The sequence below is a fragment of the Schistocerca serialis genome, chromosome 6, assembly GCF_023864345.2.
Source record: "Schistocerca serialis cubense isolate TAMUIC-IGC-003099 chromosome 6, iqSchSeri2.2, whole genome shotgun sequence".
NCBI lineage: Eukaryota > Metazoa > Arthropoda > Insecta > Orthoptera > Acrididae > Schistocerca > Schistocerca serialis.
Genome location: NC_064643.1, coordinates 683,298,856 through 683,439,966, shown reverse-complemented (window position 1 = coordinate 683,439,966; position 141,111 = coordinate 683,298,856). Strand labels below are relative to the sequence as shown.

The 141,111-nt window shown below is 40.6% G+C and overlaps 1 protein-coding gene and 1 non-coding gene across 2 annotated transcripts; both read left to right on the top strand.

The window, feature by feature from the left end:
- The first annotated feature begins 18,928 nt into the window (after positions 1 to 18,928).
- On the top strand, positions 18,929 to 19,002 carry Trnas-cga (transfer RNA serine (anticodon CGA)). Its single transcript has one exon. It is a non-coding gene; the product is annotated as a tRNA-Ser (tRNA).
- Positions 19,003 to 47,902: 28,900 nt separating this feature from the next.
- On the top strand, positions 47,903 to 132,129 carry LOC126484363 (adenosine deaminase-like protein). The gene is made up of 7 exons (XM_050107832.1): positions 47,903 to 48,057; positions 48,137 to 48,282; positions 89,949 to 90,140; positions 105,187 to 105,427; positions 124,286 to 124,421; positions 128,547 to 128,647; positions 131,657 to 132,129. The coding sequence occupies exons 1-7, from the start codon at positions 48,019 to 48,021 to the stop codon at positions 131,849 to 131,851; spliced, it is 1,050 nt and encodes a 349-aa protein (XP_049963789.1). The 5' UTR covers positions 47,903 to 48,018; the 3' UTR covers positions 131,852 to 132,129.
- Positions 132,130 to 141,111: the final 8,982 nt, after the last annotated feature.

Here is a 141,111-nt window from a genome sequence, read left to right as displayed (position 1 = left end):
TTGTTCACTGTGCGCAACACCTCTTCGTCATCCTCAGAATGTCTTACACGAATGACATACTTTAAGGCCAGGTTCTAATTCAAGTGACCAAAAAATAGGCAAAGGTTGCAATTTCTTTTTGAGAGAATGAAAAGATATACAAAGGATCTGTTTGGGACTTACGATTGATCATACTTTGAACTTTATTTTAGATTTTCAATTAAAAAACAAAATGTCGCTCATAATTACGGTTTGATCGAGGGCCTGAGAGTTTGAAGGACGCAGACTGTGTGCAGTGTAGCCGTCAGGAGTTATCTGAAATCAAAATGGATAACATAAGTCAATACTACATTAAATGTATGGGAGATTATACCTAACCATAATGAAATAAACTAAAATTTAACGATATGGTGCTAACTCCAACTTTGATTCGATTTTTTTCACTCTTTATGGCTTTACAAAGAATAGTTAATATTAAAAAATTTCATGCATTATAAGCTCCAAGAAAGTATGTACTTCTCGGTGGTCGAAGGTAGAAGTTAATAGACTGAACCGTTTTTACTTTATGCTGTACGGAGTTTCGAACAATCGTTTCTCGAGAAAAACCTGTTTAAAGTTTAGGAAAAACTTTTATATGTATTATTCGTTGAATTTGCATAAAAACTACATATTATTACATATTTTTGATGTCGCTGAACACAAATCTGACGTTACATTTTTAAAATTCGGAATAGCTAATCCAATGTGGTGGACCAGAAATTATGTTTTTACCATTTGTGACGAAAATATGACCAAAAAAAGTGTTTTCATTACTTACGTTTTGCCTGCCGTATATCAACCTTTCCTCTAACTCGAATTGTTTCTGGAGAGCAATTCCCTCGTTCTTCTTGGAGAGAAAAGCCGATGGGGTTGAGCTGGATATACTGCGTTCGGCAGCCTGCGCACGTTGTTCGTCAGCCTTTTCGGCGAACATGTCTGCACGCATTACTTTGTGGACGCGCGTCATGGGCTGAGAGTATCCCACGGCGGCCGCGAGAATTCTTCGAACAATGGGCTGTAGAGACTTTTGTAACGCACAGATTTAAAAAAACCTTATCCTCCCAACATGCTAGATACATATACCTTTCAAAAAATGCAACGAAAAATCGTATTTTCAACTATTTTGAATGGGAACCTCGCCATAATGGCCCAAAACAGTGGAAGTGTGATGGAACTAGATCAGGGCTGTAGGTGGATAGGATAACACTGTCCAACCCTGTTTAGTGAGGCTGAGTGTTATCGTGTTGAATCAATCACCCGGGTTGTCGCTGGAAGTGCTTCTTGAGTTCGGTTAATGTGTTCACATATGCTTCAGAATTAATGGTGCTGCCTCGCTGCATCACATCAATGACACAGTGTGACACCCTCACAGCCCCTAAACACAGTGGCTGAGATCTTACCAGCAGAAGCAGTTGCTTAGAATTTTTTTCTGTGGAGAGTGATGATGATATCACTGCGTCAATTCTCATTTTGTTTCGGGTTCAAAATAGTGAACCAACGTTTCATCACCCATCACATTCCGGAATAGAAGGCTTTCCCCTCAGCTTCAAAACGTAGCAGCAACTCGGAAGAAATGTTTTTTCTGAAAGTTTTGTGTTTCATTGAAGGCAGGGCAGAACCATAGTGCACATCTTGATTTAGGTTTTCCGTGATTCAAAATAGTGAAGCAACGTTTCATCACCCATCACATTCCGGAATAGAAGGCTTTCCCCTCAGCTTCAAAACGTAGCAGCAACTCGGAAGAAATGTTTTTTCTGAAAGTTTTGTGTTTCATTGAAGGCAGGGCAGAACCATAGTGCACATCCTGATTTAGGTTTTCCGTGATTCAAAATAGTGAACCAACGTTTCATCACCCATCACATTCCGGAATAGAAGGCTTTCCCCTCAGCTTCAAAACGTAGCAGCAACTCGGAAGAAATGTTTTTTCTGAAAGTTTTGTGTTTCATTGAAGGCAGGGCAGAACCATAGTGCACATCCTGATTTAGGTTTTCCGTGATTTCCCTAAATCACTCCAGGCAAATGCCGGGATGGTTCCTCTGAAAGGGCACGACCGACTTCTTTCCCCATCCTTCCCTAATCCGATGAGACCGATGGCCTCGCTGTCTGGTCTCCTTCCCCAAACAACCCAACCCAACCCATAGTGCACACACTTTTGACTGATCGAGAGCACGGATGATCGCATCCACATTTCCTTTGCCGATTTACAGCTTCAGCGCCAACTGCCAGATCGTTATGCGCCGACCACCCGAATGAGCACATCAGCCTGCAGGGAGCTCCGCAGAACCGTCTGCTGATGGCCCCCACCGTCTATGCTACGCTTCAACCAATATTTCTGCCAACTGCAGATTCTTCATAAACTGCACACAAACGTTTGTGACTGTTTCCAACAGTTACTTTCTCCCCAGTCAAAAAGTCAATGACCCATGCTGCTTGCAACGTACATCGCTTACTGGTGCCATTTTGAAACACTGTTGCAGCTGCGCTATCTGTTGGAGGAAACGGAAAATTGGCGTGCCCTCTCCGGAAACTTCAGATAATGATTACCTATCATTTTGCATTCGTATAGTTGTTGTTGACTGAGAAAAAAAATGTGGTGCATTATTTTCTGAATGACCCTTCCAATTACACAGATAGATTACAATAAGCACTTGAAACAGAAATAACATAGTTACACAACCTGGCGTTTATCGATATATAATAACTTCTGGTGTTTATTTATTGCTTATTCTCATAACTAATGTAGGTCATTTGTTACACGCTCAAGTAACTCCTGAGCAGAGTAAAATCTTATATATTTCATCCGTAATATACAATTAGTTTCAAATTTATTCATTGGTACTGTATAGGCGTTTTCAGGTAATTTGTTAAAGTGGACAAGACCAAGATATTTGTAGCTATTATAGGTCTTCGCCAGTCTTGCATATGGCACATTAATTGTATTCCACTTTTTGTTGTACGGTCGTGAATTGTCGTCCTTAAGTAAAACAAACATAGGTTTTCTGTAACAAAAATACCGTAGTTTTAGATATAAAGGCTAGATACTGTAAAAAAAGTTAATTGTTTCCAATAGTCTCTATATTATTCACGTGGTCAAATTTCCAAAATGCACCTCATAGCTTTCTTTCGCCATTTAAACACTAATTTAGAGCATAGAGAATTGCCCCATAATGGAAACCCAAACTTAGGTGGTTGCGGAAGAATGAAAAATATGGGTATAATAGAAGTTCTACACTAACACTGCTCCTCAGCTTGAACAGCAGGCAGATGACACATGTTAGTCTGCTATATAATTTTCTTGTGTTGATATTCCAGCTGAGCTTTAGGTCTGTATGCAGTGCTAGCAGTCTGGCTACATACAACGACCTCAGTTTTACTATCATTTCTGCAGTACATTTGTCTCGAACCAAGCGGTACATCTCTCCATCGCTACTGCTATGCTGTGTTGCACATTTTCAAGGTTGGTATCACATATGATAGGTTTTGTGTCATCTGGATATGGTCCAACTATGGTTAAACAGTATAAAGAATGAAAAGGGAAGGTCTAAGAAAAATGCCTGATATCCATCTTTTACAACTGGACTTTTCATTATTTATCTTAACTAACTGATTTCTACTGTTTCTCTCTCACTCTGCAGTGGCAGAGGTTTTTACGAGAGTATTGCTTTCCTGGGATCCAGCAGAGTTGTACAGATAATCTCTCTATTTTCAAAACAACTGCATATTTTTTCCAACCATACTTTGATCTGCTTTGGCTGTAGAAAGGCTGCACCTTTAACAACCCGTGAGGAGTTAAACATTATCATTAGATTAAAAATATTGACTCATCAGTTTATGCATGCCGTGGTCTACTATTTTTTATATTATAGGTACAAGTGACATAGGTCAACAGTTATCTGAATTTGCTTTATCTCTTTTCTTATGAACTGGTTAGACTACCAGTAATTTCAAACATTCTGGGTTATTACCTGTTTTTAACATTTTATTGGTTATTCTAGTCTATGACATTGAAACTCGATTTCTGATATGTTTATAAATGTAATTTGAGAGCCCATAGTAATCCTCTGCTCTAGAATTACCAACCTTAGCTACTGATCTGTTGACCACCTTCTCTGTTACATGATCCAGCAAAAGCTGTTACTCAGTTTACTGCTTATTTCTGGCAGTAGTGCCTGTGACTCACTCACATCCTCACATCTGAGTTAGGACTGACAAAAATGTGAAATTAGATTGTTAGGTGAAATCACTGTCTGCTGTACTTTATCTTCAAAATCTATTTCTGTTCTAATAATTTCCAATGCAGCTTTGCATTTATTCATTGAGTTTGGTATATATGTATTATTTCTTTTGCACTGTGCTACCATGATTTCAGATATGTAAAGCTTTTTCACTTTCATATACTTTTCCAAGTCCGCATTATTATGCTTCGACCTATCATGATATGGCAACATCATGATTCTTATTCTACTAATATTTGGGATGTGTCAATTTTATAGATTTTTTGGTTTAGTGCAGCGACTCTACCTAGATGTTTTCATGTAGGCTTCAGAACAAAACGTTCAGTTAATAGGTCTAAAAATTTATTAGTCAGTTCATCAACATTGGTTATTATTTTATCCCACTTCACTGAATTCAGTTTACTTATTAAATTGTTCGGCTTTGAGTCATTAATTAGTATTATAAATCTTTTATGTGCAGTGCAAGTTTCAGTTATTTTACTGTGAAGACCTTGTCTGAGCCATAGTCCCTCATGCTCAGAAATGCACAGCCTGACCATTTCAAATTCTCTTTAGTTTAGATGAATTATTATTAATTGTATGGCAATTTACACAGCACTTTAGAAATACAAATAAAATATTACACAAGTCACAAATTTACAAACATATTATTTACATAATTTTTAATCGAATCTACTGAAGTCCGAGAATTTCCAGGACACGAATTTCAAGAGCACTCTTTAACAATATGCCTGACAGTCTGTCTTGGAAAGCCACAGGTGCACTCCAAAGTGGTTATCTTCCCCTCTCTGTGTAATAAGTCAGAGTACCTTCCGTAGTTAGTCCATATTCTGTTAAGTGAGCTCCATGTTCTACAGGGCAGGCGAAGGTCTAATGGTCTATTCTTGGCTCACAGAAAGCTGTGAAGTTGTGGTGGAGTGTTATTCTATCATTCTTGCTTCCAAACTTTGTGGAGATGGAAGTTATGGTCACTACGTCGCTAGTTGTTCTGAGTAGGGAATGTCTGGTATGGAGTCTGTTGATTCAGATAGCAATTATGTCCTCATGAACTGGCAGCTATTGACTGTTGCAGATTTTATTATATTCCTTCAAAAGGATATCTTTCTTGTTAGGTTAGATTGTGAATCACAACTCAGAGCAGGTACCCAGAATGGATTGATTTAGTTGTGCATTTACTAGCTGCTGGTTATCCAGACAGAGTTGCAATATTTTCCACTGACCAGATAAGGTCAAGGGCAAAACATTATAAGCTCGAAGTTGCAGAACCCCATGTTGTACGACAGTCTTTACAATGTACCGCCTACCCATCATCAGTTCGGCTTCTTTAGTGTACCCTCTCGTAAATACACACTTCTATCACTGAATAACGAAACAAAAAGAGCCCAGAGAGGAAATTAATTTTGACCATGCCGGCTGAGTTTATGGACCGTGAGTCCGTGGAATTAGTACTGCCTGACAATAAGCAAAACTTGCTAAAAACGTGTTGCAGTACGTTAAATTTAGCATAAAATAAATAAATGTGACTGGTAGCAGAAAAAATAAATAACTAGCCCAGAGACTGATATTGCTTTTGTGTCGCTTTTGTGTGCTGTTCAATTACACAAATGTATTTTTATAATGGCCCTCAGTGTTTCCATTGAAATATCTTCGTATTGAATGTTAAGACTGACAACAGGCTATATCCAGGAAAAGAAATTCAAACGCAATCCACTGATTCACCTGAAGATCAGGGTGTGAGCCTTCAAAACGCACCACTGAAGAAAATAAAAGTGCCTGGCACAGATAGTTTGAATTTTTCCTTTATGCCATAAACACAATTTCTAAGTCATAGTCCAACGTCGACGACATAATTTCACTGCAGTTGCCATATCTTCATGAGAAAGACAAGGAAGAAGATTTATCAACTGTGCCATCACAATTAACACGAATTGATCCTTATCTGATGTACTTGACGATAATCTTATAGGATTTCAATACATTCTTATAGAGAGATGTCTTCGGATGGGTGGTTCAGTGTTTAGAAAATTTGGAAAAGTCTTCCTCTGTTTTTCAGCTATAAAGGTTTTCGTTTCTCTATGATCTTACTTGCTTTTGTAGGTGAAGTCTGAGATCTGTAGTGCATAATGTAATAAAAAATGAGAGTGACGTCATTCAGTAATTTAATTGGGGAAAGCTGGTTAAATATAAGCTGTTTTACACCGTCCCAAGACATGTGGTGACAATGTTTAGTTACAGTAAGTACTTGCAAGGAAATGAAGCATTCAGGCTGTCGACGGACATGATGAAACCTTCCTCAAGAGATAACATTTATGTGATCAACAAAATCCTATTTTAAATTGTAGACACTCACGAGGCAGAAGAATAACACGTATGCTCCTGAATCACGTTTTCTAACATTCGTTACACGAAAAGCCGTTAATCCAGAAGTTGCAACTTATTAGTAATAAGCTGGTCTTGCCTTCAAATATGCACCAAGATGCCTTCCTCGAAAGATAAAATGCGTTTTATGTTGTTTCAAACTCAGGAAAACTGTTAATATAAACTTTAATACAAGAGTGGCTAGGAGTTGCTTTCGAAACATTAGAGGATTTACTGTAAGAGAAGGTTTCACTGATTATTTTAGTGGAAGCACTGTCTTGGTATTGTGGCAAATGAAACAGGCAACCACACCAGTCCAACAGCACTGAAAACAAATTGTGTGTTTTTCGAGAATTTCAGTGATTACGTCCATTAAAAAAATATAGAATACTCTAACGGGGTCTTTTGGACAGCCGAGTAAAATGTTATTGCATCCATTTGCTGTTAGGATGGGATGCGTGGGCGGTAGTTCCAGGTAGTGCAGAATGTGGAACACAGAAAACTTAGTTTTAGCATTTATTAATAAAGACGGTGCGACAATGCATTCGCTCTTCTGGTAACCCGTCATCACTGTGTCAATGTAAGTAATTTTAGTTGCTACTTCTAAGAAATTTAACTCATTATTAGTATTTATTACACTTTCATGGATATCCGCAATTAAATTGTCATTCTCAAGTAAGCTGGACAGAGAATGATTTGCACAAATGGTTCAAATGGCTCTGAGCACTATGGGACTTATCTTCTGTGGTCGTCAGTCTTCTAGACTTAGAACTACTTAAACCTAATTAAACTAAGGACATCACACACACCCATGCCCGAGGCAGGATTCGAACCTGCGACCGTTGCGGTCGCGCGGTTCCAGACTGTAGCGCCTAGAACCGCTCTTCCACTGCGGCCGGCTGATTTTCATTGGTCAGTAAGTATGATTCATTGTAATAAACAGGTAACATCCTTTTTAAAGGGAATTTTGCATCTGCATGAAAGGTGGTTGGTAATACAGAAGGAATTTCAAACAAATCACATGATAAATCACAGTGCGTAACATTCACAATTAATCCACCGCCAGTTAATTTGAATGTGAACGGTAGTTCAGGTGTGTCAAACGTTTTACAGGTAAATCTGATTTCGAGAGTTGAGTTAAACGAATATATTATACCTTCAGAATATCTTTTAAGGAATGGTTGATAAAGATGCATTAAAATCCTAGGGCAATCACCGCAAGGCGGATTGTTTAAAAACAAATCTTTCTCACAACTGTACACTCTAGCATTTAAGAATACTGCCGTCTCTGGGCAAATTTGCTTATGATTACGTTTACACTTACGAACATCATGTTCATTCAGGGATACAAAATATCTTCTATCTTTACTGATTAATAAATAATCCTTTAGCTGATAGATTGCGTGATTACCTACTTGATTCCATTTCACAGGGTAAGTATGAATTTTATATATTCAAAATGATGCTTGGATCTGGCAATCGGTATAGAAACAATTACAGTTAACTGATCTTCAATCATTAAAGAATACGTGATAATTAATCTGTAATAAGCATATAAATTGTAGGAATTGACAGGGTAAATCGTGGTAGATGATGCATCTAGCTTATGTTCAATCAACAGCAACAGTTGTAAAAACTGGTCTGGATGCAATAAAACACTATTCAAGCAATCATTTGAACTACTTTCTAAGGCTATTCTTAAATTGAGAGCATCAAATTTAGCGTTTGATAAACTGTCAGTAATTCTTAACAGTAGGGTGTTTAAATCTAAATGTGCACTCACAGCTTGAAGAACTGCATATACTTCAAGGATGGTTGCATTCATTTCACCACGAATTGTGTTAAAATGTGTAATGAACTCTTTCACAACTTGTTCAATAAACAATGTGTGGTTAGTAACGGTCTTTTGCATCTTTCTTAACACAATTATTTCATTAGGAATGTTAATTGAATTTGTGTTAGACTGCTGCTATAGAGCTAGTATTTTATCCTTTATGTCTAATAGATCTTGGCTAGTTAAGGTACCGAATACAGTACGAAAAACTTTACCTCCAAAATCAAACCAGGCACGTTTGAGCCTAATCTAGCTTTTACGTGGCAAGAGTTTTAAGAAACAGTTAATCTCTTGCTCATAGCTAGCGAAAGTGGATTCTACTTGCATTTTTGCAGTAATCCAGTTGTTATACCAAGAGGTTCCAGTTTCCAAGACTGTATCATTATTCTTAACTGAACGGATCAAATCAATTTGTTTTTTAACAGAATCAAATTGTTGGTGAATCTCAGACAAATTATATTTAAGCACAATTGTAGCACTGTGCGTTGAGACTGCCATGTCTGAATGTGGTTCAAACAACACACCTGCATTCTGTGATACTACGTTTACAGCATTAATGGAACACACTAACATAACAAAGAATGGAATTACAGTAAACATGGTTAATAAGTTCTACACACGAGAATTAAACAATGAATATGAAGAAACATGCGTCTTCGGTGACCTGTGGAACAGATATTATTTACACTCGAGTACCTTGCGCAATAGCTGCGATTTTATGTTGTACAGCACATTCACATATGCACTCGGCTAAACGCAACACACCTTGCATTCACTCACACTACACACGCTGACGGAGGTTGTAAGTGTGCCTCGGGCTGGATCGCTGGGTTGGCGGCGGCGACGCCTCGGGCTCGAAATCTGGACTGTGAACTCACGGTGCTCGGCTCCTGGATTTTGGAGCAGCTGGTCTGCCCCTCGGTCAGTCCTCGTCGTCGTCCTGCGTTGCTACAGGGAATCTACCCATGTAGGGCTTTACACGGTTGACATGGACGACAACCGAACGAAAAGGCAGTTGGAGCTTTAGGGACACCAACTCCAAAATCGGGTATGATCCCTTCCAAAACTTCTTAAACTTTTTGACCTGCGACTTCTTTAGCACTACGTTGCTCAGGTAGACAGTCTCCCACTCGATACTGCGGTGCGACCGCTTGGCAATCACGTTGCTTGGCTAGCAGAAGAAAGGACTGATGATTCCGCTGTTTCACTCCCCTCCATGCGTCCTTCTGTTTGCGAGCTAACTGCCTTACGTGTTCATTGCTGATTCCAGCTGTCGATCGTGCAAAGTCCAAGGGTGAACGCATCTTCCGTCCATATACAATTTCATAGGGACTGAGGCCCGTTGATGAGTGCATTTTAGTGTTGTAGGCATTTACAACATATGGAAGACGGACGTCCCAATTATCGTGTTTGCTGTTTATATAGTGGCTAAGCATTTTAATGATGGTTCTGTGTACTCTCTCGACACGACCATTGCCCTCAGGGTGTGTTGGTGTCGTTCTCAACTGCGTTATTTGCATCAGCTTACATGTCTGTTTTAAGTAAATCACTCATAGAATTCGTCCCTTGGTCACTGATAATGCTTAATGGAGACCTAAACTTTAGAATCCATTCCTTCACAAAAACTTTAGCTATGGTTTCAGCACTTTGATCAGGTATTGGTACCATCGTAAGATATCTGGAGAAATGATCTAATATCGTCAATATGTACTTGTTTCCCATCCTTAGTCTTCGGCAGGGGACCGACGACATCTAACCCAATTCTTTCAAAAGGTTCACTAGTCTCCGGCAGTTCTTGTAATGGCGCCTTAGTTCTTCCCGAATTATTCCGTCTGTTGCAGGAATCACATTATGAAACAATCTCAAATACGTCAGCCTTATGACTTGGCCACCAATACTTTTCAGCTACTTTGATATTCGTTGCCTTTTTACCGCAGTGTCCTGATAGTAAGGAATCGTGTTGTTCAGTTAGGATTTGCTCTCTCATGCTTCCTGGCATAACTAGGCGATTCCCTTAGTTAGCAACGTCGTACAGCGGTCCATCTGTTTCAACGAACTGTTGACCATTTTTCCATATTTCGCATTGTGACACAAACACGAACATTACGACTCATTGCATCGGCATTCACATGTTGTTTCCCAGGACGATGGATAACTGTGAATTGGTAAGCGTGTAATGTTGTTGCATTAATTTGTTCTGAAAGCGGTGCTGATATTCAGGACCATAAAAGTGGGTTAAAAGCTGTGAGCTATCTGAGGAAGTTAACCTTGCTTTACTGCGCAACTGTTTCACCAGGTAGCCAGTCTAGCTTACCAAATTCCCAACCAGACTAACATTAATTATAATCTTTTAGTACTTATCTTACGATAACCCGTGATATATATATGGAAAGACAATTTAAATAAAAAGAAATAAATCAGTTTGTATTTGGACTTTTATTTTAACATTGATCATTGTTCCGTTAAAATTTCAGCATATCAAACTTGATTCATAACTAAACTGGTGCCTTATTTAGGATTGTGTAAATGTGAGTTTGTAATCTTACGGAACACATCAAATAGGGAGCCAAGATTGGGAGACTACATACAATAACACACGCAGAACCTTGAAACATATGCAAGAGGAAATTAACCACAACCAACCAATTCAATTTTTACCCAAAGAAGTTACGTTCGTAGCGCAATCCTGTCCCTCATGAAATGACCACACACTGGTATACTAAATTCATACTAACTCTCTGTGAAATCTTCCCGAAAAGAATAGCTGAGGGCTACTTTGATGATTACACCACATGCTTCACGTGGTCAACTTGGTTTACACGAAGAGTGCAACTCCACAATAATTTTGATAATTAAAATAAATTACATGGAAATGCAATTTACAAAAGAAAAACCTCGAACTGGTTACTATCGTCTTACTATTAACCTTATGGGTCAAACAATTGTATAAGCACGTGGTACTGGTCTCACAAAGTACACCCCACGTGGGTTGAACATAAAGAAAAGTTGCTATATTGAAAAATATTGTCAAGACGAAACGTTATAATCTCACGCACATTCGCATTTAAGATTGACGATCTTAGTTACAGTTACTGATCAACACGTGGTTCCACTTTACTCACAAAGTAGTGACAAAGCAACTACCGGAAGATATTCTGAACTTCACACTCGAATTACACTGCGTTGCAATTTAAGATAACATTAGATATTTTAGATCTAAACCTGAAATAAAGGTGATTAAATTTTCAGTTAGGCTGAACTTAAGAAATCCATTGTCCTATGGACGTAGCAGACACGCGCTTAGCCGGAGATCTTACCACTTCAGACGCTCGCCACGGACAGACTGACCGTTCTCTAGCAGACAGGCTTGTCTGCTACCATCAAGCATGCAACTAGAAATATATTTGCTCATTCATCCTCTCACACAGAAGGGAAGGGGGATGACAGTATCTTATCATATACAGTATGTAAAAGAAAGCGGATGTAGGTTCCATATGAGACTGTGTGACATGAATTACATATAAACTGTGTTTTAAAGTGTAGTAGTGTGACAGATCGTTCTTGTTTAAGTGTAAAAGTAACACGTTCCACTGCTCAGTCTCCTCCCAGATAGTCAGAAACACCACAGTAAATTTAGAAGAGGAATTTATGCCGTAAATGACAACATATTTAAGAAATTAACATGAAAGGAATCCAACAGAGACCTTTCAAGCGCTCAGTTCTAATGCCCATCTTGTTAGTCTCGAACTGGGATCCTTTAAGCTCAACAGCCATTTAAGTGCGGCATGGTCTGTGATTACAGTGAACTCTCTTCCTGTTAAGAAACATCTGTTTTGTTTGATACCAAAGACCAGAGCACAAAGTTCCTTTTCAGTGGTAGTGTAGTTACATTCTGCCTTACTTAATTGCTGGGAAACAAATGATACTGGACGTTCTTGCCCATCAGATTTTTGGGACAAAATAGCACCAACTGCAAAATTTGAAGCATTTGTGAGGAGGATGAAGGGCTTACTGAAATCCAGATAGGCCAAAACTGGAGCTGTGGTTAGAGCAGTTTTCAGTTTTTCCATTGTATTTTTGCATTCTGTTGACAACGCAAAATCGGAACTGTGGTTCGCTCGAAACAGAGTTCTTCTTTACTAGGACCACTGGTGATGAGCATGGTGGATCAGCCGGATCTCTTGGTTTAATAATTCCGGCTCTAGTTGTTCCCTGATCATATCTTCGACCAATTCTCTTTGACTGAATGGAATTCGGTAATGCTTCTGCGTGATTGGTGCTGCATTTACAACGTGTATGCGATGCTGAACTAAGTGAGTAACAGGTAAATTTGAACGTTCTCTGAAAAGATCTGAATACTCTAACAAAACAGTGAGGCTGTGGTGCATGGCAAATCGCTTGCCTGATGTGTAACCCTCATTGTTAACATTTCTTGTAAACAACTAAGATGTCTTGCAAACATAATCCAAGAACAACGATGAGGAAGATTATGGAAAGTGATGCTGCTCAATGATAATTCCCACCAGTATTCTGCTAGACTGACAATAAACATTATACAGGAGATTCACATGATCTTGGGCCCTCAGATTTTCACAATTTCCGGTCTCTGTCGAACAACCTTCAAGGAACTTCCTTTCCATCTTATAATGCACTCTGAACATGACTCGATGAGTTCCTCGCCTCAAAAACACATGATTTCTACAGTCATGAAATCGAAAAATCAACCCAACGTTGGCAGACTGTTGTAAATAGTCAAGGAGAATATATTACTGATGTCTGCAGTCTCTGTTATGTGTATCAGTTGCGTTTATTAAACTTATAGAAGAACGCTAGGAACTTACACATCAACCTAATACATTGCAATTTAAATTGTGTACACATAACTCAACCTCCATGCACCAATAAATGTGCATCCATACTTCATCCCTAAATTCTATCCTTAATGCACATTTTAACATAAAATAATTTTCAAATTATCCACCAAAATCGTAATACCCAAACACAAAATACACTTACATCTATTTACCATTTCAACACATGACACACTTTACCTGACTTTATACATGTACCCTATATGTTTACATACAGTCCTTACATCCTTTTGCATCAGCGATGCAATTGTCGCTCCTCTTGATGAAGCTGACTGTATAATTAAACTATTGAAGAAATTTCACAAAACAAATACTCGCCTCTGTGGCCAAGATCTCTAATGCACGCTTGTGTGGTGGCACTTGACCTGGGGGTAAGCTGGTTTGAATCCTAGTCGTGGAACAAATTTTCACTTCTAGTATTTGACCTGCAAGAGGAGGAGAGGTGGTGGTTGCTTGGTTGGTTGGTTTAAAGATTAAAGGGACCAAACTGTAAAGGTCATCGGTCCCTTGTTTCATAAACAAACAGAGCATATTGAAACTATCCACCAGTCAGGCTAAGCACTACAATAAAAATTCTGGGGGAAGAAAAGCCCCAAGTCAATGGTAAGGCAACATGAAAAATGTAGCACCGCAACAGAAACAACATATAGAAGAAAGGCAGAAAGAATTAAAACTGTACAGCAGAGGACCGTGGCTGGCTGATTACGAAAATAAAAGGATGAGCCAACCACTCTGCAACACGTTAAAACCTCCAGCCTAAAAGATTAGGGTGGAGTCGAGGTGGTAGTGTAAAGTTCCTAGTCACCAGACTGTGCACCAACGTCCTGCTTTAAATACCAAACCTCTCTGCAGTGTCTAATGAAGTGAGAGCATGTGGTGGTGATCCCTCTGAGGGATGGGGATGTTAAGCTTGGAGGCCCCCTTGGTGCCATTCGTGAGGAGTAGGCTATGTACTGGCTCTGGATATCACCATCTCCCTTCTGTCATCACCATCATCATCACCATCACACAACACAAACATTACACATACACACACACATACACACACACACACACACACACACACACACACTCACACACTCACACACTCATAAGCAGTGTTACAAATAGTGATTAATGGAGCATGTTAGAAATAAACAAATAAAAATCACCAAACACGCCAGTCTCTCGTTTAACAGCCAGCAATCCTGCAGATAGCTCAAAGCCTTATGATCCTCCAGATAAAGGTGAAACTTCTGGAAGCCACACACTATACTCCTTTTCCAAAATATTATAACCTCTCTCATGCTTGTTTGTTATATGACTTGCAGAGCCCATATTTGGATTCTCTAATACGCCATTCTCCATTTTATCCCGGAACACATCACATTCGATTCTATAATCCAAGCTATCCATCGCTAGACAAAACCGTAACGTTATGTTGGTCTAGTACAACCAACTACTGATGTTCAAACTACCTTTATTCTCATAAATTCTCTCTCACACTCCTCATTCCACTTCCACACCGAGTTTCTTTTTTTTTTTCAAAAGCCTACATAGGCTTGATGTATTCATACTTCCCATAGAATCCGCATAGTCCTAGATATCCATTAAGCTGCTTTTTCGAGATTGCACTCAGTGACTGCCTAAGATTCTCGTTACTTGGCAGGATTCCTTCTGGTGCCAATTTGGGCCCCGAGAATTGTGTCTCAGTCCTGAGAAACTCATTTTTCCCTAGTCTTAAAGTCATTCCACCTCGTCTTAAAGCTATCAGTACCCTTTCCATTAGTTCACAGTGCTTGCATCAAGAATTTGTTGCAATCAATGTGTGACCAACACACACTGTCAGTTTGCTCATCAATTCTGCGACCAAAACATGATTTAACTCCCTCACAAATGCTGTCACAGATATTGTCCAAAAGGTACCTATTTAAATGTGTAATTTATCCTTCAAGTAGAAATGCTGTATTTCACGTACTTTCTTCCACCATTGCAACTTGCCAATCCATAGTTTAAGTCTATTCTTGACACCAGCTTAACATTCTCGAAGTTCTGTAGCAATTCAGCCATGTTATACAGCTGACTATGATCTCTATCCATTATTTTGTTTAGTTTATATGTGTCAGCATTATCCTCACCAAACTGTCCTTTTTCTTCTCTATGACTATTGGATTGCATTCGTCACTCCTACATTGTTCTATGACATCCCCTTTCAACATCTGGTTCAGTCTCACCTTATTGCTTCCCTACCTGCAGTTGTGAGACAGTACAGCTTTATACGTATTGGCTTGTTCTGCTTTCCTTTGGTAGTGTATTCAAAATCAGCAACATTTGTTGGAGAAGATATCCTTGAGCTGCCCCTGAAACTTGCAAATCTCGTCTTCCTCCTTATTAGTGATGATTTCTATTAGCTCCACCATATCTCTAATTTGCTTCACTCCAGTCATCCATTCTTTTCTGTATGTGTGACCAGTTGCTCACTAGTGAGCATATCCTTGAACCTTATTCTACACCTTTTATCCTTAAAAAAACTCAAAACACTTTTCCTCTATCAATCCATTTACATTGAAGTATGTCGCATTAAACTTGCCCCCCTTCTAACAGCCGTGTACCACAAGTCTCTAGAGGAACGGAAGGTTCCAAATGATTGGAAAAGAGCACAGATAGTTCCAGTTTTCAAAAAGGGTCGTCGAGCAGATGCGCAAAACTATAGACCTATATCTCTGACATCGATCTGTTGTAGAATTTTAGAACAAAAAATGGCTCTGAGCACTATGGGACTTAACTTCTGCGGTCATCAGTCCCCTAGAACTTAGAACTACTTAAACCTAACTAACCTAAGGACATCACACACATCCATGCCCGAGGCAGGATTCGAACCTGCGACCGTAGAGGTCGTGCGGTTCCAGACTGTGGCGCCTAGAACCGCTCGGCCACCAGGGCTGGCAATTTTAGAACATGTTTTTTTGCTCGCGTATCATGTCACTTCAGGAAACCCAGAATCTACTCTGTAGGAATCAACATGGATTCCGGAAAAAGCAATCGTGTGAGACCCAGAAAATATTAGACACAGGCTCCCAGGTAGATGCCATTTTCCTTGACTTCCGGAAGGCGTTCGATACATTTCCGCAGTGCCGCCTGATAAACAAAGTAAGAGCCTACGGAATATCAGACCAGCTGTGTGGCTGGATTGAAGAGTTTTTAGCAAACAGAACACAGCAAGTTGTTATCAATGGAGAGACGTCTACAGACTTTAAAGTAACCCCTGGCGTGCCACAGGGGAATGTTATAGGACCATTGCTTTTCACAATATATATATATAAATGACCTAGTAGATAGTGTCGGAAGTTCCATGCGGCTTTTCGCGGATGATGCTATAGTATACAGAGCAGTTGCAGCATTAGAAAATTGCAGCGAAATGCAGGAAGATCTGCAGCGGATAGGCACTTGGTGCAGGGAGTGGCAACTGACCCTTAACATAGACAAATGTAATGTATTGCGAATACATTGAAAGAAGGATCCTTTATTGTATGATTATACGATAGCGGAACAAATACTGGTAGCAGTTACTTCTGTAAAATATCTGAGAGTATGCGTACGGAACGATTTGAAGTGGAATGATCATATAAAATTAATTGTTGGTAAGGCGGGTGCCAGGTTGAGATTAATTGGGAGAGTCCTTAGAAAATGTAGTCCACCAACAAAGGAGGTGGCTTACAAGACACTCGTTCGACCTGTACTTGAGCTATTGCTCATCAGTGTGGGATCCGTACCAGGTCGAGTTGACAGAGGAGATAGAGAAGATCCAAAGAAGAGCGGCGCGTTTCGTCACAGGGTTATTTGGTAAGCGTGATGGCGTTACGGAGATGTTTAGCAAACTCAACTGGCAGACTCTGCAAGAGAGGCGCTCTGCATCGCGGTGTAGCTTGCTGTCCTGGTTTCGAGAGGGTGCGTTTCTGCATGAGGTATCGAATATATTGCTTCCCCCTACTTATGCCTTCGAGGAGATCACGACTGTAAAATTAGAGAGATTCGAGCGCGCACTGAGGCATTCCGGCAGTCATTCTTCCCGCGAACCATACGCGACTGGGACAGGAAAAGGAGGTAATGACAGTGGCACGTAAATTGCCCTCCGCCACACAGAGTTGGCGATGTACGAAGCGATATGGTTATTTTAACGATGACATTGAGGACAGGCCTTTCACAGTTTATGTGGCTCATCGCCCCCTAGCCGGTTCTATCCCAAATCCCGCAAAGGACTGTTATCCTCAGCAATCGCAATTTGGGCTTCATTGGACATTTCACAACTGATATTTGACATCTGCATGGTGCAAACAATGTTGTAGCTGATTTCCTCTGTCAATAAATGCTGATTTTGATAAACTTGCCGTGGCGCAAGTAGAAGACCCACAGTTATGGGTACTTCTGCCCAACAACACAATGGGATTGTGCATCAAAATCTGAAGTTAGTGGTACTTCAAAACATGATAAACTGCACCGATTTTCACACCTTAGGATTCGTCCAACAATGAAGTTTGTCACTGACCGCTTTATTTCATCAGATGTCAAGGAAGAATCAAAATCTTGAACACAAGCATGCGCTGCCTGACTCAGTTGTTGCTCCATTCCTAAGGGCTGTTTTCATCATATCCACTTTGATCGAGTTGGGCTCCTTCCTGATCCAAGTGGGTATCAATACATTCTTTCAGCGACTGACAGAGTAACACACTGGGTCAGTGGCTGACATTACTGCTGAAACATCTGCAAAAGCATTTATCAGCCAATAACTTTCTCGAATGAGATTTTCACTCTTCAACGGAGTGTGCGCTGATATGAAACTTCCTGGCAGATTAAAACTGTGTGCCCGACCGAGACTCGAACTCCGTACCTTTGCCTTTCGCGGGCAAGTGCTCTACCATCTGAGCTACCGAAGCACGACTCACGCCCGGTCTCACAGTTTTACTTCTGCCAGTATCTCGTTTCCTACCTTCCAAACTTTACAGAAGCACTCCTGCGAACCTTGCAGAACTAGCACTCCTGAAAGAAAGGATACTACAGAGACATGGCTTAGCCACAGCCTGGGGGATGTTTCCAGAATGATATTTTCACTCTGCAGCGGAGTGTGCGCTGATATGAAACTTCCTGCCAGGTTAAAACTGTGTGCCCGACCGAGACTCGAACTCGGGACCTTTGCCTTTTGCGGGCAAGTGCTCTACCAACTGATCTACCCAAGCACGACTCACGCTCCGTCCTCATAGCTTTACTTCTGCCAGTACCTCGTCTCCTACCATCCAAACGAGGTACTGGCAGAAGTAAAGCTGTGAGGACGGGGCGTGAGTCGTGCTTGGGTAGATCAGTTGGTAGAGCACTTGCCCGCGAAAGGCAAAGGTCCCGAGTTCGAGTCTCGGTCCGGCACACAGTTTTAACCTGGCAGGAAGTTTCATATGAGCACTGCAGAGTGAAAATCTCATTCTGGAAACATCCCCCAGGCTGTGGTTAAGCCATGTCTCCGCAATATCCTTTCTTTCAGGAGCGCTAGTTCTGCAAGGTTCGCAGGAGAGCTTCTGTAATGTTTGGAAAGTACGAGACGAGGTACTGGCAGAAGTAAAGCTGTGAGGACGGGGCGTGAGTCGTGCTTGGTAGCTCAGTTGGTAGAGCACTTGCCCGCGAAAGGCAAAGGTCCCGAGTTCGAGTCTCGGTCGGGCACACAGTTTTAATCTGCCAGCAAGTTTCAATAACTTTCTCATTTCTGTTATCCTGCTACAATAACAGACCAAGGCAGGAAATTTGAGCCAGCACATGTAGTGAACTTTATAACGTACACGGCGTCCAGCACTTTCGAACAACACCTTACCATCCACAAAGTAACTGTGTCATAGAACGTTGGTACCGTGGTGAAGGGGTAGCGTCTTTGATTGGTTATGGAAATGTCCTTGGTTCTGAGTTCGAACCCTGCCATCGCTTAAATTTTGAATAAAAATCATCAGCACTGGCATTCGAAGACTTTCAGCTTAAGGAGTCACCCCTCATTCAGCCAACGACCTTGTCAAAGTGGGCAGAGTAGAGAGCGGAGGTTCAGACCATTTTCTTGTCCTTGTGGAGTGAAACTGCCCTTAAATGCGGAAGAATCAGCAATGATCGCTGGTATGAGAATGCAGAAGGCAATGGAAACCACTGCATTAAAGACACATAACGTGAATCCACGGGACATGTGGCCTGTAATTGAGAAAGTGTCATGATGATCTCTCCATAGTCAAAAAATTCCAGACAAGTCTTTCATTCTGATCTCTGGGAGGGGACTGCCAAGGGGGAGGTGACGATGAGAAAAAGATGGAATAATCAACGAAAGCATAACGTTGTGCGAGTTGGGCATGGAATCTCAGAAGTTCAAACGTAGTAAGAGAGCTAGAAAGGAAATCCTAAGGCTCAGTCTAGAAATAGCGAGGGTCAGTGAAGCGGAATGGAAAGAAGATAAGGCTTTCTTGTCAGATGAGTACAGGGTAATATCAACAACTGTGGAAATTGTATAATGGGAGTAGGATTGGTTATCAATAGGAAGGTAAGTACGAGAATGAGTTACTGTGAACAATTCAGGTGACAGAATCGACAGCAAACCAACACCGACAACCATAGTTCAGGCATACAAGCCGAAGTCGCAAACCGAAGATCAAGAGACAGAGAAAATATATGAAGATACTGAACAGATAATTCAGTTTGTGAAGGAAGATGAAAATCTAATAGTCATGGGGGATTGGAATGCGGTTGTAGGCGAAGAAGTTACGATAGAATAGGGGTTTGTTACTAGGAATGAGAGAGGAGAAAGATTAATTGAGGTGTACAGTAAATATCAGCTATTCAAGAATCACAAGGGGAGGAGGGAGGTATAATTGAAAAAAGCTGAGAGCTATGGGAAACTTCAATTAGATTACATCATGGTCAGACAGAGGTACCAAAATCAGATACTAGATTGTAAGGTGTGCCCAGGGCAAATATAGATTCTGATCAGAATTTAGTAGTGATGAAGAGTAGGTTGAAGGTTAAGAAACTAGGTAGGAAGAAACAATGCACAAAGACGTGGGATACAGAAGTATTAAGAAATGAAAAGGTACGCATGAAGTTATTGAGGCTATAGATACTGTGATAAGAAATAGCTCAGTAGGCAGTTCAGTTGAAGACGAATGGCAATCTCCGAAAAGGGCAATCACAGAAGCTGGAAAGAAAACCATAGGTACAAAGAAGGTAACTGTGAAGAAACCATGGGTAACAGAAGAAGTATTTTAGTTAATCGATGAAAAAAGAAAGTATAAAAATGTTCAGGGAAATAAGATATACAGAAACATAAGTAACTTAGTAATTAAATAAATAGGAATTGCAGCGAAGCTAAGGCTAAATGACTGAATGAAAAATGTGAAGAAATCGAAAAGGAAATGATAGTCAGAAGGACATTCTCAGCACTTAGAAAAGTGAAAACAACTTTCGGTGAAACTAAAAGCAAGAGCGGTAACATCAAGAGCGCAGTTGTAATTCCACTGTTACGAGAATGCAGAGGAGAGAGTGGATAGGTGTAAAGAGTATATTGAGGGCCTCTATGATGGGGAAGACATATCTGATGACATGATAGAAGAAGACACAGGAGTTGATAGGAAATAGATGTAGGATCCAGTATTAGAATCAGAATTTAAAAGAGCTTTGGAAGACTTAAAATCAAATAAGGCACAAGGGATACATAACATTCCATCAGAATTTCTAAAATCAATTGGGGAAGTCGCAACAAAATGACTATTCACGTCGGTGTGTAGAACGTATGAGGCTGGCGATATACCATCTGAGTTTTGGTAAAACATCATCCATACAATTCCAAAGATTGCGAGAGCCGACAAGAGCTCGTACGGAAAGATATAGGTGTTAATTCTTTCCGCGCGCTATACGAGATTAGAGTAATAGAGAATTGTGAAGGTGGTTCGATGAACTCTCTGCCAGGAAATTAAATGTGATTTGCAGAGTATCCATGTAGATGTAGAAGTGCGACAATTATTGTACAATCAGCTTAACAGCTCATGCATCCAAGATGCTGACAATAATAATATATATAAGAATGGGAAAAATTGAGGATGTGTTATATGACCATCAGTTCGGCTTTAGGGAAGGTAAAGGAACCAGAGAGACAGTTCTGATGTTGTGGCGGATAATGGAGGCAAGACTAAAGAGAAATCATAGGATTTGTTGACCTGGAAAAAGGATTCGACAATGTTAAATGGTGTAAGATGTTTGAAATTCTGAGAAAAATGGGGGTAAGCTGCAGGGAAATATGGTTAATATACAATATGTGAAAGAACCGAGAATGAACTATAAGAGTAGAGGACCAAGAACAAAATACTAGGATTAAAAAAACTGTAAGACAGTGATGTAATCTTTCGTCTCCAAATTTCAATCTATACACCGAAGAAGCAATGACGCCAATAAAAGAAATGTTCAAGAGTGGAATTAAAATTCAAGGTGAAAGGATGTCAGAGATAAGATTCGCTGATGACATTGCTATCTTCAGTGAAAGTGAAGAAGAGTTACAGAATCTGCTGAATGGGGTGAACATTCTAATGTGTAAAGAATATGGATTGAGAGTAAATCGATGAAAGACGAAAGTAATGAGAAGTAGGATAATTGGCGATCGTGAAGCAGATGAAGTTAAGGAAATCTGCTTCCTAAACACCAAAACAATCCATGACGGACAGAGCAAGGACGCCGTAAAAAGGAGATAATCCCTGGCAAAAAGGACATTCCTGGCCAAGAGAAGACTACTATTATGTAACGTGGGCCTTAATTTGAGGAAGAAATTTCTGAAAATGTACGTTTGGAGCACAGCATTGTATGGTAGTGAAACATGGGTTGAGCAAAAACCAGAACAGAAGAGAATCAAGGCATTTGAGATGTGATGCTATAGAAGAATGTTGAAAATTAAGTAGCCTAATAAGGCAACGAATGAACAGGTTCTCAGCAGAATCGGCGATGAAAGGAATGTATGCAAAATACAGATAAGAAGAATGGAGAGGATGGTAGGACATCTGTTAAGACATCACAGAATAACTTCCATGGTAGCTGTAGAGAGTAAGACCCGTAGAGTCAGACATAGATTGGAATATATCGAGCAAATAATTGATGACATAGGTTGCAAGTGCTACTATGAGATGAAAAAGTTGGCACAGGAGAGGAATTCATGGCGGGATACATCAAAACAGTCAGAATACTGGTGATTAAAAAAAATGCTGGCACTGTACCCTAGAAACACCTCTCATGTGCCATGGAGGAGAATGGACAAACACCTTTCCATGCTTCTTCTAGGTGTGTGTCTTGTGGTACTCTTTTGTGGAGAACCTTCACCCTTGTGGCGGATTTCGTGGAACTGTTTAAATTACCTACAGACAAAGAACTGCTGCAGTTTCTCTACAGAATCAAGCAGCACATTGCTCAGCTGGACCCCAGAAAATCCTCTTCAATAAAATTCTGGAGGACTGCAACCACATTATGCAGTACGATGATACTGTTCGACTGACATTACAACCACCCTACACTTTGCTGCATGGTAAACTGATCACTCGTAAGGTCAACTGACTTAAACCAACCTGGACTCGGCATGACATACTGACACACCTGACAGTGTTAGCAATCACACAGACGATATTCTGTATGTTAACATAGACGACAACGTAACTATAGCGGGTGGTCGTACACACACCTATGTGAAGCTGAGCAAAGGCATCCTCCACCCTCTCTCTCTGTGTTCTGCAGTCCCAGGGGGGGGGGGGGGGGGGGGATGGCGATCAAGCAGCAATCGAGTGTTACACCTTCAGTGTTGCAATCCCTGACTTAGTCCCCTCTAGACTTGTGCACACAAGTGTTTTGTACGTGTCGCCATCAGTTAACAAAGTGTAGATATTTGGTATTTACAGTCTCCTCCATTCCATCTGAAATATCTCTGCCTGTGTCTACACTACAACTTTATTACAAATGCACTATTATAAGGAATTGCTGAAAGCTAGAATGAGATTCGTAACACAAGGGTTAACAACATTTTTGCCACTTTACAAAGTAGCCTATACATTTACTTAGTTGAAGACAGTGTCTGTTTTCTTGTCATGACGCTAACTATTAAGGTACGGCGAGTGCTGTCGAACGAACGAAAGCAGAGCCACCTGACGGCAGTTGCTGAAGCTCTTCAATGATTGCGAACTATGTAAATTTGAGGCCCTACACACGAGCGATGGATTGCAGCATTCCATCGATAGGTCGCGCACTCTGTCTTCAGATAGCACGTGTATGTGCAGATCACAGCGATTGATCGCTGATCACACCGAATTTCTACACATTCGGATGAATCATATGAGACATTTGATAGTATGTAGTTTTTTACGTTTCTCTATGGCCATATAGAGCAACAGTTCCGTATTAAAATTTAGAGTTACTCAGGAAGCACAAATAAATCTGAAAAGTTGAAGTGATTAGCATTTTGAACCTTGTGCTCTAGAAGAAGGAATTTATGAAGTTCATAATAATAGATGTGATATAGAGGGCTCTTTCTGGTTATTTATGAAATTAGATACATTATTAAAGTTTTAAGTACTAATCAGAATGAGATAATATTAAGAGGTCATTTTAATTTAAATGTTTACGGCATATTTATTCTACTGCTGTATCTAACTCCATGTCGTTTCACATAGTCTAACTTCCTCTCACACGCTCTACAACGGGAGTCATAGAAACAAGCAGTGCTGCATTTGATAACGTTTCTACAGGCATGTCGAGATTTCAGGACCACTGTGTAAATAGTTGAAGTTAAACTCAAAGATTAAAAAATGAAAGAGGAATTGACGACATTAGAAAGCATTTGCAAAATACGGATATAAAAATGTAGACAAGACAAACGAAGGTTAACTGCCACTGCTGCTAAATACAGCTATCCGTCGCTTTTACCTTTTCTGTCAGGCCAGCTAGCTTAACAGCCAGCAAGTAAAGTCCGATTCACACTGGCCGCCACGGCACGGCCCAGCCACCTTCACGTTCACTACGTTTACATGTGACACATCTTGCGAAAGACGAAAAACCGAGTTTCGGAAACCGTGTTTCGCTGTCGTACTTACATGTGCAAGTCTGAAGCGGATTTGCTGGTCCAGTTAAATATGGCGCCTGGAAAACAGCATTTATACTTTATGATTTAGTCAGCACAATCACTGTTTCTCTTTAGTTAGACGAGATGCAATCAGTTTCACTCTAATATTTCTTCTTATCCTTCACTGTACAAACACCTCTCCGACCGTATTAGCCGAAAATTTTTAAGAACAAGACGAAACCTGACACGCTAAGTACGTTCCAAAATCGGCTGCGTTTACATGGGAGTGAAAATCGATTGCATAATTGGAAAACCAGTAACCAGAAGTGGATTTCCAGAATCGATTTTGAAATGTTCACTTGACAGCCCAGGAGCGGTTTTGGGAGACCGGGTTACGAAATCCGTTGTGGGAGCCCCGTGTAAAGGGTCTGAGTGTCTGTCACGTCACAAGTCATGTGATCTTAGTTTGCACGAACGTCCTCAACTATTTTCAATCTGCAGCAAATAACAAAAAATAATAAGAACAAATAACAAAGAACGAATACCAAAGATCAGTAACGTAGCGTGGTTGTAAAGGTTGGGGAGATTCTACATTTATTATAGGTAGACAAAATAGTACAATAAACAATAATTTAAACAAATTAAACAAAATGCATCAAATAAAACAACAACTACTACTACTACTACCACCGCCACTAATAATAATAATAATAATAACTAACTTATTCAAGAAACGATGACAAATTGGTAGAACTCCAGCAGTAAGAGAAGAACAACTTATATTTTCTTGTATACAAGTGCAATGCGCCTGTCTTTTCTTTCCACGAATAAGTGTATAACTCGGTCTACAAAGATCTGATCACTGGATGGCTCTCCAAGTGGTGTCTTTTCTATTGCTAAAGTGCTCAAACACGACAGCTGGGTGTTGGACATTGAATTCTTTAAATAATTCTTCACTCGTTTAAGAGTACTCGTGCTTTGTTCACTGCCTGCTGTAGTTGCAGGTAGGGTCAAAACCAAACGCAGGAACTTCGTTGTTTCTTCACAAACAGAGTCTAAATCATTGTTGACAATTTACTTCAAGAGTATTCTTGGAGATAAGTGTTTTTTCACATCAGCGTATATGTTACACAGTGCATTTTCAAGTTGTTCTTGTTTGAAAAATGGGTACTGTTCTAATAACTGAAGCAGTTTCAACTTTGGAAATTCTTCTTGATAGTTTGGGAAACACTTTTCGTTCAAAAGTTCGCAAACTGAATTTGGGGAAACTCCTGAAATTTTCTTTCCATCTGAACAATTTGCAAATCCAGTATCTCGTATGTTAGTGCCCTGCGAGATGTCTTTTGACTGTCACGGAATGATAAGTTGCCACTCAAACACTAACTGCATTTAATGCGTTCATCAACGAATGTTTCTGTTCTTAATTGCCGTAAGTTTCTGAAAACAGTTCTTATTTCGTCGTGGCAAGCAGTTATACTGACAGATTTTGACTGAAGAACATAAAAGAATTGAACAACATAAACAAAGCAGCCTCGGTAGAAACAAAGCAAGTAGACAAACGTAGGATCATCCATCCGTCGTTTCATTCTCACAGCACAGCTCAAAGATTCTGGGTCCCACTGAGAGTCTGTATCATCAATTGTACAATTAAAAACACTCTATAGCTATGAGAAATGACTGGATATTGTTCAAAATGCCCTGGAATCAAAGTTCCAGTGAGTGTTTCTTGCATGTGGCAGTTTAAATCCTTTCTCTTAGCAATACAGTTCGTTTTGATGATTTGCTGCAAAACGAATGGAATGCAGTAAAATCACTTACAAACATGCGTACTTGTCATATGAGTTTGGAGGCATGTAACAGCACCAAAATCAGTTGGTGTGCGTAACAATGAATAAACAGCGCATAGGGACAGAACTGATTCACCAATTGTTGTAATCTTCTTTTTCTCTGCCCGCCATTACGGAAGCGCCATCGTATGTTTGACTAACCACTTTTCCTTTCACATTCCATTCTTTCATTCTCCAGAAACATCGTAAAATGCAACGAATCTTTCCTCAATTTTGTCTGCAATACAGCATCTGAATATTATACTCATTTGACTCTTGCATGACACGCCTAATATTTCATCAGCTTGAATCGAAATGAAATTGCAGTTCTGAAATTTCAGTTCTTATTTTCTCATTAACTGCCAGAGTTATCATTTCTATTACATCATTCTGTATATCTGGAGAAGTTCCTTTAAAAGTTGAAGATGATAACAGATGGTCTTGGATTAACTGCTCTCCTTGAGCTAGTAAATCCAACAATTCCAGATAGTTATCTTTGTAGCTGGAGGATTCATCCTCTCAATGGCCGCGAAAGGCTAGTTCTTGTTTACAAAGAACTACAATTGCCCGAATAATACAAGCCAATACTCTCCTGTTGTATGCAACTTGTTTGTTGTATTTTATTGCTGTCAGACGAGCGGCTTCAGAAAGGGCGTGCTCAATTCTACTTTTGCCCAATAACTGAAATGATTCTTTGTTCTGCAGGTGACGTTTTGATATCTGATGCTTTGGTGCTTTCCGGTCAAAGTTCTTTATTGTACAAATGCCCTCATTGCACCATTCTTTTTCACCACCAAACAGAAGACATATATAACAATATAATCTGTTATTAACTGCATTCGCAGTCAGCCAAGTATAGTTTTCGTACCAGGCTGTCTGAAAAGTGAGTTTTTGTTTGGCTTCACTTAAAACTACACTGATTATAGGAGTAGGTCGTTTGTCCTTCAATTAGCACTTTTTTTCGTACGGTATGTTAATGCAGAAAAAGGCGTTTTTAAGAAAAATTCTATAAGGTGTTCAGTTGCTCGCTCACTCATGTTGGCGACACAACGAAAATATGCACTAAAATCTCACAAGAATGACTGTGAACCCAAACCGTGCGACTGTTCTCTTCCGTGTTAAAATCCTGCATAGAAGCGGCAGAGACTAGTCTCGATACCTGCTAGCAAGTGCAGCGCACCGGCCTTAGTGGTAGAGGGGAAGTGGAGGGGGCGCAGGCGCACACAGCCAGGTAAGGGAAGGAGGCAGAGACTGAGAGCAGTCGAGTCTCGAGCAGACAAATACACCATTACTCGGGGTGCGGCGCGGGCTACAAGACTGATGTCTTCGCACATTTAGAGCTCTTGGCATAAAGTTATTTATATTTTTGTTATGAATTACTACTGAATCTTTTTTAAGCACGAATACAGGGGAGACTAAGTCTCAAAGTCTCCCCTCACGCTACGCCACTGCCAAAGATGTAGAGTAACAACTGGTATCAACATGGAGGTAAAGAAAGAAGGTAGACGGCACTATAGACTTACACTGCATTTTGTTTTTAAGCCAGAGTGGGCTGGACCTGCCGTCATCTTAAGTAACCCAAAACATTAGCAGACCACTGATTACGATTGCTTCTTGTTCATTATTCCCGCCGCGCACGCAACAAGCGTTTTAAATACTAAAAATTGCAGTTCTTACATGAGTAACGTAGAATCAGGAAGGCAATCTCAACATTTTTCGTATCTTAAATGCATATTTGTTCTAGTAGTACGACACAATTGGCCTCGTTAATGTAACTTGTTTTTGTTGGTGTATTTCGAACAAACAAGGAGAGAATGAAGTGAATGAAAAGCATTCTTTCGTAATCCATTTAATTCCTCTATTACTTTGTTTGTATCGATAGCAAATGAAGCTGGTATGGTTCATGGGTTATGGTAGAAGGACCATGAAAGACAAGAAATGATGTAGTTATACGTTTAATGTACACTCAAAACATTGTAGAGGTGAACAGGATCAGAGGTGATAACAGTTTTTGAATAATAAGAATGTAAACAAGTTCAGAGATATAATTTACAAAGATTAACACCGCTACACTGGAAATTCGAAACCAATGGTTGTTTGCTTAATGGTATCATAGGGAAGATGTAGGGTTTCTATAGTACCTTGTGTATGTCAAGAAAGTGGACGATTATTGAAACGCCAGACAGAACTGCATACCTCCATGCAGAATAGACTTCTTTCTTTATTAGATTGTCAGTGCATTAGTTTTACTGGAGTGTACATTTTTTCTGACTTTGAAATCTTTCCTATGATGCATCATTCAATGTGACCAATAATAGCAATTTACAGGGTATAAAAATGATGTATTTTTCAAACATGTTCTAGCATTCTGCGATACTATAAATATGATTAAGGGAATGGTCTCAAAGGTTTAGACCCAGAAATATGGATATTTAGCTTTAATACATATTAATTCATTGTGTAACATGTAGGTCTATTTTTACAACAGTGGCCTGTTTGCTTCTTCTCCCAGAATATTTGTCTCTTAACTCAGGCGGTTTTTCAGGAATAAGCAAACGTATCACAGCTGGAATTTACTTCAACTTCGATCATCTGCTTCACTTCACATTTGAATTTCATTTCGAAATTTTCAATGTAATGAAGTCTATACCTTACTTTGAGCTATACCAAAAGTTAGTTAGCTTCATGTTCCACATATTATTTGCAAGATAAATCATAAACTGGAACGAGGCATTTTATATTAATATCGTTTTTTTGTAAATATGCCTCCATGTTGATCATTTATTAGATTTTTTTAAAATTAAAGGCAGACAGATGTTAATAATTCCTTATCATCACCATTTTACAACACAATAATAGATAGTCTCCTGCAGAACAGGAGAAACTTTCAAAGATAAATGTTTTCAGTTTAGTTTCTATTTTACTTCGCTATCTGTCAGGCATTTTAAATCACTGCATAAGTGATCAAAACCTTTGGTTGCAGCATCATGAACCCTGTGTTGACACATATCAACACCTTAATGTGGAGTTATGAATGTCATTTCTTTGCTTCTGGTATTGTAATTATGTACATCGTTGTTCCTGTTGAAGTGCAGTGAATTATTTACAAGAGATTTCATGGGCGATACTGTAAAGCAGTTAGATTGTTATTCAAATGCCGAGCAGTAGACAGGCATGACGAAAACAGCATTCATGTAAGTTTTTGGCCAAAGTCTTCTTCAGAAAGGAAGCAAAGAATACACACACACTCACTCACTCTCACACACACACACACACACACACACACACACACACACACACACACACATACATGCGCACAAACATACATACAGTCATACACATAAAACTCAAGTATACACATGGCCATTGTCTCCAGCTGTTCTTCCCAGAATCTTTTTTAAAGAGGGAGGAAAGGTGAACAATTAATAATTATCAGTGGCAGGAATTTAGTGCATGAGATGCTGCACCAACAAGCAGAGAAGTCACATAGCTATGTTGTGCAGGGATGAGGCCATTGATACAGTGTGGCTCAGATATTGGAGCGTTTGCAGTTTGTAAGGCAAAGAAAACACAGGGAACAATAAAAGTAAACAGCTCAACCGTATTTTACCCATACAAAAGAAAATATTGCTTGAACATCTCCACTTGTGAATGAAATGCGACTCTTTTAAGCTTTAGATTAGGATTGGATCGAATAGTATGCTGAGATTTTTGATGCAACAACTACATCTCCACACAAAGCACCAGACGCTATATGGGATACGACCACAAACGAAGACAGATATTCCCAAAGATTGAAAGTGGGCAGGGGCACACCAGAGTAGCATCATGGGCAAGTATCACTGAATCATTAGGGTAGAAAAGTGGTTAACCTAATGTTTTGGTTTATATAAGATGGTGGATGGCAGCTTCAAGTTTGTGATGTAATGATAAGTCCCTTCTTTTTTTTACCTCCGTGGTTGTCAACCATGGAAACAACGACATAACGAAAACATGGCGAAACGAAGCATGGAGGATGACGGCATGGTTTTGTATTGGGAAGAAATGAGTTTGGGGGTCACATGATCAACAACAGACGATGACATCAGCCATCAAAACCATGGAGGTACAATAATGGAAAGTGTTGCTACAGACTCACACTGTATGTTGCTTTGAAGCTGGTACTGTTATGTTAGTAGCCCCAAAATATCAGCAGACTACTTGTTACAGTTGCTTCTTGTTCTTCATTTCTGTCTTGTCCACACAACAGTGTTTTAATTACTAAATATAGCAGTGCTTTTGTGATTAACCTAGTGTCAGGAAGGCATTCTCAGGTATCTTTCTGGTCTTAAAGACATATTTTATCCAGTAATATGACGCATTTAGCCTCAGTAATATAACTTTTTATATTGTATGTTTCGAATAGCCAAGGAGAGAAGTACGTGATGTAAAGAGGCTGCTATTGTAATCCAGTACTTTCTGTGATATGGGCTGACAAAACCGTTACTCAGTTTATGTCTACATCCTGAAAACGCTGGGAATGAATTTTGCTATATCTAGTCGATTATTCGTTCTCACACAGTTCACCAAGAGAGCTTTTTGAGTTGGACTTATTGAAAATCTAAAGTAAAATGATACAAATAAAACCACTACAGTGAAAGTAAACAGCATAATCAAAATTCATTTATACAGAAGAATATATTGCTTGAACAAGTTCACTTATGAATGAATTGGCATTCCTTTATAATTTATACTACAATTAGAATGATTATTACACGTGTAAATGAAGCAAGCTGGCATTTTTTATCAAAACACTTCCACCAGGAACAGATGGCTGGTTCCACTAACATGGTTGATAGCGGCTTCAAGTTCGTTATTTCATGACTACTCCCCTTATTATACTTCCACAGTCAAAACTTTGCTCCTGAGAAACCTTGATGATGCTGTGATGTGACATGATGAACAGTGTGAATTCTGCCATTTGAAACGCATTGTGGAATGTTTTGATGTGACGTGAGATAATAGCCACTATTAATTGGCCTTAAGTTGTTTCTATAGAACAGTTGCCAAACTGCTATAGCTAGAAACTATGTACACAGGCTCTCTTAGTGCAGTGGTAGGGGATACATGTGCAAGTTTTAGTTGCCTGTGGAAGTGCAGCATAATGACACTATTCAGATAGGTAACCAGTGTCTCTACAACAACGAGCTTAAATTTCATAGTGGTTAACACACAAGCTACAGCATTCCTTGTAACAACCGAAGTAAACTTGACCACCATAGTGATGGTGGTCAGAACAGTGAGAGAAGCCAGTCTATTGTTTGTCTGTGTGGAAAGTGAACTGCTTTATTCAGTGAATTGTTTAATTTTTCTTTGCAATTTATTTAGCAAAATATGAATTAAACATTCCTAAAGTATGTTAACATTCAATTGCATGAACTGAAGTGACAGGAGCTATGTAGAAATAGGCAGCAAATATGAAATTGGGCAAATTTTTTCGAACTGTAACGAGCTACATCTGCTCAGATCACTTTGAAGAAAAATATACGTATGACACAAACGATCAGAGGTGCCTTTTGTCCAAGAGAATCCCAACTGTCTTTAATTTTCTACAACATTTAGAAAAAAAGATGAAATCACACAACTGGGGCCCAAAAAGCGAACTTTCGACAATTTGGTCAATTATACTCTTAATGAGTCATCAGTAGCAGCGAACTTTCGACAGTGTGATCGGTAACACTCTTAATGAATCATCAGAAGCACATAGTAAGTCAGCATTGGCGGCCGAAGACTTCCGGCATAAGAAGTCAGCCTCATTTCTGCCTTGTCAAAGAGGGCAGAGGAGCGGATAGAGGTTCAGGGCACTCTCTTGTCCTAGGGGTGGGAAATTGCCCCTAAAGGTGGAAGAATCAGCAATGATCAACGACATGAGGATGCAGAAGGCAATGGAAACCACTGCATTAAAGACACGTAACATGTATCCACAGGACATGTGGCCTGTAATTGAAGAAGTGTCATGATGATCTCTCCATTGGCAAAAGATTCCAGAATAGTCCCCCATTCCGATCTCCAGGAGGGGACTGCCAAGGGGGAGGTTACCATGAGAAAAAGATTGAATAATCAACAAAAGGATAACGTTCTACGAGTCGGGGCATGGAATGTCAGAAGCTTGAACGTGGTAGGGAAACTAGAAAATCTGAAAAGGGAAATGCAAAGGCTCAATCTAGATATAGTAGGGGTCAGTGAAGTTAAGTGGAAGGAAGACAAGGATTTCTGGTCAGATGAGTATCAGGTAATATCAACAGCAACAGAAAATGGTATAACAGGTGTAGGATTCGTTATGAATAGGAAGGTGGGGCAGAGGGTGTGTTACTGTGAACAGTTCAGTGACCGTGTTGTTCTAATCAGAATCGACAGCAGACCAACACCGACAAAGATAGTTCAGGTATACATGCCGGCATCGCAAGCTGAAGATGAACAGATAGAGAAAGTGTATGAGGATATTGAAAGGGTAATGCAGTATGTAAAGGGGGACGAAAATCTAATAGTCATGGGTGACTGGAATGCAGTTGTAGGGGAAGGAGTAGAAGAAAAGGTTACAGGAGAATATGGGCTTGGGACAAGGAATGAAAGAGGAGAAAGGCTAATTGAGTTCTGTAACAAGTTTCAGCTAGTAATAGCGAATACCCTGTTCAAGAATCACAAGAGGAGGAGGTATACTTGGAAAAGGCCGGGAGATACAGGAAGATTTCAATTAGATTACATCATGGTCAGACAGAGATTCCGAAATCAGATACTGGATTGTAAGGCATACCCAGGAGCAGATATAGACTCAGATCACAATATAGTAGTGATGAAGAGTAGGCTGAAGTTCAAGACATTAGTCAGGAAGAATCAATATGGAAAGAAGTGGGATACGGAAGTACTAAGGAATGACGAGATACGTTTGAAGTTCTGTAACGCTATAGATTCAGCAATAAGGAATAGCGCAGTAGGCAGTACAGTTGAAGAGGAATGGACATCTCTAAAAAGAGCCATCACAGAAGTTGGGAAGGAAAACATAGGTACAAAGAAGGTAGCTGCGAAGAAACTATGGGTAACAGAAGAAATACTTCAGTTGATTGATGAAAGGAGGAAGTACAAACATGTTCCGGGAAAATCAGGAATACAGAAATACAAGTCACTGAGGAATGAAATAAATAGGAAGGGCAGGGAAGCTAAGACGAAATGGCTGCAGGAAAAATGTGAAGACATCGAAAAAGATATGATCGTCGGAAGGACAGACTCAGCATACAGGAAAGTCAAAACAACCTTTGGTGACATTAAAAGCAACGGTGGTAACATTAAGAGTGCAACGGGAATTCCACTGTTAAATGCAGAGGAGAGAGCAGATAGGTAGAAAGAATACATTGAAAGCCTCTATGAGGGTGAAGATTTGTCTGATGTGATAGAAGAAGAAACAGGAGTCGATTTAGAAGAGATAGGGGATCCAGTATTAGAATCGGAATTTAAAAGAGCTTTGGAGGACTTACGGTCAAATAAGGCAGAAGGGATAGATACCATTCCATCAGAATTTCTAAAATCATTGGGGGAAGTGGCAACAAAACGACTATTCACGTTGGTGTGTAGAATATATGAGTCTGGCGATATACCATCTGACTTTTGGAAAAGCATCATCTACACAATTCCGAAGACGGCAAGAGCTGACAAGTGCGAGAATTATCGCACAATCAGCTTAACAGCTCATGCATCGAAGCTGCTTAGATGCATAATATACAGAAGAATGGAAAAGAAAATTGAGAATTCGCTAGGTGACGATCAGTTTGGCTTTAGGAAAAGTAAAGGGACGAGAAAGGCAATTCTGACGTTACGGCTAATAATGGAAGCAAGGCTAAAGAAAAATCAAGACACTTTCATAGGATTTGTCGACCTGGAAAAAGCGTTCGACAATATAAAATGGTACAAGCTGTTCGAGATTCTGAAAAAAGTAGGGGTAAGCTGTAGGGAGAGACGGGTCATATACAATATGTACAACAACCAAGAGGGAATAATAAGAGTGGACGATCAAGAACGAAGTGCTCATATTAAGAAGGGTGTAAGACAAGGCTGTAGCCTTTCGCCCCTACTCTTCAATCTGTACATCGAGGAAGCAATGATGGAAATAAAAGAAAGGTTCAGGAGTGGAATTAAAATACAAGGTGAAAGGATATCAATGACACGATTCGCTGATGACATTGCTATCCTGAGTGAAAGTGAAGAAGAATTAAATGATCTGCTGAACGGAATGAACAGTCTAATGAGTACATAGTATGGTTTGAGAGTAAATCAGAGAAATACGAAGGTAATGAGAAGTAGTAGAAATGAGAACAGCGAGAAACTTAACCAGGATTGATGGTCACGAAGTCAATGAAGTTAAGGAATTCTGCTACCTAGGCAGTAAAATAACCAATGATGGACGGAGCAAGAAGGACATCAAAAGCAGACTCGCTATGGCAAAAAAGGCATTTCTGGCCAAGAGAAGTCTACTAATATCAAATACCGGCCTTAATTTGAGGAAGAAATTTCTGAGGAAGTACGTCTGGAGTAGTGAAACATGGACCGTGGGAAAACTGGAACAGAAGAGAATCGAAGCATCTGAGATGTGGTGCTATAGACGAATGTTGAAAATTAGGTGGACTGATAAGGTAAGGAATGAGGAGGTTCTACGCAGAATCGGAGCGGAAAGGAATATGTGGAAAACACTGATAAGGAGACAGGACAGGATGATAGGACATCTGCTAAGACATGAAGGAATGATTTTCATGGTACTAGAGGGAGCGGTAGAGGGCAAAAACTGTAGAGGAAGACAGAGATTGGAATTCGTCAAGCAAATAATTGAGGACATAGGTTGCAAGTGCTACTCTGAGATGAAGAGGTTAGCACAGGAAAGGAATTCGTGGCGGACCGCATCAAACCAGTCAGTAGACTGATGACCAAAAAAAAAAATTTAATAAATATATTGCTTTTACATATTTTTACACAAACAAAATTGCCATTTCTTTTAGCTAACCACAGCACATTTCGAAGATGACTGCATAATCTTCAGGTGGTACCTACTCATTTATGTTCAGTTCGCAGACAACAAGAACTTATCATAAGTGGACGAAAATGTTTTGAGTAATGTTGCAGTTTTATCTACATCGAAAAGTTTATTCATATTTCGACTAAAACTTCCCTTGTTGTGAGGGTGATACAGCAGACAATGTCCTTGACTACAGACAAAATGGCGGATGGGCATTCAATTTGATTCAAACATGGCGGATGTATAGCTGCTCTATGAAATTTACACTTATTGCTCCACAAGGTATAGGACACATTGTGTTGATGTCACTTCTGAATACACATTGATGACTGCTAAAACAAGTTTGTATCTCTGGTCCTGAAACTGAATTCCACTGTGTTCAGTATTGCCAACTTGGGGGTTTCCCTCCTACATTTAGGGGAAATTAGTTGTCTTAGGAGGGAGATAAGAGGGATAAGTGTTTCAGAGGGCACATGTAGGAGGAAGAGCACTTTGTGACGAATTTTAGGGGATTCTCAAATTGTGTAATTCAGTTAAAAATCAGTTAAAATTATTTAGGCCCAGCTAATACTCAAATATTTCATTCCTAATTTTTCACTGTGAGTCCTCCTTCATGATCACTTTTGCAACTTAAACTTTTCTTGAAAGGGACTGCTCTGAATATGAGTAGTTGAGGTATCCAGAGGGAGAGAGAGTATAGATCAGATGAGTTTGTAGCAGATGATCAGTAAAACGGAAAAGTACAGTAAAACTTGTGAACTGAAGCTTGATAACTATGCAAGTGTGTGCAGTGAATATGGTACCCATACAAAAAGTAATTTCAGATGTACACAAAGATGTGGGAGTTAGATCACTTGATGAAAGGCTTGATTTTTACATTGCACCCCTTGTTGTTTTTTTAGATTGGTTGGTTCCTGATCCACCTGTGAATGTAAGGCCTTTTGCAAACATTGTTATTCTACTCTTAAAGCTCATAAACTGGAGCTGCTAGATAATGCAAAAAGTTAAAAGCATGAAGGTAAAAGTAAAATGAAAAAAAACAGCACAATCATTCCAAAAAATAAAGCCTCCAGAAATCAACACCCACATTGAAAGGGGAGAATTATAAGTTGTCTTTTACATTGCCCAACATTCCTCCATTAACAGCGTAAATCGTCTATGAGAAGTGTTGCCAATGTTGGGACCTTCAACGTCTTTGCAGGGTTTAAAAACACATTGCACAAAATGTACCATGATCAATAAAAATGTAATCAGTGCTAGTGTGCAAGAGGATTTAATCCTAGAAATATGAAATTGTCTGTATTCTTTAATCACTGTTGAAAGCACAGACATAACAACTCATTTGCTTATGTATCTTTCTGTTTTGAAGAAATGCGTAGTAACTACATTTTATTACATTCTGCAATTAACTGCTCACAGCATTTACACTGTCCTAAATTCCTAATTGGAAAGAGGCGGTTTTAAAGTGGAAAATTTAGTAGGTTTTAGAGTGGATTGTGCAAGTGTAATGGTAGGAGTCCACAGATGTGTAACTGCTCTTCTGACAGAAATAGACCCTGACTTATTTGTTGTTAAGTGTGATTGTCATTTTCTTCATCTTTGTGCAGAAAGAGCTGCAGCAGTCTTTCCACACCAACTGGAATTCCTTATCAGAGAAATACGTAATTGGTTTTATTGCAGTCCTAAGAAGTTGAATCAACACAAACACTATTATAACAAATTCAAGGACTCTCTGGCATATATTGGCTAGCTAGGTATTCTGCTATTAATATAATTTTGAAGCAATGTGAAGAACTGAATTTGTTTTCTATTGTTAAAAGTGACGATCAGTGCTACATGGCTTGACAACTTTAGAACATACTGGATTGACCAGTACACTATGTCCTACAGATGTTTCTCACAATTGAATTAAAATCCATATGTAGAATTCATTTGCTTTTTCAAAGTGAGATAATTAAGATTGAGAAAGTCTTTGACGATGTCTCTCTCTTCTCTAGAACTCTACTCAGAAAGATTGTTGTTCTCACTCACTTAGGAAAACGAAAATATGACTATCTCGCAAATTTTCACTTTTACAGTCACCTAATGCATACTTCAGCCTTGTTCTTAGGATTATGACTTTCAATCTATGGCTCAAGTTCATAAAGAAGAATAACGTTCTGATGTCCAAGATGTTTATAGCAGGACTTTGTAGGAAATTTAAAAGTGATTGCTGGAAAATATAGCAGCTTCACACTGGATGACTATACTTCACCCTTCCACTACAACTTCCCAGCAGAGACCAGATATTCTTCCACTAGTCTCCAGCTTTGGAAGTACAAAGATAACTGGTAAAATAGATAGCATCATCTCAGAATGGAGCACCCTGTCAAATAAACAATGAAAAAACGTTTCAAACACTGTGGGTTCCTGGACAAAGGTTTTGAAGTTACAGATGCAGCTGGTAATGCCTGTATTTGGAACATTGGCAATTTTGCTACTGAATTATAAATGGTGCCGATATAAAATGCTACAGTTGAATGTGCATTTCGACTATTTTCTTGCATAAAAAAATAAACTGAAGAATAGACTCTCTTTAGAGTTACTAAATGCTTTGTTAAGCATCAGATACTATTTAGAAAGTGAAAACACATTATGCACTCGTTTCTAACCATCTTCCAAAATGCTGAAGTAGTTCAACATACTCACACAGACTACAAACAAACAGAATTAAGCAAAGAGGAAGAAGTTCAGGTAAACCTTGGAGACTTCTAGAGACTAGCAACTTCCTTTGTGCCATATGTAATGAGAACATGCTTTGTAAGTAGTTTAAAATATTATTAAAATCGTTGTTACATAACTGGAATTTGATGTGAACACTTGGAATAGTGAGAAACAACTCTCAAAACAACTCAGATTCTCAGAAGGACTGCAACCATATATATCTCTTGAGATGTCCACCACAGTATAATCCATACTACTATATAAAGACTAGACATCGTTTAATGCTGTTTACAAAAATTTCCAAAAGTTATTGGCTGATTTACTTCAAATTTTTAACAATATTCTAATAAACAGTGAAATGGATAAGTAAGTGAAATATTGTTACCAAAAATGTAGAAAGGTTCTTGACTGATTTACTACAGATTTAAACACAGTACTCTAATAAACATTTGAACAGACATAGGCTACATATTTTTAATATTTATGACATATAAATATACTGGTATATGTAACATACTGGTATAAAATAGACATATTGTTTGCAAATATTTCGAAAAGCTCTTCACTGATTTACTTCAAATTTCTACACAAGACATCAATAAACATTCAGATAGACATAGGCAACATATTTTTTAAACAGCAATGTACAGGTATTCTGTTAAAACCAACTTTGACAAAGAGAATGCTTTGTTACGCTGTGAAAATGTGCGATTTAGTGTTCTTTCTCGTATACAGTTTTAATTGTGATAGTATAATATTTAAACCATTACACAAATTTGTCTTCCCATATATATTCTTTATCCTTATAAATTATTTAAAACAAAACTTTCACACAAACCAAGAGTTTGTTTCATTTTCTTTCTCACAGTCTTTGTTAGTATAAAACAGTAAATTATCTTATGGTTTATCAGTTTATGTCCAGAATACCACTACTGAACCTGAATCGTTCAAAACTTTGTAACTCTGCCCATTTGCAAATTAAAACTATGCAAAATACTGTCACTGAAGCTAGAGAGTTCTCTCTCCCTCATACCCAAAATACCAATGACCCCACCAATTTACCCCAGATCCTTTTAAACGACTTCAGTTCCCAATGAAGGTTTTGTTTTCAATAATAATAAACAAGGCTCAAGGTCAGAGACAGGGGGGAGGAAGAGGAGAGAGGGAGCAAGGAATGGACATAGAGAGGGGGAAGGAGGTGATGGACAGAGAGGGGAGAGGGAGAGATAGAGAGTGAGGAGGAGGACATGGACAGAGAGAGGAGGAAGAGGTGATGGACAGAGAGAGGGAGAAGATGGAGATTAGGATGATATAAATTTCTAATACATATTTGCCAATTACAAAGCAATGTCAGTTCCGCTACTATATTTTAATGATTCAAGGAAATTTATGTGTTACTGGAGTCGAAACAAGACCCTGGGAGCAGACAACGTTCCATTAGAACTACTGACAGCCTTGGGAGAGCCAGTCCTGACAAAACTCTACCATCTGGTGAGCAAGATGTATGAGACAGGCGAAATACCCTCAGACTTCAAGAAGAATATAGTAATTCCAATCCCAAAGAAAGCAGGCGTTGACAGATGTGAAAATTACCGAACTATCAGTTTAATAAGTCACAGCTGCAAAATACTAACGCAAATTATTTACAGACGAATGGAAAAACTGGTAGAAGCTGACCTCGGGGAAGATCAGTTTGGATTCCGTAGAAATGTTGGAACACGTGAGGCAATACTGATCTTACGACTTATCTTAGAAGCTAGGTTAAGGAAAGGCAAACCTATGTTTCTAGCATTTGTAGACTTAGAGAAAGCTTTTCACAATGTTGACTGTAATACTCTTTTTCGAATTATAAAGGTGGTAGGGGTAAAATACAGGGAGCGAAAAGCTATTTACAATTTGTACAGAAACCAGATGGCAGTTATGAGTCGAGGGACATCAAAGGGAAGCAGTGGTTGGGAAGGGAGTGAGACAAGGTTGTAGCCTCTCCCTGATGTTATTCATTCTGTATATTGAGCAAGCAGCGAAGGAATCAAAAGAAAAATTCGGAATGGCTATTAAAATCCATGGAGAAGAAATAAAAACTTTGAGGTTCGCCGATGACATTCTAATTCTGTCAGAGACAGCAAAGGACCTGGAAGAGCACTTGAACAGAATGGACAGTGTCTTGAAAGGAGCATATAGGATGAACATCAACAAGAGCAAAACAAGGATAATGGAATGCAGTCGAATTAAGTCGGATGATGCTGAGGGAATTAGATTAGGGAATGAGACACTTAAAGTAGTAAAGCAGTTTTGCTACTTGGGGAGCAAAATAACTGATGATGGTCGAAGTAGAGAGGATATCAAATGTAGACTGGCAATGGCAAGGAAAGCGTTTCTGAAGAAGAGAAATTTGTTAACATCGAGTATAGATTTAAGTGTCAGGAAGTCGTTTCTGAAAGTATTTGTATGGAGTGTAGCCATGTATGGAAGTGAAACATGGACGATAAATAGTTTGGACAAGAAGAGAATAGAAGCTTTTGAAATGTGGTGCTACAGAAGAATGCTGAAGATTAGATGGGTAGATCACATAACTAATGAGGAGGTATTGAACAGAATTGGGGAGAAGAGGAGTTTGTGGCACAACTTGACTAGAAGGAGGGATCGGTTGGTAGGACATGTTCTGAGGCATCAATGGATCACCAATTTAGTATTGGGGGGCAGTGTGGAGGGTAAAAATCGCAGAGGGAGACCAAGAGATGAATACACTAAGCAGATTCAGAAGGATGTAGGTTGCAGTAGGTACTGGGAGATGAAGAAGCTTGGACAGGATAGAGTAGCATGGAGAGCTGCATCAAACCAGTCTTAGGACTGAAGACAACAACAACAACTGGTGTCATAGTTACCATAGTATAGTTTCTTGCTACTCTAACATGATCATACTCTTAGAGAGAGACCAGTGAGTTATAATTTCATACATGGATACCTTGGGTATTATCGCAGGTATTATTCCATCTTATCAGAGCAAGTGTCCATCCTACTCAAAAGTGTTAAATTCCATACCAACCACGGAAAAACCATTTTGATTGAATAGTGAAACTTTAAAATTTGTGAATGCAATCTTACTTTATCGATATGGAGTTTGTGTAAAATGTAAGACAAAACATCATGGCAGATGTTTGTAAACCACACCCCATTTTAATGTTGATCGACATATACACCTAATATTTTTTTGTCAGCTATACACTCTATGACCTCTTTATGTACTTTACGTTTTGCTATATTGTTTTTTTTATTTGTGTAGATTTTCATGTTATTAGTCTTTTTTTCATCAATAGTTGTTGATGTTGCAGTCTTCAGTTCAATGACTGGTTTGATGAAGCTCTCCATGCCATTCTATCCTGTGCAAGCCTCTTCATCTCCAAGTAACTACCGCAACTTACATCCCTCTGATTATGCTTACTGTATTCATCTCTTGGTCTCCATCTACGATTTTTATCCCCCATATTTCCCCCTGGTACTAAATTTCTACCCCCTTGACGTCTCATAATATGTCCTACTAACTGATTCCTTCTTATCGTCAGGTTCTGTCACAAATTTCTTTCCTCTGCAATTCTACTCAGTACCTCCTGATTAGTTACATGATCGACTCCTTTAATCTTCAGCAGTCATCTGTAGCACCACATTTCAAAAGCTTCTGTTCTTTTCTTGTATAAACTGTTTATCAACCATGTTTTTTATTTCCATACATGACTACTCTCCCTACAATTATTTTCAGAAAAGACTTCCTGACACTTTAGTCTGCACTCAATTTTAACAAATTTCACTCCTTCAGAAAAGTGTTCCGTGCCCTTGCCAGCCTACATTTTATATCCCCTCTACTTCGACCATCATCATTTGTTTTGCTTCTCGAATAACAAAACTCATCTACTACTTTTAAAGTCTCATTTCCTAATCTAATTCTCTCAGAATCACGTAATTTAATTCGACTAAATTCCATTATCGTCGTTTTGCTCTTGTTGATGTTCATCTTATATCTTTCATTCAAGACATTGTCCATTCCATTCGACTACTTTTCCAGCCCCTTTTCTGTCTCTGAAAGAATTACAAAGTCATTGGTAAACCTCAAATTTTTTATTTCTCTTCCCTGGACTTTAATTCCTACTCCAAATATTTCTTTTGTTTCCTTCACTGCTTGTGTAATGCACAGATTGAATAATAACATGGATAGACTACAAGCCTGTCCCCCATTTCAACCACTGCTTCCCTTTCATGTCCTTCCACTCTAGTTACCAACACCTGGTTACTGTACAAGTTGTAAATAGCCTTAAGCTCCCTGTATTTTACACCTGCTACACTCAAAATTTTAAAGACAGTATTCCAGTCAACATTCTCAGAAGCTTTCTGTAAGTCTACGAATGCTATAAACATAGTTCTGCCATTCCTTGATCTGTCTTCTATGTGAAGAAATAGTGTCAGTATTGCCTTACTTATGGAAATTATGGAAATGGAAGTGGATGTAGATGAAGATGAAATGGGTGATACGATACTGCATGAAGAGTTTGACAGAGCACTGAAAGACCTGAGTCGATACAAGGCCCCAGGAGTAGACAACATTCCATTAGAACTACTGACGGCCTTGGGAGAGCCAGTCCTGACAAAACTCTACCATCTGGTGAGCAAGATGTATGAGACAGGCGAAATTCCCTCAGACTTCAAGAAGAATATAATAATTCCAAACCCAAAGAAAGCAGGTGCTGGCAGATGTGAAAATTACCGAACTATCAGTTTAATAAGTCACGGCTGCAAAATACTAACGCAAATTATTTACAGACGAATGGAAAATCTGGTAGAAGGTGACCTCGGGGAAGATCAGTTTGGATTCCGTAGAAATGTTGGAACTCATGAGCAATACTGACCTTATGACTTATCTTAGAAAAAAGATTAAGGAAAGCCAAACCTACGTTTCTAGAATTTGTAGACTTAGAGAAAGCTTTTGACAATGTTGTCTGGAATACTCTTTTTCGAATTATAAAGGTGGTACGGGTAAAATACAGGGAGCGAAAGGCTATTTACCATTTGTGCAGAAACCAGATGGAAGTTCTAAGAGTCGAGGGGCATGAAAGAGAAGCCGTGGTTGGGAAGGGAGTGAGACAAGGTTGTAGCCTCTCCCTGATGTTATTCAATCTGCATATTGAGTAAGCAGTGAAGGAAACAAAAGAAAAATTCGGAATAGGTATTAAAATCCATGGAGAAGAAATAAAAACTTTGAGGTTGGCCGATGACATTGTATTTCTGTCAGAGACAGCAATGGACTTGGAAGAGCAGTTGAATGGAATGGACAGTGTCTAGAAAGGAGGATATAAGATGAACATCAACAAAAGACAAACGAGGATAATGGAATGTAGTCGAATTAAGTCGGGTGATGCTGAGGGAATTAGATTAGGAAATGAGACACTTAAAGTAGTAAAGGAGTTTTGCTATTTGGGGAGCAAAGTAACTGATGATGGTCGAAGTAGAGAGGATATAAAATGTAGACTGGCAATGGCAAGGAAAGCGTTTCTGAAGACGAGAAATTTGTTAACATCGAGTATAGATTTAAATGTCAAGAAGTCGTTTCTGAAAGTATTTGTATGGAGTGTAACCATGTATGGAAGTGAAACATGGACGATAAATAGTTTGGACAAGAAGAGAATAGAAGCTTTTGAAATGTGGCGCTACAGAAGAATGCTGAAGATTAGATGGGTAGATCACATAACTAATGAGGAAGTATTGAATAGGATTAGGGAGAAGAGGAGTTTGTGGCACAACTTGACTAGAAGAAGGGATCGGTTGGTAGGACATGTTCTAAGGCTTCAAGGGATCACAAATTTTGCATTGGAGGGCAGCGTGGAGGGTAAAAATCGTAGAGGGAGACCAAGAGATGAATACGCTAAGCAGATTCAGAAGGATGTAGGTTGCAGTAGGTACTGGGAGATGTTGGAGCTTGCACAGGATAGAGTAGCATGGAGAGCTGCATCAAACCAGTCTCAGGACTGAAGACCACAATAACAACAACAATTGCCTCACTTGTTCCCACATTTCTCCAGAATCCAAACCGATTGTGACGTTCGTTGTGTTATTCAGTGGTTTGGTATTTAACTAATTTGTAAATGAAAATGATAATCTTATTTCATTACAGTGAGTAATTACAAAGTAATTTTTCCCTCCTGGCTAAAGATTTGGTCAAGTTGCTAAAGAACTCCAAGTTAATGTCTTGTTAAAGTGTTGTCTGTAAATTGGCAAGTGTCACTAAACCACAGTTCATACAACAGATTCTATACAACTATTGATTATGATGGAAACAGTTATCTTCAGCAAAATGATCATTAAAACCACCGAATATCAGCTGCACACAACACTGACGTATCTTATCTGAAACAATATTCTTCGCAACTCGTGCGTAATTAATTTTGGCTCCATACATCAGCAAGAAAAAATTTGTTATATGGATCGTGCTATGAACACAGTTCTTAAAGAACCAATCTCATTCGAATTATTTTCATTAAAATGAGTTCAGGACCACCAGTGCACATTTATTTTTACACATTTTTATTACCTTTGGCATTTATGTCTGCAGAGTTGCGTAATTTGAATTTGCCACTGAGATATTTGTTAAGATGGCGGCATACAATTGACAGAGATTTTCTATTGTTACAGCAAATTTTCTTTTAACAGGAGAAGTATTTGAATTAATGCTTATTAAAATTTACTTCTATATTGTGCACTATTTAGACTAATTTTCATCAAGCAAACCTTTGTTACTTTCGCAAGAAACACAGATAAAAATGCAATACAAATCGCTATCATCAATGGCTGTGGTCCTTGCAGTGGAAAGAAATAATTAACACAGACAATGCTTATTGGGAGAGGAATTAAAGTTACAAATAATTATTCACACATATTTATTATAATATAGAACTCTATTCTCAAGTAGTAATTAACAAATAATTACAATTTCTTCACAGACCTCAATTTGATATGCATCTTGTGTCCGCAACCTACAAAATCCAACCAACAAAAGGCAAAAACAAAGGAAGACGAATGCAGATCATAAAAGGAATTTACAATTATCGTTGTCTTTGTATGATACTCATCGATATGTCCAATTAAATCATAAAATATTATATAAATAATTAATATTTATCGTCGTTTTGTTTTATTTCACTGTTTTTCTATATGTCATATAAATAATGTTTATAACTGTTAGAGGCATAATTTCCTCTCATCACACTGTAGCTAAAATTTATTTTGTGGATGTTACACGATCTCCTGCGACATTGGCTTCTACCAGTTTCTTCATTCTTCTGTTAATAATTCGTGTCAGTATTTTGCAATCATGACTTATTAAACTGATAGTTTGGTAATTTTCACATCTGCCAGCACCTGCTTTTGTTGGCATTGGAATTATTATATTACTCTTGAAGTTTGAGGGAATTTCGACTGTCTCATACGTCTTGATCGGCAGATGGAGAAATTTAGTCATAGCTGCCTCTCCTGAGACTAGCAATAGTTCTAACAGAATGTTGTCTACTCCCAGGACCTTGTTTTGAATTAGGTCTTTCAGTGGTGTGTAAAATTCTTCTCACAGTATCAAATCTCCCGTCTTATCTCCATTTCTATGATATTGTTCTCAAGTACATCTCCTTTGTACAGAACCTATATATACTCCTTCCACCTTTCAGCTTCCCCTTCTTTGCTTAGGACTGGTTTTCCATCTGATATCTTGATATTCATGCAGATGGTTCTACTTTCTCCAAAGGTCTCTTTAACTTTCCTGTCAGTGGTATCACCTAGTGATATATGCTTCTAAATACTTACATTTGTCCTCTAGCTATTCCTGCTTAGTCATTTTGCAGTTCCTGTCACTCTCACTTTTTAGACGTTTGAATTCCCTTTTTCCTGCCTTATTTACTGTATTTTTATGTTTTCTCCTTTCATGAATTAAATTCAATATTTCTTACTTTACCTACATTGCCTACTAGCCCTCATATTTTTAACTACTTGATACACTGCTCCCTTCAATATTTCCTCTCCCAAAGCTACCCTTCCTTCTTTTACAGTATTCCTTTCCCCTGTTCTTGTCAATCGTTCCCTAATGCACTCTCTGAAACTCTTAACAACCTCTGGTTATATCAGTTTATCCATGTCCCATCTCCTTAAATTCCTGCCCTTTTGCACTTTCTTCAGCTTTAATCTATAGTTCATAACCAATAAATAATGGTCAAAGTCCACATCTGCCCTTGGAAATGTTTTACAATTCTAAATATTGTTCCAAAATCTCTGTCTTACTATTATATAGTCAATCTGACACCTTCCAGTGTCTCCACGTCTCTCCCGTATATACAACCTTCTTTCATGATCCTTAAACCAAGTGTTACCGATGATTAAATTATGTTCTGTGCAATATTCTACCAGCTGGCTTCCTCTTTCATTACTTTTCCCCCAATCCATATTTATCTACTACTTTTTTTTCGTCACTGTAAAAATCTTGTCCCTAATGTCTATTAAATTTCGTCTCCCTTAACTGTTTCAATAATTTCTTTTATCGCACATACATTTCTTCAATCTCTTCATAATCTTTGGCGCTGTTTGACATATAAACTTATGCTTCTGTGGTGGGTGTGGTCTTTGTGTCTATCTTGGTCACATTAATACATTACATTATTGCTATTTCACTATTTGTGGACAGCCATAAGCGCTTTTTCAGTTTTTACTTCTAACATTTCTGGTGTTCTGTCTTTAATTATTATATTGCTGTCATCAGCAAATAACACAGTTTCTCTTGGTGTGGCCCACAATGGGAAGTCATTAATGTAACTGAGAAACAGTATTGAGCCTAACATATTCCCTTGATTGACTCCAATGTTCAAATGTAACGATCTGAAAGATGTTTCACCCTATAATTTGAGACACTTGAAATTTCGGATATGTCTACCCTCTGCACTCTGTCTGCTAGATAAGATCTAAACTGTTTAATTGCAAACACCTTCTTTTCCCTAGTGCTTCGAGTTTAACTTATAGCATTTCATGATCAACTGTATCAGATTCTTTACTGAGATCTAGGAAAATGCCTGTTACTTTTTCTCCTTTATCTATTGCTTCTAAAATTACTTTTGTAAATCTTTGTAAAGATTTAAGCATTGTGGCATTTACTAAAAGAATTGTAATTCACATTTGCGCCGTCTAAAGCGTTACAAGTTGTTTAAAGGGTACAAACCACCCCTCTTCCCTCCCACCCCCCCCCCCCCCCCCAAAAATAGAAATGTAGTAATATAGCCATTGTTCGACAAATTGTTTAGGGGATTTTGGCACAATTTAGGGGAATTTCAAATGCAATGCAGGGGGAAATTGTGCTTCAGATTTGTCGACATTGGCTGTGTTACCAACGTAAAACCGTTGAAACTTGAAAGGATAACATATTTGCGGTTGAGGACGAAAAGTGCCGTACTGCCGTGCTGTTTTCGTTATAAGGAATTCAATGAAAGTAAAGCGCTATGTTGTGTCCTGCCCTCGTGGAGTACCGATGAAATGGAAATGGGTGTAAACTATTTAAAAATCTGCCTCATCAGTTGATGTTTAGCGACGTACAAAACTTTTATCGTTACCATTACTTCGTTACGTTCTGTCTTAAACCTAAAATTTCCAGAAATTGAAGCATAAAATACTACGTGACCTTTACAAAACACGAATAGAACTTCGGGTGTGTATTATGCTGATGGGATACTACTATTGTATGTTGGGTTTTGAGCAGGAAAACCTAGATTAAATTTTAAAGTCAGTATGGCTACCTTCACAATGCAGTTCATAGTAACCTCCCTCGCGTTTTGTTCCTTTCTTTCCGGTCTTGAAACATTCGTTTACACTAACTCAAGGAGCACCGGTATTTCATTATATCCGCCTTAACTTGTTTTAATGATACGTCTATGCTGTCTTTTGCGTAAATTTGGCATAACTACTTGCATCCTGTACTAATGTTTACATTTTTGTGGCCGTTTGTGTTTCTGAGCGCGGGAATCGCTGCAACTCGAAGCAATGGATGTAGCAACGTTTTGCAGGGAACTTCCCAAATTGGTATTTCTTTCATCTGTAGCGGCCAATTTTAAATGACAGTTATATGTTTTGAAATTATATTCAAATATGTATTTCACAGGAACTTCATGCTCACTTAAATGGATCGTTAAGTAGTAGAACCCTGAATGCCCTTCGTCAACTACAGAACAGTTCAGACGCTAGCGGTGATTCATGGAAGAAATATGAAGCTATCATCAGCCATGGGAATGAACGAACTTTAGATGAGTAAGATTTCACGACGGCGGACTTTTGTTTTCCGTCACATGATCGATAAGTTTGATATCAAAGCAGTAATATAATGAAACCTTATCAAATATTGGGCAGTTTCTAGGACGAACAAATGTCCTTTCAGTGCTATAGAAGTAATTGAAGATATCAGTTCTTACATTTCAAATTCAATTTTGTTCTTCACTTTTAAATTGCACTATAGGGCCGTAACAATAGAGTATTATTTCGCTTAACCCTACATGTTGTAAAATTTAAGTAGGAGTTGTATGACGTTCAACGCAAAAATTGCGAACCCCAGTGTTGTACCATTCATGTTCTTGCATTATAAAATCTCATCAAAATTATACATTTCATATGCAGACACTAAGTATTTAGATTCAGGAAAGATTGTCATGTGGTAGCTTAAATGGAACGTAGAATGTAAAGGCACTGATAGCGGACACCCTAAGGAATGAAACTACGTTTATTTGATGTTTAGGAATACAATATAAATGAATACTGGGTGCAGACTTAATCTTCAGGTTCTTTAGTCATTTGAGGTGTATATAATAGTATACTTAACAATGCTATGGAACATTAAATAGTAAATAGAAAGGTAAAAAAAAATTGTTAGTGCAGACATCAGTCGTTTACAATAGTGGAATTCAAAATTTTCAGTAGTAAAGATGCAAAATATTCCTTAGTTGATACCAAACAAAACCAGAGTTACTCGGAAAATAAGTGGAACTTTATGCATCACAGTGGTTTGGAATTCATATTTCAAAAGTTCATTAATGATATTTGATAGTTGTAAAGGAGGCGTGTCAATAATCTGTGATGGTCTAATAATTCTAAGATCGTGTTTATCAACCTGAAAAAGATTTTTTTTTAATTTTACTGTTACAAGATTTTAGAACCATTGTGTCTATTTCACCATCCTCAAACATACATTGAGCAATACAGACATGTTTGAAATATTCTTTGCAGGAAAAGAAACTAGAAGAAATTTACCATTCTTATATGATTTCTTCACGTTATTTGTTTTTTATCGTTTTCAGTTATTGTTTTATCGACTTTTTCTTCTTCATCATTAGATGTCTGTGAATTACTATTGGGGACCATACTATTGCACCCATACTACTGTGTGACTCAATCCATTCTTCCTCACCTTCAGGATCTGAAATTGTTCTTTTCTTGTGCACCTTTGGCTTTCTGTGATTCTCTATTTAGGTTGCTGTTTGAGTTTATTAGCAGTCTCAGACTGTTCTTTCTTTAATTTTCGTGCTTGTGCTCACTCAATTTTTAGTCATCCTCTTTATGATATTCCTGCCATTGATTGGACATCACAACACTTAGAATTTTTTCTGTTGATTTTATTTCCCTTGGCTTTTCTGTATTCTGTGCCTAAAATAATGCACTTTTAAATGGTAAGGATTAGTATATTATCTGACTTGCTTGTGGTATTTCCACCTGATGCATACTGGGGAATATCAGATTTTTTCATTGAATTCTTGAGTGTAAAACAATGATATGTTATGTTGGTTCCCTTCTCTTTCTTTATTTCAATTTTGGTGTGCCATTCAAATTACATTTTCCAGTTTTCTATTTTCAGTTCCTTTATTTCCTTTGTTTTTCATTTGGAATGCCAGTTCTTTCTTCCACTTCATCACTTATTTTCATCAGTGTGTTACATGTGACCAACAGATTGGGAAAAAAATGGAGTTATCACAATCACTTTTAATTTTCGTCCAAAGCAAAACAAAGACTTTTGATTGGCGTTTCCTTCCCACAGTAGAAAGTTTATCTTTCCCAATCTATTTTTCAAGAACCTCTGATCTGGATTTTATCACTGAACTGGCTGGGTGCAACTGCACTTAGAAGAATTGTGTGCCTGGGGGACACACAGCACCCGTTTACTGAACATGCCGTACAGCTTGACCCATGGTTCCCGAGTGCTTGATAACCACACAGGCTGTTAGGAGTCTCCCACTTTATACCGTTTCTCACAACTCCAGAGATGGGAACTTGCCCTCAAACACATCCTTGTATTCAAACAAACTCTCAAACTTAATTCCCATTAACATATCCCCCCACCCCTTTCTCTTTTTATACTGCAATCTATGAGATTTGCCAAGAAAGGAATGCCCCATTTTTTTCCTCGGCTGACAACAATGTAGTGAATGAGAAACAATAGGTATGAATTCTTTGAAGTTTCCCAAGTGCACAGGCAAAAATTTCCATTTCCTCTGATAGATAGTGTAGCTGCAGGTATGTTTCAAAATTTATTTTACTTTACAGGCAGTGTGTTGTCATCGAATATGTCAATGCATGGAGAGAAACATTCACAAATATGTGTGTGAATCTGTGAAGCATGTGCAGTCAACAGGAGTACAATTGGTCATGACACAGAGGGTATGAGGTCATTAGAAGGCAGTTCAGTGGAGCTCCACGATTTTCAGCGGTAATGAGACCCACAGCTGTCATATTTCACACATAGCAGGGCGCCGAAGTTCTTGTTCGCAAGGATCACACGTTACAACTCGGCAGTCAGTGGTGCAGCTACCAGTCGGCAAAGAAAGTGAGGTTGCAATTCACCACACAAACGCTCAGCCTCACACAAATTTAAGGACTTCTGAATACATCATGAAACAGGATTGGTACCCCATTGACCTTACAGCCCTAACCTAGTTCCCGCAGACTTCTACTTGTTTGGCTCATTAAAGGACAGCATTTGTGGACGTCATTTTGAGAACAATGAGGAGGTGATTCGTACAGTGAAGAAATGGATTCATTACCAGAATAAGGACTGGTACCGATAGGGCATTCACATCCTTGTCTGGCTGGAGGAAGACTGTAGAACTGGAAAGAGATTATGTGAGAAAATAGGATTGTAAATATTGTGTGTAATTTTCGCAGTGTGGAATAAATAATTGTTAAAGATAAAGAAAGGGTCGTATTAAATTCTGAGCAACCTTTGTATCTTCACTTCTCACTCACCCACAACATTTTATGATCTCTTTTGAGCCACGAAAGGAACCAGTAACAAATAATAACAGCCAGTATAATGTAAATACATTAGACCTAGAGCAAAAGTCACAGTACATGACATCGACAGGGATGTCAAATATTCCAGTCATAAAGATATTACAAAAAATTGTATGGTCCTATTCATTTACTCATTCATTCATCACATTTAGCAGGAGAGCCTTCAGGGATGTAGGCAAGTTAAGCTATACATTAACAGAGAGAAGTGAATGTCATAAATTGAGTGTAATCAGTATGCTGTAAACTATGTGTGCTTTCTCAGGTTATGTTTCACACATTACAGTTAGCAAGAGAGTTGCTACTTCGAAGCAGCTGAGTGCTTTTCTCAGTTTATTAAATAGCCACTGTTTGTCTCCTACTGTTAACATCTGCATGGCCTCATTGATTCTTTGTTATAGAACCAAAGTTATATAGGCTACATTTTGAACAGTAGTATGCAGTTTGTATTGTTATTTGTCATGCAACACCTTGAATGTAGATGATTTAGAGGAACAGTTAATCTAGAATCTTTTGAATTTTCTGTCAAGTTTATTGAGTTTCCGTATTCCATCCTTTCGGTCTGATGTGAGTTTGTCAACATGTTGACAGCTGTGAGGCCACCAGTGGACATGACAGAGGTTTATGTCTGACCCACTGTGCCTACCAGTGGCCCCACACTCCACTCTGTTTAGTAATATTGTACCCGATTTCCAATACACTGGCGTCAACGTGTTAAAGACTTTTGCAGCAAATTACAAAACCCTACTGTAAACCCTAGACAAGGACACAAAATCTACATGAAAATAATTTTTGCATCTTTTATTGTGATTGTGTCTATCACAATTGAATGAAACTCTCCATTTTTGCTAGAAAAAAACACCCCAAAGGATCAAATACAGTGAAAAACAAGTAACAGAATTCCAAGCTCGTAGGAAAGGCCTGTGCTAGATTTGCAGTTATCTATTTGACACAATATTCTGTGTTAAAAAAATATACAAAAGCTTAATAAATTTATTAAATTCACGAAGAGACAGATGGTCGGGAAGGATATATCTTCAGGAGATACAACTATTTAAAGAAGGTGTAGAGGTACCTACTCCTTCCTAACTAGCCAGTTAACTAGCAAATAAGGGCCAAAGAAGGAATCTTCCTTCCGTGACACATTACTGTGTCAGGCATGCTTACAGCAGAAGTTGTTCTTTGCTAATTGTTGCATGTGCAGGGCTACATTGACCAAATCGTAATGAAGAGATCCAGCAGTTTTCCCCTGTTTCTTCCCTAGCTTACCAGGTGAAGGTTTCCTTACCTCATATCTTCTAAAGCTGTCTCATTGTCCCCATTGGCTTTCTTCTCTGTTGGTCACATCTCCAAAAATGTATTCAATTAATGGTGAATATTGGAATGACTAGTGGGAAAATCTTAACATCACTACAATGAAAACCAAAACAAAGTGATGTCACCTGAGTTTTATTGCTCTCAATCTCAAAATCAGGAAAATAAACCTTCATAAAAAGAAACTATTTGAAAGCCAGTCTCTCAGCAATGTTTGCATCAAAGGTCACGGATTCTAATTATCACTTATCAAGCAACAGGAAAGTTCATGACACTTTCTTCACACAATTTTGATGTCATTATGGTATCGTACATAAAGATTTTCTGAGTCAAATTCAAACATTAATTCGCTTTTACACTTTACACTCGTGCATTGCAGACTCGTATTGCCTGTTGGAATACTTGTCGAAGACCGGCAAGTGAGCTAGCCTAACAGTCTCATGCCTGTCCATTCTGGGTGTGCTTATGATTTGTTGGTTCAGTCCCCCAATGATTTAGAACATTTACTGAAATCTTTTAATTAAGCTTTGAATATCAGTTTAGACTGACTGACATTTTGGTTAGAAAGCCATCAGTGTGGATAATATCTTCAGTAGTATTAGATCACTGTACAGACAACTAAACAGTAAGTACAGATAATCAAAGTTATGCATCTCGGCACCAAACCTAGTGAGTGAAGCACTGACCTTTCTGTACACTCCAGCACACTTGGATCATACTCACAGCGCAAATGGCACACTTTATGACTGTATATCACTTAGTGAGGTGGGTTGTTCCATCGTTCTTGCCTGCCCACTAACTTACAGGAGTGTTAGCCTTCATGTACTATTTGATAAAATGTGGGTTAAATGTGGCATTTTAAGTTAGGTGTCTGCAGCCAAACAATGGAAAATCCAGCTAGAAATATCAAGAATGTAGGAAAAGATGACTTGTTATTCACCACAAAGAAGACATGTCAAGTTGCAGGCAGGCCAGATTAAAAGACCCTCACATGTAGCTTTCGGCCACAGCCTACGTCAGTGGCCGGGATGCAAGCAGCAATCTGGAGGGGTGGGAAACAGGAAGGGATAGCAGTGTATGGGTGTGGAGATGGGGAGAGAGACGAATGCTGTCTGGTGGAGTCTTGAGGGACTAGACTGCCAACAGGCACAGCATCAGGTTGTTGTTGCGCAGGGAGGTGGGGAAAAAAGGAAATGCGTTGGCATAGGTCTGCAAAAAAAACAGGGTGGGTTACGATAATGGGGAGGAGACAATAGGAGAGAGGTGGTGGAAACTATTGCTTGGAGGAAGCGGAAACTCTTGGGTGGAGGGTGTGGGGACAGTATGTTACATAGGTTGAGGCCAGCATAATTACGGGAGCAGAGAATGTTTTGTAAGGATAATTCCCATCTGCACAGTTCAGAAAAGCTGGTAGTGAATGGGAGGATCCATGTGGCTCAGATAGTGAAGCAGCCATTGAAATGAAGTGTGTGATGTTCAGCTGCATGTTGTGCCACAGGAAGGTCACTTTGTTCTTGCTCACAGCTTGGCGGTGGCCGTTCATCCTGGTAGACAACTGGTTGGTAGTCATACCAATATAAAAAACTGTGCAATGATTGCAGCAGAACTGGTAAATGACATGGCTGCTTTCACAGGTGGCCTGGACCCTGATGGGATAGGATAAACCTGTGACAAGACTGGAATAGGAAGCGCTGGGTGGGTGGATTGGGCAACCTAGGTCTTCCACAGGGATATGATCCTTGTAGCAAGGGGTAAGGATTGGGAGTGGCATAGGGATGGACTAGGATGTTGCAGATATTGTGTGGGTGATGGAACATTACTTTAGGACAGGTGGAAAGTATATCATGTAGGATGTCCCTCATTTCAGGGCATGATGATAGGTAATCAAAGAGCTAGTGAAGGATGTGGGTCAGTTGTTTCAGTCTGGGGGTGGGGGTATTGGGTGACGAAGGGGCTCGTTTCTGGGGTTGGTGGGAGGATTGGGGCTGTGACGGGAAATGACATGGGAGACCTGTTTACAGACTAGGTCTGGGGGTAGTGCTTGTCTGTGAAGGCCTTGGTGGACCCTGTCATTTACCAGCTCTGCTGCAATCAGTGCACAGCTTTTTATATTGGTATGAGTACCAACCAGATGCCCACCAGGATGAACGGCCACTGCCAAACTGTGGCAAAGAGCAAAGTAGACCGCACTGTGGCACAACATGCAGCTAAACATTACATCCTTAATTTAAATGCCTGCTTCACCACCTGAGCCATTTTGATCCTTCCCTCCACCACTAGCTTTTCTAAATTGCACAGATGGGAGTTATCCTTAAAACACATTCTCCACTCCCATAATTATCCCGGCTTCAGCCTTTGGTATCATACTATCCCCACAGCCTCCACCCAACAGTTTCCACCCCCTCTGTCCTATGATCTCCTTCACATTCTTGTAACACACCCTGTTTATTTGCAGCACTCTGCCAATGCATCTGTTTATATTTTCCTGCACCTCTCCTTTCATGCTGTTCCCCCCCCCCCCCCCCCCCCCCCCATCCTTGCCCCACAACCTCGTGACACTGCACCTGTTGGCAGTCTAGTCCATGCACACACCACCAGACAGCATTAGTTTCCCTCCCTACCTGTAAACTGCTATCCCTGCCCTTTCCCACCCCCTCCAGATTGTTGCTTGCATCCCATGTGATGCTGCATTCCGGTCCGAGAAGCTGGAGTTTGCAGTCATGTGTGCATGAGTTGTGCTTGCTTTGTGTGTGTGTGTGTGTGTGTGTGTGTGTGTGTGTGTGTGTGTGAGAGAGAGAGAGAGAGAGAGAGAGAGAGAGAGAGAGAGTGAGAGAGTGAGAGTATCTCTGTTTACTGATGAAGGCTGTGGCCAAAAGCTATACAGTATGTGGGTGTCTTTTAATCAGGCCTGTCTGCAACTTGGCGGGTCTTCTTTAGGGTAAGTAACAATCTATCTTTTCCTACATGATAGGTGTCTTCTTTTATTTTTTGTGTGTTCGTTAACTACATTGGCAGGTGCAACTCCTAGAGTAAATATTGGTCAGTCCATCTGTCTCTTTTGCATTAAGGAATCTTTTTGTTGGTCATTCTTGCTGAAAGCTATAAATAATTTACTTTACTCATATGGCTATCAGAAGACAATTCTATGACAACAGGAAGAGGAGGAATGCACATTGAGCTAATATTCTGCCCTTGAAGTCAGAACAATGGGAAATATTTCTGAGTGGAAAATGGATACAAGCTAGAGTCACATTACACTAGACAGAAAGAAGGAAAAGTGGTAGTGGCTATACACACAACAAATTAAATAAAGTATCTGGCCATAGATCTAAACAAATGCTGTATCAAACAGCTCTTCATGTACTTTAGTTTCAATAACAGACCTGAAAACTAACAATAGCAGCTGTCGGCCTCCAATGGGAAATATTTTAAACTTCATCAGGCAATTAGAAAGAGAGGGAGAGGAGGGAGGGAGAGAGAGAGAGAGAGAGAGAGAGTACCAATAAAATGTAATAAAAATGGTTGTCAGGTCATTATATGTGATATGATGTAAACTTGGGCAGTATTGATCTAGGACTTGTAGAAATACTGAGGTCCAGCTTTGGTGTGTTCTCTACAATAACAGTAGCACCAAGAACAGGTGGATATAATGCAACAACAATTGATAATTTTTTTCTACATCCAACTCTCGTCTATGACATGAGCACCCTTTTAAATGGTTTATCTACCATAAGAATAAAATAGCAGCAACAGAATTAAGCAAAACTTGCTATTTTCTTTGCTCACTAAAATCCTCCTGTAGTTAGAAAACAGCAAAGAATGTGTATCAAGCATGCTTGCCTTCTCACCGTAAATAAGAGCCCGTGTATTGGAGAAACTCAAAATGAATTATTAGCATGTTTGGAGTGCAAAAACGGGGCATTAGAATTATGTTTGGATGCAAACAAATAAACTCACGAAAAACCACTGTTTGAGCTCTGTGGTATCTGATCTTTAACATGTGTCTACATTATGGAAACTTAAATTTCTTAAGGTAAATGTAATGGGTAAGGATAGTAATTTTTTTTAAAAAAAAAAAAGTTGTGCTATTTATAATCACTAAACCAGTCACAAGTGTAACGTACATCTGACCTGTATGTACAGTTTCCTCCCACAGAAATGCAATATCCATATAGAAGTGAAACTTTGTAACAAGCTTCCTGAACACATAAAAGCAAATAGTGAGGTCAAAACATTTGGAAAATCTTTAAAAGTCATATATACAGCATCAATGCTTTTACTTGATTAAATAATATTTAAATATATGAAGTGTATTATGTAAAGTGGTAATATTTGTAAATTATTGTATATAGTTATTTTATATTTGTCATTTAGGTTTAGTTAAGAAGGAAAATATACAGTTTCACAGAATGATAAATGCTGACACTGACTCACTATTCATAGAGAATTTACAGTACAAATATTGACAAGAAATTTACCTGATAAGAATTTTAATTCTTTTCTGTGGCTCCACTTTTCATTCAAACAGATTTGGGACAGTTACAGTGGAACCTGAGAGAATGTCGGCTAAAATTTGGAATCAAAATATTTTATATCATAGAGAGAGGGTGTTACATAATAGAAATAGCTCCAGTGAAAACTTCAAAGTACATTTCAAGCAGTACTGAAAATTCTTCACTGTTTCATAAACAATGAAACTCATTGTATGAAATTCCTTGGCCTCTAGATGAATAACAAATTGATTTGGCATGGACATAAGAATAAGTTAACTAAAACACATCTGTACACTTGTGCTTAGAAATGCCTCTCACCGTATTAATGTGCAGCAGGATTGCTAGTGTTCTTTGCTCATTTCCAGTCAGTACTGCCCTCTAGCATAATCTTCTGGAGCAATGCAGCTGAGATTAAAGATGTGTATATTCTACAGAAGTGTCAAGTAAGAGATTGTGTAAGGGGGCAACTAAACTACTTGCAGAAGCCTCTTCATGGACTGGACCTTGGAATTCTTACACTCACATGCGCCAATGTATTCTCCATATCCATCTCCTGAGTAGGGTGGTGGCTTGTATGCCTCATTGACACAGACAGAAGTCCATCATGGCCTCGAGCAGCTCCTCAAGACCTTAGGTCCATCCAAAACCTCACACTTGAATCCACCTTCCTCCTCACACCAGCAACTCCCCCCCCCCTCCCCCCTTAACCTTTTACCTATTTTCTAAACTTCACAAACCCAACCCAACCTCACTGACCTCTCTCCTGGTGACTCCTTTGTGGCTGCTCATAATACTCCCACAGAATGAACCTCTGCTTTTGTTGACCAACACTTCAAGCTATTGTCCATAACCTCCCATCCTACATACAAGACACTGCTCACTTTCTTCACCAGCTTTTCACATTTCTTGCCCTGTTAACCATTACTAGCAACTCACTGTGGATGTGACATCCCCATGGAACACTACATTTCCCATCGTCGTCCTGATAACAGACCCACCACTCTTTCCTAATCCTAATTATCAATCACCTCCTGATCCACAATTATTTCACTTTTGAAGGCTGAATCCATAAACAGATCCATGGTACTAAACAGATCCATGGCACTAACCTATACCAATATATTTACGGACCATCTGGAGGAGTCGTTGCTGCCCAGCTAACACATAAAACCCTTTGTCTGTTTCACATTCATTAATGACATTTTCATGATCTGGAATCATGACAAGAACATCATTTGCTCTTTCCTCGTCAATCTCAACAGCTATTTCAAAATCCAATAATACTAAACTCTTTGTGGCATGTACGTATATGTTAATCTCCACCTGTCAGATGGCTCCATAAATACATTTGTTTATTGCAAGTTTTGGTTTATTGGTGGAATACTGGGGAAGTGCATTCAACCTACAAAGGAGATTGCTTACAGATCACTCATGTGACCAGTTCTAGAATACTGCTCAAGTTTGTGGAAGACATACCAGACAGGACTAACAGCAGATATTGAACCTATACAGAGATGGGCAGCATGAATGGTCACAGGTTTGTTTAATCTGTGGGAGAGTGTCACAGAGATACTGAAGGAACTGAACTGGAAGACTCTTGAAGACAGACATAAACTATCCTGAGAAAGTCTATTAACAAAGTTACAAGAACCGGCTTTAAACGATTACTCTAAGAATATACTAAAACCCTTTAAGTATTGCTCACATAGGGATTATGGGGATAAGGTTAGAATAATTACTGCATGCACAGAGGCATTAAAACAATCAGTCTTCTCGAGCTCCATATGTAAATGTAACAAGAAGGAACCCTAATAACTGGTACAATGGGACATATCTTGTGCCATTCACCTCACGGTGCTTTACTGAGTGTAGATGTAGATATAGATGCAGAAGTGAACCAACCACCAATAGTACCTCCACTTTGACAGCTGTCACCCGTTCCTCGTCAAAAAGTCTTCTCCTTACAGTCTTACCATGAATGCTGCATTTGCAGTGGAAAGCATGAGCTGATGGAAGGGGTCTTGGGAAACTACTGGAAGGGTGTCAGTCTAAAACGGTGCAGGGCAAACAGAGGATGGTAGACCTAGCAACAATTGGTATTGCAATTGTAAATTGTAGTTGTGTTGGGAAAGAATCAGAGCTCCAAGCACTAATAGAAATCACTAAAACTCAAATCGTTATAGATATGGAAAGCTAGCTAAAGTTGGGAATGTGTTCAGCCACAATTTGTACAAAGGACCTAACCAATTTCAGGAAGGATAGATTAAATACAGTTGGTGGTGAGTGTTTATTGCTGTCAGAAATGTTTTACCTCGTAGTGAGATTGTAGTAGATAGTTCCGGTGAGTTAGTATGGGTAGAGATTATACTTGACAACCAGAATAAATTGATAACTGTTTCCTTTTACTGACCCCATGCTCAGGTGATACAGTTGCTGAACAATTCAAAGAAAGCTTGAGTCTTTTTTTCAAATAGGTAAGTCACTCATACAGATAAACTTGTTGGTGACTTTACAATGTTCCCTCAATATGTTAGCAAAAATACACTCCTGGAAATTGAAATAAGAACACCGTGAATTCATTGTCCCAGGAAGGGGAAACTTTATTGACACATTCCTGGGGTCAGATACATCACATGATCACACTGACGGAACCACAGGCACATAGACACAGGCAACAGAGCATGCACAATGTCGGCACTAGTACAGTGTATATCCACCTTTCGCAGCAATGCACGCTGCTATTCTCCCATGGAGACGATCGTAGAGATGCTGGATGTAGTCCTGTGGAACGGCTTGCCATGCCATTTCCACCTGGCGCCTCAGTTGGACCAGCGTTTGTGCTGGACGTGCAGACCGCGTGAGACGACGCTTCATCTAGTCCCAAACATGCTCAATGGGGGACAGATCCGGAGATCTTGCTGGCCAGGGTAGTTGACTTACACCTTCTAGAGCACGTTGGGTGGCACGGATACATGCGGGCGTGCATTGTCCTGTTGGAACAGCAAGTTCCCTTGCCGGTCTAGGAATGGTAGAACGATGGGTTCGATGACGGTTGGGATGTACCGTGCACTATTCAGTGTCCCCTCGACGATCACCAGTGGTGTACGGCCAGTGTAGGAGATCGCTCCCCACACCATGATGCCGGGTGTTGGCCCTGTGTGCCTCGGTCGTATGCAGTCCTGATTGTGGCGCTCACCTGCACGGCGCCAAACATGCATACGACCATCATTGGCACCAAGGCAGAAGCGACTCTCATCTCTGAAGACGACACGTCTCCATTCGTCCCTCCATTCACGCCTGTCGCGACACCACTGGAGGCGGGCTGCACGATGTTGGGGCGTGAGCGGAAGACAGCCTAACGGTGTGCGGGACCGTAGCCCAGCTTCATGGAGACGGTTGCGAATGGTCCTCGCCGATACCCCAGGAGCAACAGTGTCCCTAATTTGCTGGGAAGTGGCGGTGCGGTCCCCTACGGCACTGCGTAGGATCCTACGGTCTTGGCGTGCATCCATGCGTCGCTGCGGTCCGGTCCCAGGTCGACGGGCACGTGCACCTTCCGCCGACCACTGGCGACAACATCGATGTACTGTGGAGACCTCACGCCCCACGTGTTGAGCAATTCGGCGGTACATCCACCCGGCCTCCCGCATGCCCACTATACGCCCTCGCTCAAAGTCCATCAACCGCACATACGGTTCACGTCCACGCTGTCGCGGCATGCTACCAGTGTTAAAGACTGCGATGGAGCTCCGTATGCCACGGCAAACTGGCTGACACTGACGGCGGCGGTGCACAAATGCTGCGCAGCTAGCGCCATTCGACGGCCAACACCGCGGTTCCTGGTGTGTCCGCTGTGCCATGCATGTGATCATTGCTTGTACAGCCCTCTCGCAGTGTCCGGAGCAAGTATGGTGGGTCTGACACACCGGTGTCAATGTGTTCTTTTTTCCATTTCCAGGAGTGTACATGTTTAATGCTGGCGGTAAATGGTTTCTCAGAAAATTATTTTGAACAATTAGTTCAGAAGTCCACTTGAAGTGGAAATGAGACCAGTGATCACAAAACTGTTGTAGCGAGACAAAGTACTGTAATATCCAAACTCACCAAAAATAAACACAAAGTATATCTATTTATAAAAAGCAGAGAAAAATTACTAAATGCCTTTCTAAGAGACCATCTCCACTCCTTCTGATCTGACTACGTAAGCATAGATCAGATGTGGTTTGAGCTCAAAGAAATAGTATTGACCACAATTGAGAGATACTTACCAAATAAATTAATAAGAGATGGCACTGATCCCCTCGTAGTACACAAAATGGGTCAAAAAACTGTTGCAGAAGCAATGAAAAAAGCACGCCAAATTTAAAAGAACGCAAAATGCAAGACTGGTGATGTTTTACTAAAGCTCAGAATCTAGCATGAACTCCTGTGTGAGGTGCTTTTAATAGTTGCCACAACAAAACTGTCTTGAAATCTGGCAATAAGCTCAGAGAGGTTCTGGTCATATGTAAAGTACACCAGTGGCAAGGTGCAATCAATAACTTCAATGTGCAATAACAATGCTGATGACATTCGATGTAAAGAGCGATGTTGATAGGGGATGTCAAATTGATTCCATATTTTTAGATTTCCAGAAGGCTTTTGACACCGATCCTCACAAGCAACTTCTAATCAAATCGCGTGCTAATGGAATATTGCCTCAGTTGTGCAACTTGATTCGTGAGTTTCTCTCAGGAAAGTCACAGTTTGTAGTAATTGATGGAAAGTCATTCAGTAAAACAGAGGTAATGTATGGCATTCCCCAAGGAAGTGTTATAGGCCCTCTGCCATTCCTGATCTATGTGAACAACATAGGAGACAATCTGAGAAGCTCTTTTAGAGTTTCTGCAGCTGATGCTGTCATTTACCATCTTGTAAAGTCATCAGATGATCAAAACCAATTGTAAAATGATTTGTACAAGATGTCTGTATGATGTGAAAAATGGCAATTTAATTTAAATAATGAAGAGCGTGAAGTCATCCAAATGAGTACTGAAAGAAATCTGCTAAATTTCGGTACATAATGAGTCACGTAAATATAAAGGCTGTAAATTCAAATAAATACATAGGGATTACAATTATGAATAACTTAACTTGGAACGATTACATAGATAATGTGTGATGAAAACAAATCAAAAAGTGTGATTTATTGACAGAACATTTAGAAAGTGCAACAGATCCACTAAACAGAGAGCTTACACCACACCTGCCTACCTTCTTCTGGAGAGTATTGCTGTGTGGTGTGGGATCCGCATCAGATGGGACTGACAGAAGACATCAAAAAAGTTCAAAGGAGGGCAGCTTATCTTGTGTTATTGCAAAATAGAAGAGAGAGTGTCTTGAACTTGATACGTGAATTGATGTGGCATTAATTAAAACAGAGGCATTTTTTGTTGCATCAGGATCTTCTCGTGAAATATCAATCACCAGCTTTTTCGTGAGAGTGTGAAAATATTTTGTTGGCACCCACCCACATAGGGAGAAATGATAATCATCATAAAATAAGAGAAACCAAAGCTCATTTTCCCCACACAGTGTTTTGAGGGTGGAATGGTAGAGAAACAGCTTGAAGGTGGTTTGATAAACCTCTGCCAGGCACTTAATTGTAAATTGCAGATTGATCATGTAGATGTAAAACAATAACTTTATCAGAGCCTTTATTAACAGGCAATACCCTATCCTGCTAATACATGGCAAGATCTCCTGTGCCATCTCCTCCTCTGACACAAGTAAACCTGTTAACCAGCCATGGACTATCACTGCTTCTAAGCACCCAGTATCACCGTGGGCTTCAAAAGCTCAACCACACTCTTCAACAGGGCTCTGACTACCTCTCGCCATGCCCAGAGATGAGGAACGTCCTATCCAACGTCCTACTCACATCACCCAAAGCAGTGTTCTGCCATCCGCCCAAGCTACAGAATATCCTTGCCCATCCCTTTCCAATCCTGCACCCATGGGTCATTCCATTGTGTAAACCCAGGTGCCAGACTGATTTCATAACCCACTCATTACCTCTTATTATAGTCCATTCAAGCATTTCCTGTCCTATAAAAGGCAGGGCCGTGTATGAAAACAGCCATGTTATATATCAATTATGTTGCAATTACTGTGCAGCATTCTCTGTGCAGATGGCACATAACCAATATACCAGCTGTGCTAAAATTACTGTGCAGTATTCTGTGTGTGAATGATATGTAACCAACTATGTACTTGCACGAATGGCCAACACCAAACTGTAGCCAACGGAATACTTGACCATCCAGTTGCTGGACATGCTGTACACTACAACACAAATGACTTTGACAGCTTCTGCAGTACGTTTTCCACTTGGATGCTCCCTTCGAGCACAAGTTTCTCTGAATTAACGGTTAGGAATTGTCCCTCCAACATATCCTGCATTCTCTCAATCCCCTGGGCCTAAACCTCTACTATCCTGAAACTTCCTGGCAGATTAAAACTGTGTGCCCGACCGAGACTCGAACTCGGGACCTTTGCCTTTCGCGGGCAAGTGCTCTACCAACTGAGCTACCGAAGCACGACTCACGCCCGGTACTCACAGCTTTACTTCTGCCAGTACCTCGTCTCCTACCTTCCAAACTTTACAGAAGCTCTCCTGCGAACCTTGCAGAACTAGCACTCCTGAAAGAAAGGATATTGCGGAGACATGGCTTAGCCACAGCCTGGGGGATGTTTCCAGAATGAGATTTTCGCTCTGCAGCGGAGTGTGCGAAAATGTTTCCAGAATGAGATTTTCGCTCTGCAGCGCACACTCCGCTGCAGAGCGAAAATCTCATTCTGGAAACATCCCCCAGGCTGTGGCTAAGCCATGTCTCCGCAATATCCTTTCTTTCAGGAGTGCTAGTTCTGCAAGGTTCGCAGGAGAGCTTCTGTAAAGTTTGGAAGGTAGGAGACGAGGTACTGGCAGAAGTAAAGCTGTGAGTACCGGGCGTGAGTCGTGCTTCGGTAGCTCAGTTGGTAGAGCACTTGCCCGCGAAAGGCAAAGGTCCCGAGTTCGAGTCTCAGTCGGGCACACAGTTTTAATCTGCCAGGAAGTTTCATATCAGCGCACACTCCGCTGCAGAGCGAAAATCTCATTCTCTCTACTATCCTGTTTCCTACTATCTTACCTTACCTTACCTTTCTCTTCTGCCAATATCCACACCACTCCTTCCGCAGCCAGATCATGTACTACCTATGGACATTATCTCTCTCTCTCTCTCTCTCTCTCTCTCTCTCTCTCTCTCTCACTCCCCTCTCTTCCCCCTCCCTCTCCCTCCTCTCCCTTCCCCCCTCTCTTCTCTCTCTCTTTCTCTTTCGTCCCCTCCCCTCTTTCCACCCCTCTCCCCTTCTCATTACCCTCTCTTCCTCTGTCTCCAACTTTCTTTCGTTTCTCCCCTCTCCCTCCCCCTCTCCCTCTTTCTACATATCTTATATGATCTGCCCTCTTAGACTTCCTTTCATCTTGTACAGCTGCTTATCATCTATCTTTCTGTCTTCGGCCTCAGACTTCAGTGCATTCCCATCTCGAAAGAAAGCCAATTTACACTTGGTACGCCTGCCAGGCAGCCTCGTCCAAGATGTGGAGTTGGCCTTGCCTGTGGCTATCAGGTGTGTAGGGTGTAGTCATCTGCAAATTGTGGCTCACATCAGCACCAACGACGCCTGTTGCATGGGTTCTGAGGTCCTCCTCAGTTCATACAGTTCACTGGCAGAGGTGGTGAAGGCTAATGGCCTTGTGCAAAAGGTGCAAGCAGAGCTCAAAATATGCAGCATTGTTCTCAGAGCTGATCAGAGTGCTTTGGTTTGGAGCTGAGTGGAGTGTTGCAACCAAAGGCTTCATCTACGCTGTGAGTCTTGGCTGCAGATTTCTAGACCTGTGTTATCGGGGGGTAGGGGTGGGGGGAGGAGAAGAGGAATTTGTAGGACTCCCTTTGAAAGGCGAGGGGGGGCAGGGCTGCAGCTACTCGGATAGCAGAGTACTTGTAGAGTGCACATGGGGTCTTTTTAGGATAGGTGATAGTTTGAGGTACTCTGATGAACACTCGCCAGTTGACACACAGAAAGGGAAGGCAGACCACATTCAGAGTAAAGGCACTGTGACTGTCAAAATTTTATTAGTAACCTGTAAAAGTATTCGTAATGAAATTTACTGTCACCCGAAAGTTCTCATTCTCATATTATTCTTGGGGCCAAGAGCTGGCTGAAACCTGAAGCAGAAGGCTTTGAGATATTTAACATGTCATGGAACATATATCGGAAAGACAGATTAAACACCATAGGAGGAGGAGTGTTCATTGCAGTCGACAAAAATATTGTCTGTTGAGGTTGAAGTTGAGGGGTGACAGTCAAGTTATCTGATTGTATATAATAAGTCTAGGTGGAACCAAGCTAATTGCTGGATGTTTTTACTGGCCAACAGATTCCACTGTGACAGTGTAGAGCCATCTGAAGGAAGTCTAGGTCAGTAGCTCATAAATACCGAGATCATGTAATACTCATTGAAGGAGACTTTAACCTACTGAGTATAGATTGTGACATGTATGGATTGATTGTGGAGGTACAGACAGACAGTCTTGCAAAGTATTTTTGAACACAAGTTTTTGAAAACTGTCTTAAGCATCTAGTCTGGGAACTCATACATGATTGAAATATCTTAAATCTTGTAGCTACAAACAGTCTGGACCTTATTAACAGCATAAGTACATAGATGGTGATTAGTGATAACGGTATCATCATGGTGACTATGGTCATGAAAGTTAATGAATTAGTCAAGAAGGCCAGGAGATTGTTTCTGTAAAAAGAGCAGATAAGCTGTTGTTAAGATCTCACATAAACGGTGAACTGACATCACTTCCAGGTAGATGGACATAGAGAAATTATGGGCACAGCTTAAACAGGCTGTAAATCATGGTCTGGAGAACTAAGTGCCCAGTGAGTGGATTAAGGACAGAAAAGACCGAACATGGTTTAACAAATAAATTTGGAAAATGTAAAGAAAGCAAAGGCTGTTGTTATCTTGGTTCAAAAGAGGACAAGCAAATGATGACAGGCAAAGGTTAGTAGAGCTTCATGTGTATGTGGAAAGATCTATGTGTGAAGCATACAACAACTACCACCATCATACCATAGCAAAAGATCTGGCTGAGAACCCAATAAAATTCTGATCCTGTGTATAATCGCTAAGCAGGTCTAAGGCTTCCATCTAATTGCTGATTGACCAGTTTCGTGTGGCATGTGGAGACAGAAAAATGAAAACCGAACTTTTAAGTTTTGCTTTTAAGAAATCATTCATGCCAGAGAATCATACAAACATACCATCATTGGACTATTGCACAGACTCCCATATGGATGACACATTAAATAAGCGTCCCAGGCATTAGAGAAATAACTGAAGAAGTTGAAAACAAATAAGGCGCCATGTCTAGATGGAATCCCAGTTTGGTTTTTCGAAAAGTACTCTATGGCGCTGGCTTCTTACTTAGCTTGCATGCATCACGAATCTCTCGCCCAGTGCAAAGTCCCAAGAGACTGGAAAAAAGTGCAGCTGACTCCTGATTATAAGAAGGGTAAAAGGATGGACCCGCAAAATTACTGACTAGTATCTCACACATCAGTTTGCTGCAGAATACTTGAACATATTCTCAGTTTAGATACAATAAATTTTCTTGAGACCAAGAAGCTTATATTCACAAATCAGCAGGCTGTTAGAAAGCATCACTTGTGCAAAATTCAGCTTTCCCTTTTCTCACATGATGTACTGCGTACTGTGGATGATGGGTGACAGGCAGATTCCATATTTCTAGATGTCCAGAAAGCATCTGACATGGTCCCCCACTGCAGACCATTTACAAAGGTATGAGCATATGGAATAGGTTCACATATATGTGAGTGGCTCGAAGACTTTTAAGTAATAGAACCCAGTACATTGTCTTCATTGGCGAGTGTTCATCAGAGACAAGGGGATCAACAGGAGTGCCCCAGGGAAGTGTGACACGATTGCTACTATTTTCTAAATATATCTGATATTTCAGATAGGATGGGCAGCAATCTGCAGTTGTTTGGTGATGATACTGTGGTGTATGAAAGGCCTCAAAGTTGAGTGACTGTTGGCAGATACAAGATGACAGACAAAATTTCTAGTTGGTGTGTTGAATGACAGCTAGCTGTAAATGTACAAAAATGGAAGTGTATGTGAATGAGTAGGAATAAAAACCAGTAATGTTTGGATGCAGCATCAGTAATGTCCTGCTTGACACGGTCACATCATTTAAATACCTAAACGTAACGTCGAAAGTGATATGAAGTGGAATGAGCATGTGAGGATTGTGGTAGCAGAGGCGAATGGTAGACTTCATTATTGGGAGAATTTTGGAAAAGTGCAGTTCATCTGTAAAGGAGACTACATATAGCTGGTGTAACCTTATTCTTGAGTGCTGCTCGAGTGTTTGTGATCCATACTAGCTCAGATTAAAGGAAGACATAAAAGCAATTTAAAGGCAGGCTGCTAGATTTGTTACTGGTAGGTTCAAACAACACGTAGGTGGTACAGAGATGCTTCAGAAGCTCAAATGGGAATCCATGGAGAGAAGACAACTTTCTTTTTGAGGAACACTATTGAGAAAATTTAGGGAATCAGCATTTGAAGCTAAGTGTATAACCGCACCACTACTATTGTAATTTAGTGTGCTTTTGCCTAAATAACAGAAAACCCTGTCTCTTTGTTACCACATATAACCCTCGTACTAAAATTTAGTTTAGTTTCCAAATAAAGTATATTATATGGGGATAGTCCTGTTAATAGGAAAAGCTAATCACTAGAGTTACCCGTTTTACTGGATTTGTCCATGTGTTGTGTCTGTTTGATAAGTAAATCAAACAATAGAAAATCCAGGATGGAATGTAACAATACCAGAGAAGGAAAGTTGCTACTCACCATATAGCGGAGATGCTGAGTCGCGATAGGCACAACAAAAAGATTCACACAATTATAGCTTTCAGCCATTAAGGCCTTTGTCAGCAGTACACACACATAACACACACGCGCACACAGACACACTCACGCAAACGCAACTTGCACACATCACACATGTCTGTAGTCTCAGAGAGCTGAAACTACGAGCAGCAGCACCAGTGCATGATCGGAGTGGCGACTGGGTGGGGTAAGGAGGAGACCCCAGCCTCTTTAAACTAACTTGAACAAACGGATATTCATTTAAATAGAGTTTAGTAATTTTGCTTCACTCTGACTGAATTTTATGTAAGCAAACTTTTACTATAACACTTTGCAGTAGTTAAGAAAACATTTTCATTGTTTACACAACAACGATTTAAATGGTGCCTCTTTATGTTAACTTGGCATTTCATAAGTCTGTAAAACAGGATATATATATAATAGAGGGAAACATTCCACGTGGGAAAAATATGTCTAAAAACAAAGATGATGTAACTTACCAAATGAAAGCGTTGGCATGTTGATAGACACACACACAAACACACACACAAAATTCAAGCTTTCGCAACCAACGGTTGCTTCATAAGGAAAGAGGGAATGAGAGGGAAAGACGAAAGGATGTGGGTTTTAAGGGAGAGGGTAAGGAGTCATTCCAATCCTGGGAGCAGAAAGACTTACCTTAGGGGGAAAAAAGGACAGGTATACACTCACGCACACACACATCTCCATCCGCACATATACAGACACAAGCAGACATTTGTAAAGGCAAAGAGTTTGGGCAGAGATATCAGTCGAGGCGGAAGTATAGAGGCAAAGATGTTGTTGAATGACAGGTGAGGTATGAGCAGCGGCAACTTGAAATTAGCGAAGGTTGAGGCCTGGTGGGTAACGGGAAGAGAGGATATACTGAAGGGAAAGTTCCCATCTCCGGAGTTCTGACAGGTTGGTGTTAGTGGGAAGTATCCAGATAACTCGGACGGTGTAACACTGTGCCAAGATGTGCTGGCCGTGCACCAAGGCCTGGTTATCCACAGGGTGATCCTCATTACCAACAAACACTGTCTGCCTGTGTCCATTCGCATCATTCATGCGAATGGACAGTTAATTGCTGGTCATTCCCACATAGAAAGCTTCACAGTGTAAGCAGGTCAGTTGGTAAATCACGTGTACTTTCACACGTGGCTCTGCCTTTGATCGTGTACACCTTCTGGGTTACAGGACTGGAGTAGGTGGTGGTGGGAGGGTGCATGGGACAGATTTTACACCGGGGGCGGTTACAAGGGTAGGAGCCAGAGGGTAGGGAAGGTGGTTTGGGGATTTCATAGGGATGAACCAAGAGGTTACGAAGGTTAGGTGGATGGCGGAAAGACACTCTTGGTGGAGTGGGGAGGATTTCTTGAAGGATGGATCTCATTTCAGGGCAGGATTTGAGTAAGTCGTATCCCTGCTGGAGAGCCACATTCAGAGTCTGATCCAGTCCCAGAAAGTATCCTGTCACAAGTGGGGCACTTTTGGGGTTCTTCTGTGGGTGGTTCTGGGTTTGGGGGGGGGGTGAGGAAGTGGCTCTGGTAATTTGCTTCTGTACCAGGTCGGGAGGGTAGTTGCGGGATGCGAAAGCTGTTTTCAGGTTGTTGGTGTAATGGTTCAGGGATTCCGGACTGGAGCAGATTCGTTTGGCACGAAGACCTAGGCTGTAGGGAAGGGACCATTTGATGTGGAATGGGTGGCAGCTGTCATAATGGAGGTACTGTTGCTTGTTGGTGGGTTTGATGTGGATGGATGTGTGAAGCTGGCCATTGGACAGATGGAGATCAACGTCAAGGAAAGTGGCATGGGATTTGGAGTAGGACCAGGTGAATCTGATGGAACCAAAGGAGTTGAGGTTGGAAGTGGCATCAATGGTTACAAGGATGGTTAACCATTGATGCCACTTCCTTATACACAAATATTCCGCACGTCCAGGGCCTCGCTGCGATGGAGCACTTCCTTTCATGCTGATCACCTGCCACCCTACCTAAAACCTCTTTCCTCATTACCTTAGCCAGCTTCATCCTGACTCACTTCTTCACTTTCGAAGACCAGACATACCAGCAATTAAAGGGAACAGCCATGGGTACCAGGATAGCCCCCATGTACGCCAACCTATTTATGGGTCGCTTAGAGCCAGCCTTCTTCGTTACCCAGGCCTGCCAACCCAAAGTTTGGTACAGATTTATTGATGACATCTTCATGATCTGGACTCACAGTGAAGAACTCCAGAATTTCGTCTCCAACCTCAACTCCTTTGGTTCCATCAGATTCACCTGGTCCTACTCCAAATCCCATGCCACTTTCCTTGACGTTGATCTCCATCTGTCCAATGGCCAGCTTCACACATCCGTCCACATCAAACCCACCAACAAGCAACAGTACCTCCATTATGACAGCTGCCACCCATTCCACATCAAACGGTCCCTTCCCTACGGCCTAGGTCTTCGTGGCAAATGAATCTGCTCCAGTCCGGAATCCCTGAACCATTACACCAACAACCTGAAAATAGCTTTCGCATCCCACAACTACCCTCCCGACCTGGTACAGAAGCAAATTACCAGAGCCACTTCCTCACCCCCTCAAACCCAGAACCTCCCACAGAAGAACCCCAAAAGTGTCCCACTTGTGACAGGATACTTTCCGGGACTGGATCAGACTCTGAATGTGGCTCTCCAGCAGGGATACGACTTCCTCAAGTTCTGCCCTGAAATGAGATCCATCCTTCATGAAATCCTCCCCACTCCACCAAGAGTGTCTTTCCACCGTCCACCTAACCTTGATAATCTCTTGGTTCATCCCTACGAAATCCCCAAACCACCTTCCCTACCCTCTGGCTCCTACCCATGTAACTGCCCCCAGTGTAAAACCAGTCCCATGCACCCTCCCACCACCACCTACTCCAGTCCTGTAACTCGGAAGGTGTACACGATCAAAGGCAGAGCCACGTGTGAAAGCACCCACGTGATTTACCAACTGACCTGCCTACATTGTGAAGCTTTCTATGTGGGAATGACCAGCAACAAACTGTCCATTCGCATGAATGGACACTGGCAGACAGTGTTTGTTGGTAATGAGGATCACCCTGTGGCTAAACATGCCTTGGTGCACGGCCAGCACATCTTGGCACAGTGTTACGCCGTCCGGGTTATCTGGATACTTCCCACTAACACCAACCTGTCAGAACTCCGGAGATGGGAACTTTCCCTTCAGTATATCCTCTCTTCCTGTTACCCACCAGGCCTCAACCTCCGCTAATTTCAAGTTGCCGCTGCTCATACCTCACCTGTCATCCAACAACATCTTTGCCTCTGTACTTCCGCCTCGACTGATATCTCTGCCCAAACTCTTTGCCTTTACAATTGTCTGCTTGTATCTGTATATGTGGGGATGGATATGTGTGTGTGTGCGAGTGTCTACCTGTCCTTTTTTCCCCCTAACGTAAGTCTTTCCGCTCCTGGGATTGGAATGACTCCTTACCCTCTCCCTTAAAATCCACATCCTTTCGTCTTTCCCTCTCCTTCCCTCTTTCCTGATGAAGCAACCGTTGGTTGCGGAAGCTTGAATTTTGTGTGTGTATTTGACACACACACGCACACACACACACACACACACATACACACACACACACACACACACACACACACACACACAGGGTGTTACAAAAAGGTACGGCCAAACTTTCAGGAAACAGTCCTCACACACAAATAAAGAAAAGATGTTATGTGGACATGTGTCCGGAAACGCGTAATTTCCATGTTAGAGCTCATTTTAGTTTCGTCAGTATGTACTGCACTTCCTCGATTCACCGCCAGTTGGGCCAATTGAAGGAAGGTATGTTGACTTCGGTGCTTGTGTTGACATGCGACTCATTGCACTACAGTACTAGCATCAAGCACATCAGTACGTAGCATCAACAGGTCAGTGTTCATCACGAACATGGTTTTGCAGTCAGTGCAGTGTTTACAAATGCGGAGTTGGCAGATGCTCATTTGATGTATGGATTAGCCCGGGCGCAGTAAGTTTGTATCGAGACAGATTTCCAGAATGAATGTGTCCTGACAGGAAGACGTTCGAAGCAATTGATCGGCGTATTAGGAAGCACGGAACATTCCAGCCAATGACTCGCGACTGGGGAAGACCTAGAACGATGAGGACACCTGCAATGGACAAGGCGATTCTTCGTGCAGTTGACGATAACGCTAATGTCAGTGTCAGAGAAGTTGTTGGTGTACAAGGTAACGGTGACCACGTCACTGTATGGAGAGTGTTACGGGAGAACCAGTTGTTTCCGTACCATGTACAGCATGTGCAGGCACTATCAGCAGCTGATTGGCCTCCACGGGTACACTTCTGCGAATGGTTCATCCAACAATGTGTCAATCCTTATTTCAGTGCAAATGTTCTCTTTACGGATGAGGCTTCATTCCAACGTGATCAAATTGTAAATTTTCACAATCAACATGTGTGGGCTGACGAGAATCCGCACGCAATTGTGCAATCACGTCATCAACACAGATTTTCTGTGAACATTTGGGCAGGCATTGTTGGTGATGTCTTGATTGGGCCTCATGTTCTTTCACCTACGCTCAATGGAGCACGTTACCATGATTTCATACGGGATACTCTACCTGTGCTGCTGGAACATGTGCCTTTACAAGTACGACACAACATGTGGTTCATACACGATGGAGCTCCTGCACATTTCAGTCGAAGTGTTCGTACGCTTCTCAACAACAGATTCGGTGACTGTTGGATTGATAGAGACGGACCAATTCCATGGCCTCCACGCTCTCCTGACTTCAACCCTCTTGACTTTCATTTATGGGTGCATTTGAAAGTTCTTGTCTACGCACCCCCGGTACCAAATGTAGAGACTCTTCGTGCTCGTATTGTGGACGGCTGTGATACAATACGCCATTCTCCAGGGCTGCATCAGCGCATCAGAGATTCCATGCGACGAAGGGTGGATGCATGTATCCTCGCTAACGGAGGACATTTTGAACATTTCCTGTAACGAAGTGTTTGAAGTCACGCTGGTACATTCTGTTGCTGTGTGTTTCCATTCCGTGGTTAATGTGATTTGAGGAGAAGTAATAAAATGAGCTCTAACATGGAAAGTAAGCGTTTCCGGACACATGTCCACATAACATATTTTCTTTCTTTGTGTGTGAGGAATATTTCCTGAAAGTTTGGCCATACCTTTTTGTAACACCCTGTATATGTTGGCTGTAGGATTGAGTGTGGCGAACAATTACAGGGTGTTTCAAAAATGACCGGTATATTTGAAACGGCAATAAAAACTAAACGAGCAGCGATAGAAATACACCGTTTGTTGCAATATGCTTGGGACAACAGTACATTTTCAGGCAGACAAACTTTCGAAATTACAGTAGTTACAATTTTCAACAACAGATGGCGCTGCAAGTGATGTGAAAGATATAGAAGACAACACAGTCTGTGGGTGCGCCATTCTGTACGTCGTCTTTCTGCTGTAAGCATGTGCTGTTCACAACGTGCAAGTGTGCTGTAGACAACATGGTTTATTCCTTAGAACAGAGGATTTTTCTGCTGTTGGAATTCCACCGCCTAGAACACAGTGTTGTTGCAACAAGACGAAGTTTTCAACAGAGGTTTAATGTAACCAAAGGACCGAAAAGCGATACAATAAAGGATCTGTTTGAAAAATTTCAACGGACTGGGAACGTGACGGATGAACGTGCTGGAAAGGTAGGGCGACCGCGTACGGCAACCACAGAGGGCAACGCGCAGCTAGTGCAGCAGGTGATCCAACAGCGGCCTCGGGTTTCCGTTCGCCGTGTTGCAGCTGCGGTCCAAATGACGCCAACATCCACATATCGTCTCATGCGCCAGAGTTTACACCTCTATCCATACAAAATTCAAACGCGGCAACCCCTCAGCGCCACTACCATTGCTGCACGAGAGACATTAGCTAACGATATAGTGCCCAGGATTGATGACGGCGATATGCATGTGGGCAGCATTTGGTTCACTGACGAAGCTTATTTTTACCTGGACGGCTTCGTCAATAAACAGAACTGGCGCATATGGGGCACCAAAAAGCCCCATGTTGCAGTCCCATCGTCCCTGCATCCTCAAAAAGTGCTACTCTGGGCCGCCATTTCTTCCAAAGGAATCATTGGCCCATTTTTCAGATCCGAAACGATTACTGCATCACGCTATCTCGACATTCTTCGTGAATTTGTGGCGGTACAAACTGCCTTAGACGACACTGCGAACACCTCGTGGTTTATGCAAGATGGTGCCCAGCCACATCGCATGGCCGACGTCTTTAATTTCCTGAATGAATATTTCGATGATCGTGTGATTGCTTTGGGCTATCCTAAACATACAGGAGGCGGCGTGGATTGGCCTCTCTATTCGCCAGACATGAACCCCTGTGACTTCTTTCTGTGGGGACACTTGAAAGACCAGGTGTACCGCCAGAATCCAGAAACAATTGAACAGCTGAAGCAGTACATCTCATCTGCATGTGAAGCCATTCCGCCAGACACGTTGTCAAAGGTTTCGGGTAATTTCATTCAGAGACTACGCCATATTATTGCTACGCTTAGTGGATATGTGGAAAATATCGTACTATAGAGTTTCCCAGACCGCAGCGCCATCTGTTGTTGAAAATTGTAACTACTGTAATTTCGAAAGTTTGTCTGCCTGAAAATGTACTGTTGTCCCAAGCATATTGCAACAAACGGTGTATTTCTATCGCTGCTCGTTTAGTTTTTATTGCCGTTTCAAATATACCGGTCATTTTTGAAACACCCTGTATGATGGCTACACCACTCACAAAATGGCCTGCAAGTATCTTGCTGGGTTGGCTCAGTTTCTCTTCTTGGCATCGTTCAATTTTACATACAGTAGCCCAACAACTCGCAGCTATGCCGTAAGCCATTTGCAGTCCTCATCTGAGGTATTTTTGTGCAATTTTACTGGCAAAGCTTCTCCTGCTCTACAAGGGTGTTGCCTCAATCACTGCTGCCTACAGACTGTGTGACTTACTTCCCCGTGCTTGTTCTAGTTAACATGCCAATTTGCCCTTGCCACCTTTTCCACTCCCCAGAGCCACTTCTGTTTCAAACAAAAGCACACTGACTTTTACGTAACACCTATTTCTTACATTGTTCCGAAGTGTGACCATTTCTTACAATTGTCAAATTTACGTTACTATGAACAGTTTATACACACAAATATTTTTAAATACAAAATGTCATCAGAAAATTAAAGTGATAAGCAATTTACATAGTATTTTACAGACCTTACTCACATACAATGCAAAGAACTTCAAACTCCAGTAGAGCACACTTTACTTTACACATACAGAAAATATAGCACCAGTATGCGAAAATTTTAAAGCAAAAAATTATGAAACTTCCTGGCAGATTAAAACTGTGTGCCGTACCGAGACTCAAACTCAGGATCTTTGCCTTTTGTGGGCAAGTGCTCTACCATGTGAGCTTCCCAAGAACGACTCATGACCCATTCTTACATGTGGAAAACATTTTTGTGACAATTTTGTTTTCTACATCTACTCTCTGCAAGCCACCTTACAGTGTGTGATGGAGTATACTTTGTGTACCACTATCACTTCCTTCTTTTCCTGTTCCAGTCGCAAATAGTTTGCAAGAAGGACAATTTCTGGAAAGCCTGCGTGTAAGCCAAATCTCTAATTCTATCTTCATGGTGTTTTCATGAGGTATACATAGGAGGAAGCGATATATTAGTTGACTCTTATAGGAATGTCCACTCTAAGAACTTTAACAGTGAACCACATTGTTATGCAGAATGCTTCTGTTGCAGCATTTCCATGATGTTTCATGTTAACTAAATGAGCTTGTAGTGAAACATGCTCATTTTCTTTGGAACTTTTCTATTTAGTCTAACAGTCCTATCTGGTACCAAACCCATACTGATAAGCAATATTCAGGTATTGGTCGAATGAGGGTTTTGTAAGCTACCTCCTTTGATGATGGGCTACTTTTCTTGAGGATTCTTCCAAAGAATGTCAATCTGGCATCTGCCTTAACCTGTGATTAGTTCTGTATGGTGGTTCCACTTAAAATCACTCTGTACTCATACACCTGCATATTTCAAGAAAGCAACTGCATCCAGTGATTGTCCTGCAGTCATGTAATCAAACAATAATGGGTTTTTCTGTCTATGTACATGCAGTACATTACATTTGCTTATGTTGTGGGTCAATGTGGCAACATCCAGCACCAAAAGTCGATTCTCTGCAGGACTTCCTTATTTCACTATGATTTTCTAGCATTGCGACTCCTCTGTGTATGTAGCATCATCCGTGAAAAATGTTGTGAATCATCCAATGTTGTCTGCTAGGCCATTTATATATATTTTGGAAAGAGAGGGGGAGGGGGGTGAAGAGAGAGAGAGAGAGAGAGAGAGAGAGAGAGAGAGTCCTATAACACTCCCTTGCAGAATGCCCAAGTTACTTTTATGCCTGAAGACTTTTCTCCATTGAGAATAACATGCTGTGTTCTGTAGGCTAGAAGTTCTTCAATCTAGTAACACAGTTGACCAGATATTCTGTACACTCACATTTTGCTCATTAGACAGCAGTATGGAACTGTATCGAGTGCCATCCAGAAATCAAGAAACCATGACATCTCCTGTTTGACTGTATCTATTAATTTCTTTGTCTTATTGAAAAGGCAGAGTGAGCTGCATATCACAGGATGGGAACTCACTTTAATTCCTCCAGAGAAAATTTGCAGTCTCCAGAAACATCAAATCAAATCCTTTTGTTTGTCTGAAGACAACATTGCTATTGCGTGAGACATTGTGTGGTACAAGTTATTTCTTTACAGAATATAATTTTACTGCAGAATATGGGGTTAAACAATGGGAACTCCAGGTTGAAATGTCAACAGTTTTAGGAGAACAGTAGATTGCTACTCACTGAAAAAATGACCCATTGAGTTGCAGACAGGCTCAATGAAAAGACTGTTACACGTTAATAGCTTTTGGCCAAAGCCTTCTTCAGCAAAGAAAAAAAAAAACACACACACACACACATATATATTCATGCAAGCAAGCTTGCTGAAGAAAGCTTGCCCCTGTCTGCAGAATATAGTATTACATATTTAATTTACATAACTGCCAATTTACACTTGTATATTACACAGTTTGTAATACACACCATTTAGTTAATGTTATAATTAAATTGTTAAAACATTCACACTGCACCGGCCGTAGTGGCCGAGCGGTTCTAGGCGCTACAGTCTGGAACCGCGCAATCGCTACGGTCCCAGGTTCGAATCCTGCCTCGGGCATGGATGTGTGTGATGTCCTTAGGTTAGTTAGGTTTAAGTAGTTCTAAGTTATAGGGGACTGATGACCTCAGAAGTTAAGTCCCATAGTGCTCAGAGCCATTTGAACCACTGAACCATTTACACTGCCGTCTATGAATTTCTCCATAATTTGGAAGGCCTTTCTGTTAGCCAAGATTCCATAACCATTTTAAATTTATTGTGTGGCAGTTCCTTAACACTTTGTGGTATCTTGTTCAGAAAAACAATGCCAATGTGTTCAAAATTATTTTGAATCTTGGATAGTCTAGTTCAAGGGATGTTTATCAGGTCTCTGTTCCTGGTTTTGAATGTATGGACATTAGACCTAGTGTGCATAAAACATCTTCCAATAGCCCATTGTCAAAGATACAGGCCTATAGTTTTGTGTGTCTGTTTGACAATCCTTACTGAAAACAAGAATTATCTGTGCTTTTCTCCAATTACTAGAAATTCTTCGCTCCTCCAGAGACCCACAGTACACTGCTGCTAGAAGGGAGTACTTTCTTTCACATACTTCATGTATAATCATATTGGTACAGGTCCAGTAGCTGTTCCTCTGCTGAGTGACTTCAGTTGATTTTCTATCTCATGGTCACTTACTTTGATATGTCACTTTGTTGTTTGTCTGACAGTTTAAGGAGGTACTACAGTGCAGTCTTCCCTGTGAAACAGTTTTGGAAAAAGACATTTAGCATTTCAGCCTTTTCTGTGTAATCCTCCATTTCAGTGCCATTATGGTCACAAACTGTGTGGGCAGAGGGCCTCAGTCCATTTACTGATTTGGGGTAAGACTAAAACTTCTTAGGATTTTCCGTCACATCAGTGAAGAGAATTTTGCATCTGAAATGGCTTCATTTTAGTTTAGTTTGTAAGGCTTTGGCCAGCAGGTTTCAAATGCTGCTATTGAACCATGATGGGTCTTTTCCATCCCTCGCAGCTTTTCTCAACATATACCTAACTAAGCATATTGAACAATTTTCTCGAATTTTGTCTATTGCTACTCAACATTGTTAATGCTGGAGATGAAATTTTCATGCTGACTTCTGAGGTAATCTAAAATCTGTTTCTTGTCAATCTTGCTAAGGAGAAAGATCTTACTAGCTTTCTTTGTATTACTTTTTACAGCCATATTCAGTAATGCTGTAATGACATTACCCTCACTGAGTCTACATCTACATCTACATCCTGCAGCTTGGCTTAGGTAACCACATACCACTACTGCTCATTTCCCTTCCCGTTCCACTTGCAAATAGAATGAGCGAAAAACAGCTGCCTCTATGACTCTGTATGAGCCCTAATTTCTGGTATCTTACATTCCTGATCCTTACACACAGTGTACGGCGGAGGCAACAAATAATTCAGCAGTCAGCTTCAAATGCCAGTTCTCTAAATTTTCTCAAAAGTGTTCCTCAAAAAGAATGTCACCGTGCCTCCAAGGGATTCCCATTTGAGTTCCCAAAGCATATCCATAACACTTTCTTGTTGTTCAGACCTACCAGTAAAAAATCTAATCACCCACGTCTGAATTGCTTCGATGCCTTCCTTTAATCCAATCTGGTATGCATTCCAAACACCCAAGCAGTACTCAAGAATAGGTCACATTGCCATCTTGTATGCAATGTCCTTTACAGATGAATCACACTTTCCTTGAGTTCTCCCAGTAAAGCAAAGTCAACCATTCATCTATCCTACTACAATCCTCACATGCTTGTTCCATTTCATATCGCTTTGCAGTGTCACGGCCTGATATTTAACCAACATACTGCAGGGCACTACTAATGCTGTATCCAAGCATTATGGGTTTGTTCGTCTTACTCATTCACATTAACTGACTTTTTCTGCATTTAGAGCTAGCTGCCATTCATCACACCACCTAGAAAGTCATCTTGTATCCTCGTAGTCACTCAACTATGACACCTTACCATAGACCACAGCATCATCAGCAAACAACTGCAGATTGCTGCCCACCCTGTCCACCAAATCGTTCATGTATATAGGGAATAACAGTGGTCCTTTCACAATTTCCTGGAGCACTCCTGATGATACCTTCGTCTCTGATGAACATTCGCCATTGAGGACAACATGCAAAGTCTTCGAACAACGTACGTATATGTGAACCTGTTCCATACTCTCGTATCTTCTGTAACAGCTTGCAATGGGGCACCATGTCAAATGCTTTTGGAAATCTAGAAATATGGAATCTATCTGTTGCCCTTCATCCATAGTTCGCGGTACATAATGAGAGGAAAGGGCAAGCTGGGTGTTGTACGAATAATGCTTTCTAAGACCATGCTGATTTGTGGACATAAGCTTCTCGGTCTCAGAAAATTTATCATATTCGAAATGAAAATTTGTTCAAGGATTCTACAGTAAACTAATGTAAGGGATATTGGTCTGTAATTTGGTAGGTCGGTTGTTTTGCCCTTCTTATGCACAGGAGTCACTTGTGATTTTTTTCAGGCACTTGGCAGATATTCAGGATAAATGCAAGCTAAGCAAGGGGCCAGTGCCATAGAATACCCTTTGAAAAACAAAATTTGGAAGCCATCTGGGATGGGGTCTTACTTGTTTTCAACTTTCTCAGTTTCTCTATGACTGGGATGCTTATTACTGTGTCATCTGTATGGGAGTCTGTTCGATGCTCAAAAAACAGTATTTTTTTCTAGTCTCCTGCGTGAATGACTTCTTGAATGTGAAATTTATAAATTTGCCTTTCATCTTTGCTGTCTTCAAATACCACACTAGACTTGTCAACAAGTTACTGGATGGAAGCCTTAGACCTGTTTAGCAAGTTTATATAGGACCAGAATTTTCTCGGTTTCTCTGTCAGATCATCTCCTAAGATATGATGGTGGCAGTAGTTGTATGATTCATGCATAGAAATTTTCACAGATGCATGAATCTATACTAACCTTTTCTGTTCGTCATTTGTCCATTCTCATTTAAACCAAGTGTGCAACCGCCTCTGCTTCATCAGCAGTTTCGAAACTCATTACTAAACCATGTTGGGTATTTTCTGTCCTTAACCCACTTTCTGGGCACATAATTCTCTAGACCTGTAGTAGCTGGTTCACCTCTTACTTTAGCAACAGACAGCAAAAGGTCATTATTCACAATGTTGAGAATGGCTGTGATGTGGGGTCTGAGTGTGGTACAGTCAAGTGGGGGGTGCCCCAGGGATCAGTGTTGGGACCACTCCTGTTCCTTATTTATATAAATGATATGCCCTCTAATATTATGGGTAACTCTAAAATATTTCTGTTTGCTGATGACATGAGCTTGGTAGTAAAGGATGTTGTGTACAACATTGGCCCAGTTTCAAATAGTGCACTTCATGACCTAAGTTCATGGCTTGTAGAAAATAAACTAACGCTAAATCACAGTAAGACTCAGTTTTTACAGTTTCTAACACACAATTCAACAAAACCTGACGTTTTAATTTCATTAGTGAATCTGAACAGTTCAAATTTCTAGGTGTTCAGATAGATAGTAAACTGTCATGCCCAGCCTACCTTTAGGATCTTGTTCAAAGACTATTTGAACAGTATCTGAAGTGAGTGGTTGTTTGACATGAAAATTAGTCTACTTTGCTTATTTTCATTTGCTTATGTCATATGGTATTATATTTTGGGGTAACTCATCCCATTCTAAAAGGATATTTTTGGCTCAGAAACGGGCGGTTCAGGCAATAAGTCGACTCCTGTTCATGAATCTGGTTATTTTGATATTGGCCTCTCAATATATAGCTTATTTCCAAGAATAAGCAGCTTTCACTCAGTTGATACTCAGCAGAAATCAAACCTGCATTTGGATCGGGTTTCCTTAACTCTTGTGCAGAAAGGTGTGCAGTATACTGCTGCATCCATTTTCAATAAGCTACTGCTCGAATTCAAAAATCTTAGCAGTAGTCCATGTGCTTTCAAATCAAAACTGAATAGTTTCTTCATGGGTCACTCCTCCTATTCTGTTGAGGAGTTCCTTGAAAAATGAAGCTGATTCTTGTTGTATTGTTGACTGTGTTTACTTAAACTTATGGATTGACTTTTTTCGGGTTCATAAACATTTTATTTTTATCTGTTATTACTTTTATGTTGTAATTTCATGTACTGACATGTTCCATGACCTAGGAGATTTGCTCCTCAATTTGGTCCTATGGAACTTGATGTGTAAATAAATAAAAAACCTTGCCCATAAGTCCTCTATGTTCATCGTACTGGAACTAAGTGATGTCAGTTCACTGCCTAAGTGAGATGCTAACAACTGCTTATCTGCTCTTTCTGCCAGAAATATTCTCCTAGGCTTCTTGACAGATTTATTAACTTTTGTAATCATACTTGCTATAATGATATCATAACTGCTAATCCCCATTTCTATACTGACATTGTTGATAAGGTCCAACCTATTTGTAGCTACAAGGTCCAAGATATTTCCATGGCAAGTAGGGTACCGGAGTAGCTGCTCAAGACAGTTTTCAGAAAACGTATTCAAAAGCACTTCATACCCTCCAATGAAACCATAGACATCCCTGCCTATATTCACTGAGTTAAAGTCACCTACAACTAGCAATACTTGATCTGACCGTAGACAGTCTTTGAACGACTCTAGGACTGTCACAGCAGAATCGGGTGGCTGGTAAAAACATCCAACAATTAACTTGGTTTCATCTGGACCTGATATATGTGACAAGATAACTTCACTGTCACACTCAACTACGACCTCAGTAGAGACAATATTTTTGTCACCTTCAATGAACACTCTCCCTCCTGTGGCCTCTAATCTGTCTTCCCGGTGTATGTTCCTTGACTCACTAAATATCTGAGAGCTTTCCACATTGGGTTTCAGCCAGCTGTTGGTCCCGAGACTAATTTGAGCACGAGAACTTTCCTGGAGGGCAGCTAATTCAGGACAGTATATAAGATTTTCTCTGGAGTGCTGAATGAAAGAATTAAGAAGTGCGCCAAGAAGATACTCGGAGAATACCACTGTAGATTCCGACGAAACAGAGGTACATCTGACCTTTTGTTTGTTGTTAGACAAATAATGGAAAAATTTTATGAATATGGTATAAATCTCCACTTCCTGTTCATTGACTTCAAACAAGCTTTTGATAGTATTAATAGACCAGCGTTGTATAAAGAGCTGAAAGAATTGGGCATCTGTGATAAACTGAGAAGGTTAATTGAGTTAACAATGAAGGATACAAAAGTAAAAGTAAAAGTGAATAACAGAATGAGCAGGCAGTTTGACTTTGAGAATGGAGTGAAACAAGGTGATGGCCTCTCTGCAGTCCTGATTAACTTAACAGTGCGTAGTATCATACAAAAAGTAGATAAAAGAGGAACAATAATGATGAAGTCCAGCCAGATAAGCGCATATGCAGATGATATTGCCATCATGACAAGGGATGTAACATCGCTTAAAGAAATACTTGGACAAATGGAAACAGAAGGAACAAGAATTCGACTTACTGTAAATGAAAGCAAGACAAAATATATGCTTATGTCCAATTCTGAAGCTAGACGAACACCACAGGACGTGAAGATCTCTGATAAATGCTTCAAAGCTTCCATTATTTAAGCGTCCTCCTAACCAATGATAATAGTATGAGAAAATGTATTAAAGAAAGGATACAAGCAGGAAACAAAGCCTATTATGCAAACCTAAAGATACTCAAGAACTCTCTAATTACAAGAACAGCTAAAGTGAAAGTATACTATTCCCTTGTGTGACCTGTTGCCACATGTGGATCAGAAATGTGGACAGTGACAGAAGCAGATAGTAACAGCATAAGGACATTTGAAAGGAAAATCTTACAAAAAATGTATGGGCCTGTGAGAAAGGTGGAATGTCAGAGAGTGAGATACAACCATGAAATACAGGAGCTTATATAAGGAAAAGATATAGTGAAATTTATCAAATCTCAAAGAATACATTGGTTAGGGCATGTGGAGAGGATGACAGAAGACAGGTTGCCCAAACGAATAATGAATGCCAGACTTTATTCCACCAGAAGGAAGGGCGACCAAGAGCTAGATGGATCGACAATGTGCTGGCTGACCTTGCCAAGATGGGGATCCGTGGATGGAAAAAAAGATGAGAACAGAGAGATATGGAGGAAGATCGTTGAGGAGGCCAAGGCCCACCAAGGGCTGTAGTGCCGAAGAAGAAGAAGAAGAAGAAGTAAATTCGGGAACTTCGTTATGAATACTTCAACAATTTACTAATAAAATTTTGACAGTCAAAGTGTCTTTACTCTGGATATGGTCTGACTTCCCTTTCTGCATATTGATTTCCCTTTCTGCGTATCAACTGGTGAGTGTTCATCAGGGTACCTCAAACTACTGCCTAGCATAAAAAGCCTTCATGTGCACTCCACAAGTACTGTGCCACCTGGGTAGCTGCTTCTTTGTGTAATGCACATCTGACCTATCAGGGGGTGTCCTACAAATCCCCAACCTACAAAACAGGTCTAGAAATCTGCAGCCAGCACCGTCACAGAGTCAACGAATCCTTTGGTTGAGACCCTCCACTCGACTCCAAACCAAACGACCCCGATCAACTCTGGGAACAATGCTGCAAATTATGAGCTCTGCTTGCACCTCTTGTGGAAGGCCAGCAGTCTTCACCACTTCTGCCAGCCACCTGTATGAACTGAGGATGGCCTCAGAACTCGTGTAACAGACATCGTTGGTGCCGACGTGAGCCACAAGTTGCATCCTGCACACTCGACAGCCGCAGGCAAGGCTGCATCCACATCTCGAATGAGGCCCCCAGCAGATATACAGAGTGACCACTGACCTTCTTTCCTGCTCTGAATGCTTTCTGCCTAAGGGCTCAATAACTTGCCTAATGTGGGAGCTCCCAACAACAGTAACTAGTAAACCTCTCTCTCCATGTGCCTGTTCAGACCCTACTCTAGGAGCGGCATCCAGTCCACTCACAGGGTAAATATGTAAGGCCAGACAATCAGTTTCCACATTAGCCCTCTGCCTCAAGTGAGGCAAATGCGCTACCACTCACCACTCACTCTGATATGAAGGTGGATCCACCACCTCGGGTACACTTGGGAGGTGCCTCAGTAGCAAAGCCCATGGCGAAACAAGCGACACCTGAGGTGTCCCAAGTGACATGCCAGATTCTCTGCCACTACTACACCCCGAGGCAGCACCCTGAAGATGACTGACCGTAGCAAAAACCGCATTCAACTGTTTGTAAACTGCGGCCAGCTCCTGCTGTACAGCATGCACACATCCCACTCATCCTAGCTAGACTGAAAAAGTGAACTAACTGAAAATAAACTATAAACACAGACAACTCCTAGATACACAACTTGCTATCCTCCTGATGAGTCACAAATGGATGCTGCTGCCTCAATGAGCTATGTAGCTGTCTGTTCAGAAGCAATGAAAACTGTGCTACAGACTGCCCAAATTTACACTTACAATATGTGTGCTTACACCTCTTAAATGGAAACATGCATGAAATTTTAGAAATAGACTAGGAGGAAAATACAGGAAAAGATAAACACTTATCACTCTGTAGATATGTATCACCCGAGAGCTGGACCTGACTGACTTGCTAACTAAACGAATTCTGTGCGGAGTCAAAAAGTTCAGGTCTATTTGTCACAAGCAGATCTAAGACGTTACCTTCAGTTAGTTTCTCCGATTCACTGCTCAAAGTAATTTTCAGAAAAGGCATTTAAAGCAATCCCTATCACTGCTATCTGCCCCCGTCATTTGAATCTTTCAGCCTATAGCTATTAAGTTGTATTCTCCGTGTAATACTATAATACAACCAGGAAATTTACTTGAAATATTGTCCAAATTTCCCCTCAAGTGTTCCGGCACTATCGTTCCTGAGGCAGGGAGTCTATAAAAACATCTAATGACAATGTTTGTTCCACCTTCAACACTTGTCTGCACCTAAATTATTTTGCACTTGGAATCTGTACTAATTTCAGTAGATATTGTTGTATTTTTTATAGCTATAAAGACACCTCCACCACCAGCATTCAACCTATGTTTGCGATATACATTTTAGTCAGAGTTTAGAATTTCATTGCTGTTAACATCTGGTTTCAACTGGCATTTTGTCCCTAGCACTATGGGAGCATTGTTACGGTTAAAAGTGAGGCTGCATGCTGGACGTCTCTACAGATGCTCCTGCGGTTAACTAATACTGTATTGACAGTTTCTTTCTCTGATCTGCTCTGATGAATGATTCCCTCTCTGGAATCAGAATCCATCTTATCTAGCCTGTGGCGGGATTTCTCTATCTTAAAAAACACAAATGTGCAAGGCACACATACTCAGCTACCCTAGTAGCCACTTCATCTACATGGTGCATGCCTGATCTGTTAAGTGGGGTCCTACCATTCTCCACTTCATAATGGAGTTCGAGAAATACTCATACGACTTACACATTAAGACATGCTTATGTGTTCTTAGATAACTGCGTGAACAGTTTCTTTTAATACATCTACATCCACATCCACATCTATGCTCTGCAGATCACTGAAGATCACGGCAGAGGGTACGTCCCATTGTATCAGTTATTAGTGTTTCTTCCTGTTCCATTCACACATGTCTATGTGGTATATTATAAACAAAATATAAGATGTGCCTTTCACAGCTTTCCATCGTCCTCTATAAGAGCAGCAGCAGTGATGGAATACCTGGTTAAAATGATGAACAATAGTAACTGAATGTGATAATATTTTCATGGCAATTTTTGTTTTACTTGGTAAGCTATTATACATACAAGACAAGTTACACACAGTCTTCTATTTTCCTCTTCAACAAGAATGTCTATGAAAGAATCACCATATAAAAGTATGAATAGATAAAAAGTTGGGGCCTATTTGTAATTGATTAATTTCTTCTTGGTGAGCATTACAGCCTTGATAAATTCAAAGGAAGATGCCATGGTTTCCACCTGCCTATCTGGTTAAAATAAGTACTCTATTCAGCACTGTTGGCCATAATTCTTGAAATGCTACATCCAGTTTCAAGGCAGAGACTTTTATATTTTTTGTTTTTGTTCTATTTTGATGTGTTGTTATGTTGTAGGCATACTTGAAGCTGAGCTGAATATTGAAACTGGCCAGTTGTGCTGAGTAAAATACTCATTTAACCAGACAGACTAGTGGAAATGATATTTTTAACTGAATAGATCAAGACTGTGGTGCACATCTAGAAATGGCAGCTATACCCAGTGTCAAGCCCCCCCCCTCCACCCCACCCCCACAACCCCCTAGAAAAGGGAAAATATAGTTGGGTGTAAAATTTGGTATTACACAGGTTTTTAACAGGATCAGAACTTTTTAATGGTTACAAGTTGCTATCCGTCTTCCAGAATATTAAAAATACTTCATATCCACAGGTTTAGTGCCCCCCCCCCCCCATCCAGTGAACAATCGTATGGGTGTCCTTGCCATCTGGAACGTTGTTGTTGTTGTGGTCTTCAGTCCTGAGACTGGTTTGATGCAGCTCTCCATGCTACTCAATCCTGTGCAAGCTTCATCTACCAGTACCTACTGCAACCTACATCCTTCTGAATCTGTTGAGTGTATTCATCTCTTGGTTTCCCTCTACAATTTTTACTCTCCACGCTGCCCTCCAATACTAAATTGGTGATCCCTTGATGCCTCAGAACATGTCCTACCAACCGATCCCTTCTTCTGGTCAAGTTGTGCCACAAACTTCTCTTCTCCCCAATCCTATTCAATACTTCCTCATTAGTTATGTGATCTACCCATCTAATCTTCAGCATTCTTCTGTAGCACCACATTTCGAAAGCTTCTATTCTCTTCTTGTACAAACTAGTTATCATCCATGTTTCATTCCATACATGGCTACACTCCATACAAATACTTTCAGAAACGACTTCCTGCCACTTAAATCTATACTCAATGTTAACAAATTTCTCTTCTTCAGAAACACTTTTCTTGCTATTGCCAGTCTGCATTTGATATCCTCTCTACTTCGACCATCATCAGTTATTTTGCTCCCCAAATAGCAAAACTCCTTTACTACTTTAAGTGTCTCATTTCCTAATCTAATTCCCTCAGCATCACCCGATTTAATTCGACTGCATTCCATTATCCTCATTTTGCTTTCGTTGATGTTCATCTTGTATCCTCCTTTCCAAGACACTGTCCATTCCATTCAACTGCTCTTCCAAGTCCTTTGGTGTCTCTGAGAGAATTACAATGTCATCAGGGAACCTCAAAGTTTTTATTTCTTTTCCATGGATTTTAATACCTACTCCGAATTTTCTTTTGTTTCCTTCACTGCTTGCTCAATATACAGATTGAATAACGTCGGGGATAGGCTACAACCCTGTCTCACTCCCTTCCCAACCACTGCTTCTCTTTCATGCCCCTCAACTCTTACAACTGCCATCTGGTTTCTATACAAATGGTAAAAGCCTTTCGCTCCCTGTGTTTTACCTCCGCCACCTTCAGAATTTGAAAGAGAGTATTTCAGTCAACATTGTGAAAAGCTTTCTCTAAGTCTACAATGCTAGAAACATAGGTTTGCCTTTCCTTAATCTAGCTTCTAAGATAAGTCGTAGGGTCAGTATTGCCTCATGTGTTCCAATATTTCTACGGAATCCAAACTGATCTTCCCCAAGGTCGGCTTCTACCAGTTTTTCCATTCGTCTGTAGAGAATTCGCATTAGTATTTTCCATCCGTGACTTATTAAACTGATTGTTCGGTAATTTGCACATCTGTCAGCACCTGCTTTCTTTGGGATTGGAATTATTATATTCTTCTTGAAGTCTGAGGGTATTTCACCTGTCTCATGCAACTTGCTCACCAGATGGTAGAGTTTTGTCGGAACTGGATCTCCCAAGGCCGTATGTAGTTCTAATGGAATGTTGTCTACTCCCAAGGCCTTGTTTCGACTCAGGTCTTTCAGTGCTCTGTCAAACTCTTCAGACAGTATTGTATCTCCCATTTCATCTTCATCCTTTGCCATTTCCATAATATCGTCCTCAAGTACATCGCCCTTGTATAGACCCTCTATATACTCCTTCCACCTTTCTGCTTTCCCTTCTTTGCTTAGAACTGGGTTTCCATCTCAGCTCTTGATATTTATACAAGTGGTTCTGTTTTCTCCAAAGGTCTCTTTAATGTACCTGTAGGCAGTATCTATCTTACCCCTAGTGAGATAAGCCTCTACATCCTTACATTTGTCCTCTAGCCATCCCTGCTTAGCCATTTTGCACTTCCTGTCGATCTCATTTTTGAGACGTTTGTATTCCTTTTTGCTTCATTTACTGCATTTTTATATTTTCTCCTTTCATCAATTAAATTCAATATTTCTTCTGTTACCCAATGATTTCTACTAGCCCTCGTCTTTTTACCTACTAGGTCCTCTGCTGCCTTCACTACTTCATCTCTCAAAGCTACCCATTCTTCTTCTACTGTATTTCTTTCACCCATTCCTGTCAATTGTTCCCTTATGCTCTCCCTGAAACTCTGTCCAACCTCTGGTTCTTTCAGTTTATCCAGGTCCCATCTCATTAAATTACCACCTTTTTTCAGTTTCTTCAGTTTTAATCTACAGTTCATAACCGGTAGATTGTGATCAGAGTCCACATCTGCCCCTGGAAATGTCTTACAATTTAAAACCTGGCTCCTAAATCTCTGTCTTACCATTATGTAATCTATCTGAAACCTGTCAGTATCTCCAGGGTTCTTCCATGTATACAACCTTCTTTTATGATTCTTGAACTAAGTGTTAGCTATGAGTAAGTTGTGATCTGTGCAAAATTCTATCAGGCGGCTTCCTCTTTCATTTCCGTAGAATGCCAGTTTTCTTTCTCCTGATAACGATGTCCTCTTGAGTAGTCCCTGCCCGGAGATCCGAATGGGGGACTATTTTACCTCCTGAATATTTTACCCGAGAGGACGCCATCATCATTAAACCATACAGTAAAGCTGCATGCCCTCGGGAAAAATTACGGCTGTAGTTTCCCCGTGCTTTCAGCCGTTCGCAGTACCAGCACAGCAAGGCCATTTTGGTTAGTGTTACAAGGCTAGATCAGTCAGTCATCCAGACTGTTGCCCCTGCAACTACTGAAAAGGTTGCTGCTCCTCTTCAGGTTCCACATATTTGTCTGGCCTCTCAACAGATACCCCTCCATTGTGGTTGCACCTACGGTATGGCTATCTGTATCGCTGAGGCACGCAAGCCTCCCCACCAATGGCAAGGTCCATGGTTCTGGAATAAATGTCAAAATTCTTCTGGAATGGATTAATGGATTACATCAGATATTTTCTGAAGTCTCTTTTTATGCCTGGTATTTTTGTAACTGTACTGCATTAAAAAGAATGGTAACACCACCTGCACAATTGTGTACATATTTTAATAGTGTTCCTCACCTATAAAAACCTCAAATATATCCTTATCAGCAATATGTGCACTTTATTCTAATGTCCACTTTTCTGTTTTGAGATGTTTTCAGCTGTTCTCTGTTGTGCATTCTCTCACTTCAACTCCGACTGCTGTGAGTAAAGCAACAGATGATGTAATTGAAGAATTTGAAGAGGATGGTGTTATATATCTGGAGCTGAGGAGTACTCCCAGGTGTATTGATGGCATCATGACTAAAGAGCAGTATGTGGAAGCAATTGTAAAATCGATAAGGTAATCTTTATGAAGCAGTTTGAGGAATGTAGTAATAATATTATTTATTCTGATAGCAGCAGTAGTAAAAGTTCTGATGAGCTATGGGGCCTCTATTCAGTGATTTGTTGTCATATTTTATTTCCATTTAATATAAAAAGTTTATGTATAATAACATTTTATTTTACTAATTTAAGTGTTAACATTTTCCATATAGTTTGATTTTTGATCAGTTATCTGACAAACGTAATAAACATTAGTGAAGATACTAAAACTAACTGTCATAGTTGTTTTTATTAGCTCTGTTCATTTAGCAAGGAAAAACTACTGCTGAAACAAGTCAATAAGAAAACGCTTGACATGCTTAAGTGTTTAAACTCCAACATACCAAGACTGTCAGATTGTGGAGGCAAATACCGTTACCATTCAACCCCAGTTCATTCTGAGCCAGTTTTGCAGGCAGTCTGCCAAAATGCAGTTACCTACACTCAAGTGCCTGGATGAGCAGTTCTACTTGAGTTATAGTGTATAAAAATTGGGAGACTGAAATAACAAATCTACATTAGCACACTAATAGTATCAGAAGGAAAATTCACTTGAGAAAACACTAAAATTACAAGGAGACCTTCAGAGAATGAGTTCCCACTACTGCTGATAGACACATTAAAAATTAGCTTTTGTAACGGTTATGATTTGTATCAGGTAGGAAATAGGTATAGATTTGATAAGTTAGGGAAGAGGGGCAGGACACACAGACCACAGCTTGAGAGGGACTACCTGCTGCAGCTGAGAGCACGAGTGGACACAGAACAGTCTGCCTATGGGACACTAAGTACCCAGTTGCTGAGCATGCTCTACAGTACGATTCAAGGGACCTGAAGGTTGGCTATACCACATGGGCCATTTGAATCCTTCCACCCACACTCTGTTACCCTGAACTCCAGAGTTGGGAACTTGCTTTCTAACCTATTCACACATGCATCCCACCCACTCTCCTGAACTTGAATGTTGTTAACAAACCTCCTACTCCAGTCATTTATTTATTTATAATTTATATAAATATGTATTTCAATTGGTAGTATTTCCTTACTTACTCAATTTTGTACTTTATTTCTCCCACTATTATCCCTTTTCCCCCTTTTCTTCTTTTTTTGCCTTTCTTGTTCTGATCTTCTCTGTTTTAGTTTTATATCTTCAGCCCCCCCCAGCCCCCCCCCCCCCCCACTCTCACCCCCCCCCCCCCCTCACTTCTCTCTCTCTCTCTCTCTCTCTCTCTCGAGTTCTCCCACTCTCCCCCCCCCCGCCCCCCCACCTCTCTCTCTCTCTCTCTCTCTCTCTCTCTCTCTCTCTCTCTCTCTCTCTCTCTCGAGTTCTGCATTTTCATTAAGGCTTTTGACTGCATCTGCTGTGACTTCTTGCTAGCCAAACTACAATAGTATGAAATAAATAATATGGCATTAGAAATAATTAATTCATATCTAAATAACAGAAGACAGTATTTGTGTCAGTTCAGAATAGGCATTCTTCCCTGCAGAAAGTCACTTCTGTTGTGCCTCAGGGCTCTGTCCTTGGACCTTTCTTCTTCATTGTTGCAATAAATGATTTGCCACATTGTATTGGCCCTAAGTTAGTTATTTGCTATGTGGATGACATACCTTTATTTATTTATTTATATACTTGTTCCATAGATCTGTACATGTGAGCAAGTCACTCAGATGTGGAACGTGTCAATGTACATAATAAAATACGTAGAATAAAGACATTGTTATAGTATTAATAACAGTGCACAAAAGTCATACTTATTAGCTTAAAAACTAGTCAACATAAATGTGAAGATAGCAGTTTCATATTTAGGGCATTATTGCATCTATTTTAACCTTGAACAGTAATCAAAACTTCCCACTTTGGGTTTAAAAGTGACCCAAAAATGGAAATGAGAAAAACAGGAATTTTTACATTAGGGCATTATTGCATTAGTTTAACAGTAAACAGTGTCAAAAAATTTAAAAACATCTTTCCAATCTGGGTTTTACTTATTTCTCTGAAAGAATTCCTCTAGTGAATAAAGTGAGGTCTCAAGTAAATAATTTTTCAAGCTACGTTTAAATACTGATGTGCTACTCCTTATACTTTTGATGCTGTTGGATAGGGAATTGAAAATTTTTGTTCCAGCGTACTTTACCCCTTTCTGAATAAGTGTCAAGTTCTTTAACTCACAGTGGAAATCCTCTTTTCTTCTGGTGTTATGTTCATGATGTAGGCAATTCGTTTCATACAGAGTGGGGTTATTTATTATGAAGCACATCAGTGAATATATGTACTGAGATGTTGATGTCAGTATTTCAAGTTGTTTAAAAAGATTTCGACATGAGATTAGTGGGGGTACACCACAAATGATTCTTATTGTTCTTTTTTGTGCTGTGAGGATTTTCTTTGCGGCAGGTGTATTGCCCCGGAAGATGATGCCATAACACATGACTGAATGAAAATAGCCAAAGTAAGCTGACTTTGTGATGGTAATGTCATTGAAGCGTGACAAAATTCGTAAAGCAAATGTTGCCGACTTCAGCCGTTTTAGTGTTTGTAGAACGTGATGTTCCCAGTTCAGCCTACTGTCCACGTATACGCCTAGGAATTTTGATAAGTGCACTTGCTTTATCATCTGATCATTCTGTGTGATAACTATTTCTTTTGGGTTTTTGTGGGTTGTCTGGAACTGGATAAAATTGGTCTTTTTCAGGTTTATTGAAAGGGAGTTAATACTAAACCAACCCAGAACTTCTTTAAGGATATCATTGACCTCAGATTCTAAGTCAGTAGCTGACACATTATCCACCACAATGCTTGTATCATCAGTGAACATTGTAAATTTACACTGCTTATTGATGGATAAAGGCAGGTCATTAACATATATGAGGAACAGCAAGGGCCCAAGCACTGATCCCTGTGGCACTCCATGCTGCACAATTTCCCACTCAGAGTCCACTATATATTGTGATACACTATCTGAAACATCTAGAATAATCTTCTGCTTTCTATTTTCGAGGTATGATTTTAACCAGTTCCCTACAGGTCCTGTAATTCCATAATGACAGGCCTTCTTGAAGAGTATCTGGTGATCTACACAGTCGAACGCCTTTGATAGGTCGCATAAGACACCAATTGGCAGCCTCTTGCTGTTTATAGACTCTAGAACATCATTTGTGAATGAGAAAATTGCGTTATCTATTGAAACCCCCTTTTGAAAACCAAACTGCTGACTGTTAATGATGTTCAGGTCACCAAGGTGTGCCACAATCCTGTTGTACAGAGCTTTTTCTAGGACTTTTGAAGATGTTGTTAATAGAGAGATAGGGCGATAGTTTGACACATTTGTAGCATCCCCTGCTTTGTACAGGGGCCTGACAACAGAGTATTTCATTCTGTCTGGAAACACTCCTTGTTGCATGGATGTGTTGCAGATGTGAGACAAAACTTCGGTCACTTCACTACAGCAAGCCTTCAACAGCTTGCTTGAAATATCGTCGATACTGGCAGAATGTTTATTTTTCAAAGACTGTATGATTTTTTTTATTTCATTGGCAGTAATGGGAAGCACACTTATTTGACTGAAAGGTTCTGGAAAATTATTTTTCATTATACAGGTAGCTTTATCTACAGAACCATGGCAACCTATCTGTGTTGGGACAGTTAAAAAATGTTGGTTAAAGATTTCAGCAATTTCCTCACTATTAGTTATCTCTGAGTTGTCAACAGTTAAAACAATATTTTTGTCTTTGGTGTAGTTTACAGTCCCCGTTTCTCTCTTTATCACATTCCAGATTGTTTTAATTTTATTTTCAGAATTAGTAATTTCAGATGCTATACACATACTTTTAGAGTTTTTAATTACTTTGGCAAGAATTTTACAGTAGAGTTTATAATGTTTTAGCCGAGCAGGGTTGTTAGAAGTCTTTGATGCTATGTAGAGTTGTCTTTTTCTCTGACAGGAAGCTATGATGCCCTTAGTGAGCCATGGTTTTTTTGCAGACCTAGCAGGTTGGACTCTGTATGACTTTTTTAATTGCTACAGATTGAGATATGTTAAGGTTACACCAGAAATCAAAGGACTCTCTCTCCTTAATGCTAAACTGTTTCTCATCTCTTAAACCACTATGCAATCCAGAGAAAACTCGACATCTGCTGCTGGGACTAGCAAATGACATAGATGGAAAATCTGTAAAACTGCTTGGAGTACATTTGATTCCAAACTAAACTGATAATCTCATATTAATCATGTCTGCAGAAAGAATCAACCACATCCTATTTCATATGGATATTATCTGATGTAGTGAGAAATCAGTATCTTAAGAGAGCTTACTTTGGACTTTTTCAGTCTCTCAAATCTTATGGGTTGTTGTTATGGGGTCACTCATGTCATGTCAGTGATTTATTACTGATTCAGGAAAAGATGCTATGAATAATATGTAAGTAATTGGATAGATAAAAAATCTACTCACCAAGAAGCAGTAGGAGAACATGCGAAACAAAAGGTTTTTCATATGCAAGCTTTTGGATCCAGTGGATCCTTCTTCCGGCAGAAGGACTGAAGGGGAAGACAGAGGAATGAAAAAAAAGGACTGTAGAGGTTAGAAAATGGGGTAAAGTCCAGAAAAGTTACCCAGAACTCCCTGTCAGGGGAGACTTACTGGACAGGATGAGAAGGAGAGACTGATTGTTAGGGACTGCCAATGCGTAAAGTCGGTCCAAGTGAACGCTGTCATCCTTTATTCACTAAGACCAAAATAATGACAGTGATTGTTAGGGACTGCCAATGCGTAAAGTCGGTCCAAGTGAATGCTGTCATCCTTTATTCACTAAGACCAAAATAATGACAGTGATAAATCTTTGTATCTATGCATAATTGTACATGCTAAAAACAACATAACAGAGTTTGACACCAGAGAGAACACTGTGACTGGTAAATATATTGCAAGTACTTTGAATAATTAACCTACAAAAATACTACAGATCTACTAATGAATTGTTTTACTTATCAACACTTTCACCAAAATAGGAAGAGTAGAAACATTTCAGTAGCTCAGAAACAATGTCAGAAGTGATGTTCAGCACTTCGGTGCAGAGGAAGCACTTGTTAATGGACCACTGGGCTGATGTGTAGCAGATGGTGTGCTCCTCGGTCTTTGGATACAGGTGAACATTAATCTGAAAGCAAGCTCCAAAAGGGAGCTCCGTTTTCAGGGTCTAAGGATGGTCAGCACTCAGCCACAGAGCGACTCCATATGAGATTCTGCTGTGCTCGGCACTGGGAGTTCCGTATGTGGGTACCAGATGATCGGTGCTTGGCCACAGAGTGACTACCAGTGTGCAATTGGCGTAGATCGACCGAGTGACGACCTATGTAGCCAAGCCACGGAAGAATATGAGGATCAGCTCTGGGGAGGCATGGTGTAGTGCCAGCGCTGGCAGCACTCCGTGTGGTGAGCCTCGTGCTTCCGGGAAACGCAGTGACTGCTGGAGACAGAGGGAAAACAATCACTCACATTTATTTGTACGTTGGGTCTGTGTAGTGAGCAGCCACTTGCAACATGCAGCAGTAAGGAGGGTAGTTAGATCTTAGACATCTGCCACATAATACCAAACATTCATGCCAAAACAAAAATCTTGCTTGTAGCTTTAATTTCTGTCTCAAGGGGTGTAAGTTTCTTGTCTGCTATGGCAAGTACACTATATCCATTTCTCATTAGCCTATACACTGAGACTTACCCCCAAAGTGTCATTGCTGTCAATTTCAAGTTTTAGCAAAGCTTCCTGTGCTAGAATTATGTGATCTCCACTACTTTTTAAGAATGCTTCAAACTCTGGCACTTTATTGCAAATGATTTGGCTATTGCTCACTAGGTTTTGAATATTCTCACGTCTGGGGGACATTTCTGTGGATCTTTCACTGCTGCATCACTGAGTGTCCTGCATCTTTCACTATGTGGACTGGATACAGTCTCAACTGTATGGTGCAAGTCTAGGAAGTCACAGCGTAGCTTTTCAGTCTGTTATTTAAATTTGTGATGTTAATAATCAGCTCTTTAACATGAGCTGCTTATTGATATTAGTTTATTTTACCAGACTAGCTTTGGGTGTTGCCCGTCGTCAGTGGTACTTGCATTACCAAAGACATATATTTCTTATAAGACATTACTTACAGTGTGTAAGGATAGTAGTGTTTTATGTGTACATGATTATTATAATGGGGCTAACCTTATACCTTTCTAGCACATGCCAATAATGATATTTTGTTATAATCTTGTGAGTGGAGACACATTTTTTATTGAAACATATGTCTTCAATGTTTCTTGTTATCTTCGATCATATCTTCTGCTGTGAGACATAAAAGCTGTTGTTCTCTTATACTGAGACCTGGAGGCCACAATCAGTTCTAGGAAGAATGCTGTGTTTGTGAGCTTCACTTAAATTCTATGTGCAAGGCAGTTTTTCTCAACTTTCTCTGCCAGTGACTGGAATGACCCATCACTTGTTTGAATATAAACACAATCTGCAATTGGCTACATCCTGTCCCCTTTATGGTTTCCAAAACAGTTCTTTGACACACTGAATGAGGCTGCTGGGCATACACACTGAACGTATGAGGTGATCCTTCCCATCGCTTGCTGCTGTTTCCCGAAGGGATACCATTATTTCTCGTGTATTTGAACTGCCAGTGATTAATAGACCCCTATCATTTTATGTTTGACTCCTCTCGACACAGGACGAAGCGTGTTTGCCAATGAGTGAAGTGAGTCCAACTGGCTCTGTTTCAGTGAAAGATGGCACATCGAACTTGTCAGTTAGTGGCAGATCCAGAGCACTCCATGTTCTGTGTCTCCCCTGTGCAGGGCCTCTTAGACCTACCACTAACATGCCACTCACAGCGAAGAGGAGGAGTGTTGGTAGACCATGTACTTTCTTTAGAGAAGACAGCTTCCTTAGGAAAGGACACAACTTGAGGTACCTATGATATCTCTGTACATGTACAAAGCTAGCCCTCCTAAGCCCTGCACGTATTTGCAGCAGCTTCAAACTGCTTGGCAACAGTTATAAATATTCCCAGTAGCTTAAGATCCCTCAAGGACAACAGTCACAGTGTGGCTGCATTGTGTCTGGAGCAGTGTTTTTTCAGAACAAACAAAAAACTGGAGAGAGAACTTTCTTGAATCTCTGTAATTAATACACATCAAGTGCACTTGATCTTATTTCCTGTTACTTTTATGCCCAACGTGTACAAAATCCTGTTGCTTCCTACTATTTTCTCTTTTTGTTGTTGCATGAAGATTCACAGGTTCTAAAAATTATTGTGCCTGTCAACTTTCATATATATTGTGTCTCTTCAATTTTCTATTAAGTAGTCATTTTTTCTATTTTTATTTCTGTGTATCTTCATTTTTAATTTCCATCTCCTCCTACATATTCTTAGCACCTTGCCATTGGAGTGGGGTTCACCTTTTGGATCAATAACTCCATTTCTTACGGTCTAACCCTTCCTGTGGATGTAGTCTCCTTGATCTTAGATCTGTGTTTGTAGTGTCCAGCCACCGTAATTTAGGTCTTCCATGTTGCTTCTGGCCTCTGAAAGTGAGACAATAAGCTGAGTGATGACTGAAGTAGGTGATGGCCGTATGATGTGTCCGTACTACTGAACACTCTGTTGTTGCATCTTCTCATTGATTGGAACCACACCAGCTAGTTGTCAGGTCATTGTATTTTGATATGCTCAAGCAGGGAAATACCTAATGATCTTCTTAGTATCTGCATTTCCGTGACTTGTAGGAAGTGCTCAGCACTTCTGTGTGTGTGCCAACACTTGGCTCCATGTAATGCAACTGATCTACCGTATTTACCCGAATCTAAGCCGCACTTTTTTCCGGCTTTGTAATAAAAAAAAAAAACCGCCTGTGGCTTAGAATCGAGTGCAAAGTAAGCGGAAGTTGTGAAAAATGTTCGTAGATTCCGCCACAACTAACTTCTGCCGTCGAATATATGTAACGCTACACAGGCATGCTTTGCAGGCACAAAGATAAATACTGGCGCCAAAACTTCTGCGTCAGTAAATAAATTTTAAAATAAGTTAGAAGACGAGCTTTTTTCTCCGCCCCGAGTTTCGACCACTGCAGTTTCATACATTATCCAACGAAGCAAATACAAATTTCGTATTGTTCATCTTCGAATGTTGCAGCATTTCAATGTACTACGAAAATCCGACTGGCAAGACTGTTAGGGATGTTTGTCAACATGGGAAACTCTATGTTCTGAATTTTTTCATACCTGTGAGAAGAGTTGGCTGCTAATAGAAACTTTTATGAATTGTGAATCACATGCAGTATTCTCTTCACCATAAGAATATTACAAATATAAACATTTTGTCATGTATTCTTTCGTGTTTGCAGCTATCTCATTTAAATCCTGTCTGCCTAATAAACTACGAAACTAGAGTGAGACAGCAGCAAACGCGGAAGAATACGTGTCATGTTTGTATTCGTATTATTCTTATGCCTAATAGTGATGTTCAGAAATGAAGCAGGGCAATTGACTAGATTTTTAAATCTAAGATGACTCTAATTTCTGTGCAGAATGTAATGTACTAAAGAGGCGTCTGCAAAGATTTTCAAACGGAGAAAAATTTTCTCTAAACTCTCGTTCAGAACATCTTCTATCATACGCAGTCTATTATTGGGTTCTTGTTTATCATTATCAAAGAAAGCAGCAGTTTAAGTAACAACAAATAGCAGTCTCTTGCCATTGCTTCACTAATGAGACGATTACTCTTTTTTTGTAAGCGGCGGTACCGTGCACAAAAGCAAGCCATGCGGCGAGCGGCGACAGGCCATAAACACTCGTTGTCAGCAAGCGACAAACAATGCATGACACAGTACAATAATGCATTTTCAGCTTAGAGTGGCGTAAACACCTATAACAAAGAGAACAGCACTTGTGAGATCAAAGAAAAATAAGCAATCAATTCAAACCAGACGAAGCACGTGAAAAAGGAAGGATACCCGTATAAATACGGACGGAGCGCCTGACGCATAGCAATGACTACCTGGTAAAGCTTAACTGCTAAGCTTACTACTCGAACCAAACTACTGTAGCTTTATCGTCATTCATTCTACCTAAATTGTCTCATATTATAATGGAACAACTTTGTTTCGATTTGGAGGTGTGGCCTAAAACTTTTCTCTCCCCTTGAATTTCGAGTCTCAAATTTCAGGTGCGGTTTAGATTTGGGTAATTTTTTTTTTTTTTTTTTTTTTTTCCCCTTGATTTCGAGTTTCATTTTCCAGATGCGGCTTAGATTCGAGTAAATACGGTAACCATTGTGCAGTATATCTTTAATTTTAGGTGGATAGGCAGCTTCTTATCACAAATAATACTAGTGACATCTCTAAATTGGATCCAGGTGTCTTTGATTCTTACTCAAACCTCCCTCATTTATGTAGCCATCTCACTGTAGTCGAAAACATATCATAATGTGTCCACCCTGGTAAGAGGAGTTCCATTAATTTGTATAGTTCCAGGAGGTGGAATCATTTTGAGATCCTTAGTCTTATGGATGTTTAAACAGAGGCAAAATCTTTGTAGGCAGTCACACCATCTTTGGTCTTTAGTTTCAAGATTCCCCCTGGTTTTCATTTGATAATGTCCTTCCTCGGCTGTGTATTTTGTATTCATCTAACTTGTTCAACCTATTGCCTCCTTCACTTATCATGTTGATCTGATTTTTTTTCTTTCTGTGTCCTTTGTTTCCCCTCTCGAATTCTACAACACACATTCTCTAATTATCCCATCTGCTCTCATGCAAATCTGACCTCTTTAATTTTCTTCACCATCCTCTGTCAACACCTATGCACTTCAGATGTTAAACTATTCAGAACCAGAAGGCCACCAACATTACAGTGTCAGGAAATTCTCATCACTGTCCATTCTCCTAATTAATTATCCATACTGACCAAAAACTACATCTTAAACTATACATAAATTTATTACTTTCATATTAAGGGTCTTCTTCTTCTTTTTCTTATAGTCTAAAACAGAAATTTTACTTTTCTCTTGTCAGTACCATCCTCATACTAAACGTCTCATTCAACCTAGTATGGAATACTTGTGTCTAGAATCTCACCTTGGTAAATTATCAGTTCCACATAATAATTTTGCATAGACATTGCCTTTTCCACCTGATTTCAGTTGATTCCACTGTATTTTCAACATGACCACTGATGACTACAGGTCTTTTATTTGCTCAGAGTTGGTTGTTCCATCATGCTTAGAGCAGACTAGTTTACTACCAGTACTTGATTGATCAATGAATGCAAAGGGAGGGATTAATACCTTCACTTACATTGTCTGCCATCTGGATCTCATCACCAACATTAAAACTAATTTGTCAAAGCTCTTGGAAACTTTAATTTTCATCATAAAACCTCATACATAAATACATCGTAGTTTCTGTTTCTCCTAAATCACACATCCAGAACTGACTGTATAATATTAGCTCTTTTGATAACTGTTTTGTTGGCAGCTTCAATTTTATCTTAAAGCTGTACTTTTGCTGATAAATATCATCAATCTTTCACTCAAAAGTATTACTAATTAATGTTAAGTGCACAAGCTAAACATCTGTAGCTTCTTACTTAGCAATCATATAAAACTGCTTACTCAGTGAAAGATCCATGCCTAAAGACTGGAAAGTGGCACAAGTCACACCATTATTCAAGAAAGGAAATAGAAGTAATCTGATGAATTACAGATCCATATCAATGATGTCAATTTGCAGTAAGATTTTATAATGTATACTGTTTTCGAGCATTATGAGTTACCTCGAACAAAACAATCTGTTGCCACATACTCAGCACAGGTTCAGAAAATATTGCTTTTGTGCAACAAAACTGGCTCTTTCTTCTCATGAAGTAATGAGTGCTATTCACAGCTGATCTCAAATTGATCCCATGTTTCTAGATTTCCAGAAGGGCTTTAATTCTATTCCTCACAACCAGCTTCTAATCAAGTTACATTCCTATGAGTATTGTCTCAGTTGTTCAAATGGATTCTTGATTACCTACCAGAAAGGTTACAGTTCATAGCAATTGATAGAAAGTCATTGAGTAAAACAGAAATGATATCTGGCTTTTGGCAAGGATGTGTTACTGGTCCTCTGCTGTTCCTAAACTGTATAAGTGATTTAGGAGACAATCTGAGCAGCCCAATTACATTGTTTGCAGATGATGTTGTTATTTACCATTTATAAAGTCATCACAAGACCAAAAACAATTAAAGACTGATTTAGATAAGATGTCTATATGGTGTAAAAGGTGCCAGTTGACCCTAAATAATGTAAACTGTGAGGTCATCCACATGAGCACTAAAAGTAATCTGTTAAGGTTTGGTTACATGATAAATTGCACAAATTTAAAGGCTGCCAATTCAGCTAAATACCTAGGTATTACAATTATGGACAGCTTAAATTGGAATAACCAGGTAGATAATGTTGTGAGTAAGGTGAACCAAAGGCTGTGTTTCATTGGTAGATCACTTATAAGATGCAATAAATCCACTAAAGAGACTGCCTGCAGTACACTTGTCAGTCCCTTGCCAGAATATTTCTCTGTGCTATGGGATCCTTACCAGATAGGACTGACAGAATGTGACGATGCTCGCCTGCTTTATTTGTTCGTTGATTGTCCACGGTGACGACGTACTGGCTGAAAAATTAGGGAGTGTAAGTGCAATTACAGTCTACTGTAAATGATGTAGCTGACAGAGGCACAGTTGCGTTTCACAGCAGTTTACTTTCACTTTTCACAACCCCCCATCTACACATTTAATATGGCCAGTGCACTATTGTTCTAACTTCCCATAAGCCTCATTAATAATTAGCAGGCAAACATCCACATACTGCTACAGTAGTTTACTGTTGAACATCTATGAGCAATAAAAGACTAACCACACAGTTCACAGTCTTTCAAATAAACTGAACAGATGCTGTCATTGATTTAACACACAGCCTATTGGTTTAACACTTATTTTGCTGTTAAGTTGATGCATTGTTGTTGTTCTAACCAACACTGGTTCCTTGTCTGAAACTCGGCTGTGGACTGACGGTCTTGTGACCAAAAATAAGGCCCTTATATATCATCACAATAATAGGCCCTGAAACTACACATTGTTCGATGTTTAATTTACAGAAATTACAATTAAAACTTAACTCATTAAATTAACTGAATACATCGAAAAATGGGTAGTTTTTAACAGTTTCTACAAACAATACGTTGGCCAAAACTGTCATTTACTTTGGAATTAATTATGGGCTAGTTTTGCTAACATTTTTTGCGAATAGATCCAAATAAACACTTTAAGATTACTAGTATTTTGTCTTCCAAATGATTATAATTAGTAAAGAATTTATATTTGTTTATACGTCAACAATAGAATTTAAATGACGAAACAATTACTCATTTTGCTGTATAAAGATACTAACTAGAAATAGTCGAAATAAATTCAAAAATTAAATACATGCATAAAACAAGCACAAAATTAGATCTGGTGTTAAAACTGAGGGCCAGCCTTTCTCTTTTATGAAAATGCAGATTACACTCATATATGTTAATGGTAATTAAAGGTGGAAACAAACTAAAGGAGGCAGAAGACAAAACAAGATGGGAAGTAAAAATTATCCCAGCTTGCTTCATCACAAGAGGACATGAAAAGGTTCGAAGAAGGTCGCCCATTTTGTGTTAACACGAAATGGGGAGAGAGTGTCACACACATGATAAATGATTTCAGGTGGCAGTCATTGAAACAAAGGCTTTTTGTTTGTGGCAAGGAGCTTTTTGTGAAATTTCAGTCCCCAGGTTTCTCCTTGGAATGCAAAAATATTCTGTTAACAGCCACCTATAGTGAGATAAATTATAATTGCAATAAAATAAGAGAAATTAGTGCTTGCACAGGAAGATTTAAGTTTTCATTTTTCCCTTGCATTGCTTGTGAGTGGAATGATGGAAAGAGAGTGTGAAAGTGGTATGGTGAACACACTGCCAGGAATTTAAGTGTGAATTGTAAATTTGCCATGTAGATGTAGACTGAGTAGAGTGATTCATTCATTCACTCATTCATTCATTTGCTGATTATTCTATAGACTTCATCAGATGAACTGAGTGGAGTTTGGATTGATAAGTTTACTGCTTTATGAAAATAAAAACTAGAGAATAGGATTAGGTAGAAAACTATTTTGAAGCACAGCTAAAGAACTGTACTGTTGCAGTGCCTAATATGTGGGCGGGCACAATGTTGTGGTGCAAGATCACTTTTTGCATGGCCACCTCAGCTCACTGTGTAAATGGTTTGATAACAATGAATAATGTCTCCAAAATAATCAGTCATGATGGGAGCATGTGAATCCCAAAAAAATTACCAGATTTTTTTCTGCTTGCATCATCGTGTACTCATCTTCTTCATAAGCAGAACTCAACACAGCGTATTATGTGCTGCTGCTATGTGAAGCTGACCAGCTCAGCAATCTCACAAATCATACACTAACATGTTTCTATTACAGTTATGTTAATTATATCGAACATTGTTTCAAAAGAAATCTCATTACTCATGGGGGGCAGCCATAAAGTTTTAATTATCACATAAAAAAATTAACACAACTAATTTTTTGTTTGTCTGCAGTCATAGTACACTTTGAAAACCCTATGCAGCAGTACCGCAGCATGTTGCTTGAGAAGCCAAAACAAAAACAAAATGGCACAGCCTATGGGTATAGTGGAGTACTGTGCTGCAATACATTTTCAGCTGCAGTGGAAATGTTTGCAGCTGCGTCAGGCCAAACCAGATAGTGACAGAACTCATTTGGATTGAACTGCCGTGGTGTCCAACATTTCCACTGCAGCTGAAAATGAATTACTGCACAGTATTCCATTTTACCCATGAACTGTGCCATTTTATTTTTGTTTTGGCGTCTCTAGCAATGTGCTATGGTACTGCTTCATGGGGATTTCAATGTGTACTATGACTGCAGACATGTACCTGCAAACAAACAAAAAACATTAGTTGTGTGACTTTATTTTCAAACAATGGAAAATCCAGGATGGAATGTAACAATATTATGAAAAGGATAGTTATTACTTACCCTATGACGATACTGAGTCACAGATAGGCTCAACAAAAAGTCTGTCACAAAATAAGCTTTCTGTCAACAAGGATTTTGTCAAAAGTAGACAAAACACACACACACACACACACACACACACACACACACACACAAGTGCAACTCACACACATGACCAAGTCTGTGCAACTGAAGCCACTTTTCAGTTGCCACAGACTGTAGTCATGTGCGTGTGGTGTGTGTGTGTGTGGGGGGGGGGGGGGGGTGAGTGAGTGAGTGGGTGTGGTCTATTTTTGACAAAGGCCTTGTTGGCCAAAAGCTTATTTTGTGGCAGTCTTGTTGTGCCTATCAATGACTCAGCATCTCTGCTATATGGTGAATAGCAGCTATCATTTCATAATATCGTAACTTTATTTGTATATGGTCTTGATTATGTACATTTGTGTGTGTGTGTGTGTGTGTGTGTGTGTGTGTGTGTGTGTGAGAGAGAGAGAGAGAGAGAGAGAGAGAGAGAGAGAGAGAGAGAGAGAGAGAGAGAGAAACTTCATATTAGTACTAGAAAAAGAGCAAAAGCTTAAATGCTAATGTGATTGTCTAATCTTTTAAGTGTGTCTTTATGCCAACCACGATTTCATGTGGAAATGAGTGGTTTCGTGCCCTCTTTCATTTCCATCATCATTGCCATATTTTTTCCCCCTATATTTAGTTTGTTGAAGTTCATTGTGGACTATTTTTTCCTTTTATAAATACTTGATGTGATCATTAAGAATCTGTTCTTCCTCTCTGCTTCTCTTTCCATTTCATGCTAATTCTGGTTTTTCTTTACCTACAAATATTATCCTCTGTTGTTTATTGCTGTGGTCCTTTATGAGAGTAATGGTAAATTAGTGCTGCTCACTGTATTATTTTCAGAAAGGCAAATATATCAAGAAACATATTAACAAAGCTTATAGTGTCAGTAGATCGCCAGAGAGGATTAACAGAAGCAGAAGAAAATGTTCTGTTAGCAGTGGATATGCACTTTAAGTATCCAGACATTGTGGTGGGAATTGACCTCAGTGGCCATCCATGCAAAGGACGTATTGAAGACTTTTTGCCTCTGTTACAGAAGGCTAGATCATCTGGGTTGAAGTTGTCCCTTCATTGTGCAGAGGTAATGATGCAGCAGTCAGACAGTATGTATCTTTTGTTATGTTCTGTTATTTTGTGATTGTTACTTGTTGCAAACCCCTTTCCAGATTACAACCAATTTTGAATTAGACACACAGCAGAAAAAATAAAATTGTATGAATATTATGATGATGTAGTTTACATGATGGAAAGGCAACCAGTCACCTGCAGCTGATTGATGCATAGCATGTGTACATATGTAAAAATTTTGAAAAGTTTCCTGTCTCTGTCTCTCTAGCTTCACACCTCAGCTTTGTGGTTCTTATGTTATTAAGTCCCTGTCATCTGCTGCCACTGACTGTCAATTGTCTGCTCTTCTACCTCCCATTACCTCATCATTCTGCCCCTTGCTCCATATCTTTCCCACCCCCAGTTCCTGCAGTTCTTTCCCCTCCCTCCATAACCACTAGCCTGGGAAGATTCATTCATTCATCACATTCTGTAGATCCCATAAAAAAGGAGAAATTTCATGGATGGTGAATGAGTTACAGAGTTCATTAACATAAGACAAAGACCTCAAAGAAACTTCATCTGTATACTGTAATAACAATAAACTATCACTGTACTTCTTAGTGCTGTTCACTCTTATGCCTTCTAAATTTAATTTTGAGTAGCTTAGTAAAAACGCTGCTATTCTGAGAAAAGATGCTGCCTCCTCAGTTTTTCTGTGGAGCTGTTGCTTATCTGCTGTTAATAGTTAACTGGTAACCCCCTGATTGTTTAAAGAATCAGCCTCCCATGTAGAAACAGTTTCAGATGTCTGAGTACTTTACAAATGAGTTAATGTGTCAAATGTTTGCTTTTAAGCATGTAAGTGAGAAAAAGTTTAGGAAAGGTTTGAATTTATGCTTAAAGTTTGTTGCAAGTCACTAAGTGCTCTCATTATGAAAACTGAATGAATATGAACTGGTTAATTTGTGCTCCATTTCAAACAAAACCTAGTTTTTATATCTAAAAACAAAGATGATGTGACTTACCAAACGAAAGCGCTGGCAGTTCGATAGACACACAAACAAACACAAGTTTTTCACGCATATAAATGTTTATGACAACATGTCTTCTGACCTATGTGTCGTAGAATGATATAATGTTGCAGATACATTCAGTGATATACGTATATACTCTCTGCAAAGTGTGTTGAAAATTGAATAAGTAGTAAAGAAGTAATAAATTAAAATGCCGAGCCTGTTGTTGAAGCATTACTGCATGCCATTGTTAGTTTTTCACGCAGCAAAATGTTTATCACTTGATACCCTGTGAACTATGTGTCGTACGCTGATATAATACTGCAAGTACATTAATGGTATATGTGGATACTGTCTGCAAACTGTGTTGCATATACAATTAACAGTAAATAAGTAATAAATGAAAATGCCATACCTGATGCTGCCATGAACAGTGAACATGTAGTAAACAATGAATTATTTTTCTTTCACCGTTTAGTGGGAGGTGCCAGTGAGAAAATGGTTCAAAATAGTTTGAAACTGTGTGTAAAAAAAAAAAAAAAGTCAGTTGGACGTCGCTAAATGCTCTCGTTCTCAAATAACATCACACACACACACACACACACACACACACACACACACACACACACACACAACACAGTTTCTAACTGTAATACCCACTTTATGGTGTTAACTATTTAATATAAGATTATACCTCTTAATGAGTAGATTATGACAGAATTTCAAGTATTTTAAATTCCATCAATAATTACTCAAAATATTGAAAATCATATTTTTGTTGCCCCCATGGAAGCTGTCAGATGGCAGCCTGCAAATTGGTCTGGGTGCTATGCTTCAGGTTCTGGGATGATCGTTTAGCATAAATAGTTACTTGATTTCAGTAGTGTTTTTCAAATGAATTACCTATAAATATTGAGTCCCACTTACAAAGGGTGGTGCAAAAGTCACTACACACTTACTTAACTTACTTTAATTTTTAATAATCTGAATGTGGTACAAGCCTACCAACAAATTACAGTATACATCTCCTCTTTTTATATTCAAACTGTCTTCCTTGTTGTTGATACACCACTGAAATGTGCCTGGCACACTCTGACCCACAAGCATACACAACTCAGTGTTGTTGTGTAGATTGTGGAAGGCATCTGTGAGCTCTTCAAGAGTTCATGGTTTTACATTCCAGTGGTGTTCCACACGCCCACCAGCACCTCCTGCTGCAGTCCAGTCACAGGGATTTCCCGCCCAATAAAAGGCAGGGACAAATGTGAAAGCAACCAAGTTATACATCAGCTATGCTGCAATTAGTGTGCAATGTTCTGTGTGTGCATGACAAGAAACCAATTACATACTTGCATGGATGGCCACCACCAGACTGGCAAACCAGAAACTTGACGATCCAGTTGCCGAGTATGCTGCACACCAGAACATATATGACTTCAACATCTGGTCTGCAACTCGTGGTCTCGCAGTCGCGTTCTTGCTTCCCGAGCACGGGGTCCTGGGTTTGATACCCGGCGGGGTCAGGGATTTTCACCTGCTTCGAGATGACTGGGTGTTTGTGTTGTCCTCATCATTTCATCATCGTTCATAAAAAGTGGCAAGATTGGGCTGAGCAAAGGTTGGGAATCTGTATGGGCGCTGATAACTGCGCAGTTGAGTGCCCCACAAACCAAACATCATAATCATCTTCAACATCTGCTCCATCACATGAGCCATTCAGATACTCCCTTCCAGCACATGCTTATTTAAACTACACAGATGGTCATTGTGTCTCCAACATGTCCTGTGCTCTCGCATTCCCTCTGGCCTAAACTTGTGTTAAGCTGTTCCTGTTACCTCACCTTAGTTTTTCTCTTCTCTCTTTTGTTCACATCGCTTCCACTCCATGCACATTGTGCACTGCCTTGTCCTATTACAGAGTTTCCCTAAAGGAATGACCCAATTTTAAATAGAATTATTTATTAGGAAGAAGGGCTTAACACCAACAAATTGTATACTAAATTACTCAGAAAAGACAGAAGTTTATAAAAATCCATCATAAATGTTCAATATGTCCTCCATTGGCTGCATGGATGACATCTAGCCGATAACCGAATTCATCCCAAACTGAGCGTAAGGTGTCTTCTGTCACTGAAGCTATAGCAGCTGATATTCTGGTTTTTAGTTCATAAATGTCATGAGATAAGGGAGGAATGTAAACACATTGTTTAGATTTCCCCACAGGAAGAAATCACATGGTGTTAAGTCAGGGGACCTAGGAGGCCAAGAGTGTAAAGCCTGGTCATGCATTCCTGTACGCCCTATCCAACGTTGAGGCATATTGGCATTGAGGAAACTGCACACGTTGTGCCAGTGCGGTGGTACTCCATCTTGCTGATAGATGAAATTGTCAGAGTCAAGTTGTGGGAATAACCAGTTCCGTAGCATTGCAAGATATGATTCAAGTTACAGTTTCTTCCTAAAAAAAAGTAGGGTAAATAAATCTTGCTTTGCGAAACAACACAAAAAACATTCACTTTTGGTGAATCACGTTTGTGTTCAATTGTTTCATGAGGATTTTCGAGCCCCCATATATGCACATGATGACGGTGAACCTTACCGCTAGTATGGAAAGTTGCCTCATCGCTGAATATCAACCATGACATAAAAGTGTCATCTTCCATGTCTTCTAGAATAGCATTGCTAAAGTCCATGCATTTCACTTTGTCAGTATCTTGAAGAGCTTGTATCAGTTGTAATCAGTATGGTTTTAAGGGCTAAACGACGCTGTAACATACGCCACACTGTCATGTGCGGTAACGCAAGTTCTCGGCTAGCATGACGTGTAGACTTGCGGGGGCTCCACTCCAATGCTCATTGGATTTGTTCCACTGTTTGCTCAGGAATGCATGGCTGGCCAGGAGTTTTAGCTTTATAGAGGCACGCTGTTTCTTCAAACTGTTTATACCACCGTTGAATGTTCTTTGGTGATGGTGGTTCAGCACGAAACTGAATATGAAATGCGCGCTGAACTGCAATCACTGATTGAGTACAACTAAATTCAATAACACAGTACACCTTGTGTTGCGCAGATGCCAATATTGCACGAGGCTGGCTGCACACTCCAGGTCAGCGCTCATAGTGACATCTAGCGGATTTTTTTCTGAAACTCTAGACCATGCCCATTACATCTAGTGCTGTTTCAGTTACCAAGTGACATTTGTCTCAATGTTATTACAAGTTAAAATCAGGTCATTCTTTTTGGGACACGCTGTACTTCTCTCTCCCCACCCCCCACCCAAGTGGCCATCCGCCCCTCCCTCTTTCTCCCCCCCCTCTCTCCATCCATCCCCCTACTGACTCTCCTCCTCCTCCTCCTCCTCCTCCCCCCCCCTCCCTTTCCCTTCCCCCCCTTTCAGCCTTCTCCATCTTCATCTTTATTGTTGTGGCCGTGTGTGTGTGTGTGTGTGTGTGTGTGTGTGTGTGTGTGTGGTGTAGTGTAGTGTATTTCAGTGCGCGATACGCCAGCCTCACGGCAAACGGCGGACGAAGGCTGACCGGTGCATTATGCAGGTGACACAGTTTTGCAACGAGCATCGGTATGTTTGTACATGCGCGACAGCCATCAGAACGCAGCGTTAGCAGAATTACGCAGGTGCGGGCCGCATGTGGCGCGGTTGTGTTAGCCAACTCATCGAGAACCTTCTAATAAACACGCCGCCGCGTAACCGGCAGATTCAGCAGCGATCTGCACTATTTAAGGGCATGAGAGGTGGGCATCGGCATTCGGTTCGACCGACTGGGCGTTCGGTCGCTGTCACGTCATCACCCGTGACGCTGTCTCCGAGGACCGGTCAGCGGGGGGCGTTGCCCACTGCTGCATCGGCGACTCCCGGTGTCGTCACGAGCTGCCGCATCTGCAAACTGGGCCGTGCCTCGTGCTGCTAACATCCTACCGCCTGCTCAGCCACTGACCGAGCACGGCACCGCGTTCCCCTGACAGCATGCATCAGCACGTCTCCACCGTGACACGAGCAGTGGGGCTGAGCTACCAGAAAATGACTTGGGAGAACCAACAATAAAGAGGAAGATTGCTGAAAACAGCCACCTTCTTCTACCCAGCCACACCTTACAACCTCGACCATGTCACCCACTCCGGCCATCCTATTACAAGTGGTGTCAGTCGGGCAACCTGCGCATCACACACTCCTGTTACAATTGGTGACAATAGTGGTCTTCTCCCTGGATTTGGAGGAAATTGTGTGTGGTAATCGACGAGGATATGTGGTTCCCTTCCTGTTCTTCTTTCTGGGCTTACTGTAGTCTTGATTCGATAGTTGGTAGTGATGGAGCAGTCTGTGTCAGCCGAGGTGGCTATTCAGCAGCTACTTGAGCAAGTGTTGGAATTAGAGATAGAGCTTGCTCGGTCTAAAGAAGCAAGCAAAGAACGGTTTCCTGTTAATGCAGTAATTCTTGACACTAATGCTGCGTCTTTGGTCACCTCTTTCTCAGGAAAAGCTGGGGAGGATGTTATGATTTTTTTATTTTTTTTATTTTTTTTGTATTTTTTTTGTATTTTTTATTTTATGTTATTTTATTTATTTATATATATATTTTTTTTTTTTTTTTTTTTTTTTTTTTTTTTTTTTTTTTTTTTTTTTTTTTTTTTTTTTTTTGAGAACCTTAACACAGCCGCTAAATTGGGAAATTGGGGTGCAGAAACACTTTTGCATGTGGCTAAGTTGAAAGTAACTGATGATGCCAGAGCCTAAGTTACATACCATGAAGAATTAAGGGATGCTCGGACATTTGAAGTATTCAAAAGAGGGTTGCTGGAAAGATATCGGAGGAAAAATACGTCTAGATATTATCGGGAACAATTGAATAGAATGTATCAAAGGAATGGGCAATCAATAGAAGCTTTTGTAGATCGAATTCGAAAAATTAATGTTAATACCTATGAGCTAACGGATTCCGATAGGGTTAATGAAGCCATTCTGCAGGAAGCTGAGCAGAGGGCACTAGACGCATTTTTGTGGGGAATACAACCCGAAACCTCCCACTAGATTAGGATGGAATTCCATAAGACTCTCAATGAGGCAGTCGGAATCGCTGTGGCGTTAGAGGAAGTTGAAGCAGTAACAAAGACACGGGACAGGAAAGCAGTATTTAATGCAGAAATAAAATGTTTCAGATGTGGTCAGATGGGACACATTAGACGCGATTGCAAGGAAGTGCAGTGCAGGAAATGCAGACGTTGGAGTCATATGGAGCTTAATTGCAATGGATCCTGGCAGAAACATGATAGGAACCTGCAAGGTGGGCCTCACCCCCCTCAGTTAAATGGGGCAGGGGGTGGTGTGTCCACTGTGCAACACCCCCGGTAAGGATTAATGCTAGTGCAGAATCAGTGGCAGACTATTTTCTGACCAGCTTGGTGAGGGGCAGACCGTGCAAATTTTTATTGGATACCGGGTCTCAGATATCCGTGGCGAGTAGAAATGTACTCAGTAAAGTAGAATTAAAATCACCACGCTGGGCGTTAAGTGGCGTGTGTGGGGCAGGTGAAGTCACTCGGTTCAGCGGTGTTAAACTTCCGAGTGTATATGAGGAACTTCCAGGTGAAAGTAGAAGTTCTTCCAGTTGTTGGCAGCAGCTATGATGTCATACTCAGACTGGATTTCTTGGTTGCGCATCACGCAAAAGTTAACCTGGAACGGCATACAGTAGAACTGGACGGAATACAATTTCACCTAGGTTCTGCGGCCAGAAAACCATTACTGTCGCAAGGAAACGCCCAGACGTCGGGTGTGCCACCTAAATTGCGTACAAGGTCCCTTAGGGCTCTCTCGCAGGATACTATACCGAAGGGTACAGGGAAAGTAATCTGGGCAGATGTTGGAGCTAGCATGCCGGTAAATTCGTTGTGTGTCGTTGAACCTTTGTCTGAGAATGAGCCACTGGATTAAATGAAGTGTTTTACGTGCCATAGCGTGTCCTACGTGTGGGAGATAGAAGGAAAAAAGTTTCTGCCTGTCAGTAATGATAATTTTGGCCTTGAAGAGGTGCAGTTAGCATGGGGTACCGTGATAGCAAATCTGGAGATAATAGGGGAAGATGAACAAGATAAGGATTTCACAGCAGATTACATAATGCCGGGAGAGTCTGTCAGCTGGTCTGCACTGAAGGGTAAAGTTGCACATTTAGAAGGGCAAGACAGAGAAGTCGTGGAGAACCTTTTGACGGAATATAAAGAGTTATTTAATTCTCATGGTCCACTGCCTGCCACACCGTTAGTTCAGCATTACATCCCCACTGGGAATGAAGCACCGGTGTATAAACGTCTGTATCGTGTTCCAAAAATTTTACATCCTGTCGTGGAAGAATTTATTAATCAACAGCTTAGGGATGGGATAACAGAAACCAGTAGTAGTCCCTGTTCCGCTCCTGTTGTAATAGTGGGTAGAAAATCACCTGATGGGGGCAAGGCATATCGTTTTTGTTGTGATTATCGTTTCCTGAATTAAAAAACTGTATCGGATGCATACCCAATGCCTAATATCACTGAAACTCTGGATAATTTGGGTCAGTGTCGGTACTTCACGACCTTGGATCTTCGAAGTGGGTACCACCAGTTGGAGGTCCCCCTGGAAGACCGACTGAAGACAGCTTTTTCAACACCTACAGGTCATTTTCAGTATCAGCAAATGCCTTTTGGATTCAAAAATGCTCCGGCAACCTTCCAACGGTTACTAGATAGCGTGTTACGAGGGCTGAAACCTAATCAGTGTATGGTATATTTGGACGACATAATTGTTTTCTCAAAGGACGTGCAAGGACATGTGCGTCGTTTGCACGAAGTTTTCGATAGTCTGAAAGCAGTGCGGTTAACTCTTCATATGGAAAAATGTCATTTTATGTTGCAAGAAGTCCGTTATTTAGGTCATATTATAGGACAGGAGGGTGTCCTCACGGGTCCAAAACTTGTAGAGGCGGTAATGAATTTTTCAACACCTACAAAAGTAAAAGAGTTGCAGTCTTATTTAGGTCTCGCCAATTTTTGCAGGAGGTATACTCCAAAATTTGCGGAAATTGCAAGGCCCATCACGCAGTTGTTGAAGAAGGGAGCAAAATTTCACTGGTCAGCAGAATGTGAAGAGGCTTTTCAAAAGTTAAAAAATTTGTTAACATCTAGTCTGGTTTTGGCTTCTCCAGATTTTAGTAAGCAGTTTATATTATCTTGTGACTCTAGCAATTTTTCTTTGGGCATTGTATTATCTCAGGAAATAGATGGACAGGAACACCCAATAGCATATGCTTCCAGACAGCTAAACAATGCAGAAAAAAATTACTCAGCAACCGAGGAGGAGCTATTGGCATTAATTTTCGGAATAACCTCTTTCCGGTGTTATTTGTATGGATGACATTTCAAGGTGATTACTGACCATGCAGCACTTAAGTGGTTGTTAGGGCTTAAAGACCCAATGAGTAGATTAAGTAAGTGGGCTTTGCGTCTTAGTGAGTACAATTTTGAAGTGATTCATTGACCAGGTAAATCGGACGGAAACGCGGATGATCTGAGTCGTAAAATATGCGCCATGGAATGCACAGGAATAAATGAGAATGAATGGGTGGAGGCGCAAACCGCTGACACAGATTGTCAATGATTTACCTCGCAGCAACAGTTTGTTATGGAAGACGGGATATTGTACCATAAAACTAGGAACGGTCCACGCATAGTTGTATCAGAAAAATTGCGAAGCGAAATTTTAAGGCAAGCACATGATTCAATGTTTTCTGGTCATTCAGATCGAAGAGCAGTGGAAAGGAGGGTAGCACAGAGTTATTGGTGATCAACGCATAGGCAAGATGTCGATTAGTACGTAAAAAATTGCATTCTGTGTGCTCAACGGGCAGAATTGAATCATCAGAAAATTGTGTTGCAACAACTACCAGAAGCGGGTAGACCTCTCCAATTACTTGGCGTAGACGTCTTAGGACCGTTTGTGCAAACACCAGCAGGTAATCACTGTATTTTAACAATAATAGATCATTTTTTGCGCTGTGTGTCTATGACAGCTATTCCAGACCAGCGAGCCAAAACAGTGGCTCACGCCATGGTACATCAATGGATATTGAAATTCGGAACACCTGAAACCATAATTACAGATCAAAGTTCAAACTTTATGTCCGATTTGATGAAACAGTAATGCAATTTGTTGCATGTAAAGAAATTGAGAACAAGTGCATTACACCCGCAGGCTAATGGTCGTAAGGAGAGAGTTCATCATACAATAGCTAAGATGTTAAGTTATTATGTAAATTCTCAACACAGCAATAGGGATACCCTATTGGCATTTGTAACCACGGCGTATAACTCAAAAGTGCATGAAAGTACAGGATTGTCTCCGTATGAAGTACTGTTCGGTCGTAAGATGCCATCTCCATTTGAATTGCTCAAGACCCCACCAGGAACCAATATTTTGGCTGTTAAGGATTTATCCACAAAGTTGAAAACAATCTGGCAGCAGGTGAAAAAAATGAACACTAAAGTGTTAGAGAGACAGGACAAAGTTCACAATAGAAAGGTGGCTTTACGCAAATATCATGTAGGACAATGGGTGATGATGACTAATCCGTATGTGCCAAAAGGCAAAAAGAAAAAATTTGTATCCCGTTATCAAGGTCCTTTCCAGGTGATCGAGATGACATCCCCAGTGAATGTAAAATTACAGCTTCCAACTTGCCCTACTATTGTGCGTGTGAGCTGAATTAGGCCTTTCAAGGGGAATTTTGAGGAACTTCCTTCATTTTCTGCAGTAACTTCTCGTGGAGAGAAAAATGAATCTAAGAAAAAGAATAAGAAAGGAGTAGATGAACAAGAGAACCAAGTTAATTGTGGAAGTGATCAGACATGATATTATGCTCTTAGGCCATGCGTAAAAAGGAAGAGCTAATGTGAGTTGTTTTTCTTTTGTTTCTGAGAAGGTGTGACGTTCTGGTAAGACCAGCAGTTCCCAAATCTTGTGAGTATTTTCTATTCTGCTCTCAAGAACCAGTTGCGGAGTGCCCTAAGGAAATTACAGAAGGCACGGAGCAGTTCTTTCAGCAAGTGGGTCCACATTGGGTATATTCAGTAATGGAAAACACAGTTGTTATTTGCGTTTGTTACGAGGAGGGTAAGCAAGGGAGTATGCAAAGAATAGAATTGCAGGGGCAGGGACTGTTAATTAACGGCACACAGTGTGACATTTCAGGGCCAACTTTCCGTTTACCAGCCGTGATTACTGGAGCTACAATCATGAACATAACACGCTCATTGATCTATGTACCCGACCAACCGGTGCAATTCGTCACGAAAGAAAATCTCACTGTTTTGAATAGCACATTAGACCCGACTTTGCTCGCCTCTTTGGACTGGATGCTAGCAGCTCAGGATGCACGTATAACTATGGAACATCTTTTTCAACGAGTGCATGAGTACCGTAATGAGCATAAGCAACGCTTACTAGTTATTGAATCATCAACCACCGCCACCTGTATTTTTATCTTTGTCGTAGGATTAGTGTACTACTGCAGCAGAACACTGAGTAATGTTTATGGGCAAAGATTAGACTGAGGATAGAAGTGAATGAACACAGTGTAAATAGTAAATCAATCACATTTTGTGGTGTTTGTGAAGTGAACTGTAGTTATTTTGACTTTTTGGTTGAATTCAGGGATGAATTCTTTTCGTACGAGGGAGGAATTGTAGAGGACAAGGGGTTATCTTTAGGAAATACAGTGCGAAATTGAGATTTAGCGTGTTCCAGTGCATGATGCGCCAGCCTCACGGCAAACGGCGGACGAAGGCTGGCCGGCACGTTATGCAGGTGACACAGTTTTTCAACGAGCATCGGTATATGTGTACGTGCGCGGCAGCCATCAGAACGCAGCGTTAGCAGAATTACGCAGGTGCGGGCCACGTGTGGCGCGGTTGTGTTAGCCAACTCATCGAGAACTTTCTAATAAAAACACCGCTGCGTAACTGGCGGATTCAGCAGAGATCTGCACTATTTAAGGGCATGAGAGGTGGGCATCGGCATTCGGTTCGACCAACTGGGCGTTTGGTCGCTGTCACGTCGTCATCACCCGTGACGCATGTCTCCAAGGACCGGTCGGCGGGGGGGCGTTGCCCGCTGCTGCATCAGCGACTTCCGGTGTCATCGCGAGCTGCCGCGTCTGCAAGCTGGGCCGCGCCTCGTGCTGCTAACATATTACCGCCTGCGCAGCCCCTGACCGAGTGCGGCACTGCGTTCCCCGGACAGCGTGCATCAGCACGTCTCCACCATGACACGAGCAGTGGGGCTGAGCTACCAGAAAATGCCTTGGGAGAACCAACAATAAAGAGGAAGATTGCTAAGAACAGCCGCCTTCTTGTACCCAGCCATGCCCTACAACCCCGACCACGTCACCCACTCCGGCCATCCTACTACAGTGTGTGCTGTTTCCTGTCTTTATGTCTGGGTTTCATGTGTTAATCTGCTATAGGTGAGAGGTTGTCTTTCCCTTATTTTAGGTAATGTGAGTATGTAGATGTGTAGGTCTTCCATGTGGGAAGTGTACTGAATGAATTCTTAATACTGTAGGATACAGTTATATGTGCTTTGCTTTATTAGTATCACAACTAACTCCATGGGGAGTACACTTGCCCTTGGAGAAGAACAAAGATGTTGGTAGTGTCAGAGATTGTAGTTTATGACATATTCCACATCTCCTACAGGTTAAGTCCCCATGTAGCATCCCCACTCATAGTGTCGAGCATCAGGGGGAGGAGGCATATCATTTTCTTATAGTCAAGGGTGTAATCGTCGAGGTGAGGTGCTGGTCGACAGGATTGCGAAGTGGCGTCCAGAGGGATGTGAGAAGAATGGGCCAAAGGTGTCATTGCAGCAACTTTGGTTGGTGCAGATGTCAATTTGCTGCCATGTGTCAGCAATAGATGATGACGTGTGAGTGTCCTGAGCATAGGTAGCATCGTGTAGGACCCGGGCGGGTTTGAGTATGTGCAATGTTGTGAGTTTTTTGCGAGGAAGTATGTCAAAGGTGGTTTCTCCTCTCTGCAGGACCTCGAGGGGCTGGTGGGATGCCCTTGCAGTGTCATTGTGAGGCACGATGAACTCAAAATTCACTAGGGCCTCACATGCGAAGATCTCGGCACGTCCGTGAGGCTGTCGCGATTTGTATTCTAATACGCAAGATGTGCCTTTTCAGTCACTCAGTGTGGTGCCATCACTCTACCAGTTTGCTGCTCTGTGGGAGGTAGGCAGGTTTAACACCACATAGGTTGTGAAGCTCCACGGATGAGGCCGACTAGCAACACTGGTCCAAGGTGATGGCAGCCTGACATGTGTAGTGCGAAATCCGTATTGCACGAATATCCTTGCTGTGATCTTTAGAGTAATAGCCAGTGGGGACGGGGCCTTGACCTACCTGATAATGTGGTCAGTCGCATAAAACTAGTATCTGTCGCCAGTGGCCACCGGCAGCAGACCGACTGTGTCCTTATTTTTGCAGCATTGGCATGCTTTGCAAGCCTGTGTCCACTGTCTGCAATTTTGTTTCACATCTGCCCAGACAAAACATTCGGTGACTAGCTCGGTAGAAGGTTGTACCACCAGGAGTGACAAGCGGTGGAGGCTGTTGAAGGCACATTTCTGCACCAGAAGTGGAACTGAAGGGTGGATTCTACCTTACAACACATTGCACCAGATTTGTTTGTCAGAACCGGGAAGAGTGGGGCTTTCAAATTTCAGGCCAGCCAGTTCATCCCTCAGAAGCTTGCAGATTTGTGGATCTGCCAAGGCAAGCTCTTTGTAGTTAATGCTCATAGGTAGCATATTGATGTGTTACAGGTAGTCCACCACTATGTTGTCAGTACTCTTGGTGTGTTGGACATTGGCAGTAAACTGACCGACATAGCCGAGGTGGTGGAAACGTCTCAGAGGGCAATCTGTACCCAGGTTATGTATAGCTTTTGCGAGGTGTTGACGGTCAGTATAAATTGTGCCCTGCCTTCTACATGTGCTTTGAAATGCCACAACTGCCTTTTACATGCCTAGCAGGTTGCGGTTGAAGGTGGACTATTTGCATTATGAAAGAGTAATTCGTAAAAGGATACACAGTAGTTGCTGTTCCCCATTGTCAAGTTGTTGGGGAGTGCCCCAATTGCTATCTCACTGGCATCAACTGTGGCAGACAAGAGGGTGTTTGTGAAGGGGTGAGCCAGCGTCAAGGCCTTTTTGGGGAGAGTTTGATATTTTCAAACGCCTGTTGCATTTCCTTTGTCCATGTCAGAGGCTGCTTGTCACATTTGTTTTTACCTGCAAGCATATCTGTGAGCAGGACCTGCATTGCCACAGCTTGTGGCAGAGGACTTCTATAGAAATTTATTGCTCTGAGAAACCTCTGTAATTTCTTATAGTTGGTCAGTCAAGCAAGTGATTGTATTAGTTCAGTTCATTCTGACATACACTCCTGGAAATGGAAAAAAGAACACATTGACACCGGTGTGTCAGACCCACCATACTTGCTCCGGATACTGCGAGAGGGCTGTACAAGCAATGATCACACGCACGGCACAGCGGACACACCAGGAACCGCGGTGTTGGCCGTCGAATGGCGCTAGCTGCGCAGCATTGTGCACTGCCGCCGTCAGTGTCAGCCAGTTTGCCGTGACATACGGAGCTCCATCGCAGTCTTTAACACTGGTAGCATGCCACGACAGCGTGGACGTGAACCGTATGTGCAGTTGACGGACTTTGAGCGAGGGCGTATAGTGGGCATGCGGGAGGCCGGGTGGACGTACCGCCGAATTGCTCAACACATGGGGCGTGAGGTCTCCACAGTACATCGATGTTGTCGCCAGTGGTCGGCGGAAGGTGCACGTGCCCGTCGACCTGGGACCGGACCGCAGCGACGCATGGATGCACGCCAAGACCGTAGGATCCTACGCAGTGCCGCAGGGGACCGCACCGCCACTTCCCAGCAAATTAGAGACACTGTTGCTCCTGGGGTATCGGCGAGGACCATTCGCAACCGTCTCCATGAAGCTGGGCTACGGTCCCGCACACCGTTAGGCTGTCTTCCGCTCACGCCCCAACATCGTGCAGCCCGCCTCCAGTGGTGTCACGACAGGTGTGAATGGAGGGACGAATGGAGACGTGTCGTCTTCAGCGATGAGAGTCGCTTCTGCCTTGGTGCCAATGATGGTCGTATGCGTGTTTGGCGCCGTGCAGGTGAGCGCCACAATCAGGACTGCATACGACCGAGGCACACAGGGCCAACACCCGGCATCATGGTGTGGGGAGCGATCTCCTACACTGGCCGTACACCACTGGTGATCGTCGACGGGACACTGAATAGTGCACGGTACATCCAAACCGTCATCGAACCCATCGTTCTACCATTCCTAGGCCGGCAAGGGAAATTGCTGTTCCAACAGGACAATGCACGTCCGCATGTATCCCGTGCCACCCAAATTGCTCTAGAAGGTGTAAGTCAACTACCCTGGCCAGCAAGATCTCCGGATCTGTCCCCCATTGAGCATGTTTGGGACTGGATGAAGCGTCGCCTCACGCGGTCTGCACGTCCAGCACGAACACTGGTCCAACTGAGGCGCCACGTGGAAATGGCATGGCAAGCCGTTCCACAGGACTACATCCAGCATCTCTACGATCGTCTCCATGAGAGAATAGCAGCCTGCATTGCTGCGAAAGGTGGATATACACTGTACTAGTGCCGACATTGCGCATGCTCTGTTGCCTGTGTCTATGTGCCTGTGGTTCTGTCAGTGTGATCATGTGATGTATCTGACCCCAGGAATGTGTCATTAAAGTTTCCCCTTCCTGGGACAATGAATTCACGGTGTTCTTATTTCAATTTCCAGGAGTGTATGTCGAACCATGGATTGGCTGATGAAGTGGCTGAGGAATTAATTATGCTTGGCCAAGTTGACATTCCTCATCATTTGTCACTACACCATAGTGTTTGAGTGTTTCAAAAATGATGCAGAGGTGCTACTCATGTTTTTGTTGTGAAGGTGGAAAAACCAAAATGTCATCTAAATGTGAAAAACAGAAAGAGAATCTTAACGTTATTTTGTCAGTAAAATGACTGCATTTTTAAGCTGTATGGTACAAATAAAAAATCACATGACCGGAACAGTGTTATTACTACAGTTTTTGGTACATTGTCACTCACCGTAGGGATCTGGAGATACACTTTTTGCAGTCTATGACACTGAAAATAGAAAATCAGCTAAGCCACGCATAAAATACTGGATGTTTGGACTGGGGTATCGATCAGTTATTGTATGTGCATTTGAGGAATGGTAATCGCCACACAGTTTGTATGATCAGTCTTGTTTGGGCACCAAGTGATTGGTGGCCAAAAATTCTCTGATCATATTTCTCTCTGAGTATATCTGCCCGTAACAATTCTTCTGTGATATTTTTGGTTGCACGCAGTCCGTTGCATGCCAGGTGCCGCACTTTAAATTGGATCCATGGTCCTGGCATGGTTCTTATTTGGTTGCGTTTCACCCTCCGCTGTGTAATTTGTGTGCAGTGAGGGTGGGGCTATGGGAGCATATGTGGGGGTAGTGTACACACTGTGAAGGTTGTTCACCATACTGACCTGTGAATATGGTGTGGTGTGTGTTGGTCAGTTGGAGCTTGTTGTCCCGTGTTGTTGTTCTTGTCATAGGGGTGCGAGGTAAGCTTGCATGTTGTCCAGCTCCGTTTGTAACAAATGTAATTAAAGTTTCAGGTCAGAGTTTTCTTTCAGCATTCCTACCCTTTCCTGTTTAGTCTCTTCTTATATCTAGGTCATTGTGTGGAGGTCATGTTCCCTGGGTGTTCAAGGGTGACTGTCCTGAAGGGAGCACCCGGTTTTTGTTCTAGATGGAGCAGGAATCGATGCCTGAGTTCTGACTCCCCTGTAATAGTCTGGCATGATAACCCTGCTGCTAGGTCTGACAGGGAGTGAGAAGTGGAAGTTGCAGTGGGAATCTGCCCCCAACATTGGTTCATACAAGTCAGTGATGACAAAGTGCCAAGTGCATATGCTTCTAGCCCGAGGTCCGCTGTCTACTCATCTGTCAACAGTTGCCTGATGGGGTTGTCATTGATGGCAAACAGATGTGTGTCTGACATCTTGCCTGTTGTCGTAGATGACTGTCCAGGTATAGTGCCCACTGCAGAGCCAGTGACTACAAGAAAGCATCAGTTAGAGGCATAGTCCAAACAGTCTCGCATCCACTCCTGTAGGCATGGCCAAACTAGTTTTGACTGCTCGTCCCCTCTTCTGCAATTCAGGTGGTTGTATGGTTGCAAGCAGTTGTGTGCTTTCTTGCCAAAGCAAGTGTGTGAGCAGCATGTTTGTGGTCATGCCTCCTTGCCGGTGCACGGACTGTCGTTTACCACAGGCACGGTTACTGCAGCAGGCTGCAGGTCAGCACACCCTGGTCATGTGCTGCTGGGTGTGTCCGTGAACGCTCGGGACTCGGCATCCTTGAACAGTTGCTGTGGCCCGAATATGGCGGTTGATTCGAAGTGGAGTGCATAGTTGTACCATGCTTCTGATCCCCGTTGTAGCTGAGGAACTACATACAGCTTGTCACCCAAACAAATAATTGAGCCTCCATTGAATTGTGCTCCTACAAAATCAAAGCAGACTGAATTAGAGGATGTAGTTTGAGCAACCAGATGGAACAAAGTGTACTGTCTGCAATAATGGTAGAACAAACAGCCTCTTAGATACTGCCATAGATGCAAAGGTATTCTGCTACCAGTCTGTTTTTCATAAATGACCTGACACTACTGCTGTTCTGATGTCTTGGCGGGGTGTTGTAGTAGTGCTGTCTTTGTGGTATCAAATTTTCCTGTAGTCTGTGGTACATGGATGATTTCACTCATTATGTGAGCGCAGTTAGCTGTGTTACACAGTAAAGCCGGAAAATTAGGTGTATCTTCCAAAGTGCTGTGATTTTGTAATATGAGCTCAGCAACCTGAAACCAGGTGGCTGGATATTCTGGTTAAAATGCCGACAGCTTGGATATGGAGCTGGGTCTTAACAGAACTCCACTTAAGTCTTGTTCGTACTATGATGGTGTAATCAGTCCGAGATTGGCAGGCAAGCACAATTACAATGTGGGTGGAAAACCAGAACACACCTTGCAAAGCCGAGCGGGCTGGACCGTATATTGCACAGCGAATGTATTTGACTGGCATGGTTGTACCACAAACACATACAAGTGGCCATTATACAGACTTGTTGTTTGAGTGAGATCCTGATGATATGTAGCTCTGTGTTCATTGAATGTGAAATCAGCAAGTAGGTCCTGTTGTTGTAAGTATTGTCCATGTCCACCATTACTGGCGTTGGCCGCATGATGTGTCGGAACACAAGTTTCACATTTCACTTCCATTGTATGTTGATTAGAGGATGTAAATATGTTGTGCAGTTCACTGTGGGAGTCACTGTTCTGAAGAATTTGCCTGAAAAAATTATGTTCTTGTAGATGTTCCATTGTTGGTATTAGTGCTGTGTTGCATAGTACACTTCTAAATTTGAGACAAAATTAGCTGCACTTTTTGGCGTCACAATTGTAGGTCTTCCATGCAGGAAGTGTACCGAATGTAACCCTAATGCTGTAGGATACAGGTATACATACTTCATTAATATCACAAGTGCAATGGAAACACATTCACGCAACATGGAAGTCATCAACAGACTAACAAACTCCAGAGGGAATACACTTGCCCTCACACCATGCAGAACAGAGATGCTAGTTGTGTCAAAGGTTGTAATTTATGGTGTATTCCATATCTCCAATGGGTGAAGTCCCCACAGATATTTTTCACAACAGTAGTATGCAGAAGAAATCAAAATTTCTTGAAAACTTACACCTTCAGAGTCACTACAAGAACTGTGAAAACGCTGTTGCAACTTCCTAGTATCAGAAATGTGACTCTATGAAGCATGTCTAGCTGCTCTTGCCCACAAAAGGCAAAGATCCCATTTTCGAGTCCTGGTCCAGCACACAGTTTTAATCTACTGGGAAGTTTCAAATCAGTGCACACTCCGCTACAAAGGGAACATTCATTCTGGGAACAATCCGCAGGCAGTGGCTAAGCCATGTTTCCACTATGTCGATTCTTCCAGGAGTGTTAGTCCCAGTAGGTATCCAGCTGAACTTCTGTGAAGTTCCAAAGGTGGGAGGGGATGTATGTTGAAAAAGAGGCTGTGAAGACAGGTCATGAGTTGTGCTTGGATATCACAGCCAGCAGAGAACTTGCCCATGAAAGACAAAGGTCCCAGGTTTCTAGTCATGATCCGGCACACAGTTTTAATCTGCCAGGAAGTTTCAAAGGTGTCTTGGTTGCCACAGTGAAATGATTTGAAAGTCAAGGTGTTGATGCAACGAAAATCGTAAAGAAATGTTCATTTACAGATATAAATATTTGACTTGAAGATAGGCAGTGTATGCTTTCCTATAAAACCGAGTTAGTGATACCACACTGAAAATGTAATATATAGCTATTCAAGCTCTATGATGACTTACATAAAAATTGCTCATGTTTTTGTTTATAGTTTCTTCATGTGAACTATGAGTGTTTTACTGCTGTTGCTGAATTAGCTGCTTATTATTTTCCCCCTGATTTTACGTAATTTGTTCTCCCTAGAGTGTGTGTGTGTGTGTGTGTGTGTGTGTGTGTGTGTGTGTGTGTGTGCGCATGCACGCGCACGCGCATGCACTCGTGCATATGTGTGTGTGTGTATGTGTGTGTGTGTGTGTGTGCATTTCCAAAGAATTTAGAAGTCGTTTCATTTATGTATTTATTTATTATGCAAGGTACCTAATGTGGATGAAGTTGAAAAAATTCTAAAATTTAAACCACATCGCATTGGCCATGGAACATGCATTCATCCAAATTTTGGTGGATCTGAGAAGTTATGGAATATGTTAAGCAAATCTGGTATCCCTGTTGGTAAGTATGAGTGCTTTAAGCAGTTTGGCTAGTATATTTCTGTTATGCTGCTGTTTCACCATTTAAAAATGTTCATAATTTTAGGAGTATAACAAATCAAGAACAAGGAGGAGTTGGAATAAAAGAATTAAAGTGGTTCTAGTAATAATCATGTGATTGTGATATGAGCAGTAGAATCTCACAATAGGGGAAAATGCCTGAAAAAATAAAGGAACTACTTAACTGAAGCCTTTGGAGCTGTTAGATATAGGCAGAGGGGATGATGCCAAACTTACCAGTGTCTATTAGAACAATTGTGTACTTCGATAACTGATTAAGCTAGGTAAACACTATGAGTGACTCTTCCACTACTTCACTGAGTGAGGTACCACAGCCATAAGACATTGAACTTGCATTCAGATTGGTTGCAGTTCATATGTCATCCACCATCCAGATTTAGTTTTTCCATGGTTCTCCTAAATTTCTTCAGGCAAATACAGGAGATGGTTTCTTTGAATTAGCCAAAGCTGATTTCCCTGCTCATCCTTCCTTAATCTGAATTTGTGTTTTGTCTGTAATAACCTCATCATCAACAGGATGTTCCTTCCTTCTTCCCTTGCTTCCCCTGTGACTCTGCTACTTCATGGACTGGTGGATTAGTGTACTTGGTATCACAATTGTGTCTGAACCCAATCCGCTAAGATACTTTGACGTGACTGGCCACTTAGAATTACCAACTCTAAATTCAGAAATGTCGTATAAAATTTAGTTGCTACTCACTATATAGTGGATATGCTGAGTCGTAGATAGGCACAACAAAAAGACTGTCACAAATAAGCTTTCAACCAACAAGGCTTTTGTTAAAAATTGATGCCTGTCTGTGACTTAGCATCTCCATTATTTTTTATATTAATGTAGCACTTGGTGTTTAATAATAATCTCAAACAACTTAACGTTTTTTTCTGCACTCACTTCCTCAGCACTTGTGTCCAGGGGATCTGATCTGTCTTGAAATCCTCACTTATCCAAATTCTCTTCTGTAATCGGAATCGGAACCAACATGAGAGTTCTCATGTTCATAATAATAAAAGATCATGAGTTACCTTCATCCAGCTGTGTCACAACAGGATGATCAACTTTTGGATATATTGTTTCTTCATAGATCTCCATCACATTGAGGTTTTCAAATAAATTATTACAGTCCCTATGAAAATTTATCCAGTAAATAAACACACATAAATAAAGTACACAGTAAATCTGCATAGCTGGTACCAGACAGTTAAGAGCAGAACACGCAGAAACATCATTGTTCATTCATTTAGGGACACTTAAAATATTATAATAATTATTTATATTTCAGTATTTGAGCAGACCACAAGAAAAACACAATACACAAAATAGATTATTGGATAGAAATATTTAGTTCTGGCTAGTTGGATCATCACACAATCTGCAGTACTTTGATGCTGGCACTGACATAGTTTGAATATATTGTGCTTCAAACGTAATTTTCTCTTCTAGTGATCACAGTTTGTAATTTTGTGACTGACATTGTGTCCTAAAAATAAATATTGTACTTAAATATAATTTCCCATCTGCAGACATGCAGCAACAAATAATCAAATGACTGTCCATTGCAGTTATTTTCCATGTTAAAACCTCATTGCATTCACACATTCTCTTGGCTAAACGAGGAATACCCATCCTTTCGTCAACAATTACACACTGAAGGCGGCAGTCTTGCCCATACAGAACTTAATTATACTTGGGTATGAAGCAACTTGTATGATACTTACTCATGATCATTTTACAAATAAACACCATTTAGTCTTCATAGTAAATATCATAATATATCATTATTATCCATACATGTTACTCTACTATAATCAATTAAGTTTTAAAATGCTTCTACAATCTCATTTAGTTACACAAACAGCTGCTCTAGTCCACTACATACAGTGATAATTATTGATGTTATACCTGTATTGCCAAAATTGTTCTCTAGTGGAAGGAATCCACAGTTTCTGAAACTACTGTTTGAAAATGTAAGCCCTGATTATACTTATCATTGTACAGAAGGAAAATTTGCTGACACAGGTGACAGTAATAAAACAAATAAATAAAAAATACATTATTAAGTAAAAAAGCCGGCCGGGGTGGCCGAGCGGTTCTAGGCACTACAGTCTGGAACTGCATGGCCGCTACGGTCGCAGGTTCGAATCCTGCCTCGGGTATGGATTTAAATGGTTCAAATGGCTCTGAGCACTATGGGACTTAACATCTATGGTCATCAGTCCCCTAGAACTTAGAACTACTTAAACCTAACTAACCTAAGGACACCACACAACACCCAGCCATCACGAGGCAGAGAAAATCCCTGACCCCGCCGGGAATCGAACCCGGGCGTGGGAGGCAAGAACGCTACCGCACGACCACGAGATGCGGGCACGGGTATGGATGTGTGTGATGTCCTTAGGTTAGTTAGGTTTAAATAGTTCTCAGTTCTAGGAGACTGATGACCTCAGATGTTAAGTCCCATAGTGCTCAGAGCCATTTGAACCATTTTAAAGTAAAAAACGGAAAAAAATTCACTAAATTTTGCTGGCTTTTTTTCCCATAAAAATTCATCTCTGGCATCAAATTGTTGTAAATAATTAGTTTTTCTTGTTAATGGTTCCAGGTGTATGACTCAGTGACCCATGGTCCTATACCAGTAGTGAAAAGTCTTAAACATACTTACAGATGGTGATTGACATAAAACCATCCAAAGCTTATGTTTTGTGCACTTTACACTGGTTGAATTTTGAATTGGCATCATAACAGCATTTTCCATTAGAGTTTCCCGTAAGGTACACATCCATTCATGTTGAGAAAAGCTTAATTTTTCTCCTTTTATCAGTTAGTAGTAGCAGTTGTACAGCAGTATTTCATTATTCAAGCGCAAGAAAAAACGTGAATTGACACTTAAGAATTTTTTCTCCTTGCTTGAATGTGCTTCTTTGATTAACGATGAATATAAAATTCATTTTAACTTTCTTTATCAGAACCATTTACAAATAAAAAAATAGTCTTAACTGAAATAAAGTTTTTTAATGAGAATATCTTTAGCAGGTGTGGATGTAAGGTTGGCAATTTTTATTTGTATGTATTATATCCATAAAAAATAATTATATTCCTGCTAGTAGAAATAAAAAAAAACACTGTTCTTTGTGTTGATGAACAGTGGTTAAGTGAGGTACAGCATCTCCATGTGACATTAGAATGTTCTGTAGTAGCAAGCATTTGTACATGTTCTAACACTTATAAAGGTTCCTCCATGTAAATCAGTAATAATTTTACAATAAAATCTACTGTCCTTGACATTAATAATTTATGCTATGAAAATTCATATTTGAAGTAGTTCCTACAATGTGCCACGCTTCATACTCAAAGTTGCTTATGTCTGCTATACAGTTACCAGAAGATTTGAATGTTTCAAGATACCAATATTACTATTATGCTTATGGAGGTAGCCGGAAAATCCTGAAAGGCTTGCAACATTTCTGCCTCACAGTGTTCAGTCGGAGTCCTCTCTGAGTTGTATTGATAGGAAATCTAAAGTCAAATTACAGAAATAAAACCACTATAGCTAAAGTATCTAGCACAACTAAAATTCATAGGTATAAAAGAAAATATTGCTTGAATGAGTCCTCTTATGAATGAAATTTGATTCTGTTACACTTTAGTCTGTAATCAGAATTCCTAGTACACCAGTAAATGATGCAAGCTGGCCTTTTTATCAAAATTAACGTGGCGGATGTTGGCTTCGAGTTTGTGACATCGTGACAACTCCCCTTATTATTCCTCCATGATTAGGCTTGCATCGACAAAGTATGTAAATAATAAGCCAATGGAACAGTTATCATCTCTAGACAAGGTTATAAATAATGTAGAAAGAAATTCGTACGAAATCGGGTTATAATTTTAGTTATCTTTCAGATCATGAAAGAAAATGTTCAGATTAATAAAAGTAATAAAATCCTACAGACAAACATGAATGAGACATATGTGCTTATTTACTTACTGTGAATGTATTGTGCATGTATAAATTTAAAGTATTCATTATCAATCATCTGTATCTTAGGAGCTCTTTTACTTGTTTCACAGAAGTTTGTCTTACTTCAAACCTGAAAACTAAAACCATTGAAGGTTACGAGAAAAGTCATTTGGGACCCTTGTTGGAACAGAATATTCCAGTTGTTCTGTCGGTAGGTATTGTGAAATTTAACAAAATTTATTACAATCTTGGAAATTCCTGGCTCTAGCAATATGTAAAATGAGGGAAAGGTTACCACTCATGTACAGCAGATTGATGTGTGGAGCATAGAAACACACAACAGAAAACATCATTCACGATAGCTTTCATGCACTTGGTCCCATGAATGTGTGTGCTGTTGTTACCAGAAGAGCTAGTGCTAGGAAGCTAGCATTAATGCTGTTTTCTGTTATGTTTTTCTGTGCTCCATGCATTGATCTGCTGTAGGCAAGTAATTGATTTTCCCTTCTTTTACATATAACAAATTAATTACACTGATTGAAGTATTATTATCATCGTCATCATCATCATCATCTAATTTGCTCGTAGGTAGATTCAGAGTGTAATCGTCATAATGCCATCATTTCAGAAGATTTTGAAGTCAATGCAAGAGAAAGGTAATCACTCATGTACAGCTGATCAAAGCTTTTCACATAGGCACATTTTTAGTACAGTTTCACTAGTTCTTAAACTACTTTTTTTTCAACAAAAGTAATAAGTTTTTGAAAAGGTAATATAATTGGAGAGATAAAAATTCTACGGAAGGCAGGACAACACACCCATGAAGGTATTAGAGTTTGCAAGCTTTCGGAGCCAGTGGCTCCTTCTTCTGGCAGAAGGGATGAAGAGGAAGGAAGAGGGGCAAAGGAATAGGACTGGTGAGGTTTAGGAAAAGGGTTAGCGTTCAGAAAAATTGTCCAGAACCTCAGGTCAGGGGAAGCTTACCGGACGGGATGGGAATGAAAGACTGATTGTTAAAGGACTGCAGCGAATGAGATTTGAAAACCTGAGAGCTTAGAGATGGAAGATAGTGTAATATGCATGACAGGGATTTCGGCCAAAACATTGTGCCTGCCTTGAATGGATCAGATCATGATCCTAACTTGATTCACCACCACTACTCCATAATTATCCCTTACAAGGCTTCCAATAATGCCTCACATCCAGCATTGCTTTAGAACCCTTCCTCAGATCCCTACAAGATGACTCTAGCTGTCCTCTGCAAAACTCCATGCTCTCTGTTCCCTAAAAGCTGATTACTTCATCATTATCCTCCCAGCGGACAAGGGGTCTACCACTGCCGTACTTGACCAACGAGAGTATGTAAGCGAAGGTCTATGTCAGCTGTCTGACACTTCTGTGTTTGGCATCTGCCATAAGGTCCCATCCCTGTAATTTGAACTGACCTACAGTCCTTCTCTAAAACATCAGGCTCCTCAAAAGGACTAATGCTTCAATCTATGGAACTTCTTACCTCAGCCAAGCTACGCACCACCACCTTTTACTTTCTTCCTAAGGTCCACAGATCCAATCACCCTGGCTGTCCAATATTTGCTGGCTTCAAGGCACCCACCGAACGTATATCTACTTGGTTGATCAACACCTGCAAGCCATAGTACAAAGACTTCCTTCCTATATTAAAGACGCCAACCATTTCCTCAATTGTATGAAACTTGTGTCTGTCCCACTCCCACCACATACCTTGCTTGTCACCATTGATGCCACCTCCCTCTGTACCAACTTTTCCCATGCACATGGTCAGTCTGCTGCTGAACATTTCATCAGTTAGCACCCACCTGATTCCAAACCTGTGACATTCTTCCTGCTTGTCTTAATGAGGGACAGACAGACAGACAGATCAGGTGCATGGTCATGGGAACAAGGATGGCTCCTTCCTATGCCAAGCTTTTCATGGGTTGCTTGGAGGAGGCTTTTCTGGCATCCACAAGCCTGCAGCCCCTGCTTTGATTTAGATACATTGATGACATCTTTGCCCTGTGTGGACTCATGGTGAGGCTGCCCAGTTAAAATTCTCGGAATCTGCAAATAGATTCTTGGAATTTGTAAATACATTCTCCCAATAAATTTCACATGGTCCTGTTCTGAATTCCATGCCACTTTCCTTGACATTGGTCTCATCCTCACTGAAGGTCAGCTACACACTGCCATTGATATTAAATTTACTAACAAACAACATAGTTACTTTTTGACAGTTGCTCTTCTTTTCACATCAGAGGATCCCTCGCACACAGCCTTGGCATTTGAGGCAAGCATATTTGTTCAGATGCAGACTCTTTACAGCAGTACACCACCATTCTCATCTCACCATTCACAGGACGTAATTACTTCGCCAGCCTAGTTATAAAGCAGATTTCCTGGGCCATCACATCCAATCCTAGTACTGATCCCTCCAAAACACAACTTAGAAGTGCATCACTTGTCACTCAGTATTACACTGGCCTTGAATGTATTAATCAGCTACTTTCAACATGGCTATGACTTCTTAAAATCCATTCTGTCTCAGATTTTGCCCCCCGCACCTAGATTAGCTACTCATTGCCCTCCCAATCTCCACAATATCCTTGTCAGACCGTAAGCTCCTTCTGCACCCATCTCCCTACACTATGGCTCCTACCCTTGTGATTGTCCCTGCTGTAAGACTTGCTCTGTGCACCCTCTTACCACCATCAATACCAGCCTTGTAACTGGCAAAACATATACTGTCAAAGGGAGAACCACCTGTGAAATGGCACATGTCGTATACTACCTATTATGTAAACACTTTTCGACCTTTTACATTGTCATGACTGCCACCGAGTTATCAGTTAAGGTGAATGGACATAGCAGAAGGTGTATAATGCCAACACTCAATATCCTGTTGCAGAGCATGCTCTACAACATGACAGTTGTGACCTCGGTGCCTGTTTTACCATATGTGCCCTCTGTATTCTTCTACCAGACACCAGTTGCTCAGATCTCCGCAGGTGGGAACTGCTGCTATAACATGCCCTTGATCCTTGCCACCCACCTGGCCTTAATTTAATTTCTCCGGTCTCAGTGTTTCTTCACAGTAATTATTCCTTTCTTCACTCGCATTTAGTTTTCTGTATCTTTCATTTTCAGCTTATCTATGTTTTGCATTTTGTATAACTGGTATGATGCGTTTGCTTTTATTTTATAGACTGATGACAAAGGAGTATTTGCAACAACTCTGTCTGAAGAATGTAGAATCGCAGCTGAAACTTTCTCCCTGACAAGAATGTGGATGTGTGAGGCCATGCTCCGGAGTGTGTCATACACTTTTACTACTGAAGATGAGAAAAACAAATTAGTGCATTCAATTCATAAATTTATGAATAGTTCAGAATGCAGTTAGTCATGTCTAGTTCTTCATGTATTTTTAGTCATCATCTTTTGCAGCTGTTCTGTGCAACATTGTCATTCTAAGAGCTAATCATGGCAACAGTGAATAAGAAAATAGAAGTAGGATGTTGTAAATCAGTCATATTCTTCTTTATATGTAGATGTATTTGCATATCCTCTGATTTTACTAGCGATCTGTATGCAGACTTAATTCTATCTTTTTTCTTCTGAAAACTGTGAATTAGAAGTAAATCTTTATCCCTTTTTATAAAATAATGAAATTAATTTTAACCTGTGTGTTTTTTTATCACAAAACACTCTGAAATTTGTTACTTGTATGTTTTTGTGAACATTTGTTATTAATCTCAGCTTAAAAGTGCTGTTGTGACCACATTTTCCCCTAAGCTTCACAACTATTCCATTATAAGTAATGAATCATCTTTCAGCAAGTTTCAATCATGTAAACAATGAAATGTGAGAGCCTAGATCCTATGAATAGTCTACATCTACATCTATATTCCACTAGCCACCAAGCAGTGTGTGGCGGAGGGCACAATTCGCGCCAAAGTCATGTTTCCCCCCCTCTGTTCCACTCGTGGATCGCACGAGGGAAAAACGACTGTCCGAACGTCTCAGTATGAGCTCATATTTTCCTTATCTTTGAATGATGATCATTATGCGATTTGAAAGATGGTGGTAATAATATATGCTCTACATCCTTGGTGAAGATTGGATTTCAGAATTTAGTGAGCAACCCCTTCTGTTTAGTGCGTCATCTATCTGCAAGTATGCCCACTTCAAACTTTCTGTGAGATTTGTAACGCTCTCACGATCGCTAAAACTACCAGTCACGAATCTTGCCGCTCTTCTTTGGACCTTCACAATCTCTTGAATCGGACCCAACTGGTAAGGGTCCCACGCAGACGAACAATATTCTAAGACTGGCTAAACTAACGTATTGTATGCTATTTCCTTTGTTGAAGGACTGCATCGCTTCAGGATTCTACCAATAAACCACAATCTAGAGTTTGCCTTACCTGTTATTTGTGTAATCTGATCATTCCATTTGAGATCATTTCGAATAGTCACACCCAGATACTTGACTGATGTTACCGCTTCCAAAGACTGATCATTTGTTTTCTACTCATACATTAATGGGGATTTTCACCTTGTTATACTCAGTAGGTTACACTTACTAATATTGAGAGATAATTGCCAGTCATTACACCACACATTTGTTTTCTGTAAATCCTCATTGATTTGTTCACAACTTTCGTGTGATACTACTTTCCTGTAGACTACACCATTGTCGGCAAACAGTCTAAGGTCGCTGTCGATACCATCAACCAGATCGTTTATGTAAATTGTAAAAAGCAGAGGACCTATTTCGCTGCCCTGGGGCAAACCTGAAGTTTCTCTTGTTTCTTTTTGAAGTTACCCTGTTCAGGACGACATACTGCTCCCAGTCTGTTAGAAAACTTTCTGTCCAACTGCATATGTCATTGGATAGACTGTAAGCGCGCACTTTTTGTGGCAACCGACAGTGCGGAACTGAGTCGAACGCCTTTCGAAAGTCGAGAAATATGGCATCAACCTGGGAGCCAGTATCTAGAGCCTGCTGTATATCATGCACAAGGAGGGCCAGCTGTGTCTCGCATGACCACTGTTTCCTAAAACCGTGCTGGTTTGTGCAGATGAGCTTCTCAGAGTCTAGAAAGGTCATTATGTCTGAACACAAAGTACGTTCCATGATTCTACAACAAATTGACATCAGTGAAATTGGCCAGTAATTATGTGCATCTGATTTTCTACCATTTTTATAGATTGCTATGACCTGGGCCTTCTTCCAGTCCCGTGGAACTTTCCACCTTTCCATTGACCTCTGATAGATGATGGATAAGAATGATGCTATATTTGTAACATAGTCAACATAAAATCTTACAGGGATATTATCTGGGCCAGATGCCTTTCTGGCATCTAAGGATCTTAACTGTTGCAGAAGGGTGGAAGGTTGTAGGACACCCCTCGATAGATCAGGCGTGCACTACACACAGGAAGCAGCTATATGGGTAGCACATTACTTGTGGCATGCACATGGGTTTTTTTTTAGATTAGGTTCCTCCCCATGGGAAATAAACCGCTGGCCCAAAAAATTAGAAGTTCATGACACTGATGTGGGTGTGCCAACTGTAAAAATTGTTAGTTCGCCTAAACAGGTCATTCCAAAGGATTTAAATATGCTTAATCTCATGTTAGTAAATTGTCGAAGTGTCTGTAGCAAGATCCCCGAGTTAATCTCCAAAATAAACAGTAGCAATGCCAATATTGTGTTAGGTACTGAAAGCTGATTGAAACCAGACATAAAAAGCAGTGAAATTTTGAACTCTGATTGTACAATGTTTAGGAAGGATAGGACTGATGCTATGGGAGGTGGTGTGTTCATTGCAGTTAAAAGCTCAGCATTATTACACTGTCATAAAAAAAGATGGTACACCCTTTTAGAAGTTTCCAATTCACTCAAGATTCATTGTTGCAACATTCATATGGAGTATATGAAATGATTATATTTGCAGAGCAATGGCGCAAGCAGTTCTGAGGTACCAGGTAGTGACCCATACTGAAACACCTATATTAGCATGCGGTGTAGCCTTCCCAGGCAGCACTGCAGGCACTGACTCTGGCATCCAGTTGATCATACAAGGGTGAATACTATCCTGGGATACACTATGCCGTGCCTGCTCGACCTGTTCACTTAGTTCTGTAAGAGTTGGTGGTTGTCATGTTGCACGGGTCACTTTTTGTTCCATCATTTCCTACATGTGTTTGATTGGAGACCAGTCCAGAGATTATGTTGAACAGAGAAACATCTTCCTGTTGCAAGAATGGCAAAAGAACGAATCTAACAACATTCTGCGTGTACCGATTGCTCGTTAGCGTACTCTCAGAAACACGAAAGGTGAACGAGAGTTATAGCTTATCACAGCCCAGACCATAAGGCCTGGGGTGTGGCCAGTGTGTCTCGGACAGATGCACTCTACAAGACATTGCTCACCAGGTCTATGTTATACGTGCAGACAACTGTCACTTGCATGCAGGCATAATTTGCTTTCATTTCTGAAGACCATGCCATGTCATTCCATCTTCCGAGTGATCCTCTGACAACACCAGTCAAGCTGTGCATGTTGATGCTGTGGCATGACTGAAATACAGGCTAGAGGTGTGCGTGCTTATAGTCCTACTGCCAATAACTGATTCACAACAGTTTATGTTGACACGTCTGAGCTCACAGGCCCTCATACCTGTGCTTTGGTAGCTGGATGACCTGCCACTGTTGCCCTTACAATACGATGATTATGGCGGACATCTGTGCAGTGTGGACATCCAGAACCTCATCTACGAGTGTAAGAATGGTCATGTGACTACTGATACTAGCACCATTGCGCAACTTGACCTCTTTCAAGCTCTCTCAGTTGGCTGTAGAAAGCACTAGTGTGTCTCTGTGGCACGGTTGCCTGCTTGCTTGATACATTTGCACCACACTGAGCCTTCTGGCTGTGAGAATTACCTATTAAAGGGTTGACACAGATGGTGCTCAGGTAGCTATGACACTATGCTATCTGCTGACAGACGATGTTAAAACCCTTATGAGTACATGTTCTATCACCCAGGTGGCATATGCTGTGATCAGATCAAAATTAACATTGTCTTTTCAAGTGTAATATTTTTTCCGGCAGTGTATTTTCAGAATTTTGAGTACAGTCATCATATTAAATAGTTTTCTGTAAACTGCAGCCACATGAACAGTAGAAAACAGACATGTAGGAACAGCCTCTGCTCATTCTTTTCAGAATTTTGAGTACAACAGTGACATGTACAAACCCAATTTATTTTCTTGTATTTTTTTACTGTATCTTGCAAGCTCGTCTTGTGAACTCAGGGATGGTGACCTCCTAACTATTTTCACTCGCTCTATGATATCTGTGGCTAGGATAATCACCTAATACTTTTCAAGTACATGCTGAATTAAAGAAAAATATTTTTTTCTATTTCCATTGGCCCAGAATCCTGAGTGAATATACTATTTATTTTAAGAATCATGCCATTTATTCCAAACTTTTCCTCTTTGTACATATTTCTTTTGCAGATTGAATTGGATTTTTAAAAATGTGTGTGTGTGTGTGGGGGGGGGGGGGATACTAGTTGCTTTGGCATGACTGATGGGATGCCGTCAGTTGGATTTCCTGAGAAGGCCCACAGCCTGTGTGCTGTAGCACTGTCTTTAGAACTGACCACAGCATATTGGCTTTTAGCTAATTTAAAGATATGAAGAAGAGAGTGATGAATTTCTGGATTAACTTTTTTGACTTCTTAAATAGACATAAGAGCTCCAGAAGCACTCTAAAACATTGTATATGTGACTACTAACATAGATTACTTTGTGTGAAATGCATTCAGAGATATTTTAGTCTTGTCATCTTTGACATAGTGACTCTCCATTCAATCTAGACAAAAGTAGCGAGGTATGTTAAAGAACATTTTGAAGTCTTCCACCTCAGCTGTTTTTGACAAGTATTCACTTACTGCATCTTGCACAATTGGCTAGTTTAATCCTTTAAAAACCACTTCTCAAGTGCAATATGTGTCAATACATTCCACAGTTATCTGATTGTAATACGGCAGAATAGAGGATCACACGCACATGCATGTGTCAGAATTAATACAAGAAAGCTTGCTCCACACAGTAATAGTAAGCTTCATAACTGGTGCCACGTTATAGGACACTACATGTTCTCTCTTTTGTTGTTGAACAGTTGGTGAAGATGACTGTTATAGCACAAAGTAAGCATTCTGATGCTTGCACATGAAGTGCTCACTTTCTGGTCGGCTATTCCACCATTTTATAATTGGATAACTCATCTATATATTTACGCCTATTGCAATTGAAAATAGCCCATAATGACATATTTGACCAGTCATGCAATACGTAATAAGTGCACACTTCTCAAAAAAGCCAAGGTAGAAAACTTCAAAATTTCCTTTGACAAATATACAGCTTTGGTACTCCACAAGAAAAAAGTAGCAAGATATGGTTCCAAAAATTATCATACATATATCAGTGTTTTTGGCCAAATCATCTACGTCTACATACATAGTCCACAACCATCATACGGCGAATGGTGGAGCGTCCCGGTGAATGATGGATGGTGCCGTGTACCACCACTAGTTATTTCCATTCCTACTCCACTCACAAATAGAGCAAGGAAGAAACGATTGTCTATATACCTCTACACGAGTCCCTACTTATTTTATCTCATCTTCACGACTCTTACACAAAATGTACATTGTTGACAGCAGAACTGTACTGCAGGCAGCTGCAAGTGCCTGTTCTATGAATTTTCTCAACAGTGTTCCATGAAAAGAACATCATCCTCCCACCAGGAATTCCCATTTGGTTTCACAAAGCATCTCCGTAACACTTTTGGGTTGACTGAATCTACCTGTAACAAATCTAGCTGCACACTTCTGAATTGTTTTGACGTCTCCCTTTAATCCAATCTGGTGGGGATATAAACACTCGAGCAGTATTTGAGAATGGGTCATTCAAGTTTAGTGCATGCAGTCTTTTATGTAGATGAACTACACTTTCCTGAAACTATCCTAGTAAATTGCTGCCAACCATTTGGCTTCCCTAGCACCGTATGTTGTTCTTCAATTTCATATTGCTTTGCAACGTTATACGTAGATATTTAATCCACTTGACGTTCTCAAGCAACACACTACTAATGCTGTATTCGAACATTACAGGATTGTTTTTCCTACGTACATGTGTTACTTTACATTTTTCTACATTTACAGCAAGCTGCCATTCGTCATGCTGAATAGAAATTTTGTGTAAGTCATCTTGTATCCTCCTACAGTTACATGATACTTTGATACTTTCCTGTGTACATAGCAACATCAGCAAACTGTCACAGATTGCTGCTCACCCACTCCATCAGATCATTTATGTAAAGTCAAACAATGGAAAGTCCAGATTGGAATTCCAACAGTATTATAAGGAGGACAGATCGCTACTCACTGTAAAAATGACTTTTTGAGTAGCAGACAGGCACAATGGAAAGAGTGTTACATACTGAGTTTTCAACCGGAGCCTTCTTCAGAAAAGAAAGGAAAACATGTATACATTCAGACAAGTAGGCACACCTAACACGCACATGATCACCATCTCTGGCCACTCTGGCCTGATCGCAGTTGTCACATTGAATGAAAGCAGCAATCCGGAGTGAGGCAGGGATGGGGGAGGGCTAACAGGATACAACAGGGGGGAGAAAAAGGCACTGTCTGGTAGTGTGTGCAGAGGCTACATGGAGGCATGACTGGACTGCCAGACACAGTGTCAGGGGGCTACAGGGGAGGGAGGGAGGGAGGATACAGGGATTTCATTTGATTTGATTTATTGCTCATTTAGAGACCTGTTGTCTTACGTTTTATAACACGTTGTTCATTTTACTGCTTTTCATTTAGGTTACAAAACATATTCCACATTACAAACAGCAATTATTGTTTTTCAGCAATAATAAATAAAAAATACAGTAGAAATTGAAATAAAGAAAAAAAACACACACACAAAAATATTCAAATTTTAAGAAGATATAATGACAGACAATAGGAAAGACTTGGATAAAAAGAGAGAGGATGTTATCCTATCTGAGCCAGCATGATCTGAAAGCCTAGAAACTACTTCAAGCCTTGCAGTCCCAGTCTGCTACAGTTTCATTTATGGATTAATATTTCTAAACACTATTTACAAAAACACAATAATTATTATCTACATTGTGGAAAGTGCAGTGGTGTGTGAGTGTAAAGTATGTTATTTCTTGGGCTTATTAATTAACCTTCAGTTCCTATATTATGTGTCTTCAATTTTACCTACCATGTTGCTTACACACTAAGTATTCAGTTACAATGTTACATCGCAACAGTGGTATAATGGTTGCTTGATGGATAGGCCTGCTGTTTACATTTAAGCTAGAACAGATTTACAAGGTTGATTGCCTTACACTGTTTATTCTAATTAAGTTTAATTATTCTAGATGTTGTGTAAGGTTGTCTTCAGTACGTGTTGGTGAAAATCTTTGCCGTTTGAGTGAGTGTGTATTTCGGTACAGCTGCCTGTGTTGGTGTACGAATTGGAACTGCTGTCTTAGGTGCTTCATGTGTGTTACAGTGTTCTGTTATATGGATGTGTCTGTCTGAACTCGTTGTGTGATGTCCTTGAGACATCATCAGCAATTTTATTTATTATCTCCCACTCGTCTTTGTCTCTTATTGCCCATATCGTGTCATTGTCGTACTGCATTGGTGTCTGGTGTGCTGCTCTGTATCAGTGACAGTGAAAAAGTATGTGTTCTGAGGATCCATGTTCCCCACACCTACAAGAAGCACTCTGGCTGCTGCATACACAATGTAAGTCCACAGGGTAATGGGTGTAACCTGTCAGAAAGTGAACCGTACCCTGGCTGGAATTGATATGGCTCAGCCTCGGACATTCCCTGATGTCCAGGAAGAAATGATATAACCTATAGCCCTTATTGCTTACGATAACTCCCATTCCATTTGGCAGGTATCCACCCACAATTTAATGAGCTAGCACTTCCCGGTGATGTCATGTCCATTAATCTTGATCACCTTATTCTGTTCCTCCTCCACAGCCAGTACATTGCAACGCGGAATTGAATGTTTATGTTGATAGAGAAGGTTCCAAGCACCACACAGAGTAATTCCGCTGATGTGCTGTTGAAAGCTTCTGGCAGCCTTACGAGGACACTCCTCTGCTCTTGCCATACAATGTTCCAATTCGTCACTTGACATACTTTGTGGGCTCGTGCACTGGCTGCAAAACAGACCACAGACTCAAAGAGAGCACAATGGTGAGTTCTCAGTGTGTGTAATGGTATCTTGAAGTGTATTACATTGAGTCTGGCCAGATTGTGCATGATCTCGGCAGCCCTATCAGTCATCGTTCTGATGTTTTCGTCAAAGGACTGTCATTCGTCGAGTTGCACACCAAGATATCGTATTTTCTGTTGACTGCATATCCTGATGTCTATTGTTTTATGGTTGGATTACTTTTTAGTGTTCCTTTGAGTAATAAATAAATTGTTTTCTGTAGAACCATCTTAAGTTCATTATGTTTGCACCACTAACTGATGCTTGTGAGTAGCTATGTTGAGCGGTGTTCGAGATGCGCTCTTGATTCTGCGGAGACCACCACCAGGAGGTCATCTGCATATGCTATCGTCCCGTTCGCAACCTTGTGGGCAACCTTTGGTGACTCTTTTAATCACCTTCTGACTTCCCGCGTGCCATTCAACTACCCTGTTTCTACAGTAGTCTGAGAGGCCATCTTAGAGAACCTTAGGTACCTGCATCTGTCTGAGGCTTGGAAAAATTGTGAGCCACCAGATATTATCAAAGGCACCCGAAATGTCTATAAGAGTAGCAAATGCATATTTACTTTCTGTGTTATTCACAGTGGTTAGTACCTTATTTAGTGCATCATCTATAGATTTCCCCACACTGAAACCAAATTGTGTGCACCAAGGCCAAGGAGCTCCCTGTACAGTTGCAAGTGATTGCACAGAAGTTATTCCTGGACCATGGCCAAGTTGTCAATTAAGCATATAGGCCAGTGAAAGCTGGAAAATGGATAAAAAGGTAACATCCCAGTTACAAAGCTTCATAAATAGATGTCTTCGACGCATCATGAATATCTGGTGGCCAGAAAAAGTATGTAATGAGGAGCTCTGGCGAATAACAAACCAGATACCTACAGAAGACCAGATAAGAGAGAGAAAGTGGGGCTGGTTGGGGCACACCTTAAGAAAACCAGATGGAGCCATCGAGAAAAAAGCATTGGAATGGAATCCCCAGGGAACAAGGAAGAGAGGAAGACCAAGGGGCACATGGAAGAGGACAGTGGAAGGGGAAGCAGAAAGAGTTGGCAAAACCTGGGCAGAATTGAGGCAAATGGCCACAGACAGAGATAGATGGCGAGTTCTCCTGGATGTCCTATGCCTCCATAGGGGCCAAAGGAATTAAGTCAAGTAGGCCTATACGTTTTTGGATCTGAGGGATCTTTATCCTCTGATTTTTAAATTATGATGGCATTTGCTGTTTTCCAGACTGCAGGTGTCCATCCCAGCCGTAGCGCTTCACTGAGTAGATCTGTCAGGTGTGGAACAAACCGTGGAATGACAATTTTCAATGTCT

What these genes read in the sequence shown, in the direction of transcription:
- LOC126484363 (XM_050107832.1), top strand. Translation starts at nt 48,019, where the DNA reads ATGGATGTAGCAACGTTTTGCAGGGAACTTCCCAAATTG. An exon ending in GCAATTGTAAAATCGATAAG is followed by an intron (nt 90,141 to 105,186) that starts GTAATCTTTATG and finishes TATTATTTTCAG; the next exon opens with AAAGGCAAATATATCAAGAA. An exon ending in TGTCCCTTCATTGTGCAGAG is followed by an intron (nt 105,428 to 124,285) that starts GTAATGATGCAG and finishes TTATTATGCAAG; the next exon opens with GTACCTAATGTGGATGAAGT.